The 143,484-nt window shown below is 40.3% G+C and overlaps 10 protein-coding genes across 20 annotated transcripts in view; 3 read left to right on the plus strand and 7 right to left on the minus strand.

The window, feature by feature from the left end:
• The window catches only part of rhbg (Rh family B glycoprotein), an 11,560-nt gene extending 10,680 nt beyond the window's left edge, over positions 1-880 (minus strand). For both annotated transcript variants that reach the window (XR_010332482.1, XM_064351619.1), the window contains exon 1: positions 585-880. Coding sequence is in view for 1 of the 2 variants with exons in the window: in XM_064351619.1 (XP_064207689.1) it covers positions 585-873 (289 nt within the window). In the remaining variant the exon portion in view is untranslated. The remainder of the gene's footprint in view (positions 1-584) is intronic.
• Positions 881-19,451: 18,571 nt separating this feature from the next.
• hapln2 (hyaluronan and proteoglycan link protein 2) lies at positions 19,452-27,459 on the plus strand. The gene is made up of 4 exons (XM_064351979.1): positions 19,452-19,807; positions 20,008-20,124; positions 22,125-22,310; positions 23,339-27,459. The coding sequence occupies exons 1-4, from the start codon at positions 19,540-19,542 to the stop codon at positions 23,614-23,616; spliced, it is 849 nt and encodes a 282-aa protein (XP_064208049.1). The 5' UTR covers positions 19,452-19,539; the 3' UTR covers positions 23,617-27,459.
• bcan (brevican) lies at positions 26,658-44,622 on the minus strand. Of its 2 annotated transcripts, none has more exons than XM_064351825.1 (13): positions 43,640-44,622; positions 37,920-38,002; positions 37,219-37,641; positions 36,629-36,803; positions 36,238-36,365; positions 35,099-35,386; positions 33,079-34,692; positions 32,096-32,203; positions 31,685-31,843; positions 31,271-31,353; positions 30,598-30,742; positions 29,949-30,131; positions 26,658-29,388 (listed from the first exon to the last, which is right to left on the minus strand). In XM_064351825.1, exons 1-13 carry the CDS (start codon positions 43,642-43,644, stop codon positions 29,264-29,266), a joined length of 3,519 nt encoding a protein of 1,172 aa, XP_064207895.1. In that variant the 5' UTR covers positions 43,645-44,622; the 3' UTR covers positions 26,658-29,263. The 2 variants fall into 2 exon arrangements, with proteins under 2 accessions (XP_064207895.1, XP_064207903.1); XM_064351833.1 differs by having other exon boundaries at positions 37,219-37,608; positions 43,640-44,619.
• A 3,058-nt stretch (positions 44,623-47,680) lies between these two features.
• On the minus strand, positions 47,681-51,430 carry isg20l2 (interferon stimulated exonuclease gene 20-like 2). 3 transcript variants are annotated; one of them, XM_064351922.1, is made up of 4 exons: positions 51,281-51,430; positions 49,321-50,213; positions 48,816-49,016; positions 47,681-48,705 (listed from the first exon to the last, which is right to left on the minus strand). In XM_064351922.1, exons 2-4 carry the CDS (start codon positions 50,098-50,100, stop codon positions 48,592-48,594), a joined length of 1,095 nt encoding a protein of 364 aa, XP_064207992.1. In that variant the 5' UTR covers positions 50,101-50,213; positions 51,281-51,430; the 3' UTR covers positions 47,681-48,591. The 3 variants fall into 3 exon arrangements, with proteins under 3 accessions (XP_064207992.1, XP_064208009.1, XP_064208001.1); XM_064351939.1 differs by having other exon boundaries at positions 49,321-50,113; positions 51,281-51,429; XM_064351931.1 differs by having other exon boundaries at positions 49,321-50,508; positions 51,281-51,427.
• A 44-nt stretch (positions 51,431-51,474) lies between these two features.
• Positions 51,475-57,154, plus strand: mettl25b (methyltransferase like 25B). Of its 2 annotated transcripts, XM_064351847.1 has the most exons (9): positions 51,478-51,687; positions 51,888-52,043; positions 52,673-52,791; positions 52,884-53,100; positions 53,592-53,654; positions 53,805-53,942; positions 54,109-55,088; positions 55,662-55,846; positions 56,131-57,154. In XM_064351847.1, the coding sequence occupies exons 2-9, from the start codon at positions 51,897-51,899 to the stop codon at positions 56,244-56,246; spliced, it is 1,965 nt and encodes a 654-aa protein (XP_064207917.1). In that variant the 5' UTR covers positions 51,478-51,687; positions 51,888-51,896; the 3' UTR covers positions 56,247-57,154. The 2 variants fall into 2 exon arrangements, with proteins under 2 accessions (XP_064207926.1, XP_064207917.1); XM_064351856.1 differs by lacking the exon at positions 56,131-57,154 and having other exon boundaries at positions 51,475-52,043; positions 54,109-55,092; positions 55,662-55,840.
• A 776-nt stretch (positions 57,155-57,930) lies between these two features.
• Positions 57,931-72,635, minus strand: tlr18 (toll-like receptor 18). Its single transcript, XM_064299156.1, has 6 exons — positions 72,540-72,635; positions 68,256-69,240; positions 66,339-67,512; positions 65,427-65,840; positions 58,350-58,511; positions 57,931-58,140 (listed from the first exon to the last, which is right to left on the minus strand). Exons 1-6 carry the CDS (start codon positions 72,595-72,597, stop codon positions 57,991-57,993), a joined length of 2,943 nt encoding a protein of 980 aa, XP_064155226.1. The 5' UTR covers positions 72,598-72,635; the 3' UTR covers positions 57,931-57,990.
• Positions 72,636-76,235: 3,600 nt separating this feature from the next.
• Positions 76,236-94,130, minus strand: si:ch211-113g11.6 (uncharacterized protein LOC559008 homolog). Its single transcript, XM_064351870.1, has 14 exons — positions 93,876-94,130; positions 90,435-90,574; positions 89,933-89,995; positions 89,156-89,251; positions 88,863-88,962; positions 85,044-85,151; positions 84,139-84,278; positions 83,791-83,969; positions 83,280-83,388; positions 81,864-82,065; positions 80,826-80,941; positions 80,493-80,665; positions 79,881-79,936; positions 76,236-79,686 (listed from the first exon to the last, which is right to left on the minus strand). Exons 1-14 carry the CDS (start codon positions 93,952-93,954, stop codon positions 79,340-79,342), a joined length of 1,908 nt encoding a protein of 635 aa, XP_064207940.1. The 5' UTR covers positions 93,955-94,130; the 3' UTR covers positions 76,236-79,339.
• A 4,566-nt stretch (positions 94,131-98,696) lies between these two features.
• On the minus strand, positions 98,697-126,019 carry lingo4b (leucine rich repeat and Ig domain containing 4b). Of its 4 annotated transcripts, XM_064351883.1 has the most exons (4): positions 109,058-109,257; positions 106,030-106,058; positions 102,297-102,412; positions 98,697-101,949 (listed from the first exon to the last, which is right to left on the minus strand). In XM_064351883.1, the coding sequence occupies exon 4, from the start codon at positions 101,935-101,937 to the stop codon at positions 100,105-100,107; it is 1,833 nt and encodes a 610-aa protein (XP_064207953.1). In that variant the 5' UTR covers positions 101,938-101,949; positions 102,297-102,412; positions 106,030-106,058; positions 109,058-109,257; the 3' UTR covers positions 98,697-100,104. The 4 variants fall into 4 exon arrangements, with proteins under 4 accessions (XP_064207953.1, XP_064207979.1, XP_064207963.1 ...); XM_064351909.1 differs by lacking the exons at positions 106,030-106,058; positions 109,058-109,257 and adding an exon at positions 125,875-126,019; XM_064351893.1 differs by lacking the exon at positions 106,030-106,058.
• Positions 116,037-128,500, plus strand: LOC135263657 (cathepsin K-like). Of its 3 annotated transcripts, none has more exons than XM_064351959.1 (8): positions 116,037-116,195; positions 117,777-117,903; positions 118,654-118,776; positions 119,673-119,825; positions 120,581-120,799; positions 121,322-121,487; positions 121,949-122,057; positions 122,363-123,101. In XM_064351959.1, exons 2-8 carry the CDS (start codon positions 117,778-117,780, stop codon positions 122,460-122,462), a joined length of 996 nt encoding a protein of 331 aa, XP_064208029.1. In that variant the 5' UTR covers positions 116,037-116,195; position 117,777; the 3' UTR covers positions 122,463-123,101. The 3 variants fall into 3 exon arrangements, with proteins under 3 accessions (XP_064208029.1, XP_064208021.1, XP_064208037.1); XM_064351951.1 differs by lacking the exons at positions 119,673-119,825; positions 120,581-120,799; positions 121,322-121,487; positions 121,949-122,057; positions 122,363-123,101 and adding exons at positions 127,153-127,305; positions 127,395-127,619; positions 127,713-127,878; positions 127,955-128,057; positions 128,226-128,500 and having other exon boundaries at positions 116,051-116,195; XM_064351967.1 differs by lacking the exons at positions 116,037-116,195; positions 117,777-117,903; positions 118,654-118,776; ... (3 more) ...; positions 121,949-122,057; positions 122,363-123,101 and adding exons at positions 126,048-126,205; positions 126,660-126,797; positions 126,902-127,024; ... (3 more) ...; positions 127,955-128,057; positions 128,226-128,500.
• A 1,033-nt stretch (positions 128,501-129,533) lies between these two features.
• Positions 129,534-141,609, minus strand: onecutl (one cut domain, family member, like). The gene is made up of 3 exons (XM_064351636.1): positions 140,842-141,609; positions 139,165-140,400; positions 129,534-133,963 (listed from the first exon to the last, which is right to left on the minus strand). Exons 2-3 carry the CDS (start codon positions 140,201-140,203, stop codon positions 133,653-133,655), a joined length of 1,350 nt encoding a protein of 449 aa, XP_064207706.1. The 5' UTR covers positions 140,204-140,400; positions 140,842-141,609; the 3' UTR covers positions 129,534-133,652.
• Between the last annotated feature and the right edge of the window lie 1,875 nt (positions 141,610-143,484).

Consider the following 143,484-nt stretch of genomic DNA (forward strand, 5'->3'; position numbering starts at 1 on the left):
CAGTCATCACTCCTCGTTAAGTTGTAGAAGTCAAATTAATGCACTTCGCTCCGGTGACCCTACACAATGTCAAATATAGTGCTTCAGAACAAACGTTCTGAGTGCTCTACGGAAAATACAAAAAAAGATTCAAATCTACCTAACTTCTCGCACTGTAAATCTCTGGTACCTGGTAGCCAAAGGAAATATATTAATTTCTCATTAGCAGTAGTCACTCTTTCCTGTCTTCCCCTGCATCATGCATTACGTTCCACATACAGTAGCTAGGAACAATTCATTGCAACATTTCACTGGAGCAATATCTTTGAAATATTTAAAAGGCTGAAAACTCTGGTACAGTCTGCTCTTGCAGGATCTGACTATCAGGCACCTCACTATCACTGTAGATACACCACACAGCAAAGATAAACATTTCCTCAGCTCACATCATCAACCTCTGAAGGGCCTGATAGAGTGGTCCGCGTTCAAACCACCCTTTTCATTTCATACAATACAGGCCATCCATCAAAAGTCATCCTTCACCAAAGCCCTCCACCCTCTACCATCCAGCCCACCCCAGCCACACAGCCCCAGAGGTCACTCACTCGGGTAGCGGAAGTAGAACTCATTATCATAGTTGGACAAGTTGTGTTCGGCCATTTCCTTGTGCCAGTACTTGGCATTCGTCTGGTCGTCATACTCCACCAGCGTGGCAAAGAGGATGATGATGATCATCTCCAGTATGATGCAGGTAGCGGGCAGCTTCACCCTCAGGTTGGTCTCGAAGTTGGTCATGGTGTTGTCCTTTTCTCTCACCTCGTGCTCAGAACCCAGATTGGCTCCAGTGAGCAGGAGACACTTCACAGTTACAGTGAGTGTGCATGCACCACTCATGCACAAGTTCAACGGCTGTTTTGTGTTGCGCTCTTCAAGCACACACCCCCTTCCCCCTGCATTCCACCAATCCCTTTCTGCAGGCAAACTCAGCTCCTCCCCTCAAGCATTCATTTCTTTAAGGTGGTCTGGAGAGTGTTGCAATATTTCATTGGTTGACATCAGTTATACTACTGGTAGTATTATGATAATGGAAAACTAAGTTTTGTAAAATTAAAAACTCTCATATCAAAGGTAGTTTTCAGAATATGTTTACAGTTATTTAAAAAGTCTATCTATATGGGTATTGATAAAGTACATTTTCTAGTGATTCAGCTATATATAACACAATCTTATAAAATAGTTATATAGGTACAAAAACAATAACATGTTCTGTGACAGCTACGACTGAACAAATTATGTATAGGGTATATAGGTATGTGTGATTGTTCATGGGGATTGTACACAATATGACCAAGAGTATCTGGACGCCCCTGGGTATGGGGCTATTTTTCATGGTTTGGGCTAGGCTCCTTTTGAAGAAAAATCTCCATTGAAGGAAAATTTTAATGCTACAGCATAAAATCATATTCTAGATTATTCTGTGCTTCCCCAACAGTTTGGGGAAGGCCCTTGCCTGTTTCATCATGACAACGCCCCTGGGCACATAGCAAGGTCCATATACTGTAGAAATGGTTTTGTAGATAACAGTGTGGAGGAACTTGAATGGCCTGCACAGAGCCCTGGCCTCAACCCCATACAACACCTCTGGGATCAATTGGAAAGCCATCCGTGAGCCAGGCCTAATCACCCAAATAGGTACCCGACCTCACTAATGCTCTTCTGGCTGAACAGAAGCAAATCCCTGCAGAAATGTTCCTATATCTAGTATAAAGCCTTCCCAGAAGAGTGGAGGTTGTTATAGCAGCAAAGGGTGGACCAACTTTATAAGTTTGAATAGAAAAGAGGTTGTCTCAAATACTTGGGAGATCCTGTGATGGGTGTCCTTTAGGTTGTGACGCCTACGAAAAAAAAAAAAAAAAGAAAACACCTACCACACCTTGGAATAATCTGTGACAAGATTATTCACCGGGCAGCCCAATATTAAAGACCAGGTCTGAACTTATGATCTAGGTGTCTCTGCAGTCTGCTTTGGGGCAGATTGCCAGCACCACTGATCAAATCTAAACCACTTCTTAAACCAAGTCAAAACCTGCAGTTACACCTCTACATGCCCCCTTTCCACATGTGACTTCACAAAACAGATTGAAACTATTTTCTAGACTGCATGCATAATAAATACCACCCATAGAATTCAGAAACATGAGCATTTATGAATGCATAACTGTGCTTATTGTTCTTATTGTCTATGGTAAAGAGAAAAAAATGCATAAAGCAGAAGATTTCTCACATTGTTTAAACACAATATAGTTACCTCAAAATGATACTGCTGTGTTAGAAATATACTGTTTAAAAAATGTCTTTTAGTCTCTGTCGTCAGTATGCCTGCTTGCAAAATGGTCCTTTGATATTACTGTGATTACAATGCAATTGGCACATTGAAATATGCTGTGCTCAGTTTCCCTCTGTTAAATACCATTAAATTTCAGATGAAAAGAAATGTCACGGTCTGAATGTGGAGAAAGAGAAATCATGAAATAAAAAGGTAAACATTGTTTGTAAGGAAAATATGAAGTTTTCATAAATGGAGATTTATGATGATGATTTAATGGCATCCTCAGCATACCAACTCGAAAAAAGAGATCAGAAACTGCTCAAGTCAGCAGTACATGATAAATGAATAACTATAGGCCTTCAAATACACTACTGTCACCTTATAGATGTTACAAAATGGTGGCCTCCTTTGCATTTGTTCAGTGTATCAGTCCAGTTCAAAGCGTACAAATGGTACAGAAAAGCTTAAGGTTCGGACTGACTCCATTCAACCCATAGAGCATATTGTATTGCAGGTACTGTATTTGCCACTGCTTGTATTTTCCACTGCTTTCAAGCTTTCAAGAAACTTAGGCAAATGACAAATTTTCCTTAAGGTTTGCGCGTACTTCATTTCCACTTCCAGGTTAAGGAAACAAGGAAACCAACATTGTTACAATTTTTTATTTTTTACTCAGCATGTACATTGCATCCATTTATACAGCTGGTCCTACCCGGGAATCAAACCCATTACACTACACTGCCGCCCTGTAACAATTCACTGTTAAATTTATAGTTGTTGTTCAATTAAATTAGGGCCTTAATCTGACTGATAACTTCAACTGTACTTGGAGACTAATGAATCTCAATGTCTCAATGTCATCATGTATTTTAAAAAAATCAAAGATTGTTTTTTGTTTTCACATTATTTACTGAGGACAAGTATGAGCATGAAGGCTGAAGCACTATATGAAAAGACAATAAGGGTAAGTTGCCCTGGGTAAGTGAGGCACCTTTGACTTAATAGGAACAAATAGCTTGATACTATAAATAAATTATGCAGCAAACATAGAATTTGGGTGTGGTTATAATCATATGAATGTATGATCACAAGTCAATCGCAAATAAAAGTGTGTGTGAAATTATTAGGGAGGTGTTTTGTAACATTCTCTTCCACCGACACCCAATGGCTTTCCTCCTTTTCAGTATCTTCAATGATCTCACAGCTGAGGCGGCCTGTTCGTCTTTTCTTGGATCCCCAGCCTGATAGTAAATGTGTGGAATTTGCTTTTAAAGAATTCAAGCGTGAAACTTTCAGTTGAAGCAGGGCTTTACGCTTCTGGTCCGGGCAGGAAGGGGGCCGACGGGACAGGTTCCTGCACATTTGCGGGGTGAAAGACATCACTCACCATTGCCTCTAATCTTTCCCCGTGGTCTGTCTCCGCATTCAGAGGGAGAGAAAATATAACAATGTTGTTATGATTCGTATAATCTCGACTATTGCCGTTTCGATCCACATGCATCCCACTGTGCGTGAAACTGGGAGCCAGACAGTTTTGGGTATTGGGCCGATGCACAGCTGGTTCTGGTCACAACAAGATGAGAAGGGACACCTCTCTGGGGCAGAGAGGCAAAACTGCCGTCTGCCTGCGGCCTGGTGGTCGAGACAAGCAAGCTGTAGAGATGCAAATGCCTTGCAGTACATGCTATGTTACTGAATACACTGAAAGTGGTATTGATGGGGTAAGTATACAAAGGTTTTTCAGTCAATACTTGTGTTTACATTTGAAAGAGACAGTGTACTTAACTTGGAATGCTAGCAATCCTTTTCATTTATGCTCAAAACCCTGGAAGAAGACGGGTTTTTAAAATCACTTTGTAGGGGGAACATAGACTCATGAGATAAAACCAGCCCTACAGAATTATTCACACTCTTGACAACGACGAACCGATGGCTTCATAAAACAAATAATACTGAACTATACTTTAATACTCAAACATGATGAAAATATCTTATTTCAATAATGATTCAATTTAATTAGCCAAAATGACTTTTCTCAAATGATAAACTTATTTCCCCCTTCTGTTTTCACAATGCAATCCCCTATGATTGAGATTAACTTAAAAAGTAGGATGTTAACGCTAATTAATTAGAAAGGGGTGTAAATAATTGCTACGTCAAAATTCTTTTTGGGAAAAATTGTTTTCTTTGAGCAACTGTATTAGTGTAATTCAAAGAGCATGTATAACTTCAGGGCACTAGAACTGCAATGATTTGCATGCAAGAATATTTTGTCTTTTTGCATTTATTTTAATTTGGCCATTTTAAGTAACTTTCTGCATAAACTGAAGTCTAATGTTTTTACAAAGTGGACTAAATTATACGTTTATGTGCACAGTGGAACAAAAATTTAAATTTATATTTGTATAAACTGAATGTACTGTAAAATTCACAGAAATCGACACAAATGTAAACACAGTGTGTAAAAACCATACCACTGTAGCATTACCGTATCAGATTGCATGCCCACCATCACACTTATTCCCTGTTTGTAAAATGACTTCAATGGGAGTTGGTCAAGCATATCTCACATTGCAGATGAATGAGTGAATAAGACACACATAGAAATTGAACACATAGAAATCCACATGTCATTGGCCCATAGACAGGTCACTCTTAGTGGTGAAAAGCATGGAATTCCTCTCACTTTGAGCTGCATGCCCACTCCTGTCCTTTGATCTCAGGTTTTTTTTTTTTTTTTTTTTTCAAGCCAAGCCGGGAATCCCGCCACGAAGACACTCACAAACACTCTTGAACCCGAGCCTTCGAAGAATTCCCTTTTAATTGACAGCAGGTTTACAGGTGAATGAAATGTACCATGGTCAAGTGATTTAGGGAGGAAACATTGCAATACATTATGATTACCACGAAAACAGTGGTGTACCATGTTGAAATGCACTTGGCCATGTGACTTTTGCACTTCATGTACTCACAAATCACTTGAAAGCTTCTGTGAAATCCATATTATATTATGCATCAGTTCGCCTATACCATCCATGACAGAAATTGAATATATTTGATAATGAATGCATTATTATTATTAAGATATACTGCTAGATATACAGAAGCTGCACGTATACAAAGTATTATATATAGCAGGAGGTGGGAAAGCTACAAAGGGAGAAATAAGTCTGGCAAGCAATAAATCTGTGTCTCGCTTCTACACAAATAGAACTGTGTACATGCATTTCCATTATCTGCCCAAACACACACATTTAGTAATTGTTTTAGTCTTAATTGGCAAGGTCTGTCCCTAGGTCATTTAATATTTTTATTTGTTTGCAGTATCAAGCAAAATGTTGTCATTTGGAGGACGGAGTGTGGCGCAGTGGGTAAGGAACTGCGCTTGTAACCGAAAGGTCGCAGGTTCGAATCCCGGGTAAGGACACTGCCGTTGTACCCTTGAGCAAGGTACTTAACCTGCATTGCTTCAGTATATATCCAGCTGTATAAATGGATACAATGTAAAGTGCTAAGTAAAAAAAGTTGTGTAAGTCGCTCTGGATAAGAGCGTCTGCTAAATGCCTATAATGTAATGTAATGTAATTTGATTTCTTGTAGTTATGGTGCCATGTGGTAATAAGAGTCACCCTAGTGGAGTTCAATATTGGTCTAATATCATGTGTCGCATGGGGCTACTCTTGATTGTCCTCTACAGTACAAAGCGTGTATTCCCAAAATAAACCAATGCCAACCACTAAAGAGAATGTTTTTGATAGTTCTTGTGAGAGTCAGTCAAACATTTCATGGTTCAGCCAGCTAAAATAATGCCCAGACCCGGAGGACCAAGCCCTCAGGTGTGACTTCTATTTGTGTCCCGCTCACATCTGGTTGCAGTGGGGCTTTATTGTGCAGTACAGCAGTTCCATTGAACCTGGGTGATCTGATTGGCCTGCGATACAGCCATGTCTGCTGCTCTGCAGGATGCCTGGAGTCTCTCTCATTCCACCTGAGACACTCAAGCACATCACACATGTGATAATGAAAAAAAATGTCATGTGACATTTCAAATCCCATCTCCATTTCCATCTCTCAGATTCTTTCTAAAGAGATTCGGTATTCTTCCACACAGGGGGTTACATCCTATTTTACTCGTTTCTTGCATTTTGGCTCCTGTATGTTTCATGTACAGTTACATTACATTACATTACAGGCATTTAGCAGACGCTCTTATCCAGAGCGACTTACACAACTTTTTACATAGCACTTTACATTGTATCCATTTATACAGCTGGATATATACTGAAGCAATGCAGGTTAAGTACCTTGCTCAAGGGTACAACGGCAGTGTCCTTACCCGGGAATCGAACCTGTGACCTTTCGGTTACAAGCGCAGTTCCTTACCCACTGTGCCACACTCCGTCCTATAGTTGCTGACCATTTCTTCTCTCATGGATTCACAAATTGACATTTTTTAAAAGCATGTTCATATTCAAGCATTACAGTATGGCATTGATATTACCTTTAATAATGTAGGGAATTAACAGTCAGGTCATCATAACAAAAAATATTAATTGACAGAAAAAATAACTCGGACCTTACTATAGTTATGAATGTATAGTTGGTGTTTATCCCACAACATGGATATGAGAAGGTACAATAAACAGTGACTCAGGCCTTACTATAATTATGAATGTATTGTTGGTGTTTACCCCACAACATGGATATGAGAGGGTACGGAAAACAATGACTCAGACCTTACTATAGTTATGAATATATTGTTGGTGTTTACCCCACAACATGGATATGAGAGGGTACAGAAAACAGTGTCCGGGTTATAAAACTCAGCTGCCCCCGTACAGCTCAGAAGTTTAAAATGCTCAGTGAGGTCAAGCTGAAATGTTAATGGTCTGAAGTGTCCAGCTCATAATTCCTGCAATGACTGCCACTGCACAGAAAGGTATGTGCTACTGGTGTTATCCATACGAATTTCTTACTGAATGGAGCATTTACTGAACACCACATTATTCTAACACAGAGAATACAGAAGGAAGTATAATTAACTTTGCACTAACACAGAGACTGAAAGATTACAAAGAGACGGTGAGATCTGCTCATGAGACAGCCGCCAGTGGTGCTGCTGGAGTACAGCAGCTGCACAGACATGCGTGCGGCACCTTGTCACTTCATCTCCCCGCTGTCTCGTGGGCCCCGCAGATAAGGCGATCTGGCATTCACACAGCTCTGCTAGGGCATGAGGTGGGGGGGGTTGGGGGGGTCACCTGTGGGACGCACCTTAAAACAGAACCAGCTACTGGAGGTGCAGAACCCGATTTGATGCGATAAGCGCAAGCCAGGGCTTGTCGATTATGTAACGTGAGATAAAATATCAATGGAGGTATTTTAGACAAGGAATAAAAAACATAAATATACATCTTCAATAGAGCTCCAATTGTGCTGAGAGATGTGAGCTGCTAAAATACGCTCGTGCTAACCGTGACAAGAAGAAAACTAGACAAAATCTCTAAATTGATTTTTGCAGGGATTTGTTTCTTGTGGATGTTGTTGGTTTAAGAACTACTGAGCATACTGTATTGGAAGGGAGGGATTTGAACTTACAGTACAGTTATGCTGTTACATTCCTGACAGAGGGGCTGTTCCAGCGCTCTCCCTCTGGTAGGTGTAGTGTGTGAGCACGGCTGGTAGAAAGTGGCCCAGTATGGCTGCAGGGAGAGAGATAAGCTGACATTCCAGCGTACGCTGGGAGATCTCTATCAAAGGCATGACTGTCACATGGGGGAGACATGTGCCCCCATTCACACAGGAGACAGATGGATGTGTGAGTAGATTTTTGTCTGCCATCAAATATCTGCAAGAGGGACAATGAGAGATAAGAGTCCCTGGAATAGAAGGCCAGGAGTCAAAAAGTCAGCAAATCTGACTGAGCCTGTAAGGGAGGTTTACAGGCAGGATAGGTTTTGGCTACAACACTGGTCTGATACAACTGATGCATTGTGACTTACATCATATAATTTAAAAAAATAATTTACAGTTCTTAAACCTTTTCTTGGAATTGCCCCTAAGACGTATAACTGTAATTAAAGCATTTCACAATTTAGCTGGATTCATTGGTCAAAACAAAGCTTAGTCATTTTGTATCCATCCATAAATTGCCACTCCCTACATTCATTGCATAAATGCAGGAGAGACACCTACGTTATAAATGGTGGCAACTGCATTCAGTTAACCTGGAATTAAATGCATGAATTTTAAGCATCAATAGGAAAATCAATAAAAGTGATACGAACATCCACTCGAAGACTTCATCACGAGCTATGAAAATGTAGCATGAAAAAATATGTAAAACGGAATTTGAATTGAACGAAATGTATTTAAGGTCATAACAGTTTATTCAAATCAAATCGATCACTCCTGGTTTCGCCTCACGCAAAAAGTACTCCATGTATATTACAGGGGAGAGTCAGAGGGCAAATGTTGGAAAAAAAAATGTCATAGCAGAGGTGATGGAAGCTGAAGTGGCTCGAGGTTGTGGAGCGCTTTTAACCTGGCCCTCTCCTATCAACACTTCTAGAAACTGCACTCACCTCACAACTTTTCTCAGAAATGGGTGTGGATTTTTCTATGTATGAAATGCATTTCCTAGATTCAACCGGTCATTACCTGTTCTTTAATACAGTATCAACCTATCAACAGACTATGAAAACCTCAATCATTAAGAAAACATATGGCAACATCTTGAGGACCAATATTCCATCAGGAATGTTTATACTACCCTATCTGTCATATTCAAAGCACTATTCAAGTTTACAGTGGAGAAGTAAAATGGTTCTGAGGTGATTTTATATATTACATAAAAACAGAAAACAAGTCACTACTCTACTGACATGAGCGAGAGGATCCTCATATGATGGCTTATTGAAGACCTTGTGTTGACACCAGGAACAGTTATATCTACACTACATGACCAAAATTAGCTGGACACCCCTTGGTCTGGGCAGTTTTTCATGGTTTGGTTCTGGACAATTTTGTGCTTCCCCAACAGTTTGGGGAAGTCGCTTCCCTGTTTCAGCATGACAATGCCCTTGGGCACACAGTGAGGTCCATATAGAAATGGTTTTGTCGAAAACAGTGTGGTAGAACTTGTGGTAACATTAATGTGTGAACAGTGTGGTAGACTGGCCTACACAGAGCCTTGACCTCAACCCCATCCAATGCCTTTGGGATCAGTTGGAAAGCCAACTGCGAGCCAGGCCTAATTGACCAATCAGTGCTCAACCTCACTAATGTTCTTCTGGCTGAATGGAAGCAAATTCCAAACACCTAGTATAAAGCCTTCTCTGAAGAGTGGAGGTTGTTATAGCAGAAAAGGTTGGACCAACTCTATATTAATGCCCATAACTTTGGATGGCAGGTGTCTACATACACTACATTTCCAAAAGTATGTGGGCATTCCTTCGAATTAGTGGTTTTGGCTATTTAAGCCATACCCATTACTAACAGGTGCATAAAATCAAGCATACAGCCATGCAATCTCCATTGACAAACACTGTCAGTAGAACGGGTCATACTGAAGAGCTCAGTGACTTTCAACGTGGCACTGTCATAGGATGTCACCTTTCCAAGTTTGTCAAATTTCTGCCCTGCTAGAGTTGTCCCAGTCAACTGAAAGTGCTGTTATTGTGAAGTAGAAATGTCTAGGTTCAGCAACAGCTCAGCCATGAAGTCACGGGCCACACAAGCTCACAGAACAGGCCCACTGAGTGCTGAAGCATGTAGCGTGTAAAAATCATCTGTCCTTGCAACAGTCACTACAGAGTTCCAAACAATGGAAATAATGGCCTGGGGCTGTTTTTCATGGTTTGGGCTGGGCCCCTTAGTTCCGGTGAAGGGAAATACAATACAATACAATGACATTGCAGAAAATACTGCACTTCAAACTGTGTGGCAACAGTATGGGTAAGGCTCTTTCCTGTTTCAGCATGAAAATGCCCCCGTGCACAAATTAATTTGCTTTGTTTGGTGGGGAAGAAATTGACTGGCCACTGCGAGCCAGGCCTTATGCCCAACATCAGTGCCCAACCTCACTAATGCTCTTGTGGGTGAATGGAAGCAAATCCCTGCAGCCATGTTCCAAAATTTACTGGAAAGCCTTCCCAGTAGAGTGGAGGCAGCAAAGAGCAGTTCAGCTTCATATGCATGTCAATGGTCTTGGAATGAGATGTTCAACAAGTACACATGGATGTGATGTCCAGGTGTCCACATACTTTTGGAAATGTAATGTACTTTTGTCATGTGGTCTATCTCTGTGTGAATTTGGAATCTGAAAAAATAATTTTCCTTTCAGGGTTGAAGAGTTCCAGGGATTTCATCATTGGTTGACTTTGGCAAGAGCAGAGGGTTTTCCAGGAAATATACCCAACGCTGTAACTTATCCACCTGAGATCCACCTCAAGGCGCATCCAGCCTTCTCACGAACTGACAGAGAGCTTCTACCCCCCACCGAAGCTATGGCAGTCCATCACTGCCTATCTGTCAGAATGACATTTAAAACAAGAAATCAATGGATTTTTAGGGTTCACCAGAGAGATCAGAGAAATAACTCATCTGGGTTTTGAGCTAAAGGTGACAGATATCCAGATACCAGTGAAAGGAAAATGTAAATAAGCATAATTTAATGTTCTTATATTAACCCCTGTGAAGTCTACTGTATCCCATTCACCACCAGTAAATGCATGACACTTCCATCATAACAACCATAAACTGCCATTTTATGGCTTGTAAACTACATTAATAAATACAAATGATGTAAAGAGTACACTGCAAATGTTCTTTTTCTTATTATGATATTTTTCATGTTTACAAAACCTAGGGAATTAAAAAATATAATCCAGAGAAAATATGTGGTTGAACTTGCCCTGCACTGACTCTACTTTAAGGGCTATGGTGACTTGTGAGGTTTTTAGAAGTTCTGCTTTTCATTTGGAAGGCTACATAGCAATACATTCATGACATGTTTCCATCAGGTGCCACACAGGCTTGAACTGAATCAGTTTGTATGCACAATCATGCACTGCAGTTATTTTTATTTGAAGATGTGTGTCCTAAGAATGGGTTAAGGAACAAATCATATCTTCCTGACAATTTTAGGTAGTTTTCTGTTGTTGTTCGTTTTTTTTTTTTTAACAAAAATGGCTTGGAAAGTGATAGAGAATTTCTATTATTTGCATGATAGCATTTACACCTCTTCCCTACAAGGGAATTCCCAAAAATCTCCACTAGAGGGCTGCCCTCCTTTATTTTACAGCCTCCGTGTTCAACGGCATGTAATATACAGCAGCATTTTTACTGCAAACCAGCAGTACAGCCAGAAATATTCATAGCTGGGCCTGCATTGAACTAGGAGGGCAGAGCTGCCTGGTCATTCACAACTGGGTGTGGTGAATCAGCCAAGATAAATAAATGGGATAGGATACTATTTAGGTGGCTCTGGCCCACTCTGGCCCACCCTCGTCTACACCAGTACTGCAAACTATTATTCCAGCTTGCTAGCACTTCACTATCTCACTTAACTGGTCATTGTCTTGATTGATCCACTTTTCCTCCCCAATTTAACAGCATTACCATTTTTAAAGAAACCAAAAAACCTGGTTGCACGACTCCAGCAGTCAAGAATCCTGCAATAACAAAGGACAGAGCACATTGTTATTCTAAACTGTTAACTGCTCAATTAAGGCACACCAGAACAATTCCAGTTTTAATGTTCATCCTGTAACACAATGTCATGTTTTCTTCTGTGTGGTTTATTGCACAAGCTAAAACCCGCCATTCCATTCATACCAATTAGTCTTGCCATTCGTGTTCAGGGACTATTTACATTTTGACAGCTTATTGACAGCTTCAACTTTGTGCTTGCTAACATGAAAATATGTGCTACAATCCAGGAATGTGGTATGCGAGAAAAACAACAAAAAAAAAAAACCTAAATCATATTTTTCGAATGTACTGTATGCTTTTCTACATGTGTCCAGTCGCATGAATGAACATGTCTCCAGACCCCCAATGACCCTGAGGAATGCAACCGTTTTCTGCCAGACAGAACAGTAGCCACATTCAGCCAGGCGGTCGGAACAGTTATCTTCAAACTTTACACTTATTTCAGACACTATTATTGAAATTAACCTACTGTGAAAAGTGATGTTGTTTCATGCTCAGTTTAAGCTGTGATTAAAAACACAGGCTCTAACCCCAAATCTAGTCTCACCAGTCTAGCCACAGTCAAGAACCTGGCAAGCACCGTCTAATATCATGTCCTAGCCTGCAGAGAGTGTTTTGACATTGAACTACCACTACAATGGAACCTTACACCAAGTCAAACATGATGTATGGGCTCACTGGAGATGCCTCACCATGCATATTGACATAAGAGAAAACCGTTTAAAGACAAGAACGGCACATCCATCATTTTAGTGTTCATGTTCATTAATGTTTTATTTACCGCCGACATAAAAAAATGCTCTGCACTTCAAAGTTTATAAAAATTACCAATAACTATTGCCAATTGTTATTTTAGGATGCACATATTGATTCACTTGAATTTTCATTAGTCTATATTTTGAAAAAATTGTCAACCAGCCATCCTAAACTGCCCTCGCTGCTTTTGACCCTGTGCATGATGAGTGTACAGTGGAATTTTAAGACATAACACCAGTTAATAAATTACTTCCTGGATTAATTTAGTATATGTGATATCTCTCCAAATGCTAGTATCTCAGTAGTATGGTTTATAACTATTTTATCACAAACGTCATAAAATCAAGTTTATGCATTTTACAACCAGTATCTTAAGATCAAATTGTACCATTTCCATACTATAATGTGTTAGAGGGAAATTAGTAAAACCAATTTAAACATGCAGAAACAATAGATTGCAGGCAAGTTGGGTGGAGGTTTAAACCAAAGAAGCTGTCTTGCACATGCAAAACATGCTTGCCTGCGGTACCAAATCCCACATGTCCCTTAAAGCCATTAAGGGTTACTATGCCATTGCCATACAGATAAAATTATATTTTATCTTTATACTTTCTTCCTACTCATACTCAAATGATATGCCTTTTATCTTGCGTGACTGAGGTCTCCACGGAGATGCCCCCCTCACCCACAATCTTAAACACATTCTACAGGCTGTTAGATCAAAGATCATGTCTACTGGTGAAATATTTACAAACCCATTTACTCCTTGCAAACTATCACATTGACCTCTTAGAAGCATCAAAGGACCACACACCAGCTGCCAACACCTAAGCAGTTTCCACTGACAAACCAGTTGTATCTGGCTTTATTCAGTAACTGCTATAAACAGTGCTTTACAATGCAATTCTATAATAGCATGTTTGACAATTAAAGACAAAGGGTTTAAATCTGGAAAAATGCCCAGTCATCATGAGGCACTGATGAAAGATAAAGGATGCTGTATGAAACCATCAGCATGAAATGAGGATTTGATATCTGTTCTACACTTTTGTATCAGAGTTGTTGGTACATTGTAGAAATAGTTATGTCACTGCATGTGACAGAAGAAATCTACTGTGTTTTAGATTCCTAGTGATAACAGTCATGCATAAACTGCGTCATGCAGTATGGGCATGTGGATGGTGCTGGGTCAGGTAAGATTTGACAAAGGTAAGACAGCCACATTTAAACTGGGTTAGAGCAGAATGGCTCTCACACAGGTAAGGCTAATAAATATAAACATTGGCGATGTACTGAATGCATCGTCTCATACAGTTAAAGTGTGTTTTTTGAACTTTCCATATGCCAGTATAAAACAGGCATGTGGTGCCCAACTCCTGACCTTTCATTTTCATAAACTATAATGTGCTCAAATCAGGATACAGCCATGGGCAGCAGACATGTACAGCCAGTGCATCATGTGATTGATTTTATGCTGTGATTGACTGTATGCCTTTATTGCCACTTAGCTTGATTCTGTAAATATCCTACTCGTCTGTACTTATGTCCTTGTTCCTACAATTCATATAATACAACTCACTCTGGACAAGAGTGTCCACCAAATTAAAAAATAATAACTAAGCACAACCAAAGTTTCTGTGTTGTATCTATTTTTCCTTGATGAGGAAAGAGTAAATAGAAAGCAGAGAGAGCGTGAGAGAGAAGGGACAGTTGTCACCTAAACGTGCCCTCATGAATACTAATTGCTGTCTCCACACGAGCTAGAAAGACTTCCATTGATAGGGCTACACAATGGTGAAGAGACACAGGGGAGACAGTGGAATTCCATTATTTGATTTTACTTAAAACCTTTTTTTTCTCCCTCCTTGTGTTTGTGTGCACGCTGCTTCCTTTGAGAAAAAGGACATCACAGCGGTTACAATTCTGACATTGTTTATAAGGTCGGTGGAAAGCAGAGCTCACAGTGTCCTCTTCATAATCTGAGGTTACGAAGCACGGTCCAGGGAAACGTTAGCTCCTCTCTGAGCCCTGACATCAGGATAATGCGCAGGCTCAGGGAGGTACTGCACCTTTCCACACAAAACAGTAATACAGAAAGAATTTTTAAAAAAACAGGTACTCATTGCATGTAATTCAATAGCTACAGTCTTAATAAAGTCACGAGTGACACAATTTTTGGAAAGGCAAGAGTGCTACAGAGTGCATTAAATTAGGCCTAAATGGATTACACCAGCATGTGGGGATAGTTTCTTTTTGGTATTCCCAATGCCTTCATGTACACCTGGGGCAGCACTGGCGCCAGTCTTAGCATTTACCTTTTCTGCAAACTATTGATTTTGCATGAGAACCAAGAAACAGAACAGTCAACTGTGGTATAGCTACTGATGCCGCCAGTTGACCTAACGTTAAACCTGTGATTTCACTAAATAAAATGTCATGAGAAGGTCATGCAAATAGTGTCCCAACTGTTATCAGTTCATCTGCCTCAATTTCCATGCTTCAGTCATTTTAAAACCAATAAATTTTTCGAGACATAAAAATGTAAATATGGGCTTTGGGCCATTGACTTCTGACATTTCTTGGAAGGGATAGGGGATCAGGTATTTCAGCAAATAATATCTTTGCTGACATACCTCTTGAATGTAGCCAATAAGAATGCACTATTAGTGACTGTGTTGACGACTCTCAGATGCATAGGCTGGATGGCAATACAGGTAATTATCAGCTATATGATTGAAAGTTGGAGATGGCTATCCCGATATTATCAACCATAATAGGGTTGTCAGCTTATATGCAGGAAAATACTATATACATGGCTTAATATTAAACTGTGAATCTCGTTTTGGCTTTAAGAAAAATCCACATATCTACTCATGTTAAATCAGTGTACTACACTACACATCAGGCATACACTGTTGCTTTTCACTATATATCTATCAGTAAGATCGAAACAGGGACAATATTGCCCTTCTATTTAGTACATACAGCAGGAGGTAGGAGGAAAGGCACGGACTGGACAAAAAATGTCAAAATTACAACTTGTTCAAAAATGAGCCCTAAAGGGCTTCATGCATATCACATACCACACCCTTCTGAGAGAGATCAGAGCAGACATTCAGAGACGCGGTATATTCCTACTGAACAAAGACATTCAGAACTTTGAGGGCTACTTTTTGTGGGGTCACATTTTGTTGAAAGAGTTGAATCTAACCCATATGGAGGGTCTGAAACTAAGACACAGACGTCCAATCATCTGGGCAGGAAGAACAGAGAGAAGATTTCCCAAAGATGGAGGTTTAGATTAGGGGTGATTTACAGAAATGGAAATTCCTCCATATAATCCTGTACATACCACTACAGCATCACCCGTTCCCCATGTCCATTCATTAAATTTCCCATCATTCCCGGTTCTCATATTGAGCTGTGGAAGAGAGAGGCGGAAGGGCACACAATGGCCGCTTGTCACTATCTAATTAACATCTGGAGCATAGAGGAGAAAAAGGTTGTTTACGCGCCTCTCGGCCTGGGACACATGAGTCCTGACCAGAGCCCAGAGAGAAAGAGCAAAAGGGGAGCATACAAAGGGAGGTTGGGAGAGAAGACAGAGGATACAGAGAAAAAGAGATATCCAGAGAGAAGAGGACAAAGGAATACACAGGAAGAGAAAGAAAGACGGAAGGAAACATAGAACTCAGATTAATTTTTTGTTTTAAAAAAAGCTGCTGCCCTTTGAATCTGACAGGTCAAACTCCACCATCAAGTGCACCTTCAGGAACATAACATGTCTGGGTGAACGATCACCGCACTCAGAAAAATAGAAGAAAAGAAAGGAAAGACAAAGTGTTGAAAGCCACATTGGCTACATCAACTTCGACAGGTTAGAGTTTCTTTATATCGACAGATCTGGCTTGATTTTAGAGGGAGATAGTTTTGTGCTGAATAGTGGTTTCTGTGAGATCTTTGCAAATTATGTAACAGGAAAAGTGGTACTCCAGCAAATACTGTGAACTGTGAGAGTGGTAAAATGTGACCACATGAAGTTATATTGCTTAAGTGATGTTTACATTGAACCTGATGTCACTGCTAGAGGTCGACTGATACAGAATACTTGTGCCAATGTTAAAGTGAAGGTAGGCCGCAGAATGGTATATGGCATCTCAAACTGACAGAGACTATTACAGATTGGCCAAATGACCACATTGTTGCACTCAAATAAGTAGAAATATGAGGCAGATAATAAAAAGTCAAATAAATCAATGTACATTATTGTAATGTTCAAAGTTGGAAAGTCATTCCAATGTATTACACTTAAAAGGATTCATATGGAACTCTTCAATAATCCACAATGCTTTATCATAATCCAAACAAATCACTAATAACTATCTTTGGTGCACTAAAGTGAAATTTATAGTTAATTGTATTACTATTTTCTACTAAACTGAGAAACAAAGCGTCACACGTCACACACAATGACTACTGTATTCATAAAGGTTTGGGTCCTAAATTGAAAATGAAGTGGAAAACCTGCCATGTTAAAACCATTGAACTTGCCGTTGAAAATGCACAACGGCACAATTCTACGAAAGACCGTACTATTATTTATCCAAATTTCCAAATTGTTAAAAGGAAGAGGCAACTCGATTGATTTGGTCCGAAAAGATCTAATTTCAAAAGTAGTGGAGCCCTGCTTCATCAGGTAGCTACAACTCAAACAATGACAGCCTGTTCTCAAAATTACGTAAGGTGCACGGTACAGCGGACAGTTCTATCTCCGGCTTGAAAAAAAGGGTCGCCTCTGCAAACAGGACTGTAAACCCGGTGTTGCTTTTTGCGGTCTTGATATTACTCACCATACGTCAGGCAATAGATCTATCAGTTAGTCAGTCTCCTAATCATTGTAGATTTGTCAGCGTCTGTTACTCTAAAAAACTGTCTTTTACAGCTCCCAAGTAATCGTGAATTTTGCAGCAACGTGCACGTTCAGCACATGCGACCACGCTCATCTAGTTTGTAAAATAAGCTGATCTAGTTCACAAGATAGCGAAATCTGTTGTTCAACAATTGATGTAGTATGAATAGCCATGGCCCACAAATCTAAATGACGTAGTTAGTACAAATAATAACTGTCAGCCTTAATGACGGGCCCGAGGGGATTGTCTATGCCTAAAAGCGACCCTGGGACGAGCAGTATGTGAGGGTGAAATTGGTGAATTATTTCAATACTAGACAGTATGCTTTGTGGAAAATTAGAAAATCAATGCCCATTCTCCACTGATTGCATCCCCTACAAAGTTCAACAGTTCGTCAGGAAGCCCCGCTCCTGCTGAATGGCTGAAGCCAAGTGTAAGTGTGGGTTTGGTTTGTACTTGGATGGGAGACCTCCAGGGAAACTGAGGAAGTGGTGTTGATGAGCCTTGAGTCATATGCAATGTTATACTGAGCTCCTGAATCTCTGTGGTCATTAAAGATCCCATGACACTTATCATAATGAGTAGGGAGTTCCCTGATGTCCTGGCTGTGGCTAGGAAATGGATTCACAAACCACCACGTGGACACAGGCTGAGCCTGACTTGCACATACCCAATCAGCAACAGCTAGCTTTTGTACAGACTATGAATACATCTACACATGTTCTCCATTATTTTTTGAGATGACTTACTGAGTGTGTTAAGCACAAAAAATTGGGGGTGGGGGGTCTGTAGTATAATGCAAATACGCATTTGTGTTTCCTTGGACACAAAATGGATACAAATCATAAACGAACCATCATTTTCACATTTGCATTGTTCTATTTTCGTTATAAAATTGTATACAAATAGCTTGAGGATATTCTGCTAATACCACTGACAATTCCCTCCAAAAATATGAGGACTGTTCAGAGGCATAGTCTAAAATGCAAAAATATGTTATTGTTCTTCTGTTACAGGAAAAGGGACGATAGACTTGCGTGTCACGTCCCATCATGAATAACATAGCTGTGATTCTGGCTGCTGTCACCTATTTCACCTGGACATATACACCTATTTCGGCTGTATTTCACTCTCAAAGACAAGGTGAGTCACTGTGAGTGCATCTACCCTCAAAACATTTTGCCAGCCTGGATGTTAAATAATATTCCCCCCACCCCCCACCCCCATCATGTTATTTAACATGCTCGTGATTATGAAAAAGGAAAGACGAACAAGGATTCATCATGAAATATGAAAAACAAAAGATCTAGAAATTTAATATCACCATAGACAAGAAGTCATATAAATAGAGCAATTGAAATGTATGCAATAAATGTGTCATACTTTTTTTTATTTCCCAAAAGACTACACATTTCAGATAAACTCATTACTGGCATCATAATGGCTCAAATTTCAAATCAGCTCTTCAGTTGGCTAGGGCATAATAAAGGCTCAGTTGTTATAGAACTGCTTCACATAGTCAAGACAGGCCCAGAATGAGCACTGTGCAGCATCAAACTGGGAAAAGCTTTCAATCAAGTAAAAATGCACAATACAATGCAATAAAATGCAATGCAACTACATTTTCATGTGCAATTTCCCCAAGACTACCAAGGAAAAAATATTGTTCTTGTGTATAACACGGATTAAATTCCACCTGTATAATGGTGACAGGAGTCCTCTTCGGGTGCTATTTAATATTTCCTTAACTGTTTTACAGGTGTGCATAAGAAACTTCGGTACCTTCTTGAGCCACCCGTCTATGCAGAAGTAACAGCTCGTCGAGGTGCGAACGTCACTCTTCCCTGTTTGATGCTATTTAAACCACCCCAGTATAAAGTGAAGTGGACAAAGTTGGAACCACTGCACCGTGGAGTAGAAAACATCGTTCTCATCACAAATGGTCAGGCGCAAAAGGGATATGGCTTGCTGGGGCCCCGGGCATCGTTGCGCCGAGCTTATCCATTGGATGCCTCCCTGCGCATCAGCAACCTTGAACTGGAGGATGACGGAAGGTTCCGATGTGAACTTGTCAACGGAATAGAAGACGAAAGTGTCGTTCTTACCCTGAGAATAGAAGGTAAGCTGTGATAGCCAATATAGTGGTATACAGGCGTAGCCTATAAAAAATCTGGTGTCAAACGTATTTTTTTCTTCTGCGTAACACAAAACACAATTTTACGCAGGAGTGTACACCGAGTGTTAAACTAAATTCTAAGACTTATTGTATTTATCAATTTAACATTTTGGTTAGTAAATTGACCTAGATCTGTCTTCCAGGGGTTGTATTTCCTTATCAGAGTTCCAATGGTCGTTACCAATTTAACCACCAGGAGGCCAAAGAGGCTTGCCATGGACAGGACGCTACGCTGGCTACGTATAAGCAGCTGTACAGAGGTGAGGTAGATCAGTAGACAGAATGCAATTGAGATTTATATTCTAGCAGGCTTAACAAGTTGAAATTTTCCTCAAACTGCATGATGATACATTGGGGCCTTCTTTCAATATAAAGGGCTAAAGCAGTGATGTCCATTGTTAAAGAATTTCTCAAAACTTGATGCAATCCATCTGCACTGCTTCCCATTACTAATAGTGTCTAATTGGGAGCAATTTACCAATGACAAATGTTGCAGCATGTACTGATTTAGCATCAATTACATTATTTATATTCACCGAACCTGTTTAGACCTGTTTTTCACATTTTAAAATTATTTCACTTGTATCTGAGTATTTTATAGTATTAGTGGCAGTGAGAAGCACACAATATCCTTTACCTTGGCTGATCTCATAGGTTTGTTAGCAAATAGTTTCCAATCATATTATGTAAATATATCACATAAGCGGTAACCTCTGTTACAGCTGGCTTTGATATAGGTCCCCTCTGTGGGGCCCACTCTCTTCTTTTAGAACTTAGGTGCAGACATCTTGAAATATTCCTTTTGGTTTTCTGCACAAAAATCAGACTCAGGAGAAATTACAGTTTATGAAGAATTCAGAAATATCAAACGCACAACAGTAAAATATTCAATTGTATCAACATACTTTTGCAGACCCTATGTAGGCCCATTAGCAGTTTCACACTGAGTCTCCCAGTTATATTGCATCACCTACATTTTTAACTAGTTTAGCTGGTGATTTCAGCAGTAAGCTGGAAAAGAAATTAGATTTCCTGATCTACACTGTACCACTGATGTTACAAAAAAGAAAGAAGAATGGATTTTGCCTTTGAACTTGCAAATCTCAAGTAGCCTTGATTTCCCAGCTGGTATTCAGGGCAAAATGAAAACTACAAAACAGATTAGAACTATGACATGTCTGCCTTTCCTTCATTTTCCACAGCTAATACTCCATAACTTTTCAATTGCCTTAAAATACCCTGAGTTGCAGCTCCTATCATAGCTGCTCTACCATTTTCAATTAAAATGTCTCCATATCTATATCTATATCCTGTTCTTTATCCTGTATATTCTCCATATCTATATCTATAGCCTGTTCTTTATCCTCTATATCCTCTATATCTATATCCTGTTCTTTATCCTTTGTATCCTCTATTCTATATTTATATCCAGTTGTTTATATATCAATAATCTTTGTTTAATGAGGCAACAAGGTGATTGGAAAATGTATTATCCTTTTGTCTGGAACATGTTAAAACTGAACTATGGAAAAATGTTCTATGTAGTTGGCAGCTGAATGATGTTGTTACTGTTGCTACAATAATTCATGAACATACAATAACAGAATAACCTTGGCTGCTTACTGAAATCCTGAAAGACAACCTGTGTAATTGAATCGTAATATCACGTTGGATTCATAAATAAAAATGAAAACGAGGATATCCTATATCCCTAAGCTTACATAGATGCCTCTTAACCAGAATCAAATTGAATTTCCAACCTATCAATGGCTTCAATTATATAAAATACATATAATAAGATATATCAGAGTGGAACATGACTGATGGACATGACTGGATTTTAGCTAATAGTTAAGGGGGTAGACACCTCCAGTTATCAAGGTCTGCATGGAACCCATATATAATTTGCTACTACTGTTGAGCCAAATCGACAGGTAGTAACATCTCATATATAAATGTTTCCCATACATCAATTTAAGTTTAAATCAAAATTTGAATACAGAGATGCCTGTGAAATGGATGGTTTAGATCAGGGGTGTCAAATGTAAGTCTTGGAGGGTTGCGGTGATTTCAGATATTTTAGGCCTTGAGAACACAGTGTGTAGATCATTTGGCCAATCAACAACTTAAATGGATCACTTGTGTGCTGAAGCATACTGAAAATCAGTAGACACCTTTGGTTTAGATCTTTGAAAGTCTAGCTGAATATCCACATGACAGTTGCCAAAGTGATGGTAATGGTGCATATTGAAATCTGTAGCCTGGACAGAAGGACTTGACTGGTGTAATGCGGGATGGTTGAATGATGGGACAGTCCATTACCCCATCCTGCACCCACGGTCGCAGTGCGGAGGGGAGAAACTCCACGCTGGAATTCGCAGCTACGGCCCCAAAGACAAGACCCGGGACTACTTTGATGCCTTTTGCTTCACTTCTATAACAGCAGGTCAGTCAGTATTCTGCCCAGTTTGGTTCAAGTCAGTCTAGGAACTCCATGCTGTAGCTGTAAAATCTCAGAATATGCAGTGACACCAGTGCCAACTTAACACACTGTATGTAAGTAATAATAAATAACAAAATAATAAATCTTTTTTTTTTTTTTTAAAGAAGGCCCAGAGCAAGCAGTGCAATTTTCTGGCGCATACAATAACAGGAAAATAAGTTCACACTTGGGAGGCTTAATTATTTATGTGATGCTAGAAGTGTAAGTTAGGGTTAACTGCCTTCAGTCACTGTGTTTGCTGTAGAAACAGTACATGCATAGCAACCATTTAACCGTTATCTAAGCAAATATGAATTTTATGCAGGTTTTGGCAGTGTAAGGAGTGGGTTTGCTTTTACTCTGATCAGAAGTGGAACAATACGGCTGTTGTTCCAGGAATGTGGAAACCAGTTCATCTGCGGGAATGGCTTGACCTGCTTTGACACTGGAACTTTAGCAACTGAATTCTGAAAACATTATTGGAATGAAATGTTCACCTTGGAATCAGTGCTTGCATTGAGAAATCACAGCTTTTTCCTACATCATAAAAATTAGATAAAGGATGCATCACTATTACATTGTAATGTAATGCTGGCTCAGACATAAAAAATATGACCAGTACATCTAGAGTTTCTTATATAAATTTATATTCCACATGGATGTTAGCTTTTTGAATTTTTTTAATTCTCCCCTAATTTTCTTCCAGTTTTGTAATGTTTAATTCTAATAGAATGTTCTTGCTTATTGCAGCAACTCCCTCTGTGGATTTGAGAGAGTGCAATTTGATTTAAACCTTTCAAATCATACATGCAATAATTGTGTGTAGTGTTTTACTTGAATAAATGTGACTGTGTGCTCCAGGTTTTTTTTTTATAGACACCCAAAAATACCTCTTTCTTTGTGGCATGCGGGTTGTCTGCATTGATAAAAAGACAACAGCTGCAGGATGCCTCTATAAGTGAATCCACCTATTTGTCTGTCTCCTTCTCTAGGGTATGTGTTTTTCATCGGAAGCAAACTGAACTTTACAGAAGCAATAGAGGTTTGCAGGGAGAAGGGGGCGGAGCTGGCCCGAGTCGGTCAGCTGTATTCGGCCTGGCACTTCAGGGGCTTGGACCGCTGCGAGGGAGGCTGGCTGTACGACGGCAGCGTGCGCTTCCCCATCACCAACCCCAGGAAGCGCTGCGGAGACCTGCGCGAGCCAGGGGTGCGCAGCTTCGGCTTCCCCAGCAAGAACCTGCGGCTCTACGGGGCTTACTGCTACAGGTAGTGGGGCTGGGGGGAAGACTTTGAAGGTTGCACACTGACTCTTCAGAAGATGTCAGCAGGAAAAAACGTGCTTGGGCAGTTTTAAAACAGTGGTTAATGTTTGCAAGTTTAAGGATAACTGCTTGTATTTAAAATTCAATTGCATTACCTCCTGACTTTGTGATTATGTTAATATTTATAAGCAGTGGTATTTGCTGTGACTGGAGGACATTGTCAGTGAGTATCAGGATTACATACTGCCACATGAAGGCTGAGTACTGAGAAGTGGAACAATTGTGAGCATTTTTCTTCAGTTTTAATTCAGTTCATAACAGGTTCAAATGGATTATAGCAAAATCTTTTGTTTTGTTGCTTTTGTGTTCATGCTTTTTGATCACATGCTCATGTGATCAATATAATAGCAGTCTCCATAGAATTAATATACTGTAGCTAAAATGAATGTTAATTTTCACCATGGACATGGAAGAACTTCATATGATGTTAATTTGTGGAATTCAGAAATTACCACCTTATTCATCATAAATGTATTTATTTTGTAGCCAGGGGAGACATTTATTTTAATGTGATTGTATTCAACCCTCCATTCTGTGCATAGTCTGTCACCCTGCTTGATCCATTAAGTCCATAATCTTAATTCACTGTAGTTCAAATTAATTTGAAAAGATGATTCTGTGTTTAATGTAGAAATGCATCAATAAAGTAAATAATTATATTGTAGATTGAACTGAATTCTGTTATATTAATATGGAATATTGCTAATCGTTTCATCAAAATTGTACTCCCACTTAATGTCCAAACATCCTCTGTAAACATTTTTTTTATTTCTTTTGATTCAAGCTCAGTGAGTGTTTCAATGCGTCTCAATTGCTGTACCTTACTATATGTGTGCTTTTTCAGTATTAAGAAGTTATGCCCAAATAGATAAGCATTAATGGAGTATGTGATTAAGTATGACAGCACTATACGCTATTCAGTTACAATGCCCTATCATATCTTTGAACTGGAGAAAGAAGGCAGGACAAAAATGGCAGTTGAACCTTGAATACGCGTATTTCATGAAAACCTTTATGAAACCCGTGCAGCTGTTCAGACCGATTTGAAACAACACATATTTATGACACAGTGCACAGCACGGAACACTTAAACATACTGTGGATAGTATGGGTTTGTGTGTACTTTGAATATTACAATATTACAATTACAAAATTGACAGAATAGATCATTCAGACAGGCAGAATTCTTCCTCTGTGGTTCATCCTGTCACTCTGAGCCCAAAGATATTCTATGGGCTTACCTGCCGAGAAAAACTGCTCTGAATTCTCAGTGCTACAAGAATGCAAGATTGAGATCAGCCTTCTTGGTAAAGACATAATACCAGACCTAACACTGACATCAAAGCTCCCTTTGGTAACATCCGTCTATGGGCCACTCACAAAGAGCATCTCCGCTTTGTGGGAATTTCAGTGAATAGAATACCTAATAAGTTGACAAGTCAAAATGAATGGAATGCATAGGGGTGAAAGGAAAAGGTACATACAAAAAAGGCTCTTTGCAGTGCTGTTTAATGTCTGCTGAAGCAAAATGTGAGAGAGCCATATGAATGAAATGTGATTGACTGTGAGGGAAAGAGATCAATGACAAGTATATCAGCAGGGAGAAGATTGGTGTTGTATAACACCTGAATTGAAGTTGAAAAAGTGTGGTTAATAAATGGTATACTCCTCAATCAATCATTTTGCAGAGAGAGAGAGATAGAAAAGAGGAAGGGTATCCTGACTTGAGCAGATTCAAGCAGACTGTAAAAAGGTGAATTATTTATGTGCGCTGTAAAGACCTGTTCCCCTCATTATAATAAGGCCTTTCCATCACACTGGCATTTTTCAAATGTTCACATCAACACCCTACCACTAGTTTAAATAGCAGTAGTCAGGACTTGTCAGTGGGAGTTATTTTCTGAGGGATTTTGAGTCCCCGCGTCCCATTAAATTAGCATACCTATGCAGCTTTATGGATGAACATACAGAATTCTGTCAGTAGAGGGAGACATATGATAAGAGATAGTACTTCTCATTGTTTCATTCTGCCATATGTACCCGACAAAATCCACGGCAAGTAGTTGTTACCATTCTGCAAGTCATGACACGGTTATTACTTGTGATTCATTCAGCTATAAAATGTCTTTTGTCTCCATTGTACTAAATTTGGTGTGAGAGTTAAAGGGGAGTGAAGTAAAGGAAGGCTGCAGTATTGCAGTAATGGAGTTACTTTGTTACAGCAGAGCAGAAGCAGATACTCACATTACCGGCCATTGCTCCTCTGAACTCATCATATTGCCACAACTAGCATCTACTGCTGGCAACTAGCCACACTAGCCTATGAACTCTGCTGACAATGCTAAGATTGCTATTGTATTGTTTTACTTTTACAATTACAATTAAATAGATTGCTCATGTAGTTTGTTTCCTGATTTCTTCATAATAGATTTCTAGATGTCTTATATTATCTCTGTATACCTGCAAAGATTGTTGCATTTTTTGAAGGATTGTTTCACTATTTGTAACTCCCATTTTCCATTGGCCTCCCCAAGCTTGGATTCAGTTGAGCTAAATTCAGTAGCATAACCCCTTCAGATGCTCACCATTTTGACTCAACGGATACATCTGTTCTGGGATTGCCTTTCTAGCTGCTGAATCACTCACTAATCCTCATGGCGGCTAACAGGTGCATGCAACCTTTTAGGGTCGTAAACTGTGTTTAACTTAGATGCAAATGCCTGGAACTTAATTTGCGCACCTGTGAATTTAATAAATACGCAATCTGCACCCAGTTTATATTTTTATAACATTCAAGGAAACAGAATTTGTGTGTTAAATTAAATATAAAAATAAAATAACATGCATGTTTATCCTTTAGAGAACAAATAAAATATGCATACAGAGCAATTTTGAGTCAGAGGTATTTTTCACTTACTGTGTAAAAGTGAGACTACCGAAGATGGCCTCATCTGCTATTAAAATATGTGATGAGCATTCACAAAACATATTATTGGGTTAAAAACAGTATCCATGTTTTATTCCATTAAGGCTGACACACATAATCTTCAAGATCACAGGTACTCACACTAATTATTATCTGTACTGCATTAGCCATACAGAGTTAGCAAGGAGCATCGGGAAAATGACAGGAAAGGTGTTTAAAAAAAACAGCAACGTCATTAACAGTTCTGTTAGAAAACCTAGTCATTTATGAAAGTGTGTAACAGTGTGGCAAGTAGCAAGTAGGTACCATGTACCAGATGGTACCTATTTGCTTAACAATTCACCATATTCTTCATACAATTTAATTACCTGTTAAGACATCAGTTTACTGATAGGGATGCTGCACCATTACAGAAACAATACAAAGAGACTGCTTGAGCTTTGTGATATAATCATGGTTTCTATCTGAGCACAGCTCAACCTATAATTGTATGACAAGATTACCATACATTTTTGAACTCTAATTTTTGAAACATTAATACACTGGGATGAAATTGCAACCCCACAAACAAGTTAGCTACTAAATGAATGTACAGTATTAACAATAATAGAGCATGGAAGATATATGATATGTGATTTTGCCTGGATTATTCTTGGTTTATTGCTTTTGATAATAAATGTGGGCCCTTAGGAAGGGGACACATTCCAAGGATTGTTGATTGAGGGTATGAATATGATTCTTATTTGGACGGAAAACGCTGGTTTGAAAGATACTGGAGAAATGTAAACCACATCGCCAACTTCTACTTGATAATTAAATGTTAAACATTAAACACTAAACATTACATTGTTATGCTTCAATTACAGGGCTAGTAGAAAAATATGTACTTGCTGCTGTTTTCATTTAATTACATTTGAAAATGGATTTTGTATTTACTGTGGAACTGTATTGGTAAAATAAATGATCGATGAGAATGAATTAATTAATGTTATTTTGTGAAATTGGCAATCCTACACATATTGCTACAACACAAATCTTTCCATTAAAACGATGTCATACAGATTATCCATTTCTGAGAAAATGCTAAACATGTGATCCTTTAAATAGGACAGAGCTGACTTATGGATAAGAATATTTTCAGTGAATATTTACATTATAAAATGTTGGATAAGTTTTATAGCATTAGAAATTACATGTAACTAATGTGTCTACGCTTATGCATTTAAATTAGAGTACTACTATTCAAAAAAGCCTTTGAGGTCACAAGCTATTGGTGACCACAATGTGTTTTACTGCTCTTGTTATCAGTGGGCCTTGCTTATAACATATCAAACATCATTATATGTACACCTGGGCCCATCTACCCCCATCATCACCCTAAACACACTAGAGACATGAAAAATGAAGCACCAGATTCATAGGTCATATATGTAAATATTGATAAAGTTGGGAAAAGAAGGAAATTAAAGACAAGACTAGTCAAAGGGAAGATATCACGTGGACTAATACTGAAGATTGTTCAGAGACTCTTAGACCTGACTACCATAGTATATATCAGTTTGTCCCAAACTTTAAACAGCCAATACATTTTTGTCCATTTCAGAGCGCCTGCCAAACCCCTTACTTCAAAAGTTGCTTAACTTCACGTGATTAATTTCATAATTCTAACTAAAGGACACACCACTCTGTGATGGGCCTGAACCCCATCCTTTAAATCATCAAATTTATACCCCTGACTAAGAAGTTAGATAGCGGGTATATGAGACTTAAGGTTAAATGACATCATGAGAACAGTATAGCCTCTGCACTGAACATAATGTCTGCAACATTACATTAAAATATCACAATTCTGAAATAAGGGAGCAATTCAACATAGGCCACGTTTACACCGCATGCTAATATTCTGTCACAATTCTTTTTTTAAAAGACCATTCAGAATAAAATATTCCACATTACAGAGTTCTAAATGCAAAGTTTCTGAATATTAATGGAATATATCCATTAGACAGAAGAATGCTAGTAAATGTAAACATCACATTAAGCCAATAATTTAAACTGCAAGCAGATCTTTATCATACAGATAACTGGCAAAAAATATGCTAAATATGTGAAGGGTTAACAAAGATTGGTTATAACAGAATAGCAAATATAAGCATATAATTATGATGTGAAAGAGCAAGGGTACATGTACCATCTCTTTAGCAATGTATATCATGCTAGTGATACAAGCATACAATTTTGTGGTTCAGACATCGTCTGTTGTATTGAGTGTGTTTGCTCAACTGATCTCTAGTTAATGTACCTACCTGTTCACATGGCTGTTATCTCCTAAAAAGTGAGATGAATTCTCAAGTTTTCTTGAATTTCGAAAACGTATCTGCATGAAAGTAAAGTGTATGTTAAATCATAGTATTCGTGTCAATGGCTTCTTTGGAATATATATTCTGAATGCACTAGTTCAGACTTCTCAGTTGTTCAGAATATTGACTGCAAGTAAACGTAGCCACAGATGGGTTTTTAGAAAAGATGTGGCGAAAAGAGGGTGTGATGAGCTGGAAATGGTTGAGGACAGTTTGTAAACTAGTCCAACGTGTTGGACGGGAGACGGGGAACTGTCTCTGAGGGAGAAAGAGAACGGGGTGTAAAGAGAGGAGCAGAGGGTTAAGCATTTATAAATTCCACTTGACGTCCCAGAACTGAGGCGCTGCCTTCTCGGTGGCCGTGTCGTCCATGAGCACTTCTTCCATCTCCAGAGCGGGGGACGTCTGCTGCTCACCCTCCGTGGTCGCCAGGGCTAGACAGCACAAAGCCACACAGAGAGCGCTTTCAGCGGTGCTACGTGCGCCGCGTCGCTAACCCGCGCTCACAACACACCATCTCCAGCACACGTGCTCACATGCTTTCTGAGGCCCTTTCTGTTCCTTTTCCATCCTGACTTCGTCTCAGTTGATCGACTTGAAGCACAAACATAGCCCTAAATCCTGAAACCTTCATTGTGCTTTTCCTTCAACTGCACACATGCAGTATGTCTGTAAAAAGGTACAGAACCATGGTTGATTCTATGGATAAATAAATACCAAGGGGAAAGCCCGCCACACAAAGAATAAATCCATCCTGATAGGGCTGGTGTGTGCTTTGTGCGCTCTAGACCCCCTCCCTTTAGTGCATTCTGAAATATTAACAGCCTTTTTTAACAAAACCTTACTATACAAATATAGTGCATTAGATACCGCTAACTGTGGTTTATTGTTTTGAATAGCATTGCAATGTGAACTGCCTTTCCAGTCAACCAGGCCCATTATATTAATTATAAAACAGCTGAGGTCCTGTGAAGGCCATGGCATAGCCACTCACTTGGGATACACTGGATTTGGGGTGCCTCCCACTGGCCATTCGGCAGGCACTTGATGACGGGATAGCGCCTCTGCCAGAAGCCGTCCTTGCAGTGGAAGCGCACCAGCGAGTCGGTCTCATAGCGCGGACGCAGCTTACCAAACATCAGAGCATTGGGAACGATGGGGGGCTGACCACAGAGAGCTACCAACGATACAAAATAACCAGGAAAACAGGAAATGGCAGCCTTAATGTGAGAAACAGAGCAACAATTACGCGTTTGTGTCGTAAAGCAAAATAGCTTTTTTATGGTCATATTTTTATTACTGTTATATTTCTTGGACAAAACACAGAAACAGAGACATTTTGTACATAAAAAAACTGCTGAGAAGGGGCCAAAAATGGGCTCATCCATATTCCCACAGTGTCCCGTGCATTCTCAAATGGCTCTTCTGTTTCTCGGGGGGTATTTTAAGGAGCTGTGTCTGTCATTGGTGTAACTGCAGTGCATTATCTGGGATGGGCTAATCATTTATTTATGCCAAGGATTATCTTCTGCAAACAGTCTCCCTCAAACAGAACAGCTTCCTCCCAGTAATAAAACAGAGAAAATGTTTAACAACTGAACCTTATGTTTGACAACTAGCCTTAATGGGGAAGCAGTACTCACAAGTGCCTTTCTTGCAGGTGTAGGGGAGGTGGTAGTTACAGGGAACATCACTCCAGCGCCCATCGTCGAACCACACCATCACCACACAGTTCTCCCCAGACAGGAAGTAGCTGTCGGGCTGCCCACGGTACCAGTTCTCATACAGCTGGACAGAGAAAGGGGGACAGTGCCATTTCAGTTCAAGCAAAGCAGCACAAATCATTCATACAGGACAAATTAAAAATCAGAAGCGCTAGTCAGTATTTTCAGAAGTAGGCATGTGTTCACTAGGATTAGGATATCTATCCTGGAATCATTTCTCACAATAACTCATTATTTGATTGGATATAAATACATGAATAAAAGTTTCAGGTACATAAAAATGCACCTTTGACTCAGTTAATCCACTGGTAGCTGCAGCATTCTGCTTTTGGTGAAATTCATTTTACTGATTTTCACAGATTACAACACGTTAATAACAACACTCCCCCACCATTACAGCTGATCCCCAGCCAATACAGGAAAATATCATTTAATAGCTTAAAAAACTTTAAAAATAGCTTAAACAGAAAAACAGGGAAAAGTCCACTCATGGCCACACGACAGCATTCTCTAAACTGATTTATTAGGAAGTTGTTCAGCTGTTATTTTGAAAATATAGGTTTGACGGGATTTCACATTGAGTGAGACTCACCAAAGGGTTTCCATCAGACCACTGGAAGTCTCCCTCTATGGTTCTGTCATTCAGACCAGTCCACTGATACTCCCTGAACTTGTCTAAGAAAGAAGTGAGACATCACTGCTCAGTGCTGCTGGAATGCAAGACAGATCAACCCGCAGGAGAAAAACATAACCGAACAAACTTTGTATTTCAGAACAATAAACATGTGGGCTACTGTTTGTGGGGAACTGAGTGAAAATTAATGAACCAAAATGGCTGCATAGGGGCTATTTTGCAGAGCAGCTTTTACTGCAGCTGATACTACAAACAGGGACAAATGAAAAGCTAATAGAATTCCCAAATGCGATCCCCAAGTTGTGCTTGAATTTAAATTTAAGAGGCCTTGACCTTTCTGGGACCCAGCCTTGTATGCTGTGCGTGACGTACTGTTGACAAACTCCTGCTCCTCGGGAGTCATCACAGACACCAGGTGCCCCCCGTACAGGCGGCAGTGCTGCTCTGCTACCTCCCAGGCCTGACGCTTGTAGAAGTGCTTATAGCAGGAGCCATGGAACTTCTCCCAGCCTGCCTCACACTGCTCCAGGTCTGAGAAAGAGAGAGGGGGGTGGGGGGGGAAGTGTGGGAGTGAGGGAGAAAGAGAGAGAGAGAGAGAGAGACAGACAGAGAGAGAGAGAGAGAGAGGACAACAGAGAGAGAGAGAGGGGGGGGAGTGTGGGAGTGAGAGAGAGAGAGAGAGAGATTTACAGATTTAAGGAGAGACAGAAAGAGATATTTACATTTACAGAATTATTTATGGCAAAAATTATCTGGCATAAATGATTTGTTGGGATCCCCTACCTGCCTGACAGAAGTCCCCTCCATAGCCAGGCAGGCAGAGGCACCTGGCAGACACTCCGCTCTCTATGCAGGTGCCTCCATTGGCACAGGGGTTCTCCAGACATGCATCTGAAACACAGGGAGAAGAGGCAGTGCTTTTCACAAAAAGGACTAGAATGCGCCTTATTCTCTTTTTTTAACATAACATTGAATGATAGCAAGTGGTAAAAACACTAATTATTTCTTAATAAAACTGTGATATACTGTATAGAATGCTGTGATGCAATGACTGTTATCCATGTTAAAAACAGGTATTAGGACAGTGTGAATAAGTTAAGTATGAAACCTGCATGTTTTTCCAGTGATTAGATACGACTGTCCCTACATTTGCCATCAGTCATACTTCAAACCAAAAAATTCAGTTTGATTGCATTTTTGTTTGTATTTTGTTTGTTTTAATGTGCCTACAGCGAACACCATACATCAAAGCTAGTAAATTATCTCATAACTAATTATAAATTAAATCTGAATGTTTGTGGAAAGGGTATTTTTCTTGAATTTCCTGGTCCTGCATAACTACACATATTCAACTTCAGGTGTACTTATGGTAAATAATGTTTTTGGATGGTCATGCTGATATTGGCCAGTAGAGGGAGACATTTGATTAGTTATACGAATTTCCAATGTCTGCATGAACATGAAATCACCAGAATATCAGTCCACCATGCCAGTGCAGAGGGAGTTCTGAAGTGAAAGTAACCTGGGACAAGTAATATATAAAATGAATAACTGAATTTCTATTTGTTCCATGTTATCAAAAAAAAAAGTTCAATAATTTAGTGGTTGTAGTTGGTGTACATATGCTACAGACAATGAGAATGTGCAAGATATCCTTTTTTTAAACAGCTACACAGTAGGGTAGGATGGGGATTTTAAGATTTTAACGTGTGAGAGGGGAGTATTTAGAGCAGTCAGTGCAGAGGAGTTTGAGTCACAGACATTACCTGAGATACTCCCTGCTGCTTCCAGTACCTGCCTGGGGTTTGGCACTGCGGATGGCTTTGGGTGCAGCAGATCCCCGCTGTACTCCAGGTCTGAACGGGACTCCTGCGGGGCGGTGGGAGAGGGCTGCATGTCCCAGCTGGAGGTCTGCGACTCGTCAGGGAGAAGCGTTACGTCCAGGCCTGTGACGCTAGCCTGGGGTTCGCTCGCCTCCTCTGTGTTACTGGAAGTATAGTGAACGGTCACCACGGTGGCGTTCGTGCTGTCGTTGGCTCCCTCGGTGAAATTGGTGAAGGATTCGGTCGGGTACGGGAAATCAGGGGAGCCGGTAACTGCTGAGCCCTCACCGGCGCCGGAGCCAGAACCAGAACCGGAGCCTGAGCCCGAGGGCTCGTCCATACCAGAACCGGACCCTGACGCTCCGGAGTGATCCAGCACATCTCCGGACGCGCTCCCAGACCCTGTGTTGCTAATGTCATCCCCGGAGGCGGCCTCGTTGGGCTGCTGCGTTGGGTGCAGCACCTCCGGGCTTCTGCCCAGCCCTTCCTGCTCCACCTTCCCCTTCCTGTCCTTTAATACCTCCGCCCCCAACACCACGCTGGTCTCTAGGCCTTTGGAGGTTTTGGACTCCACCTCCACTGGCCAGCGAGAGGAGGTGGGACCGAAGAGCATGAAGGGTACGGGGGTCATCAGGGTGACAGGGATTTCCCTGTCGCTGGACCCGGTCTCCATGGGAACGCCTGCCGTGCTCTCTTCCTCACTGATGGGGACCAGCCCTACCGAGGATGATTCCACGGACCGGTCCTCTGCCTCTGGTTCTACGTGCACGGGGCTAGTGGAATCTGACAGCACAGCCTGGTTTGAGTCCACTCCAGTCTGACCAGACTCCTCCCCAGAGGCAGCCTCGGTGGTAGCGGTCTGGTCGGGGAGGCTGGTGGACTGGTCGGGGGAGCTGGTGGTCTGGTCGGGGGAACTGGTGGACTGGTCGGGGGAGCTGGTGGACTGGTCGGGGGAGCTGGTGGTCTGGTCGGGGGAGCTGGTGGTCTGGTCGGGGGAGCTGGTGGTCTGGTCGGGGGAGCTGGTGGTCTGGTCGGGGGAGCTGGTGGACTGGTCGGGGGAGCTGGTGGACTGGTCGGGGGAGCTGGTGGTCTGGTCGGGGGAGCTGGTGGTCTGGTCGGGGGAGCTAGTGGTCTCAGCCGAGAGACTCGAGTCCAGGCCTGGAGTTAGAGTAGAGACAGAAGTTTCCTCTGCTACTCTGGTGATGGCTCCCTGGGGCCTCCTCCTTCCGGACTGGTTCTGGGAGTGCCTATGACGCTTGCGGGGGTGAACGGACTCCACTCTGATGTCACTGGTGGGCCGGGAAATAGATACGGGGGTGATTGTGTAGGGGAGCGCTTCCCCAGCTGCCTCAGTGGCCCTCGCCGGTCTCTTCCTGTGGCGCCGCCCGGTGGAGATGGAGAAGGACTCCGGGGGGCCCTTAGCTTCACCCTCCGCCTGCTCTGTCCCCTGGCCAGTCTCCTCCAGCGGCTCTGACTGGGTCGCCAGGTCCAGATTCGTGTGCTCTGGCTCTGTGGACAGGTAGTCCAGGGGCGTGTCGGTTTGGGAGTTCCCGTGACCTGTGCAGAAAACACATCCCCGTACAGATCTCAAGCTCCAGGCCTGGAAACCAATATGTATGGGGTTTCTTTTCAATCAGTGGCCAATATAGGCCTTGGGGTAAGGTGTGTACAGGCTTTATCCAATCAGTGAATAAGATTAAGCACTTAAGGGCTGAAGTACACCAAATACTAGCAAACACTTTGATCCAAAAATACACTTGTTATTCTTTTTTAATGCCATAAATCTTCCCAGTTCTGTGAATGATATATCTGAGGACATCTGCAGCCACAGCCACTTAGACCCAGGACTGGAACTGTATGTGGCATGGAACAACCAGTGAAAACACACCTGGACCTGTTAACCACATTTTTAACCTTACAGATACTGTGAGTGAACTTTCCAGCCCTTCCTTTCTCCTGTCACCTTGGAAGCAGTAGACGCCATGGTGACTGTGGGGCTCGGGGAAGCCCGTCTGGTTGCTGTGACGATAGACGGTGTGGACTCCCGGTTGGAGTCCTTCGCAGCGCTCCCTTGGCGTGACTACGGGGAAGCGCACACTGCCGTCCGCCAGCCAGCCAGGGCTGCAGTGGTCCAGGCCGTCGTTCCAGGCTGCGTGGAGCTGAGCAGGGCTGGCCAGTCTCGCCCCAGCTTTCTGACAGAAGGCCTTGGCTTCCCCCAGGGTGAGGTTCAGAGGGGAGTGGAACACCTCGCCTGCACACACAGGCAATCGGTCTTACTCAGGTGACCCTGGCCCACACTTAGCTAATGCATGACTGTACTATGATCTTCCTATGTGAATGATTTCATCTTCCTTTCCAATTTGGCTTCAACAGACATACATTTTATACCAAAATACAAGATTCCCCCCTCAGGATATCACCACACATGATAAATCGCCTGCACTGTATGCTCCTTACACCCCACAGCTGTAGTGGAGCCACACATTGTAATAGGTTTGTGATACATCAGTCTAAACCTAAAACCTAACTTCACTCCACCAGCTGATAATTCAAGCCACACTTTACTTCAAACCAGAGATGACCAGCTAGTGTTGAGGAGATACAAACCCAAAAACACACCCCCTCCACCCACCTTGCTTTAGTAGAGCAGCCTATCTCAACTGAATGAGTAGAGTCTAGGTGTAGGTTCATGCTCCTTCATGAAGTACTTGATACTCATAAAACACATACAACTTTACATTTTACCATAGTTTTCCTATCTACCCATCTAGTTCTCTAAGTGAGAAGGGAAAATTAACTTGACCACAATTACAATCAATGAAACTTTTATTGCCTGTACCTTTGAAACAGAGACAAGGATTTGTTTTGTAATCAAAAAGGCGTTTTGCAAAAAACAATTCAAAGCCTCATAAGTCATTTTATTCAAATGCTGCCAAACACCTCCTGAAGTGTTCACCCCAGTACATTTGATCATTTCTTCGATGACATCCAACAGTAAATTGTGGGAATGTGCTAATAAAAGTTATTTCATATTTAAAATGTGCTTAATATAATCTGTGAACTTATTATGATACCAGGTTGAGTCTGGATTGCTCCTCTTACCTTCAATGTTGTCTGCATAACAGTACACATCAAAAAGTGTCTCAGGGTCCTGCATCCCACTGTTCCTCACTCCTGGGTTCCCATTCATGTCCCCAAAACATCCCTCCCGTGGCGCGTGGATGGGGTATCTGAGGAGCAAATACAAGATATTGTCTGCATGACTACACATTTGCACCCCCCAGTTTGCATTCTCACTACCCAGGTGGGTGCTACAATCATCATTTTATGATGTTGATGATGATGATGATGATGATGATGATGATGATGATGATGATGATGATGATGATGATTATTATTATTATTATTATTATTATTATTATTATTATTATTATACAGGATGTATAATAATAATATGTTGATGGTTGATGTTGCTTGAGGCTTTCTGACACACCTGACAGTCTGGTCAGCAAGCCAGCCGGCATCACAGTGCTCAAATCCACTGTGGTAGGCTGCCAGGAGCTGCTCCGGGGTGGCCATTTTGGCTCCGATTTCCTCGCAAGCCTGCCGGGCCTCCCAGAAGGACAAAGCATATCGACTGGAGGCATGTCGGTAGTGGAACACCACACCTGTACACACAAATCCACAACCATGGCGTGCTGTGTAATGAAATGGTTTGGGTGCTGGGCTCATAAGTGAAAGGCTGTGGGTTTGAAACCCAGCTGAGGCACTGCGATTATAACCAGCAAAGCACTTAACTTGAACTGCTTAAAACAAAGAATAATTTAGAAAAATGTCCAGCTGTAAATTTGTTGATAACCCACACTGTCTCAGATGAGGAACTGATGAAGTGAACTACAGAAAAAAACACTTTCATTTCATCTGAACATTCACACAAAGGAAAATTCCTTTATCTCGATATCCAAAGAGACTTTAAACATTTACACATTAAATGCAAAATAAGACTTATTTCATCCCAGAGTTGTAGTTAGCATGAGAAGTGATTTATCTAATGTCCGAAGCCTCATTTCCCCCCCACGTTACCTTTGACCTTGACCTCAGCAAGGTCATGGGCGTCCTCCAGGTCCTGCTGCACCTCACAGCGGTAAATGCCTGTGTCGTTGGAGCGGAGGCCCTCCAGCCTGAGGGTGAGGTCGGCAGGGGACGAGGCGTAGTTGGGCAGCGACGCCCGTCCCGAGTAGGCCTCACTGATCTTCACCCTCTCCCCCTGGGCCACCAGGATCTCTGCGTCCTGTCCCGAGGACACCAAGCTCCACTTGACCCGGGGCAGAGGGGGGGTGTGGTCTCCCAGGAAGGGGGGCGAGGGGGGCGGCTTGGTCAGAGACACCAGGCAGGGCAGAGTGAGAGAGCCGCCCAGGACGGCAGACACAGGGGACAGCAGGGGGATGATCACCTGCAGAAGTCTTGAGTCATCTGGAGGAGGTGCAAAAGGTTCCGGCTCAAGAGCTAGACAACATACAGATAATGGGAGCAAGGCCGGTTTAAATCAGCAATGACTAATCGTCAAAACACACTACATATACACCACGTCAATTGCTATCTTCTTTGTCTTCAAGCATATGAGTAGTTTACCCAGCAGATGTAAGTTATAAGACTAGTCAAATCGCATATGTCACATTACTGCTATAGTATCACATATAGTGCGATACTTAACCATGGTTTCCTGTAAAATACGAGCTGTGCAAAGTGGGTCCAGACTGTGTGTTACATGAATGAAGGGGTACCTGGTCCTGGGTCCGATTCCGGCAGCGATGCCAGGATAAATGGACAGAGGGCACACAGCAGCAGTGGTAGTGACACAGTCAATCTGACAAGGTAATGGAGAATGGTATAAAATTAATGGTTACTGGTATTAACCATACTGCAACACCTAGGTAATTTCATCAGGAGACATGTGAGGAGACACCGGGGATATACAGTGAGAGGGAGACAGAGAAAGACAAAGAGAGAGAGAGAGAAAGACAGAGACAGAGAGAGAGAGACAATGGGGCTCTTCTAACACATCAAATGTATTCAAATAAGACATTGCCTGTCACATGCTGCAAATGTTGCTATCCTCCAGAGTTAGCACAGGGACAAGTGGTGACAGTACATTAGTAAACAGTACCTTCCATTACAAAGAGTTACAGTTATACAAACATAATTGCAGTATCACTTTCTTTTTCTTTTACAGACAACTGTAACACGTGGAGTTTTTAATCCGTAGAGCACATACAAAGCTTTCCTCCTGGATTTCTGGAAACAAAAGCGACAAGCGCACCTTGTAAAAAACCTTGTACTCGTTCACGGGCAGGAAATAAAAACAGGCTACCACAAGACAGTTTGTAAATCTGGAAAACTGACATGCAAAAAAATCATCAAAAGTATTGCAATAATAGTAATAACGACATATACAATTACATTGACAAGCCTGACACAGCACAGAAACAACAGTTCCCTGTGGCTGTATTTGGTGGTGTGAGATGCCGGTGTGTGTGTGTGTGTGTGTGTCTTTCTTTCCTTGGTGTAATCCAGCTGGCCTGACATAGCCTTTGGGTGTTATTGTGTGTGAGGGGAATTCTGATTACCCCAATTTCCTAGAATGTCAGATGCACAAACCAAAGTTTCATTTCAGCCAGCAGACCATTCACTCACTTCCCTCTCTCCCTCCCTCCACAAACACTTCATGTCACCCCTGAACAAAGACTCAAAGACAGAACTACATACTGTATGAAAGATATGTGACAAGAGACAACTTGTGTTGCAAGTTGGTAAGTGGGAATTTGAGGTAAGGGCAGTACAGATTTGTGATGAAGATTTATCTCATAATAAGTAACCTAACCCACTCATTTGATAGTTTCACCAATCACTGAACATTTATATATAATTTCTATCCAACACAAAATCATGTAACAGAACAGAATTTATAAGGGTCATTATAATACTGACAATTTGCAAAGATTTATGAGAGAAATTAAGAGTGTATAGGAGTGTTTGCCAATATGAGATGAAAACAAGCCAAGGAATGCATATGGTGCAGAAATAAAAACTTATTGCAAAACGTATCCATCATGGTCATTTCATAATACGTGACTTGCATTCCAAGGCAGCCTCCAAAATACTGAGAGAGATTGAAAAACCAGAAGGGCAAAATTAAGAGAAAAGTCTTGCAGTGGAGCTATCAGTTTAACTATGAGAAGTTTCAGTATCAACATACAAGATGTAACAGAACATTGTTTTCTGTTCTGCAATTACCTGTCACTTTAGTCGTAACGCGTGATGAAGTATGTGTCCATGACCACATTTCCATAAGCCAAGGGGAAAGCAGTCAGCTTCCTGAGGGAAGTGGAATGGGGCAGCCTGGCAACTACAAAAGTGCTTAGGCAAGCATCATCGCCGATGCCTGCTACTGAGAATACCAATAGCTTCACCCTGAGACACAGCTGAGGAGTGAGCTCATAAGATTTGGGATAGAGGGCCAAGTGAGGCCGGTAGGATGAAGACCGTCTTTCTCCTCTGTGTTCATATGTCCGCCCCAGTTCACTGCATGGGGGATGTTCCAGCTGTTTTTCTGTTTGTTCGTTGGTCTGTATAAACCGCTCTCCTCTCTCTGGCAGCAGAAAATGGGACAATGAGCTCATTCCACTGACTCAGCCAACATGGTGGTCGCAGATATCTCTTGCCCTTTCGCATCTCTCTCCCTTGGGCACCGCCAACTCGCCAATCCTGCCTCTCCTAACCTCGGATGACTCAGTCTGCCCATCCCCAGGGGCAACCTGCTCACTCTCACAGGCGCAAAACTGGCAAGAAATTAAGAAGGAGAAAGAGTGGGAGAAACTGAGCACTCGGTTACTCGGGTGTAGCAGATTCAGCGACTGCCTCTGTGGGCTGCATCCAGAAGAGGCCTGCATGACAACAGCACCCTCCTATGCCAACTTATCAAACAAGCAAGCTTGCTACCTTGCAATTCGTGAAGTGGTACAATACCTACAACTAGGGTTTCACTGTCTGTGGAAATTATGCAGATACTTGCATAGGAAAATAAAACCAAACGATCAGTGAAAGTACAAAGGGTATAACCAGTCGTCTAACTTACAAGAACATACGTAGTTTGATCTCTAACCAGGTTTAAATATGCAAAAGAAAAATATTTCTCAGACCATTTTCTTTATAGTTATTGATTGTTATTTCTCTGCTCAGCAGGTAAATAAGGTCCAAGGTCCAGAGAACAGACAAGGTCTGCAGTCTGCCTGTCATCTAATTACACGGCTGACATGATTCAGGGGAAATACATTCTTTATTACCCAACCCAGTCTTGACAAAAAAGCAAAACTACATGCCTTTCTGCACAGCCCGATAATACATACTTAAAAGATACTACTCTTTTACCAACTGGACTTCCAGCTGCAAATGTTCCGTATAAAAACGAAGGCTGAGACACAAAGCCCATTTGTAAACTGGAATTACTTCCGATAAGTATTTCACAAGGGCGGGTGTGGGATCTGGCAAAGGAGGCTCGACTGAGTGGGTTTTCCCCCGGTTGCTGCAGCCCAGAAATCGAATCTATCCTCCGGTGCCAGACACAACAATAATGAGTCCTTGGAAAACATGCAGCCCTGCGATGCAGGAGGTTTAGGCTAACGCTGACAAACACAAGAGTTCAGCCTCAGAGCCAGTGAGAGGCTTGAGAGAGTGAAGACAAGGTCAGTGCAAGGTTTCCCTCTTTACTGATTTGTCGTTGCATTCTGCCAACTAACTGGTTTACAAAGTGTTGTACCTCCATTCTATAAGCAGGATCACTGTATTTGAGGTCAAAATTGATTCTAAAATCCTTTCAGATCTCCATGCAAGTTAGGCCAAATGGATTTCTTCTCATTTTCTTATGAAGGCTGATTTAACATTTAAATATTTTTCTAATCAGTCAAATAAGATTTTGGACTATTTATAAATATCAAAATACTTATTAAAGTAGGGCCACATAAACCAGGGAATTGACACAGGATTAGGACATGATTTGCTATCTCAAATGACACCCAGTTGTGTGTGTGTGTGTGTGTGTGTGTGTGTGTGCGTGCGTGCTCATATGTGTTTATGCACTTACTGTACGCCACTTTGGATAAAAGTGTCTGCCAAATAAATTAAATGCTTATGCGTGTTCATTACCCTTGACGGCCACACTCCAAACCACAAGTGCATTTCTCAATAATGCCAGCAGGTGGGCAGAGGAGGTCACAGTTCTTCACTTCCAGTTAATGCTCTGAAGTCCATTCTGTATTCAGATGCATGAGCAGCAAGAAGTAAAGCTTACATGCTGGAGAAAATGTTATTGGGAGGATGGATTGCCTGTCACTGGGTCAACAACACAGAGGAGTGTAGCCAGTGTGGACTACATTCCGCCACGTGACAAGAACTCCTCAACCCAGCAGTCATACATCTCACAATCCAGGCGCTCTGCCAAAAGTTGCCAATGTCAAAAGTTGTCTCAAGGGTCAAATGTTCATTACAAAACACTGAAAGTACTACACAAGTCCTGCAAAGTGCTTCTCATTTACAGACCACATGCCACCTCAGTGATTAACAGCACCAGAATTTTGCCATCTGAAATACTGCAATGCTGAAGCCAGGGATGTATACAGTATGCAACTGGTTTAAGGAAGGACGCAAGCATTCGCTGCATGTACTGCAACACGGTTTTCAGCCTGACACTCAAGTACAGCATGCTGACGATGTAAGACTAACTCCACATGTGAATGTGAGTGAGAGAGAGGGAGAGCGAGAGAGATGGGGGGGGGGGGGGGCGTCAGTAAATGCCTTAATATAAAGTTTACATCAACTGTAATTGTGGCTACAACTAAGATGCTAAAAGGTGATAAAGGGATTTAATTTATTTTTCATCATAATATTTATTTTGTAACATCTTTAATGAGAGAAATACATTTTCCTTTAATCCTGAAAGTAAATTGCAATTATTTTTTTTTAAGGTAGAAAAATTAGTAATTAATGAAATACATAATCAAACAGCACTTGACGGAGTGTGGAAATACACAGTCTAGAGGGTAATTAAATGTATTGTATAAATGAATAAGAACAGTCCCATTATTAAATCCACTGAAACCAATGTCTCTGGGGAAAATAGAGACTGAACCAGAACTGAGCATAAACACCTAGTTCTGACTTACAGGGGAACTTCAGTCATATATCAATACAAATGTGCTGGTCATCACCTTGAGAGTAATTAAATTATCCGTTTTTTTAAATTTCACAATTTCCCATGTAACACCTTAGCCCACAATAAAGAAAATATACAGAGCTCTACTCCAAACAATGATGTCATCCGGGTACTTCATCTCCCCTTTTCCCACTCTGTTAAGGATGGATACAGACAATTTTAGAGCTTGCAATTGAGATAAAACTCAAATAGACTCCAAACCTCCACTTGAATCTTTTTTTTATTTTGCAATATAAATATAGAGAAAACCATAGATTTACACATCATTCTCCAATTCAAAAGACACGTGCACTTAAATAGGAGGGGGAGGAGTTAGATCTCAACGACACCATCACTTCATCACTTAAAATGTCCTTTGGGGATACAGATGACAGGCATAGTTGGTTTTTGACACATGATAGGTCATATCAATTCTGAGGGAAACATGGATTTGGGTGTACATTTTTGTAGAGTAACCCTTGAAAAACGGACTCTGCTAAGATCCAAGCAGATGGCTAGGTCAGAGATGCTGACAAAGTCCAATGATCTTGAATGGTCCACCACACACAATGACATTTGACTTGAATATTTGAAACGGATTCACTTGTGTATTTTATGAAAGAATTGGGAGTTTTGACACCAAATGTGGGGTTTGTGAATTTAGTGTGTCTGGTGAAATACATACGGGTGTCAATGGTTTTAAAGGAGGCATGAGAAAATAGTCTTGAAAATCCAAATGGGAGTCGAATGAAGACTGAGAATTTTGACTAATATTATGGGCAATATACATTACATACATTGAAATACTTCAGTAAAGAATTTCAGTTCTTTGTTTTGTTTATTATACAAGCTGAAACTAGAAATGAAATAAAAGTTAGCGGAAAATATAATCTAGACTACTTTCAAGCTAAAAACTGATCCATGAGAATTTCAATGCACATTCAAAGGAAATAACACTTAAAAGAACCTTAAAAGTTGTGCTACAGCAGTTATACTCATTGCCATTATACTCAATTTTAAAAAATGAACCGCATGCCTTTTGTCAAACAATTTAGTAATAACTTTCCAAACGTAAAACAGGCAATAGACAACACTTTTGACAGGAATTTGATTCAACTACCATCCGCCTACGAAGGAAGGCTATATTCAGGATTCTAATTATTAACAGCCTAAAAAGCTTCAGAACTATTACTAGGCGTATTAGACGATGCTACTGTATGATAAAATGAACATCAAATAATACAGTAGGGTACTTACCGCATTCTTCAGACTGAGTTGGCAATTTATCTTGTCTTTTACAATGCAATTTTGCTTTAATGTTTTTTCGACAGGTGTAAATCTTTCCCACCTGGCGAAATCGGCAGAATTCTTGTCGAATACCGGCTTTCCCCCAAATAAATACACTCAAAGGTGTAGGTTATTAAGTCCTGCGCACCGTCTGCTTGTGAATAAGGTAAGAGAAAGATCGAGGAACGAAATTAGTCAGAGAAGAAAAAAACTTGAACAGCCCACTTTTTTACTCAAACATAAAAGGTCTTTCTTAGCCCATTTGTCTTACATGGGGATGGAGGGCAAGTGGGGTGGGAAGACCGTGGAAAATGCGGGAAGTAATCACGTCTCTCTGAATCTATTCATAACGTACCATCGGATGGCAGTCCAGTAGTGCTTGAATAAAAAGGGTCAGACAACGAAGGGGTGAGTAATGGGCTGGTAAAAGCGATTTCAGGTCAAATGGCCCGTGGGGGAAATACTGAAGAACTAAAGAACAGAGCAAGCACGCTGGGAGATAAGAGAGCCTTGGTGTTTGGGAGAACGACAGCGCAGTAACGATGAAGTTGCTGATGCTGCAGGGAAGAGCTCCACACTCACGCACCATTTGTAAAGCCAAAGGCTACATTTCCATTAAAACTACCGGTCTACTGGCAAGAGTCGATATAGGAAACAGTGCGACTGTATCAACGGTAAGCTAAGGCTATTTCGAATGCCCTGAGAGCATCGACCGGAAACTTTTATTCGCCAACACGACAGGAGTCTTGCTGCATTCATATGCGGTTAGAACTGAAACAATGAACTTAGTTGGTAAAAGAATTGCATCAAATACTGAGAGACTCTGGATTAATGCTACTCACTTATTTGTGTTTAAGCACATACCAGTAAAAGTAATTAAACAAATATAATTTTCCCTGACTACACAATACGGTATTAATGCTAAATGATACATTAATTCTGTATAGACAGACTGCTGAAATCCTGCATTAATATTTGAAAATGTATTGGATTTCCATGTTTAAAATGTTTCCCTGGTCAAAGAATAGCCATGCTATTATAGCAGATAATGGAACATAAAATATTATCTTAGAAATATAATTGGAATGGAATACCAAGAGAGTGACATCTGCTTATACTGCATTTGCAAAACATTAAAAAAATATCTAGTCTGTTACCTCCCACACTAAGGCCATGTGCCATAGAGGCCTCAAATCTTTAAGATATATCAAAAAACATCACTGTGGAGTGATGACAAACACTCCAAATATATGTATATAACCTCTACAGCACTCTGTAGCCTTACATAAGTCTTTCACCCTGTGAAAGCATGTGTCAAGTCTTGATACCAGAAGAAACCAGCACCACTGTGTATGAAAATAAGTTGCAATCAGAGCAATTACTGTCAAACTCCACAATCAGCAAAACCTTGCACATCTCAAAAAAAAAAAAAGAGAGAAACTTAGGTAGCCTGAATCCAGACATCTTGCTCATGTGCTAAAACAAATCCTGCCTTGTGATTCATGTCTGGATCCAGCTACATCTGGACATAAAGGCAGGTAATGCCACCCTCAAAGACGTTAGGACAGATGAGCAATTTGTTTTGAAGGGTAATGGTGAAGAGGAATGGCCAATGGTAAGCAGGGAGCGTGAATTCTACTTTCTACATCCTCCCCCACCCCCCAATCTTACAGTCATAGCCAAGTGTCAGGCCACAGAGGAATTTAACATATAAGCACTGGTATGACGGTCAACAACAGGGATAGGAAGCTTGCGAGATGTGAAAATCAGATCTTGGGCTAAGAGCTAAGAGTGAGGATTAAGGTTATGCCAAGGGTCTGCCGGGTTTCATGTTGCTTGTTAATAACAACTCACTTCAAAGGGAATGTGCCTTGCACACGATCGGTGCGTGGCTGGCAGCCTGAAAAAGCATGGCATAGCTGCTGATGCCTTCCCATACGAAATGTGAAGGTTTGCAAAGGTTTGGCAAATAGGCGTACTGTTCTGGATTTATAGACAGTCCTACTGCCTTCCCGGATGACCTAACAGTAGATGGCACTGCAGCAGAATCATACAAAAACAGTGGCCCAGGTAGAACGCCAACTGAGTGGACCATTGAGGAGGCCATGCTGACTCAGATATCTCATTAGACACACAGGCTCCTGTTCTTTAACATATATTTTTGAATTTATTCATTTTATCTTTATTTAACCTTTATTTGGAAATTAAAGTGGATAATGAATGGAAGGGTGTGTGTACCCAAAGAGATGTAGGGGAATAAGTGGCCAGATGTATAAAGTCAGTTCTGTGGAAAGTACCTTCTTCAGCAGAGAGGCCCACTGCTGTGCTGAGACAGTGTACCTCAATTCGGTCCAGAGGAAAAGGTGCCCCTCCCTGGCTGACCAACATCTTTCCCACAACAACAACCTAGTAGTCCTAAGCCTCTTAACAAAGTATTAATCAAGTCTTCACCTTCTTAACCTCAGCTGTTTGACATGAGAAAGCCACAAAGTAGTTCAGCTGCTTATAAACTACATTTTCAAATGAATTATGACACAGCCATTTTCAACTTCTTCCCAGGAGAAATATACTACAGCAGATGTTCTTAATGAAATATTACTATATCTAATTTAAGCTAGTATTTGGCATCTGGTGACCTTCAAGAATTGGGGTTACAGACCAGAGTAACTGACAACACAATACTGAAAGTGTTGAGCATATAGTATAATATAGGTGGGAAATGCCCAGTTAATGAGGGACACTGGGTCATCTGTTTTAATTTCCAGTGGCTATCCTTGTAGCATCATTAAACTAATTTACAGAAAAGGGTAGACTTATTCCTGGGTTTGAATCCTGGCCTAGGCCTTTCTGTGAGGAGTCTGCATGTTCTCTCCATGTCCACGTGGGTTTCCTCCAGTTTCCCCCCCATCAAAGTGACATTTTTATTGTGTTTTTATTGTCTTTTACTATTTCCAGTATTACTGTAGCTCTTTCATGGATCTCCATCCATCTATCATCCATCCATCCATCCATCCATTACCCATTTCATATACCCACTTATTCCTGGTCAGTGTCGCAGGGTTTTAAGGATATTTTTGTCTTTGTTATGTAGTACTTTGTATTACAATCTTTCACGAATGGCACTATATAAATACATTGTGATTTTATTTATGAAATATCACCGACAGTAACAGTCACAGTATATTATTTGACACTTTTTGTGTCCATTTTAACCACTGTTTCTAATTTTGGTGTAAACATGAAATATAGCAAGATGTTGCATTTTTATTTGTATTCTTACTTGAACTTGATCATAGCCATTCTTTCTGTGGACGCACCGCAATTCAGCCTGAAGAAAATGGTGTTATGTTGATGTTTCCTCTCATTCCACACTTGCCCAAACCATTTCACATTACTGTTACATAGACATGGCCCCATTTTGTCAGCTTGAGTGCAAACAGGCACGGATTCATAGAAGACTCCTACTGACACGTTACTTTATCATTCCAGACAGGAAGGGCTCTGCGGCAGCCTCATTCAGCTCTGAAAGGGCTCTTTTCAGGAGTCCACTTGCACACCAAGTCAGGATCAAAGAGCGTTTCCCACAGTATTGACCACAATAAAAATCCCAACGCCCCAAAAATAAATCAGTAATAATAATAATAGTAATAATAATAATAATAACCTGAAGTTGTACCAAACAATTGAGTAATGCTACAATTGACTATTTTCTCAGATAATAATGCATTAAAAAAGAAAAACTTTCATAAAAATTTAAGGTGAAATAGATCACAGAATACACCTAGTTTCTCCAGAGGTCTACAGGGTTGCAGTGTGGAGGCGAAGATAGATCATTCATACTTTTGCAAAGAATTCTCAACCTAGGAATAATGCTGACCTGCTCTCGCTTTCTCTCATAGCAAGTACGGTGCTATAAGGGAAGAGTTTGTCCAAAGGAGGAGCAAAGTTCATCTTGGGCAAACTGACAAAGCCCAAGTTACCCTCGGTTGCAGTAGACAAAAGCTAATATAGTCAACTCTTAATATGCTGCTTTAATTGCATCCAATGGCCAAAACAACAGAGGATATCATATTGTGATTATCCCAGTCCAACGTCAGAGCAGAATCAAGACACTATCAGCATACTCCAGACCATGTCAGTACATTAGAGTTTGTTGTTATAAAAATCACTCAGAGACTGAGACTAAAAACACCTAGCAGATGTGTGTGTGAACAAGGAAGGTAGACCTGTAACAAGAACTGGGATTTAATGTCTGCGCATCAACTATTATGACTCTGAGGATCAGAAAATCATTCCAATGAAAATTACAATATATGTTTTCTAATTACAGTACTGACTTCATTCATTTTCTTTTTCATTACACTTCATCACAGAACATGTTGAAAATACACAGTGTGTTTCATTCATACATCATTTGAAAAAGAATTTGTAAGGAAAACTGCTATATCTTTTAGAGGAAAATAGCACATCATATAGCACCACTCTAGACAGTGGAAAAGTTTGACCACCCTCTTGTGGCCACATAAGATAGATTTTACAATCCTTGTGCAAACTTCCATTTGGAGTCTGATTTTTGATGCAGGTGGCTGAAGTTGGTGTTGTAAACAATGGTGTTGTAAAGATAAATAGAGCTATGTTAAATGAGCAGATGAGTGACATGTCTCAAACAACTCCCCACCCAGAATAAAGCAATGCCCCTGTAAATGACCTGCAATACTACTAGTAATAATAATAATAATTATCATTATTATTATTTTATTTGTATAGCACCTGTTGTATAGAGGCTGAATCACAAGGTGCATCACAGACCATAAGAGTAAAACAGAGGATCTAAAATCTAATCAACGCTGTAATAAAAGTTTATAAAATTTACTAAACCTTTCCCTCCTGAACACGACCCTCACTGCCCAGTGATCTCTGTTTTATCTGCCCTCAGATTTACATGCCAAGGTTCTCTCCCACTCCACCTCCACAGCCTTATACAGTTCCATCGCTGCTTTGGCATCTTCGACTGAGGAATGGCCTTTCTTCCCAACCTGTCAACAAAATGGTATAACGTTTACTTAAAACAAGGACTATTGTGACACACAGACAACATATTCCTAAAGATTTTTCCTTAAATATCCCTTCTCATCTCCCCTTTCACCTGGATATCCTGGTTTAGGAGGGCTTTGGCTAGCCTCTTAAGGGAAACAGCCTGGTTGTCTGGAAAACCAGCCTTCTTGTTGAGCAGGGGAATGCGAGAGGTGTCCCGTGTCAGCCCAGCTGGATGGCTGTAGCTCAGAGACTTGAAGTCATTGTGGACGGCGTGTCCCACCACCACTTTCCCAGCCAAGATCTTCACGATCTGAAGGGAAGGACCCACAAGGATGAATATCAGCTGAACTAGAAATCAACCACTTCTATCTCACCTTGCACTTGTTTAGTCAAGATACAATTTTTGAGCTAGTGTATTATTGTTTAACGGATGGTAATTAATAGATTGTAATGAGAGGTCCTTTGTTGTTTCATTTCTAAGAAATTATTAAGTGATGCATTGTCAAACTGGGTGAAAGTACAGTAAAGTTCCCAGCCCCAGACTACATAACAGCTGAAACAACTCAGCAAATGAATTACAGTTCCAAAGCTAGTTACCCATACCTTTGTCTCACCTCTTTCTTGGCCTGCATGAAGGGAGTGGCATTGTAGAGGTGCTGTCGGCAGATGCCGCTCCACTTGGTGCGGAAGTCAGTCACCGGGTGGGTTGGCATGATGTACTTATCATAGACCACATCCCCATGGTAGGAGACAATGCTGCAGCGGGCCAGCTCACTCACCTGGCCCTTGGGCCCCGTGCCCACCATCTCACAGTCAAGGGCCAAATACTTCAGAGGGTTTCCAAATGGGGGCGCTGCTCCAAAGCCCTTTGGGCGAGCTGAGCCAGAAGCACGGCTGTTCGTAGCGGCGACGCAGGTGCTGAAGCTCGGAGATGAGCCAGCAGCAGAGTCCTCGTACTTCTGGTGTGTGGAGGATCTGGAGCCGGTTTTGAAAAAGCCAGATGCTGTGGCTGTACTGTTCTTGGACAATGGTGGATTGGGCAGGCTACTGGAAGGAGTTGGTTTGGGGACAGGGCTTTTGGAAGGAGTTGGTTTGGGGATCGGGCTTTTGGAAGGAGTGGGTCTGGGGACAAGGCTTTCGGGATGAGAAAGACTGGGTGCAAAAGTGTGCTTCTTTTTATTTTGCCAGGGCTGGGGTCCATGATTTAGGTTTTTGGGTCCCTGCGTTTTACTGCACTGATTCTGCTTGTCACGAAGGAGGCCTTTGCGCTCAAGAAATCGGCGCTTCTTGATAAATCTCTGGTGCTTTGAATTACTGGCAGACTCCTTTTTCATCCCAACAAAGCTGGGTTCACCATTGTAGGACAAATCCAGGTTCAGCGTCAGTCCTGACATTATGGCCAATTATCTGAGCAAAGACCACCAAGTTTCACGTATATGAGTTAAAAAGAGAAAAAACGTCCTCTCTTCAGATGATTTTTTTTTTCCACCAAGGCTTATGTCTTCAGCTTGAGGGGGGGTTTGACAAATTGGGAGATGCATCAAAAAACATCAGAAATATTCAGTTGAATTACCTAGCAGTTAGACTTAAAAATATAAGATTTGTAGCAAAAGTTTGAACATTTATGCTCAGTTTTAGAAGGCAATGCTTCATATGGTAATATGTCCTGTACTCCTGTTAGAAGGAAAGGTACTGCCTTCCGATAAATCAATTCAAATTAGGGAATTAGGGAATATTGAAGCCTTGCAGACAGGATGTGATTATGAAGCTCATCTTCCATATCACCCAGTCATCTCCAGTTTCTATGGTAGAGCCACATGTTAAACAGTTTCCTAAATTAAAACCATCTGCACATCAGTTTAGCATGACTGGTGACTTCTGAGCCAATTTCCATTCCTACAAGACAAACCAGGAAGACTGGAAGGACAATATTTTCTAACTAACGCAATGCCACTAACAACTAAGATACAGAAAATGATATTGAAATCCTGAATGAGTAGTAAACCACTATAGTAAAATGCTCACTGGGTGTTTAAGTTACTTTTGAATTTTATTAACTAAAAAGTGGGCCAGTTTAGTCCCAAAGATGTCAACGTCAGAATAGCAGGCCTATACTTAAACTTCACCTGTGGCTTACAATATTCTTTCATTCATTAATTTCTAAGGGTGTGCATTATCCATTATGGTTTTAAACGTTTCATGCTATTATGCAATTAACAGACTCAGCGGGTGATAGACGAGTGTGTTTTTATTTTTTGATGCATGGTTGGTTTCATCTAAATTCAGTGACAGCATATACCATTCTAATATAAAATTGTGCCACCGTTTTAAAACATTTCTACGCTAGTGGACAGGCACTTGATTTGGGCATTGCTTGTGCGAAAGTGAAGCGACGGTAACAACGACAGATTCGCTTTGCAGTGATCGGGCCAGAATGCAGATAAGTAAAGGATTCTTCGAGTAAGAAGAAATTTTACGACACCGTTGAGTAGGTATTAGCCACCAACTGCAGTTACAGAAATACCAGCTGGTTTCCTAATTCAGTTAATGTGTTTTTCAAGTTAAAGGTCTTACCTTCTATCACGCGTATAAACAGCGGTTTCCATCTAGTGTGAAACAATTAAGTTAAAAATCAGTGATTTGATTGTCAGCTAGCTAGTAAGCTAACTAGCCAAGCCCGTTGGTAAAGCATGGTAAGGACGGTCTTTGCTAGCTGCTCGGCTTCAAGAGGACCTACGTGTTTCCATGTTGGAAAAGTAACTTCCGGGTTCAGAGGTCGCGTCTTCGGCGTGCTTCTCCGTTCGAATGTTGATGATGAAGCTAACTACATGAATTAGCAAAATAACTTTTTTGCATACATTGCATATCCCAAGTAACACCTATTTTAATATTTAGAGCGAATAGCATACGAAATAGAAGAATCACATAATTTTTAAATTGCCAAGACTTGATGAAACATGCTTAGCTAGTACAGCTAGGAGGTATGAAGAGGCAACGATAACGTTGCTGGCGTTTTATTGTGTAGTGCTTATTTTACTGCTTTTTCTGTAATTACCTGATTAATGGACGACAGTAATGCATAGTTGGTTTGCTAGCCGTTCGCGATTTATCAAAGTGGTCGTTCTGAATGTTAATGCACCTTGTAGTTGAAGTAAGCTGACTACTTTTCCACCTTGTGAAGAAGGTTAAAATGGGTGAAGAAATACCGATTGTTGGCACGGTCGTTGATGTGATGATGACCTTCCAGTCTCTAACAGCTGAAGAGAAGAAACAGCTGGCGAGGAGCCTAACTTCCTTTCTCTCCCAGTACAAACAAATCTCCGACTCGTACATAATTGTGCGTACTCCTCTTTCTTGTGTTTGATGCTGTGAATGACGCATTTTCGTGAACTTTCCATATAATTTTGTAACTATATTTAATGTTTTTATTATTTGTTAATGTTATTTGTTAATGAAAATAAGAATATACTGTAGTCTTAGTCTTGCAGGAATAGTGTTAAATTAGGTTGCGTGAGAAGACACAAGACATGGTATAAGATGATTGGGAAAAAAGGACTGCTTGATATAGCATAAGATACCCAAGGATAGACGTACACGTTAGATAAACGACAACCCTTTTTTTTTTGGGGGGGGGGGGGGTCACTGTTCTGCAAGAAAATAAACTGAATATAGAATGTAAATCACAAACGCATTGAAAGCTAAACAAATTGAAATCTTTACAGTAGGCTAAGTGATGCATCAGCTCAGATATATTTGCTCAAGATGTATATTTTCTTCCAATTGTGAACCTTTGATGGAGTTCAATGCGTAAATAGCTTACAACCTCACCATGTAAATACCTGACATAAAGAGGGTAACCATGCTGGAAATACTTTCAAACGAATGGTACTGTTGCTCAATTGTTTTGTGTTGTTTTTTCAAATTCTTTGTCTAATAATTCTCTTGTATTTTACATTACCTCTGAAGGAGTTTTTTAGTGAAGGTTTGTGGGACACATTGCCCTCTGCTTGGACGGAGGCACTCCGTGACCTGTCAGCCCCCCAGATAGCTGACCTATTGCTGGACAGCACGTGTAAAAATAGGAGGTAAGGGGGTTCTCTGTATGGATACGCAATATTTTGATAAAATTGTCAAAAAATCGATTCAGCTGAATGTCTTGCTGAACACTCTGTTTCAGATATCCTTCTGTCTGGCCTCTTTCCCTTCTGGCGTTCCGAGCCACAGCGCATGCCTTGGCTTTTCCCAGAAGGACCCACGGCAGTGCGGTACAGGAAGTAGGCACCCGGGGCCTAGAGGAATTCCAGGAGAACCAGAGCCAGAGCTCACTGCTGGGACACAACTTCCGGAAGCACGTCAAGCCGAAGAAGCAGCACGAGATCAACAAACTTGGCAAGGTACGTTCACCACACCATCCTGTCAGTGCTGACATTTATCAGCACTGATTGGAGCAAGGCTTGTAATGTTTGCTGTTCTTTCAAAAGGTCAGTAATGGATGCATTCAATTAATTAATTCTGTTGGTTACTAGGTTACTACTTGTATTCTTTTCTTTTTTTGGTAGCCTTGTTTTACTTTACATTTATTGCATTAAGGTGAGATTCTGAAGATAAAATACCACTAGAAATGCACCCATGGACATGAAGAACATTTGGTCATAGCAAGACAATTAACATATTACATTTTTAGCTAAAATGTATTTCTAAAATTAATTAGACATTGGTTAGATATGCCAAAAAAAGCAGCAGTGAATCTCCTGTTGATTTTAATTCACTTTAATTAAATTATAAGATGGATAAACCACTTTGACCACAGTAGGAGGAACTCATAAAGCATGCACAAAGTTATCTGAATGTGTTGGGTTGGAATTTGCCACTGTCTTTTCTACAGCTGGTGAAACAGCTCTGTGGTCTGACGGAGTGTGACAATGTTGTGGATGTGGGTTCAGGACAGGTAACCAAATCAAATTTGGACTTTGTGTATTAGATACTTGTGTCAGCAGTTTTGTATATGTTCCACAACCCTATAGTTTCGCAAGGCAGTTAACTATAACATGTTGGATCAGGAATTCTTAACATTTCCTTTGACTATGATTTCCATCAGGGCCATTTGACACGTTTCCTGTCATTTGGACTTGGCCTGTCAGTCACTGGTATTGAGGCTGATCCTGCCTTGGTTGCTATGGCTTCCAAGTTTGATGAACAACTACTGAGCACACTGCAAAAAAAGAGTTTGAAAAAGGTGAGAAGCAGAGGTCCCTTGGTTTGTTACCCTTTCCCCTAGTGATATTTTGCTTTCAAATTGGGCTGCAATTCATATTTCCCAATACTGTGAATATCGGCATGGGGTTGTATAATGTGATCTGCTCACATCTCTCTATTTTACTCTTCTGTTCATTCTCTTTCAGAATGTGACAACTCAGCAATTACCTGCCCCTGGGCGCTCACCCCGTCATGTGGTTGGCTGGGTCAACCCCAACGCATCATGGGAGGACTTTGTCAAGCAGCTGAAGAAGGGAGGATCTTTGTGCAATGGTCCTACGTGTACAGTTTTGCCTAGAAAAAAGAGACCCTGGGAATCGGCATCAAATCCAGATCAGCATCCTGACAGTGTGATCCTGCCTTTGACTCCAACACAGCCCTGCCTTAGCAATGCTGAAACTGACTGTTTGGTATCATCTCAGGCTAAGAGCGATGGCAGGTGGACTAGCCCTCGACCCAATGTCAGCCCACCACCCTTACAGGGCCCTCCTGAAATCACATGTGAGCCATCTTCCCACACAGCCTGCTACCCGAAACGCCAATGTAAGTTTGAGACGGGAGAGGGGGTGGGTCCTGTAGGCTGTAAATCACACACTTCTCCCTTCTCTTGCTGGACTTCAAGTCCACCACCACATCCAGACTGTGTGGACACGGCAGAGTGGGAGGAGCAATCTGGGGATCCAAGGTTCATCTTGACAGGCCTTCATGCGTGCGGAGACCTGAGTGCCACACTCCTCCGGCATTTTGCCAGCTGCCCCCGTATCCTGGGCATCACCTCTGTGGCCTGCTGCTACATGAAGATCACTACCTGTGAAAACCCCACTCCTCCTGGTGTCCTGATCCCCCCTTGTCCAGCCCACCCAGAAGAGCCCTCTCACTCAGTGTTTGGCTACCCAATGAGCTCATGGGTGCGGGGGTTGCCAGGACACCAGCTGTCCTATAAGGCGCGGGAGGGAGCATGTCATGCTATGGAGGACTATCTCCAGAGGCTGCGAGAGGAGAGTGAGCTGCTGAGGGTACACTGTTACCGAGCGACCCTGGAGACTGTGATTCGAGGGGCTCGGCCAGACCTGCGTAGGGCAGGCATCCAGACCATCAAGAAGGCTCATCTCCTGCCATTTCATGAGTTGGTATTACCAGTACTGATTAGATACCTTGTTTTAGGAAAAATGGAGTATTCTGTCTTTAATGTTGGCTATTTTATACCGCTCTTAGTCTGGGCTAGGTAGATGTAATAAACACATTTCTTATATTTTTGCATTGACAGAGTATAGCAAAGAGCAATGTCCCTGGCTCATTCTGTGACCATGCTGCACTTATGAAGGATTGGTCTTTCCTTTCACATTGAGTCCTTAGGTTTTTGGCTGTTGTCTTGAACACAAATCAGTTTCCAAGACAGGAGTTGTGGAACCTCAGTATATGAATGTTAAGATGCATATTTGGGTGACTATGTCCCTTTTTATTGGCATATTGTTAAAATATGATATTTTGATTGTCGTCCTTGAGTGGCTCGAGTGGCATACTGTGTGATGTAGGCATTGAAGTGTATTTCTACACAACTGTATTCAATTAAATTGCTGTGTAAGGATACTACACCATTTGCACTGCCAGGACCCAAACCCATAACTGAGGAATGTGCCTGTCTGAGCATTAACAGCAACTCTGTGTATCATTACTGTAATAGTGCTTTTGCCCACAGATATGCCCGACTGGGCCTACTGCGAGTGGGACTGCCGGCTGACCTCCCACTGGACCATGCTGGGCTAGATGCCATGTTGAAGCAGCAGTGGAGGGTGGTAGTATACTTCAGCCTGGCACTGCTGCTGGCACCAGCGATAGAGACCCTGGTGCTGCTGGATAGAATGCTTTTCCTGGAGGAGAAAGGTAAGAATGGAGGGGATTATCCATCACTTTCATACTTGCTTTGGGACACATGTGGGACATGCAACAAGCTTTATGTGGGGCACATGGATCTTACCCTGGTTTGATCATTATTCATTATCTATAAATGCTGGTTACTACATGTGAAATTATTTAGTACACTTTTATTGTGAAGTATCCTTTCTTTTTTTATTTTTATGCGGACATTGCACATACTAACAACAACAGCTATTTATGTGAATGATAATGTGTGAAATGGCTTTATTCACCTTCCTCCATCTGTACAGGCTTCCAGAGCCATCTGGTTCCTCTCTTCGATCCCACGTTTTCTCCTCGAAACCTGGTGCTGGTGGCAGTGAAGCCGCAAGAGGGTAGCTACCGCACGCAGTGTGGAGAAGCATGAACTGTACCACCAGGTCTGCCATCTACAAGTTCAACACCAAGGCATTTGCTAATTCAAGAAGAGAAGGTTCCAGAAGGGACCGCGATGTGAAAGTGGTAATAATCACAACCACGCAAGCCTTGTGACAGGGGTTAATCAATTAGATTGAGATGACTGCAATTTACAGGGTTGTGTGATTACACCGTGCCCTTCAAGTCCTCCTACACATGCTTGTTCTTTTATGGGTTTTTTAAAACTTTTTGAATGAAAGTAAATTGGTGCTAGATCCAGTTGGAGGACTTTGCTGGAATGTTTTGCACTACAGTGATTCACAGGTTTGCCAGTGTAGTGCTGAATATTAATATGGTCAATAATTTTGCTGAAATATCAGCTTTGCAGAGAGTGCAGATATTTATTCACTTCCCATTTGGCTTCTCTTCTCCCTCCCTCCCAGTCAGTTTTGAGTTGCAGTACTACCAATGACCACATGATGGTCCATGTTACCTCTGTTTTTGGTTTCAAGAACAAGCGTGGACATTTATTTGGGAATGTACAGTCCTTTCTCTAGTAGGTTTGGGTTCAAAGTCACATTTACAATCAGTCTTGACTGTTTTAGACTCAAATTGAAATTGACTTAATTGAACAGTTTACAATGTATCATTATTGTAATTATTATTATACATAGAGTGTATCATTATAACTGGCCAATGGATATGTCAGATACATTTTTTCATGAATTTGCTGTCCAGCCCAGGGCTGTATATATCAAATACCCACCCCAATCTCAGATTGTATGGTGGGATCATCATGGGTTGGTTGCACTCAAATGATTTTGTTGCATAATTAAAGTAACTGTCAAGACGGTCTCAGACCAGTGGTTGCACACAAATAAATGATTTTCTGCATAATTAAAGTAACTGTCAAGACTGTCTCAGACCAGTGACTTCTGTATTAAATTACACGCAGTTTGAACTTAGACCTTTTGTTCCTTTAACTTCTGAATTACCTGATTGTGCAACGTCTTTAGGCATGCACTTAAGATCAGTGCTGTAAACATCTAGGAGTCAAAAGTGAAACCAGTTCAATAAGGTATAATGTGGGGCAGTTTTATGTTACTGGGAATGAAAACTACTATGAATGCATAGAACAATGCACAATAATCATGCATCCGGTTTTCAAGAAGTAACACTTATTGCTGATATGTAACCCATCTTTTCAGACACTGCAATACATTTGAATTAAATAGATCTTGTTCCATTTGAAACAAAATATCTCAGGTACTTTCCTAGTACCGAGGTGTAATACTGCAGTCTATCAGCAGAGATCACTGTTGGTTTACTGAAGAGCTTTATTTCATGATGCTGTGCACCATGAAGTGTGTCAAATGTGCACAATGAGGAGGGACATGGAAGGGGGTTTTGAGAGCAAAAATTGGTGGCTTAGTTTATATAAATGTTCATTGAATGGTCTATGCAGGATAAAACTTTACTTATTGCTGGCTGACAAATGTATCTAGACACCAGATAAGGCTTTTGGCTGGTTAATTTAGGGAATTCTCATACGACAGGTCTGCAAGGATATGATCATTAGCGTACATTTGTCTTTAATATCACAAGCAGTCAGGAATAATTAAACTGTATTAGAGGAACTAGAAATTCATTACTAAACCTGGACATTCACCCCAACAGCAAGAAGCAGAAAAGGGTTGGGTTGAAAGAGTTATTTTTATTAAGGGGGAAAGGAAGGGGGAGTTCACACTGATGTTTCACTGTTTCATGCTTTCTACAAAGAATTCATTACAGGCCACAGTCAGTGCTGCCACCAAGACCACAAACTCCTGAAAGTCCACTTCACCATCCCGATTTTCATCCAGGTCTGTCATAATCTTTTCCACCACCATTGGATCTTTACTGGCCTGGGAGAAGACGCCCATAAAACTTCAGTTCAAAATCTTGTAATATTTAACACGCCAATATCATATACAGGTAGAATAAAATTGGTAAATTCAAAATAAATACACAAATGTAAAAGTCAATCAATGTTCAGTTAAATTTACCATGGAAATGTATTGCCGCATTAAGACACCTACATTCGCAAACTCTCACTTCACATTTTCCATCTTACCGCCAAGAAGTCACAGAGCTCTCCCTGCAAGAGGCTTTTCAGCTCCACTTTGCTCAGCTTGAACTTGTCACCCTCCTTTGATGAATAGTTGTGGAATACTCTTATGAGGCTCTCCATTGCATTCTCCAGTTTGGAAACCATTATATTTGTTTTGTGAATTACCTGGGCAGAATTAGAAAAAAAAGACAAAGTCAAACAGGGCAGCTTGATGGATATGTACAGCATACATAAATTGCTGCATGCAGCTGCAATGCAAACATTTACAAGGTAGCCTGTAAAATTTGCTGCCTTCAAACAAATGTATTATTTTTTTTAAGTATATGAACAGTGCGGCATAGGCAAGCTGCTGATTTCCAGCTATAGAGGGACAGTCCACATCAATAATGTACATCACTCTTTTGTGGGGTTGAAGGGTTCAGATAGGCCTATCCTGTATCTCTACAGCAAACATGAGACCATGCCAAAGGCAGTTTACAAGCAAAAGCATTTACACACAAACAAATGTATATTCAGTCAAACCAAAAACTGTACAATTTCGAAATTTGAGATTGAAACCAATCTTAGCATAAGCACTTCAGCATAGAAAAGTGCTTTCTAAGCAATTTGAATTATAAGCAGTTTTACTGACATGATTCAACATGAGCAGCAATGCATGCTGCACCATTCAAGTTATTGTGTAGGTGTAACGTATAGCTACACGAAAAGGTGACTGGATTGTTGATTAATCTCACTAGTCGACAATTTAAAACAAACGGCTAATCATTGATATACATAAAATGTGCATGCATTTAAATGAACTTATACGGGGACGTCTTTGGTAACCAAACAAATGTCATTAAAAAGATTTGAAAACAAATTAGTACTAGCAGACCAGAGGTGTTAGATATTAAAAACACCTTTGAAAAATAATCTCAATAGGTTTCCCTTTGATTGCTCATGTGAAACTGATAAACCAATTACATACAAAATAAACTTATCTTTGTGGAGGACGTCTGTATTGAACATGATCATGACAGAACATTCAAGTAGGCTGAATTACCATCAATTGACATTAATCACTCAGTCTTCTAAAACACTTGTACTTGTAAATAAATAATGGCTGGTATTTATTTCATGAAAGAATATTCCCTGGTAAAACTTACAGAAACCAACTATATATACATACAGCACTTTCAAATAAATCAATTGCTTTCTAATTATACAAAATTAGCTAGGCCGACCCTGATAGTAAGACTGATGACTCACTGATAGTATATTTTGCACGTTAGAAACATGTAGGCAACCTAGCAAACGTAATACGAGAAAACAGGATTTCGTTTTAAGCATTTTGCCATACCTGTTGCGCTTTGTCATAGTGTGATTTTACCTTTCCATAAGACACACAACCAAAACAACATCCATATTACAATTTATATGAGGCAATATAAGATAAAACGGGTGACCGCTGTAAGTAACTTACGTCACAGTTCCAGGCGCTGATTACTCCAACGGAAAGTGGTACAGTGCTTTCTAACCTCCCTCACCCATTATATGGGAGCTGCACACCTGCGCTCGAACATCAGAACGAGGCGCCTCCCTCTGGTTCCACCTACGTTTCAGTGTCGTGCAATGCACAATTTATGGCGCAGGATGATATCGGGGTAGACTGACAAGTGGTGAAAAAGATTGGTCTTCATATTGTTCGACGTACCCGCTTTTACTGAAGGAAAAACTAGTTGCTGTATGTTGTTAGCGCTGTCCGTGTTGTGTACCACAATGTAATGTATGAGTGATTTGACCTTGTCATCGAGCAGGTGCGTTCATTTACTGCGTCACTCACGACTTGAATGGTGGTTCCTTCCAGTTTTAGTTTCGACGTTTACATACGTTTCTGACGATCTGTCCCCTTTACTGTGGCTAGTGTAGGGGTATTTTTGGGTTCGTGGTAAAGCAAGAAAATACACTTAATGCACATCCAATGCCGTGTATACAGCGGCGTTGTTTCCAAAGGCTGCGCATGCACATTCATTTTATGCGTGTGACTTATTAGCTTTTATATCACGCCTGCAGGGCACTTCTTTCGTCTTGCGCAGTGGTCTCAATGGCATGTGCCATAGGAAATAGGCTAGCTCCAACTGAAAATAAGATTAAACGTAATTTAAAAAATATTGATAGACCACACAACATCTGGATGCATAACTTCAATGCACAACCTGCTTTGGACTTAAAGTGTGCTTATCTTTCATAGCACAGAGAAACTATCTGAGCCAAAAGAAAATATGCACCGCAACTGAAAAAAAATACATGAAAATGAACTATCCATGGTCTCTTCCTCACTCCAAGCATGTCACATTCACAGGCTTGTTTCTGCCTTTGTGAAATGTGCTTTCTAATTAATATGTCTCCTGAGGCAATTGCCTTTCGAGCATAAGACGGGGATATAGCTGAGGCGTAAACAAAATAAAAATAGCTCATGGAGGGTGCTTCTGATGCTCCATGGGGTTTCTGTGTCCCATTGCCTTTTGGGTAGGGTCATGACCTGACGAGAATGCCACAATGGTTATCACAAGGGGTGCACTGAACAATGAAAATACAGCCAATGAAAGCTCATTTCTTCATACTCCCATGTAAAAACATGCAGTTACTATTTCAGTTATCCCCCATCAAAAAGGCGGAAAACATTTCATCATAAGTAGCTCATCTACTCTCAGGGGCCCTGGTGCATGGAAGAAATTGTAACTACCTATTGTCACACCTGCAGATGTTTTTTTTCCACCTCTCGTGAGAATTAGCAAAATTCCATTTCACTTCTCTATTTTTTTGTAACCGCATTGTGTTGTGAAGTCTGAATTTTGTAAGTCATTTTAACAACTGTAGGTAATGTACATTCTCCTTAAATGTGAGGAGGACGCAGTTTAATGCATAGTTGGTGTGGTCGATTTATGATCGCTCAAGCAACATATACTTCATCCTTTGTACAGACATACCTATTTGCATAGGCTACCTTTGCAAAATCACTTCAGCTACTGTGAAAACTGTAGGTGGGGTCAGATGTTAGGAATAAGGGGGGGCTGGAACATCAGAGAGGCGGTGATGAGTCGGACTTAATAGCTAGTATGTGGGGATACTTGTGCTTGTCCATAAAGTTATTTAAAAGGGTATTGGGCCTACCACGTGTGGCCAGCATGCGCTGTGGCATGGTCTACATTGAAAATTCTATGTGATACATAAAATGTTATAGTTCCAAAGGACCTGGGTTTTCTGATAACATAACCCCCCACTTCAGAAATTATTCCACCACATGTAATTCTGACAAGTCACGGAGCCCACCAGCATAAATTGTACCTGGATGTAGCTGCTTATGTCATGGTACTGCCTTATCTTTGCCGCAATGGGTATAGGGGTTTGTGTCTGTTGCATACCAGCTGTGCTAGCTGCAGTGTAATATCATCCTAGCAAGAAAACTGCTGATGGGAGGACTAGTCAGGGCTCCACAACTGTTGCTACAGTGTTTCAGGCCTTGTTTATCTGTTACTGGGGAAGTAATGAATCCTCTTTTCTTCCCTGTGGAGGTAAGTCGTAATCACAATATACTAACAGGGAGCAAAGAGCTCACATAAATTGAAAATTATTGCACATTGATTGAACAAGAACGGACATATTCACATATCACTGATGTCTCAAATAGTCAGTGGCAATGAAGTTACAACCCATAATAAAATTCAAACCATGGAAAACCAGTATTTGGTCATCCTGATTTTTTTGCCAACATTAGTCATTAGTCAACATTTCCCATTGTTTTTCAAATTATATGAATATTCTTTTATTTATTGAGTTTATGACATAATGCATATGCATAGTGCATAATCAATGGTAAACCTTTGCTCATACCAAGACATTGGTAATCTCTAGCCAGTGAATTGTTTCATATTTCTAAACAGAATTTTCAACTTGTTCTCTCATTACCCTAGTATGGTCATAAACAGTCCAGCTCACTATGCCTGTTGCCTAGCAACTCCCTGGCAGTGCCTGTGAGAGGGTCCTTTGCTGACACCCACAGACAACACCCACACTGACACACAAGAATAGTACTCAACATACAACAGTTAAATTGACCACTAGAACATGAAATGAACTGTACTCACCTACCGCATAACAAAAATTCATTATGTAACATAACTTTGAAACATTAAAGTGGACTGACAAACATAAACCTCAGCAGACATGTTTCCCATGCTGAAAATTGTTTGAGGTTTGTTGATATAGTTGACGATATGTTTCCTGACATGGTTATATTGCATATGGCCAATAGGCTCATAAATTTCTGCATGCAGAAAAGCCATTACTCTTTATTACTCCTTTATAATCCCCAAAAGATGCTGGTAGGTTCACTATGAGATAAGCTTTATGTGTGAATTACAATTATGTCGGTCAAGCTGTTTTGCATGACCTCCCTAACAAATGCATTCTACAGGCATCTTCTTGCAATCAGTTTTCTGTGTAGAATATAACAAAATAACTACAGTCCTATAACCAATTTCAGGAACTGTTTTCTATTTATTTACTTAATCGTTTGACTTAAAGGATACAAATCTACAGCCCAGACTATTGAGGTAGTGTATAAAAAGAGTACTTAGTTGATGAATGCTTGACATTCACTCTATTTGAAATTACATAGTAATAGTACATAGTAGGCACGTTTGCACTGCAAAAAAGGAAATTACTTGGAATGTTACAGTAAAATATCTCCAAAATAGTGATAGTGTACTGCATCTTTAATATTTACACTACATTATTTTTCTGTATTAGTGAACGTCTTGCTTCCTCAATCCTGCCGGTTGCCAGACGTGGTGAGGACAAACGTGGCCTGGTGGAAATCATTCATCTCGGCCCTGTTACGGGCGAGCAGAGCTGCATCTGCACGCGTTGCCTGGGTGATCCCAGCCCCATGGAGGTCAGTCTGGTTGACCTAGAAAAAGAGCGCCAAGCTTTCTCTTTTGTTTCGGAAACTAAACCTCCCATCTCTAATTACTGTGTAGTGTGGCATTTAAAACAACCTGGTCAACTGTTGCATCTTCATCATAATCATATTGTTTGTCATTGTTTAATTACTGCAGAAGGACATTATGTAGGCTATAGCCTTACATCATATTAAGATATGGTCAGCATAAAGGATGATTAAACAAAACTGTTTTAAAACAGTAATACAATTATTAGTTTTTGGCAACAACAAAAAAAAAAAGCTGAAAAATGTTTCTGTAGACCAGGGCTATTCAACTGCAGGCCTTGTGGGCTGCAGTGTCTGCAGGTATTTGCTCCAACCATGCTCTGCACCACCTGATTTCTCTAATGAGCTTACTTCCTGGACCAGGGTGGGTAAAATAATTAGTGAAATCAGGTGGTGCAGTCTACTAATATTGTCTACATTAAAGACCTCTAGCTTAACTACACTTAGGGCTGGCTTATATTCATGTATGAAGTGTCATTATGTCCTGTTTGCTTTCTTGGGTTGAGGGACTGGAGGACGGCAGGTACCGTCATAGCCTTTCCCTCCTCCGATACCCCCTAGAAACACCGATCATATACATTCACAACATCTGACAACAGGTGACCTCTATGCACAAATAATGCTGTTAACTTGTTAGGCAAAACCACATGCAATGCTACAATGTATCTGCTTCAGTTGCTTTGTGGTCTCTTTTCTCCATATCATTTATGTCCCCCCTCCTATAAAACCTTTTCTGAGCATTTGTTTGCCTCCCCATATGGTGATTAGGGAATATCTGGGTCAGGTACAAGAGCTGGAACTTTGCATGAATGACGTGCATTAACACTTTAAGGCAAATCAGCAAAAATAATGCATTTGAACACAATAACAAGTGAAACAAACCAGCACTGTAAAAAGTCAGTTTATTTTACTTCATAACAATTGTATAAACTGTGTATAAACAAGTAGTAAAGTAATTTGTGCAGTCAACAATGAGGTAATGCAAGAAGTTAAAACATCAGATTCACAGCTTTATATATTGCAGACAAAACTACAAGACACTGTAAAATGGCTCCATCTTTTTTACATGTCTGAATTCAGTGCTTTGTACAGTGCGCCATCTAGTGAATGGCTAGTGAATGTTACCAGCAGTAACAGTAGCAGTGGGGTATGCACATTAAAATAATGTACCTATTGTGTTTCAATAGCTCATGTCCTACTGTGTAGCTAATTGGAGTTTCCACCCTAAATGCTATAAAAAGAAATTCAATTTGTGCATTAATATGCACTAGCTGAATTATTGATTTTCTTAAAAGGCTAGCATCCATCAAGTTTACTTAGCAAGAACGGACTCTCATGCACAAGCATGAAAATGATTAAAAATGATTAAAATGCCTGAAGGCATTGCATTCATACAGGACAATATACCTGTACAAAAAATGAATATAAAAAGATGAAAAGATGCATAATGAAGCAATATCACTAACACATCAATTGCATACAGATACATTATACATATATATCAAACTAAATCAACCTTCAATTACACATCTGGACAATTAGGCATTTTTGAAAGAGACATTATTCCAACAGTCTGCACCATGATGTTATTAAGCTACAGATATTGCTAGCCAGAGCTATATCTAGTTGTTTTGCTGGTGTGTGAGCTTCATCATTTTGGGGATGCAGGAAGGATTGAGAACAGAGGAGGAGACTTTTTGATTGTAAACACAAGAACAAAGCAAGAAAAGAAATCCTGCTTTGTATATCTGTAAGATTTTCAACACATAGTATTCCTTTACAGGAAGTACATGGCATCTTGGGTGTTTCCTCTTTAAGGCAGTACTAAGGATGGTGTCAAAAATGTAGTGACACAGTCATACATCGAGTTGAGACATACAGTTTCCATAAATATAATACTGAAGCTCCTTTGTCCAACTGAAAACAAGTTGTATACCTTGGCACTTTATTTCACCATTTCAAGGTTTCAGGATGAGATGACCACAGAAAAAACTTCCTGATGCTGGAACACAATCATGTTTCCTCATACCATTTCTACAGGGCTGTGTCTGGCTTTTTTACTTCCATCTTTCCTAAATGGGAAAAAATCATCTTTCTAAAACTTCTGGAAGGGCCTCCCCTCCTCTATCTGCAACTGGAATTATCTCTGCAGGTATCCCTTCCTCCAAGGGGAGTTCCACCACAGACACATTGACCTCTGAGTGTGGACTCCGGGTGCTGGAGGCTCGATCTCTGGGGATGCTGGGTTTTCCCAGCACACTTTTCAGCTGAGCCCAGAAGAAGACCTGGTGCTTGGCTTCCTGAGGCCATTCCAGGTATGTCTTGGTACTCAGCATCTTCTTTAGCTTGCAGTATTTGTTGGGCAAAGAATTTGGCTCGATAGGCTCCTTGACCACAAGTATGACATCATTGAATGTCTTTCCAATGGCTCGCTGATTGGCAAAATAGAGCTCGTAGTTGCACCATTCACTGTTGACAAAATTCCGTGACAATACAAAGATTACCTATGTGAGGAAACAGACACAAATATGTCAAAATGTAAAACATTTACACTGGACACTACTGATCTAGGGATACATTTTTTATTTTATGGTAAATGAATTCTCATATCCAACATGCAATATGGATGTCTATTTGTGCTATAGTACTCCCTGCAGGATACAATAATGGCTGACAACAGCATTATGAATCAAACAGATGTATTAACTGAAAATGATTTTCTGAAATGTATGCGAAGAAAAATATGATAATATCAAGACTGTCTACAAGTCAGTCTTGAGTACACCAGTTCATCTTTCTCTCTATGATAGATCTGAAAAGAATTAACCTTAAAATAACTGTAAGCCTAATTTGTTTGTACACAGTATAGTTCTCATCCTTATGGTCTCATAACAGCAGTGTAAACATTTCAGAATCCCTTAACACGACATAACAGCAAGTGAAATCAAATGTCCTATTTTTAGAATCGTTCAACTTCCCTCTTCAATTCTTGAAACCCTTACCTTCCGGCTGTTCTCCATGTTTTCAATAATGTTGTCAATGATCCACTTGCCTGGGAGAAAGTCCCTCTCATGGATACAGAGATTGTAGGGGGGCTCACTGTTCTCCAAGCAGGGCAATAACTTATCCCTCACCCAATCAGCATCTGAGTGGCTGTACGAAATGAAGGCATGGTAGGCATAGGTTTGCAGCACTCCTTCCCCTTCCTTGTGGGCCCTGTATTTGGCTCTGAGGATCTGATAGGTGGCTTTAGCATACCATGGTACATTAAAAACATAGCACAGCACCATTACAGCCAGAACCACAACAGTGGTTGTCACCACAGAAATGACAATAACAAGCCTGATGTCACAGGCTATGCGTCCAGGGAAGAAATTAGCCACTACTGTGTTGAGCCATGCCTCAGGGTGGTAACACCTGTAGTTGTCTGGCCAGTCTGTGATGTTGACCTTCCCCTTGGCAGTAGTCTCCTGGATGAAGGCGTGGAGGTCACATGTGCAGTGGTAAGGGTTGTTTCCTGCTTTCAACCTGGATAAACTTGGCATGTTCTTGAAGGAGCTCATGCTAATAAGTCCAAATGAGTTCCCGTCTAGGGCCAGGGATAGCAAGGCTGGATTACTCCATCCAGAAGGGATGAATTTAATCTTGTTACCACTAAGGAGGAGCTCTTTAAGATTTGTAGCTTGTTTGAAGTAGTCCATGTCTACCAGGTCCAGGTTGCAGAAGGAGAGGTCTAGGTACTGCACTGTGGTAGGCAGACAACTGAGAGTGCTGCTGACAAAGTTGTTGTGGTGAAGGATCATCCTGGTTATATTTGACTTCCAAGTGCAGGCACCCTCCTTGGAACCTAGTTGGTTATAGCTGAGGTCCAACACTTTCAGCTTCCAAAACTCTGTTGTTAAAGATGCTATGTCACTCAGGCTGCTCAGTTCGTTGGTGCTGCAGTTGAAGGAGTGGAGAGATGTCATAGCCCCACTGTACTGGCACCTCTTGTTGTAAAGGTAGTGGTCTTGCAGTCGATTGTTAGAGACATCCAACACCTCAATCATGCCCATCTCATCCCAGGCATCACACGGTACAAAGTTGAAGTTGACGTTCTTAATGGACAGTCGACGGACCTTACTGAACCAAGTGAAGCGCCAGTCAAACCGCAAGATGTCTGGATTACTGATGTCCCTGAGGAATTACAGAAATAAACCAACAGATTAAAACAAGAATACACCATTAAAAGAGCTCATGTACTGTATACTCCCCATCAGGCAAGAGCAGGCCTGTAATATTGATAATTCAAGGCTCAGTTAACTTCATAGGAATAAATAATATAAATTGTCCATGTTTAACTTTAAGATTTTTACAATGACATCATGTTGGTTAGTTGTAGTTGACTAGGAATCGTGTTGGATATATTTGGGGTGAAGAGCATGCATGCTTGTATGAACTGTATGTATGTACATTTGCCACATAACATTAGGTACAATATCTATGCTTGACAGTAAATTATATTTCCTTTTATATAGACCAAAATGAAAGCAGTTGAGAGGCCATAATACAAAGTAATGTGCAGTGAATACTGAATTGGTTGCTAGGTTGTGCTTTCCTCCAGTGCTCAGATCAGAAAAATATGCCTAAATATAGGGCTGACAGCTTCCTGGTTACTCAGTCTGATCATCCACTCCAATCTCTCAGTGCTCAGAGAAGCTCGGTGTCAACGCAAATGTTTAGTGTACAGCTTACTCTAATTTGAACATTACATTAAATAAAATTCAACTATACTCAGCTACTTAAAATACAAGTAATAACTGATTTTGGTTCCTCTGCCCTCAAAATATTTTGAATGTCCTTGAAACAACTGTAGATTTGCAAAAAAATGCATTTGTGCCTCTGAAAACACAGAACATTGAATGCATAAAGAGACTAACCACAAGACCAGATCATCCAAAGCCAGGGCCGTCACACTGGAACCCACGCCACTGTCCACGAAGGTGGGTGACCGGGCAAAATCAATGAACAGAAGTCCTAAACCTCTGATGGGAGAGACCTGAATGTTTATTAGTGCCATCCTCAGAAGATGTTCATTGAATTTGCCACGGTAGAAAATCAGCTGATGGGTTTTAATATCTGCTAAGCCTTGGAAAATGTTCATCTCACCAGAGTAGTACTTGAATTCAAAAAGGTTACGAAAGCGAAGTACAGCAAATGTCTTGTTAGCCAGATCTCCTAGCATCACAGGTAGAATGTCTGGCTTTTGGTCCAAGGCCACGTCAAACCACATGTTTTTGGTCTGGATTACTTTTAAACACCCTGGCTCATAATTCTGTAGACTGGATGCAGTTTTAATAGCAAAAGTATCCAAAGGGATCTTCTGCAAGGCCTGAAAATCCCCTTTCTTCAGACTTTGGATAAAAGGACCTCCAAATGACAATTCCTTGAGATGAGTGAAACTAGCAAAAATGTTATCCAGAGTGGCCTCAGTGTAGAAATTGTTGGACATCCTCAGGATTCGCAGCCTAGAAGCGGGCTTGAGGGCTTCAGTGGGGATAGCTCTTAGGGAGTTGTTGAAGACATCAAGATATTCCAAGAGGGGATTGAAGCGAAAAGCGTCATCCTCAATCAGGGAGATGTTGTTGTACTGTAGTTGGAGGACACGCAAGCAGTAAAGATGGGAAAAAGCATCATGGCGAATAACCTGCAATGCATTATGGGACAGGTCAACCTCCTCCAAAGATGGAGGAAGATCCTTAACAGGGACCTCAGCTAGAAGACGTCCCCTACAGTCTGCCAAGCGCTGGTCACTGCTAATTTTACAAATGCTTTTGTCAGAAATGATTGTCAGAGTGGCTTGATCACTGAGAAGACTGAGCAGCAGAAGTCCTATCATCATCCACTTGTGCACCCGCATTTCATCTGTGAAGAGAAGCAGAAGCCAAAACTTCATTTTAACACGCATGTCAATATGCCATACAGAAAGTCCGATCTAGACATACTGAAGAAAGAGCAGGTAGTATCCTTCACACACATTTCACTTTCTCAAAAAATTTGAAACAAAAAAATGATAAGGGCTTTATGGTTTTTGTCAGTTCTCACCGTTTTATCATTGCAAAGCTTTTTGTTACATAAACAGGGGCTAATATGTACTGTATGCCTTTACAGAATTTCAGGTGCATACATAATTACAACATCTACTTTTATTGTAATTAAAAATGTATTTTGTGAGATATATTTTATACTTATTCATTTTTTTCTGCTATATAGATTCAAACCTACTTGTGTTGTTAGAGCATGTGATTCATCACAGCATCCTTCCCTGGCCATATTCCCAAGTTACCAGTTCACTGACCTGATTCCACAGTAGGTAAGTTTAGTTATTCACATACTGTCTGAACATACCCCAGGGTGGACTACATATCTTATTTTACTGCCACTCATAGCAAACTGAAATATATTAAAAATCAACATTTGGCAGAAGTATAAGTGAGGTGAATCTTTACAACATGCTTGTTTGTCTTAAGCTTGCGTGGAGAGAACTTCCCTTGGAAGCTGATCAGCCCTCATTAATTCCCATCTGTTACCTTGTATGCATGTGTTTTTATGACCTATAGCATGTAGCCTATAAATAATGCAAAGTTAATTTCCGCAGTTCTTTTCGGTATCATTTTTGTGGTTTTAGCATACTGTGATGGATCATTTTCATAGTTTCTTTGAATGTTTCTCACTCATCTGAAATATCACAGCTATTCACATGACAAACAGGCCTAAATAGCTTTTAGTGTTGCACTGCTGGTCTGATAAATACTGGGGTGTCACATGTTTGAGCCCCAGCCCCATTTCAGAAATCCTGTACAACTGTACAAAACTATAAGAAAAAATATTTCATGAAATTTCAATCAAAGTGCTGCATTCTTTCATTCTCTCTGGTATACAATTTTGAGTTTAAACTAAGAATGAACCTTACCTGTTACAAACATTGTAAAATGCATAAATTACTAGTAAATTAGGGAGATGTGTCTATGGGCCTCTCCCTAATTTGTAGTAACAATTTGTGCTTCTCAAGTCAATTCAAGGACACTCAAATCTATGCTAGGAGCACAATGCACTCTTTCACCTGCGAGCCAAGAACAATAGACTAAATGCCACATAGTACAACAGATGTGCACTGAACAGGAGAGAGGTGCAGCTTTCACAAGTGAATCAATGGGGTAAAAATGGCCCAGAAACAAATGGGTTAATCATTAGTTAATCATTTAAGCTAAATGTCAATAATCAACAGCATACTACACAATGACAATCTATTAAACACCAACATAAAGTACTCTTTTTAACTTCCATGAGCATAAAACACAAATACAGAATAACATGGAACAAGGATGTATAGACACATGCTAAAATACATTCTAACATGGTTTAACGTGGTTTGTCGACAATTATGAGGAATCTCCAAGAGAGTTTTCATAGTTGACCAGCTTATAAATAGTTAACATTTCTCAAATATTTGACTCAGGTCCGACACAGCACTGTGGAAGAAATTGAACTTGAACACTTCCACACTTCCCGACTAAATGCATCATATGTCGGGAAAAGCACATTGTGTTCCACTCAAATGTTCTCTTTGGCTAACACGGGAAATAATTATGCACAACGGTGTAGCGACATTGTAGGCTACATACGTAGGCTACCTGTGATTGCATATGTGATTGTATGAGGCTGTCATGTTGTTTTTAATACTGTTCCCTAGACCGTGACATTTTTTTTAGGTCAGACAGGACTGTTGACACAAGAGTTTTTTAATGTTTTTATTCCGTGCGATAACAGCCCCTAGTTACCAGAGACTCAGATATCGCAGTGTGTTACTGAAACAAATATCTGAGTAACGTGGTGGGCTCTGCTTGTAAAGAATATTAGTAGGCTACAGTTACTGTTTAATTAATTATAATAGGCCTAATAAATGTTGTTGAACTAATACAATACAATCTAATGCAACATTTTATACAAAATCCGTTCAAATCCTGCACATACACAGTAGCCTACCTTCACACAAAACAAGTAGGCTATGTCCAGAGCAATAACTGCCTAATTTACCAGAAGGAAACAATGCTTTGCCAGTACTGACGCCTAGCCTACACTTTAATTGGGATCTAGCCTAAAGCCTAAGAAATCCAACAGTTATATCTGAAGACAAACCACGGACTGGTGTGTGGATAAACCGTCATTTGTTTTTATCTTCTCGTTGTTTTCAGTAAGCATATAAAGCATTAAGAAAATCATAACACGAATAGACGTTTCCAAACATAGGATAGCCTACAGCGACAGCCCAAACGCAGCAACTGTACAGTCAAATGGCTACAATACAGCCGTGATATAATAGATCTGAAAACGTTTTCTTGCCAAAATTCCCACCTGTTTTTTAAAAATCGAAGGAAAATACTTTCCATTTTTCCATGCCAATATATGAAAAGGTGAGTAAAAAGCAACAAACAACAAAACTTTTTTCGCTAACTTGTCTCAAGGCAAAGTCAATCCGAAGTAATAGTCCTACACCACATAGGCTACTTTAGCTAGTGAATGATCTAGTAAAATCTTCAGATTCAGTTGTTTCCGTCATTGAGTAGCCTACGTTTCTGTTATTTTCCCTTCCACGCTTCTTTCTTATCTCAAGAGCAAAATAGTTATCTATTCGAGCAAAGTAATAAGACTTTAGAGTTAATTATAGTTCGTTTAAATTTTGATACGAGACTATTTAGACATCTTAAGAACAAACGTAACAAGGGTTCCCATATTGTTCGATAGCTACTACACGGGCCAATACAATTTTGTTTTGGATTAAAGTTTTCCACACAACCACATCGTATTAACTGGATAGGCTAACCCTACTACTTGGTGTCACTGGAAAAACAATTACGAAACTCGCATTTTTACATACCTCATTTACCTCCGTTTGGATTTAAAAGTTGGAAGTTTCTTTAAAATTGTAGAACCAGATAGGCTACCAGCTTTAAAAAATCTGCCCTTGGAAAATACCAGATTTGAAAAGTCAATGTTTGACCATCGCATCAGTGCAACGAAATTCTCAGACAGCTACACATCCCGAAACGAGAGTAGCCTACGCTACTACTTCAGGAATGCCTACCTTGCTTGCTCCAATCTATGCCCGAAGGGAAAGGGTGTGGTGCAATCATAGATTGTGTAAAAAAATACTCGTAACTCACGTGTTTTGGAGCGACAGTAAAGAAACAAGGCAGCAGACGATCGGCAAGAAATAGGCATGGCGGGGGGCGTGCTCCCCCAGATGAGCAGCCGTGCGGAGCCCACTAAGTAGGATTTAGACACTAAATTAAGCATAATTCATAAAAAAAACATTGTTTATTGAATGTTGACAAGTGACGCTGTGTGTTGTTTGCGTTTAAAACACACACACACACACACACACATAATCACAGTTGACCTTGCAATGTGTCGAATCTTTATCATTCCTGCCTTCCACCCATATGTATGACAGACTACGTCCGTCCCAGAAAGATTGACATATAAGCTTACAAACAGTCAACTATGTTGTTTGCATGTTCTTCCAGTATCTAGCTACACAGTTAGGGTGGCATTACACGACAACCAAGTTGTGCTATTTAAGTAGTTCAGTATTTGAATCAATAAAAAAAGTATTTTTGCTGACTCTGGTTTGAGCCTTTCCACAACAATCTCAATAATGATTCACAAATGTCAATTAAATGGAAATGACTGATTATAGCGCTTTTTCCAAGCGCTCAATGATCTCATTCACAGGCAGTTTAGAGGTTAGGTTAGTTCTTGCCGGACATGACTCCAGCGGTTGAACGCAACTCCATGCCAGACAATGGTTTACCTCTGAGCATATCACCAATGATATCAATGTATAAAAACAACTTTCCAGTTCATGCAGAGACAGAGACTAGGGGTGTTCAAATCCAGGCTTAGTGTAGTACTTGATGGTCTGAAGGTAGCCTGAAAACATAGATGGCCTGAATGGCCTGCTCTTGTCACTATATAGACCTGCCTATTGTTGTATTCTTATATAATGTGTGTGTGAGAGAGAGATTTCACTTTGTTCTACATCTGGGCAAGATGCCACTTATTGACCTCAGTGTGATGGCCACAGCTTGACTGACTTAGAAAACACTAGGAAGATGGAAACAACGCTTAGGTACATTGGATAATGAAATGTGAAAAATAGGCATTCTCAGTACATTTCCTTCATTTTCTAAGTGTTGGCTTTTATTTAACAAGTGTAATACTGACAGCAATATTTATATCTAATGTATGTTTGTAGATTGTGACCATTTAATGAAATATTTGTTAATATCCTATATATCATGAGCTATCTGCAAAGTAAAATGTATGTCTTTTGTTCTTGTTCTAGCTGGCCACAAACTTAAAGCATCAAAAAAAAAAAAAAAAAAGGTACTAATTGACTATAAAAGAATATGAGTGCAGTTTGCAGGAAGTAGTTTGATTAAGCTGCTTTTTCAGGTTTGGGAACATATTTATACTATATTTATATTATGTATTATCACATTTATGGTATGTACTAAAATAACTTCAAAACTGCCATTATCACATGACTGAACGTATTTAGCTCCATGGGCTTTTATAGTATCAAGGAAGAACACTGAAGAAAAATAGCCTGCCCACTCCGGGGGTAGTAAAAAAGAGATAAGGGTTTTTTTTTTTACCACAAGTACTGTATAACAAAGGCTTAACTGTCTCCTCTAGCAAGCTTCATTCAGGTATTTTTTTATGGTTAGTTGAACGTGACTCAGACATTGGTCATATTGCAAAACCTGCCCTATTTCTGTCACTTTTATCAAGGTTACGCTTAAGCTTAAAATATTATTGTGTTCAGTGGCAATGAAGATGTAGAGCAGTGCCTGACAAAGAGAACAGGTTATTCAAGCCTGTTGTGCAAAATGATGAACATAGATGTTCCTGACATCATCATTCTTCCGAAACACATCGATATATAAGTGAATATTCTCAGTTCACACACAATTATTCCTTGTTGGAATACACATGGTAACTGATCTTCACTTTTCATTGCATGGACCATGTATGAACCAATGTGATACTACCCAGTCATAAACCAATATGTGTTGTGGACTCCAGGTCTCCAGGTGAATGGTTGCAGGCCGCTGATGTAGAACAGAAATACTGGGCTACCTGTGTGTATGACCTGTGTGTACATGTGTGTCTACCTACACTTTCCCAGGTTTATCATGTGTTGGAATTAGTGAATGAACACCAATTTTCACAAAATGATAAAAAAATTCAGTAGAATGCATCCCTATGCTACAGATATGCACTTAACAGAAGTTTGCATGAGGTCTACACATGGCCACAGCTTGAGGCATATACCTCACTGTTCAGTCTAAGTTGCATTAAACTTTGCATTAAACTACATTAAATCATTTTATTGAGCAATTTACATGATGCATATGAAATAATTTAGACTATGCACACCAGCTCTGTTGTTTTATTATTGCAACTATTCAGAGCTTGAAACACTCTCCAGAAAATAGAAAGTGCATGCATTGGAGATATTGGGGGTGGTTAAGTGTCCTTAAAATGACATACTTACATGCTGTTCATCATAGTTATGGGTTAGCCACATTTATTCAGTTGTTGTTTAACATATTTTGAGCCCTGCAATAAGGGTCATCCTGGAGGTAACAAGGTGAAATATGCGAAAGGGTTTTGTGTATCATTAGAACAGGATACAAAGATTGTCCAATAAGCACACATACGGTATGCCACTTTGTTTGTACTAATAGCAATAAATGATAAGTTATGCAATTCTGGATTGAGCAATCCCCAGTAGGGACAATGGTTCTATTAATCAATGCCTGCTGCACATTTGGTAAAGAAAAAAAAAAGACAACCCAGCAATCAAGCAAAATTCCATCAAGGGGGAGGGTGCAGTGAGGAGCCAAGGACTCTGAGGGCAGAACAGTTTCCATGGTGATTGGAGGCAGACAAAAAAACAGTCAGAGACTTACTGTGCCCAGGTAGACAGGAAATCTACTCACAGGGCCACTATAATTAGTGTCAGCATGAATGCGAGAGTGAGATTCTGGAAATGTTTTGTGTATGGATATTATTGGAGGAAAATTAGGACGGTTGTGTGGTGCGTAATGGTTAGGGAACTGATTTCATAGTCTGAAGATTGCAGGTTTGATTGCCTGACTGAAAGTTCTTTCCAGATTCTTTAATAATTTTTTAGTCAATTTTTTCATCATCAATAACAACCTAACATACACACAAAACAGAACAAAGCAGCTGAAACTTTTTCCACTGTATATTTTTCTTGTTTTAATTCATTTAAATGTCCAGTAAATGGAATCAGATGGCATAATTAATTTGACTCAGTACATATACACATATTTATACTGTATAGATAGATCTTTTCTTGGAAAAACAAACATATGTAAGTATGGGCAATGAAGGCATGTTGCAATATCACAAGCTTTTGGCGCATACTGTTTCAGAGGCCACCCATGCCAGACACGACTCTAGCCTTTGAACTCAAGGGAGCAGAAAAAAGGGAGGGATTTCCACCTCTCTTTTGCTCAAATGCAGCTACCAACAGGCTTCTTAAATGCCAGCAAAAACATATCATTGAGTGCAAACCATAAGAAATGAAGAATACATAAATTGGTTGGCCAAATTTTGGCTTATGGCACCTTGGTTTGAAGGGAAAGCACACTTGGACATTTGGTTACATCAGGTATAACATATCATGGTACCGCATCATGGTACAGACACGTACTGATCTGTTCAAGGTCTTGGGGGCATTTACAAAATCTATCCTGGATGACAGGAAAACACTGCATCAACTGAATTAATTCTGTTTTTTTCTTTGAATAAATCTAATAGTGTCCTCACTCTGGGCCTATGAAGAGGCCAATAAAATATCTTGGGTGGCAATTGTTCTGCACGACTTTATTACTTTTTTTTATTTATTTTTTTTACAAGAGTAGAGCTGGTTGAACTATAGCTGGGGGTAAATACGTCCCGTGGCACCTCCTGGTTTTGGCACACGTTGGCATTTTTGTATAGACCATCTTTTTGAGAGCAGTCATCGGTCCATTCCTATTCAGTAAATATGTCTAAAATACACCTTCTCACAGTATTTCAGCCTGCCTGGTATACACAGTTGTGAAGGAAAATAATATTTGTCTTCGGGTGAGATTTCAACTGAAATTTGCCCTTTAAATTTAAAATGCGGGCACTAGTGACAGGGATATTCGCAAGGGCTAGCCTGTTGTAATACATATAAAAGTAAATAGTTGCAGCTATGTGAGTGAATCTGTACACAACTAAAGTGCTCATGGGAAATTCTCCCCATCTCAATAGCTGAATCATCAACACAGTCACAAGTCATATCCTGCCAGATTATACGAAACCAGGTTAACTGAATATAATATATTGTTGAAGGTTGTGTTATTAATTTATTTGTCTCTGACCTCTACAGTAATACCAGAAACAGGTTCTCAATCTTTGTCTTGGAAAAGCATGTAAGGCTTCGCAACTGGCCGTGTAGGCCAGTTGCATGTTGGCAGATCTCTTACAGTATCTTCATTTCACAGCTTTAGAAACATTGGCTCAGTACACAGAATAAAATGGCACAAACAACACTGAGCATTCTGGACTGTATGTGGGAAGTGAGGGTGGGGCACAAGTGAGCATGTGTTGTGTGTGTGTGTTGTGTGTGCGTGTGCAAGTGTGTATGTATGTGTATTGTGTACATGTTATGCATGTATGTGTGTGTGTGTGTGTGTGTATCAAAAGCATGACAGCAATTTGGTAGACAAGCACAGAAGGCAAAGTGACTTGAAGCTGCAGGCGGATGAGGCATCAGCATAGTATGGGTTTGACACAATCAACTGGCTGCCTCAGTGCAGTGCAGTTAACTGTGTGAGAAACCCACACCAGAGACACAGCAACACAAGGCCCACACCAGAGAGAAAGACAGTCAGTGTGCCTAGTGCCTTTCCTAACCAATCCAGCTGCAAGAGTGCTGGTCTTTTTGGCACTAGTTGGGTCATACCATCTTCTAAAGCAGCGTAGAAATATTAAGATAAAAAGATATCAATAGAGCATATAATGTGCACTAAGCGTACAGTTAGCATGTTGAAAAATTTAATTAAGAAACACATTTGGCACATAGTGGGGTTATGCCAATTTCTATGAAAGACTGGGGTGAATGATTTAGTCCATGAATGAGCGATAGATTCCAAACGATGAGTCTGTTTCTAATGCTCTATGACACTCATAAGTCCATTAATAAATTATAATCTTCCATTGATTTACAGATTCAGCAAAGCCTTGTATTAAGTGGAGCCAGGATGATTAACAAATGCTGCCTGCACAATGAAAGAGCTGGGCTGAAACCTGGCATATCATACATTTAACACAGACCATTGGGGGCTGATGCTATAAAAGAGGATAACTAGCAAATGGAAGTACTGTTCCATTTTTATCCATCTATTAAATGTGCCTGGCTGTAGTCTTTCTCTCCAGAGAGCAGCTATTTCCCATGCTCCTCCTAAAAAAGAATCCTGTTGAAACTTATAGAGCCTTTTTCTCAGAATATTAATAGACATAATTATAAAATCACAATTTCAGTCGTATCGTGTTATGCACTGATTTCCCCTCAGTTAGTCACATTCAGTGGCATACTGTTTTTTAGCTCTCATTTATTCTTGATAGCTTCAACATTGTAAAATTTGAAATATACATAAATATATATATATATATATATATATATATATATATATATATATATAAGCATCGGATAAGTAAATAGCAATGGTCAATGTGAGCATTTGCACTGCAATAAATAAAATATTTTGTTTATAGCGTATAACTGCATGTCACTTTTCACAGTGACAACAAAATGCACATCATTATGTTATCTACACATATTTGGCTTCAGCTGCCTTTTAACCAGTGTTTCATGTGGGTTATCGGAAATGCCATAATGTATGAATTACTGTACATTTTCATCAAAAAACCAGAGGGCTGCATTGCAGGCACAAGCCTCATGCTGACCTATTGCAGCTACAGAGTGAGTTCTCAGATTTCTATCAGTAAACCTTCTCTAAATCATGATGATAGGACTCCTGCCCTGGATCTTGTTCAGGCTGTGCGCAACACACAAAGCCTATTTTGGCAGACTTTGCCGAGCTCTACTGCATTTTGTGCTTAGTAGGTATGTAACATACATATTAAGGCTTCTTACTTTTTTTCAATGCGTGTAGTTATATAGCTTCATGAATTTCAACAGGATTGTTTTTTTTTTTCCGTATTTGTCTTGGGGCAACATTCCAGCAGTACGTTTTACATAGAATGGCACAGTCAACTCTAAATCTGTACAAAAAACAACAGAATAAAATAAACAAATCAGCCTGGCAATTTACTTCACCAAACTTCAAAAAATTGGCTCATTTGAGTCTGAAAGCCTTGGTTCGCAAAGCACTCATTACAATCAGAATCTGATGCCAGCTTCTCAAATCTTTTATCATAGAAGGTAGATGTAAGTTCATAGGATCAAAACAAAACTTTGAATATACTGTATAGATGTGCCTGGAGATAAAATTGTTAGTGTTTGTCTTTTTTGTTTCAACTGTGTATAAGCACACACACACACACACAATCACACACACATACAGACACACACACACACACCCCTATCCTATTGCTTTGTAGTGATGTTATTCTGAGGGTAGATTGCTGTTAAGGCAATTTAGTAAAAATATGTCCTTGTTAAAGAACAACTGACTGCACTGTGAAGTGTGACATGACTTGTAGTTACAGTATAAAAATCTCAGCATGCAACAGGCATTTTTCTTTTGCTGACATGTTTCCCAACGCTGTTGTTTAAGTGCTCTGCGAACCTGACCGAGGCATCATGACTCCACTGATGGCACATATTGTAGAGGGGAAGGAAGGGGGAGTTGGGGGGGGGGGGGCTGAAGGCCTACATCAGCCACAGCGTGGCCGCAGCCAGCAGGAGGGAAGGAGCCAGTGTAGAGGCAAAGGAGGCGGGGAGGGGTCCGCCATTGAAGACCAGCCGATAGGAGACCACCTCCTCTTTGTAGCCGTTCTCCAGGGACATGCAGCGGAAGATGCCTGCCTCGAGCGGCAGGTCTGGGCTGGGCGCGAGCACGCAGGAGCCCCCGGAGATGGAGCAGGGGTAGCGTTTAATGCAGTTATCCTTCTCCCAGCGGTAGGAAGCGTGATAGGAACGCACAGGACAGGGGAGCATAACCGGCCCATCCGAGTCCACCACTACCTCCTTTGGTGATGTGCTGCGAACCTTCAGGGCTGTGGAAGTAGTAAATATCACTTGCATGGTGATATAACCTCATATAGTTAAATAAATAGTCTAAGGAATGACACTGGCCTGTGTGTAGACTAACAACTCAAAAGATCTGAAATCCCAACAGGATTGGTTAGATATTCATTTTAAGGCAGAATGAGGAATGAGACAGACACAGAGTCTATTAGGTTGTACTTACCTGTGGCCTCTCCACAAACAGACGTATTGGACTGGTCAAGACTCTGGAGGATTGTACTATAGGTTAAATAACAAAAACAAAATTAAATTAGCTGGAGCCCCATAAATCTTATCTGTGTAGGTGATTTCATGATGATGATCTCTGATTGTCTCAATAAATCTGCTTCCTGAATGGAAGTCATTCCGGATACGAGGAAGCCCTACCTTCTTTAAACAGGATATTGAGATATTATTACACCAATCAAGGCCAAGAACGACCTCATTCATTGTGTTTGGACTGAACCTTTTTTTTTGCCAGCATACATCATTGAACATACAATAGAAATTGAATTTTAAAAAATTGATAATGCCTGTGTGTGCCCAACGATGGACTGGCAAACTGTCCAGGGTGTATTCCTGCCCAATGCGTGGTGGGATAGGCACCAGCACCTCCCGTGACCCTGACCAGGCAAAAGTGGGTATAGATAATGGATGGATGGATGGATGGATGATAATGCCTGTTTTTGCAAATATGGATTCTAAAGGCTGTCTCTTTTATGTACTAATTAGGAAAACTGATTTGGTCTTGCTGACTAAAGCTTCAGCATGGAACTGGAAGTGCCAAGTTCCATACCCTGTGCTGATGTTGTAGCCAGCAGGGATGGCGGTACACTTCTTCTTTGCTCGTTCCCACCCACAGTAGGGGTCGCGTGAAAGAATGCACTCCCGACAAGTGTCACCATAGCGACGGCAGTCGGCTAGTGGGAGACGCTGTACCTCCATGGCTTGGCCCACATAGAGATGGCCCTGAAAAAAACAAACACTTAACCATTAAATGATTGTGCTTTTGTTTGCAATAGGAGATTGCATACATTACTTCATAGTAATTCAGCAACATATTGTGGCAACTGCATTCAATGGGAAATTTTCTGTGAATGGTGAGGGGCAGTGTCTGTTAATGTCTTACCCTCTGGGAGTCAATAGCCATGGCAGTGACAGGACTCTCATTGTGGAACAAAGAATACTCAGAGATGACGAAAGCTTCCTCTATGGTGTGAAGAACCTTCAGGACTTTCCCCTTTTCTGTGGAAATACAAAGACAGGGGGACCTAGCACTTACAGCGCCTGCATATCATTGATCTTCAGTATCAAAGTCATTTTGTGAAGTATTAAAAACAATGTAGCAACTGAGAGAATAGTCATGCTCAATTATTACAAATACAGCAAGTTTCAAAATGGCAGGTTATATATACCATTCCTCTTTCAGGAGATCTTATCAACACTTAATCTTAAAATTACATTTTAATTAATCAAGCTGTAGCATTAAATTCTTCTAAATGTTTTGTTTTGCTGTTGCTGTGCCTGCAACTTTATTGACTGAAATAATGACAATGTTTTGGAACATTGCCCTTGGTTAGTCTTAGAATGAATGATAAAAGATCCTCTTATAAAGACTTCTCATAGTTAGTCCCATGATTGGGTTGATTGATCAGCCAATGATATAAATAGATTTTCATAAGAATCCACCATTATCTATGTAAAGAAGTTAGATAATGGTAAATTCTTATGAAAATGTTGTATTGATGTCATCGGCTGATCACCAGTCATTTTACCATTCATTCTAAGAGGTGTCTGGAATTGAAGTCATTATTTAAATAAATAAAGTAGCAAGCACAGCAAGAGACAGTGTTACACAGTGTACTGTTTTATTATTGGATTTTGCCCTTCTCCAGCACCTGTGGTCTACATACTCAGGTGTGAAAATGTTCATTCTTATCTTTTTATAGTTTAAAGTCTGTGTTCCACATAGAGCACGTGGCCAGCTAAAAATACAATTACTGTAAATTAAATAATTTTTTGCCATGTTGACATTTACAAGGGACTCAGAACAAATGCAAAGTCCAGGGTTTACCTCACTATTACATTAGTCTTCCTCATGCCATGTTTTACCACCTGAAAGCCATATCTGGCACTATGGCTCTCTGGCTCCAGCTCGTCCGCTCACCTGTTCCTAGATACAACACACTGTAATGCTCGTCGTTGACCGCCAGAACTGTGTCAGCAACTGTCTGGGTAAACTGGTCATCAGTGGGCAGGTTCAAAGGTGCTTCCCCAACTGGCGTGATGACATCCTCAATCTCCGGATGGTCCTTTATCACCCCAAGGGTTTTGACACCGAGTGACGATGTCACGTTCTTGTGGACACACTGGAGGAAGGGTGGGGAATAGGAATACAAATTTAGTGCAATTCCTATTAATCGATTGTGGACACCCATTAATCGATTATTAATGATCTACGATATATACGCCAGTAAAAAATTACTCAAAATTTTAGTTTGTTGAATATATAAGAGAGATTTAAGACATGTCCCAACAATAATTAGAACAGGATTTTGCATTGTGCATTAAAGCCATAATGGCAAAAATAAATAAATAAATAAATAAATAAATAAATAAATAAAATAAAATAAATACAAACACGGATTCACGGACTGAGAAATTTTCACAGGAGAGAAGGACTGCTGACATTTTTATTACAGGCTGACTGAACTGCCACTGGGATGGAGACAAAAGGTATTGCTTATTAATGCTGCATATTAATGCTTAACTTTGTAATAAACAAAAGAACCATTTTTTTGTCTTTCTGACACTTTGTAGCTGCTAATGCGGTCTAATAATAAAAAGAACACTTCAACAGCCTCAACAAAAGACTGTTGATAGGCCATATTCCTTGAGGCTGTAACATATAGGCGTAAGAGGAACAACATAGCCTGTAGGCCTATGCCATTGCCTACCTTAATACTTTTGTTAAGAAATATGAGCATGTCTGTGAGCTATGGGATAATTCTGGTGCCCACTTTGCTGAAGGTGAGACCAGCAGCTGAGAAGACGAGGGCAGACGGCACCGATGTTCCAGGAATTGACAAATAGCATTTTGCTAATGCTGCCAGTTCAGGGAAGCGTGGCTCATTAACTTTCCACCAGTCAAGGAGATTTGTGCCTTACAACTGAGAAACGTCTTTCTAATCAAAAATCTAATCACTGGTGTTAGGTTATTCATTGAAACGGCATATTTAAATTTAACAGTTTAATCAATAAAATGAATCCATCAACATTCTTATTGGCGCTTAACAGTTCATCAGTTAACTGTTAACATCCCTAGTGGGGAATGAATACCAAAAGTGTGAATGGCACTCAAATAAAAACAGGATGTTGAAATTACTGCAAACACAAGACATTTTCTTTTTTGTGGTATTTTTCGTATAATAACCCTCGTGTTTACTTGTATTTTGGGACCTGGTGTCAAATTCTGACCAAACACTGTTCGTTATGTTGCTGCTGCAGTTGTGTTTTCCCAAGTGGTACTTTTTTCTACCATCAGCAAATTTGTCACAGTCCATTCTATGCTGGGTGGCCTTACTGTCCCAGGGCGGTGTCCTGTCAGGGGGCTGCTGTAGCCCTTCAGCTTAGAGGTGGAGAAAGCCTGGTCAATGTCTTCAATGGAGTAGGCACACACCACTGTGGTGTCCCTGGAAGAGAGGAGACACAATGCTGAAGTTAAGAGTAGATAATTAAACATGTCACAATGAGGTATAAAAATTAAACATGTAATCACTATAACTCCAGGGTACAGCATAACCATGTTATAGTATATTGTACTATTGTACTTAAGCTTAAAGAGTGATACACAGATGAGATGCAATTCTTCTCCTTTTTGTGCTTTTGAGCCACACATTCTCAGCCTGGTTTACATCATATTTCCAAACAGACTGCTACACAAACAGAACTCAGTGCTTGACATGAAATATATGTTCTGCCACATGCCAGTAAGTTCACCATGGGATAGGTCCCCTACCAGCCAAACACTCATTGCTGAGGCCTGGATGCCGTCCCCTGACTCTGGCCCTGGAGGGGCTGAAGTACATGCTCACCAGGAGTTGGAGAACAGCCCGTACATCACGCCCGTTCTCCTCTCCTGCGCAGTCAGCACAAAGGCCTGGCGCAGGTTGTTATACTGCTGAGGGGTGGAGCCCACTCCACACATCACCCGTGCCTTCAGGAAGGTTGTCCAGGAGTCTGCTAGCATGTTCTTAATGCCCCCCTCGTCCACCTGGAACAGGAAGAGGGTGTGAGTGTCTTCCGATTGCAAATGCTCATACTGTAGGATAGATAGGATCTAGCCCAATTCAAACCTTGTAAAGATATGATGGCATTTACGTGCACGTGTGTCAGACAGTTACATGATTATAAATTACGGTTGTGCCACTTCGTGCGCATACCATGCAGACACGTCCAATGCGGGCCCTATATGGTTGCTCATCAACTCCAGCTGTATTGTTGATCTCACTAAAAAAGAAGTAGATTTCTTCTTTGTCCTTTTGGGACCCTGGGATTATTGCTGCCCCAGCAAACTGAGGATCTACGGGAAGAAGGGCACTGCATCAGGTAAGCTTATCTCAGTTTTCACAAAGCAGAGCAAAACATTTATCAGAGTCCCATGAAAATGAGTCGAATGAGCTAAGCAGTTGCAAATGATGCATCATCAGAACCTGCGGATTGTGTGCGTATTCATTCATTCATTCATTCATACATTTATACACAAGGGATGTACATACAGTGATTGATTACCCAATAATATAAATCTGAACAAAAGATGTTTAGTGCTTGTTATGTTAATCAATCACTGTGTGTAATACCTCTGATAGTGAATTTTTATGCAAGGCACTACCCAATGTGGTGATGTAGCTTAACTGATTTAGTTTACTAAAGTTTAGAATTAAGATGAGATAATCTAAAAGTTTATTGTTGTAAATATGTTGTGACATACAGCCTCCAAATGATCCATTAATTATGTCTCGTGTTCTGTTTTATAACAGAGCCTTAGCTGGATTGTCCTCATCCAGAGACTTACATTCATTTTGGAAATGAGGACTTGTGGAGCCTTTTTGATGTTGTATTTCTGTTTTATTTATATCTCTATTGTCTCTACAGTCGTTCTTTATTTTAATGAATTTATAAATGAAAATGCACGTATGTGAAGCACTTACTAACCATTGAATAGAATAGAATGTGCTATGTAAAGTAATTTATTAATTCACCATTCAAAACTCCACCCATTCTCCTCCCCTTTCATGCTTGCCCCCCTTCTACCCCATACTGTTCCCCTCCACCACTTCCCACTCACTATGTAACCATTTGCTCTCAGTCTTCAGTAGCTTGCGAGAACCGAAGATCCTGCGGATTGAGCCCGGTTGGTTCCCCACAGCCGACAGAGCAGAATACAGACTTCCATCTGGATAGAGGAAACAAGAAGACAGCTTGGTGCATCATTCACCTCTCTTTTGCACAGAAAAGTATGGATGCACCAAAATTAAAATAAGGAAACACTTGGCCGAATACCGAGTACCGGTATTTTTTCATGTATTTGCCCATTTGTACCATTGCATAAATTAAATCAATTTTGCTTTTGATTTATGCTTTTCAATGACAAAATTAAATTACAAAACGACAAGGTGATGAAAAAACGTTTATTAGTCTACTGGACATTCAGTCCTTTCCAGCAAGCACTATACTAAAAAAGCACAATAACAGGGGTAATGAACATAGAGGGCAGGGAGTGTTCCACAGAAAGCTGATATACTAGTATAATATTCAGTAAAGAAAATCTTTTTGGGAGGTAATTCAAGATCTTTATTATTTTCCTTTGTACAATACCAGAATACAATAACTAAAATAAATAAATAAATAAATAAATAAACGGAGAAAACACACATCATTCAACCAACATGATTTCCAACCACAAATGTTCACCTGTAGCCTAACGGTGGAATATATATTCCAAAAGTAATTTCAAAAAGATAAGTCAGTGCCGATTGTTGACTAATCAAGGGAAATGTAAAATGCCTCATAACTGTACAAACAGGCTACTAGCTGCATGCTGCGAGTAGCCTATTGCAGCACGGCGAAGCAGCACGGCGCGGCGCGTAGCGTGTCTACACAGGTTCCGTTTGTGTCGCGCAAAGGCTTGCTTAAAGCTCTATATTCCTAGTAGTTCTCGCAGTCTGCAGTGGGATTACATCGTGTTTGTTCACGACTGTTGATTATGGGTTAAGTGAATACTTGGTGAGAGACCTTTTTCAGTTTGTTAATTTGGTAATATTACGTTAACTCGTGTAAATACGTGAGAAAGTAAACGCTTTAAAGAATTACCATAAGCTTAAATCGCAACGTAGCCTGCATAATAATCAATCTCAAACTGTATTAATGTATTTGCTTGGTTAACAAGCGTGACAATTTCATGAAGAATATGTAATGATCACAATAATAATAAATAATCCGTAATCAACCTTTGGGAATTCCCATGCCGTCTTGTTATTCACGTCAAAACATTTATATGATCAGATTTAGTAAAATCAGCTAATCATCAAAAAGATGATAACAGTTTAAACTTGGAGGGATATGAGCACCACAACGCCATGAACACCGGAAGCTGTGAAGTACAAGTGCAATAAAGGCTTGCTTACAACTTCACTTATAAAATAGGTGCGTTTTCATCGGCAAGACCACTAAATAATCTGATTTTTTAAAGATCTGTGGATTATCTGATTTTTATTAACACGCCCTTTTTGAACGAACGAAGACATCGGAGAAGTCAAATAGGCTGAGCAATGGTTGGTTAAAAACTACCTTCCAACACTCGAGCTAACAAACCGCTGCTCGGTGCATTCACTTCTACATCATTAAATAGGCTACGTCTTTCTGTGGTGTATTTTCAAATTTACCCCACCCCCTCCGCAAAATAAGATAGCGAAACTAAATTTGCCTTTTCCCCAGGTTCCAGTTTTTGTCGTTGTTGTTGTTGTTTTTTTTTCCTGCAAAGACAATACAAAAACGGAAAGGCTTGTATTTTTTAGCTGCTTATAAAATGTCTGGGAGGGAACTAGGGTCACAGCCCCAATAGCCTAATATAAGGATGAAATATAAATCAGAGCATGTATACCTAGCATTTTAGAGCATATTTCTGTGTATAAACAGGTCATCATGACGCGCGACAAGCAGAAAAATAGAACAGAAGCGAAAAACTACGCTTCAGTTCGCTTGTGTCGCACAAGCTTCGCAGCCGGTTTACGACGCGTTCGCATCTGGTGTAGAGGACGTCGCCCGCTGCCGTTGTAGTAACAGTAGCCTACTTCAATTACGCTTCAGTTACGGGCGTAGTGCGCTCGCGGTCGCTACCCGTGCGGTGGGTGTCCGGCTTTAGCCGTTCTAAATGCACAGAAAAAGGCGCTGTTTGAAATGAGTCGAAGCGCGAGACGCTGAAACGAAGTGTGGAGACAGGTGTGGCTATGTGAGACTAGACTACGCGTGCACGGACAGGGGAATCAGTTCGCTTCGAGGATACTGAATTCGCACCGGCACTGTTTGAACGCGTCATCAATAGCAGCAGGAGAGCAACGAAACAGTGTCACATTTATTTCTATACCTTTGTTACAAAAAAAAAAAAGAGAACACGCACACATTCGGTCAAAATTTTCGGCATTTTCACTCTTTCGGCCGAATACCAAATGTGTTATTTTTTGCTATTTTCGGCCGAATATTTTCGGTGACCGAAATTTCGGTGCATCCCTACAGAAAAGCTTGGCTTAGCGGGTTTGTATTAGTAGTAAAGCTTATAGGACTGATTTAATGCCTGAATTTGATGGCCGGCAGTGTAGCACAGTGGGTAAGGAACTGGGCTTGTAACTGAAAGGTCATAGGTTTGATTCCTGGGTATAGGACACTGCCGTTGTACCCTTGAGCAAGGTACTTAACCTGAATTGCTTCAGTATATATCCGGCTGTATAAATTTGATACAATGTAAAATTCTATGTAACAAGCACGAAACCATTCAGACCCACGGCGCAACTTGGCAAACTATATAGCTAGCTAGCTATGGCACGTCCTCACCTGTGTGACGTTATTTGTGTAACGTGTGTCCATACATCTGTATCGATGGTTGTAGCTGTGTGTCCTTAGGTCCTACTCATGCGTGCTGGATAGCATCCGTACGCGCGAACTAGGTTAACTAAAGTAGGCGATCCGCCTGCATCTGTCTGCAGCTCCCAAAATCACCACTTTGAACGGCACAACATATTTAAGCACAGCTTTATCGCCTAACGTTACTTTAGCTAACCCTAACATGTTCGCATTTCGCCTACTTCTACTAAACAAAGCACCACCTGCGCATGCGTCCCGTTTCGCCTACTCCTACTAAACAAAGCACCACCTGCACATGCGTCCGACTAAACGTTCCTCTCAGATCGTCAGTGAGTGAGTGAGTGACCACAATTTCCCATGCATAGCCCAAGCTGTGTAAGTCGCTCTGGATAAGAGCGTCTGCTAAATGCCTGTAATGTAATGTAATGCAATGTAATGATGGTGCTGTGATGTACAGTATGTGGTGTTTCTGCAGAGTGACAGATAAAATTTTCTCTGACTACACAACCTGGTGCACATGTGTTTTGCCATGATAGTGTCAGCACTGACAGGCTCAGGTTCATGTCAATATGAGAGTCAGAGCAGTGATATGAGATGGGACAGTGTTCTGAGATGGGGCATTACTCTCAGATGGGGTGGTGCTGTGAGATGGGGCAGTGATCTGAGATGGGGCATTGTTCTTAGATGGGGCGGTGCTGTCAGATGGGGCAGTGATCTGAGATGGGACAGTGCTCTGTGATGGGGCAGTGATCTGAGATGGGACAGTGCTCTGTGATGGGGCAGTGATCTGAGATGGGACAGTGCTCTGTGATGGGGCAGTGATCTGAGATGGGACAGTGTTCTGTGATAGGGCAGTGATCTGAGATGGGACAGTGTTCTGTGATGGGGCAGTGATCTGAGATGGGACAGTGCTCTGTGATGGGGCAGTGTTCTGAGATGGGACAGTGTTCTGTGATGGGGCAGTGTTCTGAATGTGACATCTGTGATGGGACAGTGTTCTGAAATGGGAGCGTATTTTAGGCCATACCTGCTGACAGGCTAACAGATCTCTGAGAAGGGAAGCGCGGGGAGATATCAGATGATGAAATCTGCCCATTAGTTATTTCAGTCAGCACAGTGTCATTCACCTGCACAAAGAAAATGATGAAACAAAACAAAAACAATTAGCACTGATATATTACTTCAATAAATTATGACCTGCAGTAAGTAGGACTGAAGTGTATATTCAAATATATACACTTCATCACCTCTTAATCATATAATGACAAGGACATGGAATAAGAGCAAAACAACAAAGAACTTTAAATGCAAACAGCTTACCAATTGCCAGCATTTTGGGGTGCCTGCATTTTTACCACACACCACCAAGGTGTCAGTAACTTTCTGAATGAGAGTGATGAAAGTGTAACACTCCGTCTAGAGGGGAAAGACGCAGTAGATAATTCTGTCAGTTAAGCAAAGAACATACACACGGTAATAATTTATTAATCATATACTGCAATTCATTATAAACAGGCAAGCTCTGTATACCTGACTCATTTGAGTGATGTAATGTAGGCAAATTTAACCTTTGGATAAAGCAACCCCCTACCTGAAATTATGTATACAAAATCACCAAGGTTTTGTCTGAAGATCCATTATAAGATGCCAACATCTCACATTCCCTGTTATTATCATTAGGATGACCTTAATGGAATTTAGCAGACTTTCTTTAACAAGACATCATTCAGTGCTAACAAGTTCGCAGACTAGGGATCGAAGTGTAGCAATTCCATAAAGGGGTAAAGTATAGTCCCATGAGAGGCAGTAAGTGGAAGAACTGCAAACTTAATTCACAACTTGTCAACTACCCGTTAGAACTATGTTATTAAAAACACTGACGGACTGGGTAGACATCCGACCCAATACAGATTTAAACAACTTTGACTTCATACTTCTCACGTATGCAGCTAAACGTCTTATTTTACGAATTTCACTACTGCGACCAGGAGTAAAACATTTATAACCCTAATGGGATTTGAACCCGCGACAGTTGAATAACAAGCCAAATTCCTTAACCCCTACACTGCTGAGTCTGTATCTTGCAGGCCCTCCCACCTGTGGCATTGCAGATTTGGAAAGGCATGACTCCTTTGCATTCTCCTCTGCTGGGACTGCAATCTGGAATAAAAGAAAAAAAAACATTTCAACTCTCCAGTAAATTATATGTGTTATTTAGCAGACAATGCATACAGTATTTCTTGGAACAAAGGTATTGGAACATGGAAATACATTAAAATGAAAATGTAATATTTTTAGAGAGATTTCAGAGAGAAAAGAATGAGCGTTCAGACAAGGGCGTTTCCAATCACACAAAAACATCCGAGGGACAGTGAAATGAGGCGCAGACAGTAGGTCAATGAAAGAATGATGTCATCTCCAGCTACAGTATGTTAGAATCAGGAGCATGTTAAATGATAAAAACCAATTAATTTAGAAGGTTAAGTGTATCTATAAATATTAATACCCCAGGGCACTGAAACTATGGCTGCCATTCACAGGGTCAGCAGTAGGGCAACAGTATCATGTGTTGATACTGGGTTGCTCCGTCTTTGCCTACCTGAGTGTCAGTGACACCTTTGTCAGTGAACGTCAGCATGTAGATCACAGCCTGACCCCCCACGTAGAGCACATTGCTTCCCTCCTGGTGGTACAGGGTCATGTAGTATTCTGGCTTTGTAAAATGAAACCTGGTTGGTTCTGTAAAACAGTTTAAAGAGAAATATTGCCAGTTATTTCATTTATTTTTCAATCTTCAAAGTGAGAGTCTTAAACCAAATATTTTTTTCCTGTTTTAAACAAGTAGAAGGCAAGAAGCCTACAGCTACCACATTATATAAGTTAAAAATGTATTTATGTTAAGTCAGGGCTGATATCTTGCTTGAGTTCTGAAACTGGAAAATTAGCATTACCACTACATTTTTCAGCATGGCTATTATAACCATAAGCAATGAAAGATTTCTTGTCAGAAGTGCAAGACATTTGAGAAAAAAAATATATACCATTTACTTTTAAAAAATAAATATCCCCTGCCATTTATATAAAGCTGCCTGGTTATCAATTATCACTCTGAAGACATTACATAATCAAGGACCAATGTGCTCTCTCTTGTCTGTGTTTTTGCCTTAACATTCTATCTTTAGTGTCATCAGTATCTTTTTTCCTTTGCATGTTTGTTCTTCCAAATGTCTCTTACAGTTTATTTGTGATTGTGTGTGACCTAGCTGGCAAAAACAGGTGCTGGAATCTTACAGAGATGAGTGGTCATCTTCAATTGGCTGTGGTAGTCCTTTCGTATACTTTGTGAAATGTAACATTCAAGGATAATCTTGAGGAAATGCTTCTGATTTTCAAGAAATGAAACCTAAACTCCATGTCCGAAGCCAACAGAGCACCTGCAAAGCACCTGACACAGCAGATCTATACTTAGAGCCAATTAACAATTTCAACAAGCATATCATGTGCTGATTTCATCCAAGCAAACTCTTGAGGTTGAATCAATGTGGTACTCAAGGCTTCAGTCTGTTTTACACAAGCACAAATTAGTGCTAACTTATTCTAGTGTTTCCGAACCATATAGGCTAAGACTTGCAACACTGCACTCAGATAAACAGAAAACTAGTAGATTCCAGTGGAGTCTACACTATTCCTCCCTTTGCAGTTTTGTACCCCTAATGTTGTAATTTCCTAACAATGATTAAGGAGTTAATTAGAAAACTTCTAATCATCATATTGTAATTGTGAATTTCAACGACGCTACATCTGAAGATGAATAACACAACATTATAAGTAAAAATTTTGTTGCACAATGTGAATTTTGTGCTAAGACAAGTGCTATGTGTGTACATATGTCATCATTCTTGAGTGCTGCAGAACAGCATGAATTAAAATGCTGCAACCCAAAACCATACGCAGTTGGTTGCCATGGCAAAAGCACTACCGTGACCACACCATTGACTGACGCGTTCTGGCTTTTTGATATGCAGCAGACATGATTCTAAAACAGACGCACGCTGACCGGAGGCCGCTTACCCTGGCAGATTCGCACTGCTCAGAGAAGTGGGTGTCAGAAACGCTGTAGGAAAATGGCTCAGTATCTCCGACCTATTTACGTAAACTGCTCCTCGGATTGAAACCTTACACCCCCATTTAGTTTAAATGATCAGGCTACACTGCATTTACACCTTCAAAATAATAAAAATAAAAATAATAATAATTATTATTCTTATTGTTCGTAGTAGTAGTATAGGCCTGAAGATGAAGTAGCCTAGTAGTAGGCATACTAATATCATATGAATCCCTGTAAATATACTGGAAGCATGATGGGTTTATTGTAAATTTAAAGAACTTACAATCGACATCGAGTACTGTGGATGAAAGCAATTCGAAATATGTTTAATTAATTCATCGTCGGCGTATCGAAAGTCGAAAAACGATCCTTCCTATTGATTGTGACTACATTTCGAGAAAATGCAAGGTATGGAGGCGTGCTTTGAATTGTTAATTGCGGTTCTGTTGGAAGAGTGGAATTTTCCACAGTCGTGTGTCGATGTTCTATCGAGGTCGTTGATGCTGCCGCTCCATCCTCAGTGCGCCTTGCTACCGCAGTACCATCAACCACAGCAGCGCCAGCACCTGCATTGCAGTTCTGCAGCGCGAGCTACGTAGCTACGTATTTCAATGAAACAGTTTTCCAATCATTTTATTTAATTGGTTTGACTATAGCCTACGTCCAAAATTGATTCTATTCAGTTCAATTCTAAAAACGATTTTTCTTAATATATGTGATATATGCTAACCTATTACTTGTTTTATAAGTATCAATTCGAACTGACTGATTTGATTATTAGCTGCGACAAGATGCGCGTATTGGGCTACAGATGGTGAATACCAAGATATAGACTGAAACCAAACGTCTAGTTTTTTATTGGCTAAAGAACGAATAGAATCTGTTTCCATGACTACTGCAGAAATAACTGAAAGCAGTTACTTCATTTCACTCCATTACATATGCCAAATATTGGGCTATCCTACATATATATGCTTTAGCTACACACACACACACGTGTGTGTGTGTGTTTACGTATGCGGCAGCATAGGCTACTACATCAAATGTATCATATGTGAAACTGAATGATACAGCTGTTTCAATTTTTACACCCACGTGATATAGAATGATGAAGAGAACTAATTGTTTCACTGAGTAGGCTACAAATGCATCCACATGACCATATACGGATTACATGTGGATGTAAAATAGATATCCGGTGATCGGCCTGGCTAGTTAATTTACGACGTCCATTAACCTACCCAGAAGTGTAAACCCACCGAAGCCATGGTGTGCCTCAAAAATTTCATTACTTCGTCAAAATAACTCAATTTGGCTTAGCTACTGGTCCCAGTGAAACTGGACCATCATTTTTTCACATCTGTAGGCTAGCTTCATGTTTGATATTCCCCACACTTCATTGATATTGCAAGTAACAGGCACCCCTAACGATTTGAAGAAATTCGGGATTTTGATGGGTAAGAGGAAACCGTTCGTGGTAAAAAATAGAAAATATATAGCTATATATTTTTTAAACCAGAAGAAAAAAAACTATCATATAATTTGTTTTTGTAACAATTACTCAAATAATTTACAGCCAACTATATTTTTTGCAACTGGCTCGAAGCTCAGGATACCCTAATGTGCGACGCCCTACATAACAGCCAAGCAACCAATTACGAATACCGCAGCTCGACGAGAAGCGTCGATTGCAACACACCGGAGCCTACATCACCTCAGCTGGATGCATCCTTCATTAATCATATTGCAATTTCATCCGGCTAATTTAGAGTGGAAAATACAGTCCTGTGACATATCAGCGAACAAACGTCAAGCAAAAAAAAAAAAAAAAACAGAGCTAAATGTTCTGTGATGTTGATCATTGTTTAGCACAGCATATCTACTAAAACATAACAACACGGTAGGATAAAACACAGTATCTGAAACACTTACCTTGAACAGTGAATTTTAGCCTTGGTGAGTTCCCAGCGAAGACCAAGGAGAAAAGCGAAGCTAATATGATAAAATTCATATTTTCTCGTCAGATTTTCTTATCTTGTCTAAACTTGTAGAACGGACCCCTCAAGAGCCGATATTCTGTTCAAATGGCGTTCTAAGTGCTTCTGCTGGTAACAGAAGTGATATCGCGAATTGAATTGCGATATGCTACTCGGTCTATTGCCGTCACCTTCCGTCGCTTATCTGGTCTGTTTCAAGCATAGCAAAATCCGAAGTGGGGGGGGGGGGGGGGGGGGGGGGAGCAGACTCCACCTAAAAAAAATACATAAATAAATAAATTAGGAGTGGATGGGGTGGCCCCGGTGGCCCAAGAAGACGGCAACAACCAAACTGAAAATATCAGGTAGCCTACATAACTAGGTGTTATCTGATAAATATTGTCCGGATGTACAATGCGTCAAACACGAGAGAATGGTTACTGATGTGGACTCCACTGGTCCTGTCTGATTTGTGGATTTAATTATTTCCATTACAGGTTTCCCGCTTCATGGATTAATCTTAACAGTTAAGAGTGTGCCGTCGTTTAACAACATAGTTTCGTAAGGGATGGCATTGATCGGTTATGGGCTAGATTCAACCAATTTATACTTGTTCATGTTCAGGGCAGCGACTTTGTCAGGCCATGTTTAATCTAAATTTAAAATAACTTGTTATTGTGGCAACCATGTCCCTAAATAGTCCTGTAAAAACTGTTTCAGATAAAGTTGTTGTCTCGCATCACAGTCGATTATCTCCCTCAATATTTCTGTTTGTACAATTGCATGATATAAAAGCCAAATTAATCATTAGTGATTCAGTGAAATTTAGTAATTTCTTGTAATCCACCCTGGCAAAATTCAGTTTTGACAAAAGGCAATAGGCTATCTACCATGCCAGAAGTTAGCTAACCTGGTACATATAAAAAAAAGTTTAACATATTTGAAATTTCAATGACTACTAACTTTGTTTTCAAACAGAATGGGAAAATAAACATTTGTACCATTTGGCCATTGACATTGTACATCACCTGTCAAATGATGGACCATCAACCAGAAAACTGTTGAATGTTACTTAATAAGGGCATATGAGGAGATAGTGTTTATTTTTAAACATGGTTCAAGAATAACAAGAACCATAACAATAAGTAATTCTCACAGATAACATTTCTGCTATATTTCGAATGTGGAATTAATAACCTAAAAGAGTTGGTTGTATATTATAACAGTTGTTTAATCAATACAGTGATGTTGTTAACTTAATATGTATTTTATTAAGGAACATTCCAAACATATTGCAGTTAAAATTAATTTCACATATACATTTCAGTGTTACTGCATAAGATCCTAAACAAAAACTAAATAAACAGCAATTTCACTGTGTAAATGTTTTGATTTTGTTTATATCATGGAAACTGATCATTGAAATATTAAAAAAGCAATCACTTAGTCCATGAAATCAAATTAAGACGCCAGTTCACACATAGTTCATCATCCGCTTTTTTCATGGTAAGGTGAAAACGTCGTAGTCATCACTTCATTTAGTCTGCGTGTATGCTCTCCAGGGAGCTGTTAATTCTATTCAATCACTATCTGCCTATAAACAGTTGGACACTCGCAGCAATGATGAATCGGCAATGTATTTCTGCCGTATGCGCAGCTTGTGGGTTTTAATCGACTTTTTAAAGGCTACAAGGAGGCCACTGTAATTTACAGCTGACAGAAAACAGTTGGACAGATTGTTCTGTTAAAATATGCAGATATATGGTACAGGCTGTAATTTCCTTTTCACACTAATAATGGCCCCAGCCAACATTTAACCTCATCATTGGCCTAAAGAATAATTATGATAATGGAGATAATTGATATTATAACAATAAAGACCACATTCTTCTTCATATTATTATTATTATTATTATTATTATTTGGAGAAGTAACAGTATCTGTCTTCCTCATGATGTGATTGTTGCCTTAAGAACTATTCAGTTTCAATTCATTCCACTGTGAAGATTAACAATATCATAAACCATCTGAAGTATAAGCATTAAATTTAACAACATATAATGATAGTGGTAAGAACCCAAAGTAGATCAGCTAGTCAAATTGCCTTGTGTCATCTTGAGTACGGCAACATTCTTTTTTTTTTTTTTTTGTGAAGCTAAAGCAGTAGAAATTAAATTTTCCCCATACATAAATATCCTGAAATTATCTTTTGGCTTTAAACTTGTGAATACTCAACTGTAAAATATGTTACACACATAGGATGAACCCCAAAATAATGGGGGAGTTAGTCCTAGCATATTCCTCCAACCTCTAGTATCTAGTGCCACCTTGTGACCACAACTGCAAATAACGAAGGGAGGATCTGTGCTGTTGAATACATTATGTTAAAATATCAAACTGAAAACGGAAATTAGAGACCTTGTTTCATCAGTATGAAGTACTGTACAGCAGTAAGTGTTGCTCAACATCACGTACCTGGACAGGGTTTGAATGTGCATTATGTCAATCAACTAAAGCAGTTAGGGCAGGTCAATCTTGTTCATTATTCATTATTCATTAATTCATTTTAACATAACATACAACACAAGTAGACATAATAAATATGGGAAAATATGGATATTTCAACAGGGAAATTTAATATGGATATGGTTGGGGGGGGTAAGGAAGTCACTGTGGTACCATGTTCAAGCAATCAATTTTCCCATAACACAACCTTAGAAGTTGTCCAAATGGATGTGATATATTGTGTAACTATGTGGAAAAGGTGTTAATAGACCACACTCACATTAGTTTTGCTGCACCAGTTTCAAAGGAACTGTAGTCTTTCTTAACAAGACCATTTATTTTCGTACCTATTTTCAAAGCAGTGTCACTCTTGTGCACAAGTATCTGATATTGAGGCAAGTCATTTACAAGGTACCTGTGGAGGCATAACATATCTGAATGGGCACAGTGAGTAGGAACAGCACTATAAGCAATGAGCATTTTTCAAATTATTGCCGTTAAATATGCAGTTCTGGCACGGAACTGCCAGAAGACAGCTAGCCCCAAAGAGATTATGCTTATCTGCAGGAGCACTTATTCAACCCAAATATCCTGATATATTCATATTTTATTCATGCAAATTGTCTTTGTCTTTCATGACTTGTCAAATTACATGATTTTCAATATACTGGTGAACTGGTTCAGGGGGGAAATAAATCAGCAATTCTTTCAGTGGCTTGCTTAGGCTGAGCGATACATTATATTAGGCCTACCACAAATCTGCATTTTTCTTTCAGGGTTTCACTTCACATAATGTACAACCCACACGACTCATTCTTTGCAACAGAATGTATTTCAGCCACTGTTTTCATAACCTGAACAATCCCTAAATTCAGGGGGATTACAAAGACAATGCAGTGCACAATGGGAGTTTATATATAGCCATTTAAAGAATTTTAAATGAAGAAAGATTACATTTCACAAGTAAAATACCAACACATCATAGGAAAGTATATAATTAGCATACGTAACCAGTTGATAATCTGTGCAATAGATATACTTAAGTGCAAGATTAATTGTGGCAATCTGAATACTGTCCACATATTCTTGAATCCAAAACATTCCTTAGATGTTGGTTTGATGTTGCCAGATCATCTCATCTGGTACTAAACAAAATACTGTGTTTAGAGACTGGAAAATAGTGTTTTCTTTATCAAGACTGATGATAAAATTGTCAACAAATGCACAAAAGTATTATCCGGAGACCTTGAACAGTAACATCCCTGCCTACAGTATAATATCCAAACACCTATTTTCCATCTCCCCAACAGCAATCTTGTTGTTTCTTTTCTAGGTATTATCAGTTTTAAAAAGGTTTTGACATCCATAAAATGAGCAATGTGGAAAACAGTGAACTGTGAATTTCTATGAATTATGGTGTGAAAACCTAGAAAAAAAATTTGAATGGGCAAGACACATCTAAGCAACTTTGACAGTGGTATGATTGTTGGTGCCAGACATGATGGTTCCAGCAAGAAACAGCGGTCATGCCGGGATTTTAACACACTACAGTCTCTATAGTATACAGAGAATTTTATGATAAACATGAAAACATCCAGTGACTGGCAGTTCTGTGGGTGAAAACACCTAGTTAATCAGAGCGTTCAGAGGAAAATGGTCAGACTGGTTCAAAAGAAAGGCCACAACTGTGACGGTACGGGTGCTGGGACCCAGGCGCAGAGTGGAAAAAAAAACACGAAACTCAAAAGGGAGAAAATTAACAAAGACTTTACTTACAGAAAGGCAAACAAACAGGGAACAGAAAGGACACGAAGGGCAAAAACAAACTCAAAAAAATATCTAAATAAAACAGAAAACAAGAGGAACTCACAAACATGGGCAGGGCAGAACACAGGCAGGTAGAGGACAAGGGCAGGTCAAACAAAACAGGCAGGTATAATACGGTCAGGAAACAAACACAAACAGGTAAAAAACGCAGGCAGGTACAATGGGTCTGAGGAAACGCAAATCGGGAACAAACACAAGGAACCAGCACCTGAGTCAAGGGAACAGAGAACTTAAATAGACAGGGGTAACAAGACACAGGTGAACTCAAAAAACAATCAAACCAGAAGGAGGGGATAAGACACAGGTGGGAACAATGATGGGATAACGAGACAATGAAACAATCATACAATTAACAGGGGGGGAGCAGGACACAAAACAGAAGTGCCGCCATCTGGCGGCCCAACAGGGGAAACACAGACAGGAAAACAGGACCATGACAACAACAGCTGTTTACAGCAGAAGGGCATCTCTCAACACACAACACATCAAACCTTGAAACAGATTGACTACAGCAACAGAAAACCATGCTGGGTTCTACTCCTGTCAGCTAAGAACATGAAGATGAGGCTACAGTGGGCACATGATCACCAAAACTGGACGATTGAACACTGGAAAAACGACATCTGGTCTGACGAATGTTGATTTTTCCTGCTACATGCAGACGGTAGAGTCAGAATTTGGTGTAAACAGCGTGAATCCATGGATCCTTCCTGCCTTGTGTCAATGGTAAATGCTTGCGGTGGTTATAGTGTACTTGTGTGGGGAATGTTTTCTTGGCACACATTAGGCCCCTCAATATCAACCGAGCATCATTTGAATGCTATAACATACCAACAGTAAACATTGTTGCTGACAATGTGCATCCCTTTATGGCCACAGTCTACCATTTTTGAATGGATACTACCCATATTATTGATGCTTTGTATGCTGATTGTAATATGCCTTAAATGCACTGCTTATAACCATAAATACATGCATTCCACGCACTATTTCTTGAATTTATTTCTTGAATTAATACATAGATTAATCAGTCCTAAAAGCAGCTTTTGTATTAAACTGTATTTTGCTCATATACACTGAATTTCAAAATGGAATTACCTTAACAAAAAGATAAATAATATACATATATTGATAGTCATGTCAATACATATTGTACCAAGCGAGGGGAAACATTAAAATCTGATCAAATTTATTCCTATTTTTAACAATCGATAATTATAATTACTTATTGATCCTATTACAGAACATGCCTACCACAAAAATGAAATCTGAGCTGATTCAATGAACTGGGCTATAAAGTTTGTAACTCACAGGCAGAAATAATAAATATTGGAAGGACCATTTATTGTTTCCAGAATTGAGTCAATACATTTAAAATAGCGGTCTTTGTCAGGACTTCCATTTTGTTTTGCATTAAGGTGAAAAGATAATTAACATACTGTAGTATAGTCATGTTTGACAGTGATTTGCATTGTTTAGCTGTTCATTTAACTTCTAGCACTCCTCATAGTGTTATACACATACTATTTACTTGTTACACTTCCCCCCTTAATTTCATTTTTGGGCAAACTGCCCCTATAAAATGTTATAATCTTATGTCATATAATCAAGCATGATGTGCATGTCTCATTACAGAAAGGCTAAGCATGGATGTATGATGTGGAGATAACAATACTCTGATTGCATTGAAACCCTGCTTCTCATCCATGTCTGAGAAACCCAAGCCACTTCATCTACTGCATTGTTCCTCGTTAACATCAGTGGTAGCTGTGGTGTCCACCCCTGACAAATTCACAGCACCTTGCATCTTAAATTCACTTTGTATGTTGAGAAGGGCCCACTCTGGGCCATATTTAAATCAGCTTCATGGTGAACCTGCCTGAGTCATTACCATCCCCACCGCCGCCACTCTTCGAGGCACGGGGAACAAAATTGATGGTGGCAGTGTGCTTGATCTGTCCCTGGCTCTGACTCCAGACGAACATGAAAACAAAGCAGATGATTACTGAGCTGAGGAAGGACAGGAAGCCCATGGTCATGGCAATAATGAGAGTCTTGGCATCAAATGGGAAGGGGTCAGGGGCTGGGGCAGAGGAGTTGGTGGCAGTGGGAGTGGAGGGTACTGTCCATACCACTTCAGAAAAGTAGGGTGCAGTGCGGTTCCGGGAGTTGGGGACAGCTGACACTTGCAGGCTGACAGAAAAACTGTCATTCCCAGCAATGTTACTTGCTGTACACAGATAAGAGCCACTGTCCTGAACTTGAGCATACCGTATCTCCAGTGTCCCGTTGGTTGAAACTCTGATCCTGCCAGTGTTTAAAAGGACAACATGCTGGGAGGTCATCCAGGTGATGGAGGGAGGGGGGTCCCCATTCGCCATACAATGAAAGAGTGCTCTGCTGCCCTCTTCCACCCTAACATCCTGGGGTTTGCGGTCCAGGATCTGGGCCTGTCGACAGGTGAACAGACCTGGCAACTCAACCTCTGTAAAGTCCCAGAATGCACGACCCCGCACAACAGCTGGGGCTGAGCAGTAGGGCTGGTACCCATCAAAGTCCAGCTGCAGACGACGCTGTACCACCCAAAGCAATCGGCAGTCACAGGACAGAGGATTGTTATCGAGCCGCAGGGTCTCCAGATTCCCTACAGAGTGAAGGGCTCCCTCCTCCAGTGTTGGCAGCTGGTTTGAGGAAACGTTGAGCAGGCGCAAGTAAGCAAGTCCCTTGAAGGCCTCCGGCTCGATCCTGACCAGGCGGCCCCCCGCCAAGTGGAACTCCTGGAGATGGATCAGGTCAGCAAGCAAGTTCCCACGCACCACAGTGATGGGATTGTACGAAAGATCCAAATAGCGGAGGAAGACTAGATGCTGGATAGAGGCATAGGGGACAGTACTGAGGTTGCATTTATTTATAGATAGGGAGGTGAGGTTAAGTCCAGTGAGACTTTTGCTGGTCAGAGTGTCTAGAGAAGCCCACTGTGAGATTCTTAGATCGCGCAAGTGGCTCAACCGGTGGAAGGAGGCGCTTGGCAGAATGCTAATGCTTACCCGGCGCAGGTGCATTCTTGTGAGATTCTGGAGCTGAGACAGGGCCTCAATGGGAATGGAGGTCAGGTTGCAGCTGTCCAGGTTGAGCACCTGCAGGTTTTGGAGACCCATGAATGCCCGTTGTGAAATGAAAACCAGGTCATTTTCCCCAGCCTCCAGCTGCTGCAGACTGATCAGCTCACGGAAGGTGTAGTCCAGGAAAACCAGGATTTCATTCTTGCTGATGTCCAGGGTACGTAGGCTTGACAGTCCTGAGAAAACACCCACGGGAATGATCTTCAAACGGTTGCTCTTGATCCGAAGGATCTGAAGGCTTTGCAGACCCTGGAACGCCTCAACCTCAATCATGGAGATGATGTTGTTGCTCAGGTCCAGCTCCTGTAGCTGAGCCAGGCCCGAGAACTGCCTACGGCTGAGTGTCTTCAGATGGTTGTGAGCTAAATCCAGGCGCCGGGAGTCACTCGAGACACTCTCGGGCACAGAAGTCAGCTGCCTCCTGGAACAGTTCACCTCCTTTGTCCCCTGGTGGCACTCGCACTGCTGAGGGCAGGGCCTTGAGAGCTCGGGAGCTGTAGATGCCCCTGCCACCCACAGAATCAGGATGCTCCACGCCCCCCACTGGACAGCCTCCAGAAACATGTTGCCTCCTGCCTGCAGAGTGGGGCAACAAGAAGATCACAAGCTGTGAGGCGGTCATTACACAATTTTCATCATTGCACTCCTTCTAGTGTGTAAAAATAGCTGAAATGTCAGCACCATATTACCTGAAATTTGATCAGCCAGAGCCAGGGGAGCATAAATATTTAATAAATATATGGCTATGTCGATATAATGGCCTTGGTTGGTTTATTTAATATTATGCATTTATTTGAAAGCAATTCACAAACACAATGTCCTTCATATCAAGTATGCAAAATGTAAACAGTAAAGTGCTTTCCCTTGAGCGGATACATACCATGCATGCATTATCATGGCTGTGAATTTTTTTAATGACTCACCAATTTGCTATGGGAATACACGTTCTCATAACCAGGTTAACTCAGGTGGAGAAATGGCTGCAGTTCAGTTTTATCTGGGTCCATGCTTTCACAGAAACAATATTCTTCAAGGAAACCTGTGAAAGCATCACAATGAAAGATTAGTATCTGGAACCTGGACAGTCATCAGAAAAACAATATTATGCTTAGGTTTTAACAAACAAAAAGACTATAACAGAGCATAACCAAATCTTAAGTATTTACCATTTATTTCCCCATTAACTATTCACAATTAAAGGTATATATGTCTTTTTACCAACCAGTAATAAAATATTATTTTTAGAACCACATGGAGTAAATATTAATTATATTCACTCCAAGAATTTTTGTTTGTTTGTTTGTTTTTTAGGAATTCTGTGTTCAATCAGATATATAGATATTAAATATTGTGTTCTATTGGGAAAGTGAATTCAAAATAAACAAGCCATAGTCCCAATGCTCCCAATAAAAATGATTAAAATGCATTACAAGCAATAGCTATAATTAGCAGTTACAATAGCTGTAATGAGTAGTTACAAAGTGACCTGTTCTGAGGAGCACATGCCATCTGGGTTAATTAAATGATCCCTTATCAGCTGCCAAATGGCTACACCAGTAAATTGTTTGGGTACAGACAGGCTGGGCCTACTGTTAGACATTGCAAGTTTATTAAGCCAGGGAGTCTGCAGCATTTTAAAGAAAATTGTAAATAATCTACTTCACATCCACCAATCAACATTGGAAGTGATTATAGTATAGCCTACTATTCAACAGATATTCAACTAGATATTCCGTCCATTCTAAGTACCGTTATGCCACATGTGGTACATCGAATTTGCAAGCACTTGAACACACAAACCAGCCTTTCATTGTCATGTCTGTCGGACCTTGTTAGTCTGAGTGCATGCCTTGTGATATCCACACCATTAGTAGTCAAAAAATAAAATCATCAGGCTTGTTAAACACTGCCACCACGGCTCTCACATCGTCCTCGATCAGACAGTATGGTCATCAAAGTTTAGGCCAGTGGAAGGAGCAAGTTACTTTCCTGACGCCTAAAGACAGACGGACTTGTGGTTATATTGCCGACACCTCGTTAAAACTAGTTTGACACAACACATGTAGACAGAACGGTTTTGTTTTCCCCGTTTTTTGACACGAATTCACTGTACCTATTTTTCACACAACAGCTGAAAATGTTGTCTAACATGACATCTTTTTAAAAAGAAACACAAATTCTGGTTACATGAATCGGTAAGACAGGAGCATGCTACTGATGTTTTTAATGTTTCCTTTTGCATAAAGTGTCACAACAAAAACATCTGATTAATTTTCATTTTCGTATACACACTTGCACTAGCCTACTACTGAAGACATATTAATAAACATTAAAATGAACCCGTTTATAGTGTTTAGTGCTGCCTCGGATCAAACCTTTATTAGTTTTAAGTCATGAGAGTTGCCCATAACAATTCTAGTGTAATCTAACCTTTGCGTCAGTTGAATATCCTCTTCAAGGCCAACAATCGGTGAAGTGTATCCTCTGCATAAAGAGCAATATTCCAATGTGGGAGAGCTGTCCACTTGTACAGTATTACTCGATGGTTTTATAGAGCGTCGGAATCGCCGGCTCATAATCCTCTGTTGGCTTTGCAGAGTTTGGAACTGGTGCTGCCACTACAATATTTACTTTGTATGCACCCGTGTAGAGTGCGATAAAAATGTGAAGTGTTGATTCCATGGTGGTGACTTGTGAAAGACGGAGACCGGCAGGTGCACGAGATCACCGTTGTTAGTAGGTCTTTCCAGCTCTCTGTGGGCACGGATAGAATTCCTTGCGGAGTATTGTTTTACAAACACTATGGACCCAGATAATACCAACGCCGTGGCACGTAAACGATCAAATAAATACAAACATAAATAAATACTAAGATAAATGCTGCCAATATTATTGTGCCAGTTCTCATTCCGCTTAGAATTTAAACCAACTTGGTACTTGAATACATGTATGCCTGAAGGGGATGATAAAATATATACCAATGTTTTTCTACTGTAGTATAGAAATTACAAGGGTGTCCTAAAGGCCTGGGAAACAAGCAAGAACTCTAAGCACTCGTTCGTTCATTTATTCATTCATGGCATGATACATCATTATTACAATATATTTAATGTATCATAATTCAAATGTGAAATAATTAGTTGGATTTAAGCAGAAAAGCTTTATGGGTAAATAGCTAAAGTTAAATTAATCAGAATTCCAGGTCTAAAGCCTCATATTACAAAAAACCTGCAGCACCTGAGCCAATCTGATGTAATGTCCACATGGGCAATTCAATTCAAGCAGACAGCAGTGTAAACATATATCACCATATCAACATACAAGACTTATGTCTTGATCTAAGTGTTATTGGTAGCCTTTGGTGACTGCTTATTGCACTTTTGTATTTCTAAAAGTAATTCAGATGTCTCTCTTTTGTTAGATGCTCTGCATAAGAGTGTGTGCTAAGTGAATGTATAATGTCCTAGACTGGACTTGCATAACAGAATAAAAATGCACAAAATTCTTCCCATGGGGCTTAAAGCACCGGTTAAGCCATAAAGGCAGAATATTCATAGCTCACAATATTCTTTTACCTGATCAGGAGAAATATATATATATTTTAAATTATATATACTTCAGCCAATGCGTCTTATAGAGTGTTTCAAGCAATGTAGTACATAAACAGATTCCTATATGCAATTGCATGTCCACTATCGTTCCTCTTTTACCAAAGAAAAGTCAGAACACAATGTGCCAGCTAAGCTGCAGGCTCTGATGCTCATCATTGTGCTATTCTTAGTTTAGGAGTGAGAAAGACCAAGAGCCCAGCTTAAATCCCCAATTAGGATTTTTGAAATGAATCAACACTGGGGAGCAGGGAGCTTGTGCGTGTGCGTTTACGACTTCTGGCACCTGACTCCAGTACTTTCCCTTCAAAAACGTAAGGCTGCACCTCAATCTGGTATTAAAGGGATTTAAAATAGAACAGCTGAACAGGGTGCGTGGTTGGAGGAGGAGGGCTGTTGGTATTTTGGGCATGTGTGGGTGGTTTTTCCTTTTGGTCCCCCACAGAAATGAAGTTTAAAAACAGAAAATGCTGATCACTAGCCAAAGCACAGAAGCTACATACATCCACCCCTCCCCCAAAAAAAGAAAATACTATATTGCAATGGTTAAAGCTTGTAAAACACTGCTGATTTGTGAAAGTATATGTTAAAGATAGGAAAGGAATAGGTAGACAGAGAGCATCTGAATATGTAGTCATGTCAGTATATAAAATGACTGACAACAGTGTGTATGTGGGTGAATGCCTTTAAGTGCACGTGTGTGTGTGTGTGTGTGTGTGTATGTGAGTGTAGGTGCAGAAGGGCACTTTGCCTGCATTTCCCCAGCATTCTGTTAACACAGCCCACTTAATCCCCAGATCTTCTTAATGAGTAACTGATCAGCTAGAGACAAGATTATTTATTTGTATGGTGCAATATGTGTCTTATTCTCATGTGCAATGAGCTTTGATTCACAAAGAAATAAATGAACACTCATTTAATGGTAATATAATACCTTAATGTTGGTAAATTAGTTATCTTGACATTAACTGAATTCTTTTAGTTTGGAGGGAAATGTATGGTAGAATCCAGGTATGGAAACATTTTCAGCATTTGCAGAAATGATTACCTTTCTAGTGGCTGTGACTGATACTGCACCTTCGAGCAAAAGAAAGAAAAGAAAAACTCCACTTCACTTCAAATTTATATTGTACATTTGAGCTCCATTAGCACATATTTTAATAGTAGGAAATCTTGCTGGTCTGCATGCAAATAAAATCTTCTTTGGCTAAAAATTGTTTACAGATACACATCTACACATACAATTTCCACTTTTCTGTACAGATGCAAAGAAAGTGCCTTTATAACCAGTGATTAACACATACTTAAGTCACTACACTAATTCCACTAATTGTGTTTTTAAAGATACATGCTCACCCATCTCTTCCTCTGTCTCACTTAACAGGAAATGGGGATTTCCTTCATTAATGAACTTCCCAGGCAGGTTAATAATCTGAGCTGGTAAGCGCACACACATAATTTAAATATTTAACAAATATAATATATAAATGTTCTGAATGAAATTAGCATTGGCATTAAAGGCCCCAAAATGGGCACAACTGGATGCCTTGTCATCCTCTTAGTAAATGAGCAGTTTCATCACAATCTTTGGGAGTTGGACGGATAACAACATTCATCAAATATGCAGGCATCCACTGAGCTCAGCAAAATACCTCACAGGGGAATTTTGGAAGTGCAGCATACTGCTTTCTACACTGGAATGTGTCTTTTATCTGAAAATAATATCCTTTCCAGACTGATCAATCCAGTACAAGGGGGCAAAAAACCGTTTATTTTCTCTTAAATAATGAAGTATTCATGGATCCAGCAGTACGCGGCCTTGCGGTACAGAATAAACCGTGGTGAACAGAGGATTAATTTTTTCTGTTCACTCTAATGTGAACCCAACAATAAAACAGGGGTCGCCGGAGTGACATTGAGCCTGATTTTGTATTGTATAGTGGTGTTCTGTATAGACAGATGAGAGGGCAGGCCCAATGGCCAGGACAAATTTTAATAAGTGTTCACTTCAACCAAATCCTGGCCGTGCCTATAAGGATTACGAACACATAAAGCATCCCAGAAAACCATGTGCTTGTCGATGACATCCAATCACGGTCAGAGAAAGGGTCAGGAATGAACGCATGGTTCCAAAGTAAAGAAAGAAGGATTTCAAGGGTAACTGGAGGCATGAAGCATGTTTGTCTAAAGTTATGCAACTGGAAGCGAGGCAGCAAATACAGTACAGAGGCATGTGCATAAATGTCACATGTACTTGCCCCTGCCTCAACAGAGTGGCAGATGGAAAGGCTGAAATAGATTCTAGGTCTTTTTAATGTGATACGCTGTTTAAGACCTGTCCAACTGCTTCACGAAAGGGTAGAGTACTTAAATTGACTATTCTATGGACCGCATACTGATTTAAGCTTGTGAATTACAAGCAAACACAGGGGGTATGGTAGTCTTGCTGAATTCTTCACCTCTTGATGGATTCTTTGTCTCTGCTTGAACATAAAATTATATACACCAGATGAACACTGTCTGTGTGTACAGTGCTACTCTAATGAAGTCAGACTCTTCTCCCCCTTGTCAATAAGAATCCTCTTCGTCACACTTCACTTTGTGATGGCATTTAATCCAACACATCTCTAAAAGACTTTCTTCTGATTGAGTGGAACTGAATTACTAATGTGAGCTAATCACAGATCATGCTGTGTGGAAGGGTTTGAGCATATTATCTGTCATGAGCCTGTAATTACCTAATTGCATTTTTTATTGGATGTGTTAATCTTTGGAAAAGCTGAATATGTAATGGCAAAATTGTCAGACAAAATTCTCCACAAAAAACAATGCTTATGATATATGAAACTCACGCAAGGGTGACTCAGGTCAACGTCTGTCTGAAGTCACTCCACCAGATCCCTCAGTAGGAGTAATCTCCATCAAATATTTAAAGCAGCATTTAGTCGAGCATGCCCTTGCCGTAGCAGAACAGCTGTTGTGGACATTTGATTATTCTGATGAGGTAACCAGACACATGCTGCTGATCTTGAGAAATATCCTCCAGCTTGCAAATAGAAATGTTACCAAGCTGTACAATGGATCCAGTGTTGTGTAATCTTTTGCTAACAAAGGGAGCTAGTTCATCTCCTTAACAGTATTCCACTCAGAGGGAAATCAGCTGGCAGGTGCCACTGCAGAGTGAACAGGATAGGGTTACATATCTTGAAAATAAATGGAGCATGTATGTGGGTTAGCGGAGTAGTTTTAATCAATTAAATTTACAGTAGTTCATTGTACTTATTATAATTTGCTCTTCTGTTACCAGTTATAGAATAAAATAACAGCTGGGACGAGCCCAAAGAACACGGACATCAATTAATATTAATTAATTGATTTATTTATTTGTAATTCTAATAACATATCCAGATAGGATATATATGTGATTAATATGTGGGTATTATTGCCTCAAAAATAAAAATAATGGTTTGACATTTTGATAGGTCTTAGTAGTTATTATGAAATACATTCATTTTAAACACTAAATTGTTAAATATTTCAGAAGTGCTTAGCATTGGGAATCATCTGTAATAAAATCAAGTGTTCATGTGCTTGTGAACGTGCAGTCGAAACCCTAAAATAAGAAGTACAACGTGTCTGTATAAATCCCGAGTTCTATGTATTGTACAATTGTTGGATGTTAATTCTGGTGTATTTCATCTAATCACAAGTCCTAATGAGTGAGGGTCAGTACTGCAGCACAGATGGTTCAGAATGCCCATGGCCATATGTAGATTGCGATTCTTTAATGGCATTACTTTCCACTTGACCTCATGAGGGTATTGGTAATCTTGAAGGATTTAACTCTGCTAGATGCTGCTGTGATATATTATGATGCACAACAAAATATGTGGCTTAATTATCTCACAATTAAAATCTCCTAAAAATGGAAAATTATTATATATCTTACAAATAATAAAGCAGCCCATGCAAATGCAAACTACGAATGTCCTGCACAAATACCGTCCATACAACATGCTAACTTATGATGGTTATAGAAATATGGTGGGAGGTTGAGAAGTTGAGAGGTAACTCACCTGCGGGACACACCGCTTTAGACTTAATATGGAAAGGTTTCCGTAAATTTCTTGATGGTCCTAGTGTCAAATATCACATCTGTATCTCGACATTTCCCATACTTTCTGTCTGCAGCAGTTCTTGGCACAGTACCGTGCATATGCTGTAGGCAACTGTAGGTGTGTGATTTGTCTTTAAAATGGTTGACGACCCCGAATCTCTTTTTTTTTTTTTTTTACTCAGCTTGATATCTCATTAACATCATTAGTCTACCTCCGCTAGGGACTAACACATTAATTATGTCATTGAATTTAATTTAGGTCAACTTTTTCATGGTCGCCTTTTCTGGAAGTTCACAATATCTTCTGATTACTTTGGCTATGTATTGTTATTTTTATTATTCATTATAAGACACAACATCTCCTGGATGCTGTTGGCATAAATGCAGAGGGCATTGAAAAGGCTGAAAGTGGAAGCACAGTGGACTGCATGAAGTCAAATAATGGTGAATAACTCAACTTCTGACGTCCGTTTTGTGGAATAATGGTGGTAAGAAAATGGCAGTGAACATTTCCGTACCTCTTAACATCCTGCAGGATGCGAGTAATTATTCAATAAACACAGGGACTGGATCCAGTCTGTACGATAGCTACGTTACAATTATGGAACATTTCCAAAGGCTTTATGGGTAGATATTGATGGGTCAGACAATTCTGGCGATTTAGGTAAAACCCTCTTGAATACAAAATTAAGTGAAGATGTCGAATGCACTTTCTTGCCTTTGAATTTCAATATAAATATCAGGATGAATTAGTAAAATAACTGTGGCAAACAAGCCTGCCACAGGCCACCGAAGTGGCTTTCCTAGGGGCCCTCCAGCACAGAGACACAGGGAGATGATGTTCAAATAGTCCACATTTATTTACAAGGTTGGCAAGATGTTACCGCCAAGGAGCAGATGTAAAACTGTCATGACAGAGGCTTCCCTTGTGTGGGTGGGGATGGCAGATTTAACCTGTGCGCACTGATTACCTCACTACGCACAGGTGCAGCCACCCCTGTTCCCAGGTCCAATTAGCCTGGCCAATTATCTAATTCATAACCAATTATCTAACTAGCCAGGTCTAATTAGCTTGACCCAGGGCAGGTGTGGCTGCTTAAACCAGCCATCCCCACACCACAATAACACCCAGCTATTTTCTCTTTTTATGCCTTTCAAAGTACTCATGAAAAAGTTTGTGTAGCGTGTGAGTGTAAAATAATTATTGAACAGTGAATTATTTGCACCAGCTTGCTCTGTTGCCTGTGTGTCCATGTTCAGTTGATGCTGTGATTGCAACAGCTGTGTAAATAGGGTTGATTAATGTGGCATTTCAGGGTTTCTGTAGCTGTGCTATAATTAGGTCTATATTGTATGATATTGTTCAGTGGTTGTGCAGTCTTTTATAGGTGATTCATGGTGAACCATTCTCGGTGCCCTTTAAATGTATTCAGTTTAACTATCTCTCATTTCAGAAGCGCTCATTTGAAACCAGTTTTAAATTTTAAGTAGTATTTTCCATTTAAAAAAAGAATTCTACTCAGTATCAGGAGGCAAGAACAGCATTATTAGGTCCTTTCCCGCTCTCAATGAAAACATATCACAGGATGTGTGTGTGTGTGTGTGTGTGTGCATGATTGTGTTGGATTTGTGTGTGTTTGTGTAAGAGAGAGACCATGTGCGTGTATATGTGTGTGCAGTTCATTGCACTGAAACTGTGGTGTCCATTAGTGTTTTTGGAGGACAGTAGCAGTCTTGACAAATCTTGTGGGAATTTAATTAAATCTAAGCTCCGGAGGAAAGATGACGAAAATGAAGAAAGGGAGTGCGAGCTAAGTGTGTCTTCTCAGAAAGGTTCACCTCTTTCTTTGTTAGGAACTAAATGTCTAGTTCTCGTTGGTGTCAGGACAAAAATGTTAGCCTAATTTTCTCTGAAACTTTTACAAAATGCTACTGTAACATTTAACAGGCAAAGATATGTTACCCCAGCTAATTTCACTCAATCCAGCTCAATTCCCTGACAGTCTGTCTTTGTCACACAACAAACATCTGTGGGAAGTAAGCGCAATCATATAGTGTAAGCTTTCAGTATAATCCTGGCTGGCCAATTGTTTGCCAACAGAACCTGACTGGTCTTGGATCAGCAGTTACTCTCGCAAATAGGACTGCCACACATCCAGTTTTCACCTGGATAGTCTGGCTTTCAGCTTCTTTGTCTAGGTGGCAAGTCAGAATGCCATTTGTATGTTTTTTCAATGGTTTTTAAAGAAATATTACACTGTTCGTGTTCTCAACATTACGCAATGATTTCATCTCCCCCACCCCTTTTCTTGTTGGTTCCAACATTAATTACCACTGCAATATAAAATATAACCAATGTATCCTACGGATTTGACTTATTTCCAAACTACAGTCTGTAATCATAAACAAAAATATTAAATGTTTGATGATATCAGCGCAGAATCAAAGTCCACACAAACTATAACACTATACCATATGTGAAAAAATCTGGTAAAAAGAACAGTACTGATTTGGTTTGACTGTTGAAAAGAACACATCGTACTACTTTTGAATAGTTGTTCAGTGTTTGGTCAGATGAAAATGTGACAGCCATACCTGCCTTTGACCATTCCTCCTTGCTGAATATTTTAAAAACTCTGAAACAGGTGTTATGTTAGATGAGTCCAAAGTTGATGTTTATGGTCATGAACACCATAGATATGAAAACCTAGATGCCCCATTCGCTCTGTTCAGATGCATATTTGGGCCAGCAAGATCTGCATCTAAAAAACAAGTAGTGTATTGAGAGATATGGATTTCCCTTGATAAAATCAACTGTAAATCACTTGATACTGATAATTGTCAGAAGGTTCTGCATAACACAAATTTTGTAGAAGTGCTATTTGTAAAATTCACTTTTATATTATACATATACAAAGAACAAAATAATGGAACAATAAAAAACAAGATGGAAAACACCATAAGGGCTTATACACCCTACTTGGGAAAATAAAATAAAAAATGGCTTTTCTTTTCTTTTATTGGGACAAATGGCTTCATGGGTGTTTCTGATTAGTCAGGTGTGATCAATGGCTTCCATAGAGCAGGTTAGAAGAGCTTTCAGTATCTAGTCTTGAACATGAGGACCAGAGCTGTGCCAATGAGAGTCAATGGAGTCAGCGACATAGTCAAAACGTTAGGCTTACCAAAATCAACTGTTTGGAACGAAGAAAGAGAGCACTGGTAGGCTCAGTAATTGCAAAGGGCCTGGTAGGCTGATGACCGGTGTAGGCCTCTACAGCTGATGACCAAAGAATTCTCACCATAATGAAGAAAAACCACAAACACCGGTGCGACAGATCAGAAACACTCTTCAGGGGGCAGACATGGATGTGTCAGTGATTACGCTGCAAAGGACTTAATTAACAAAACTACAGAGGCTGCACTGCAAGATGCAAACCACCAATTAGCAACAAAAACAGTATGGCCTGGTTACAGTTTGCTAAGAAGTACCTTAAAAAGTAGAACAGAGTTCTGGATAAAGGTCTTGTGGACAGAGGCAAGAGCAAAGAGTGGCAGGCAAAAGGAATTGCCCAAGATCCAAAGCATACAGCACTACCTTATCTGTGATACATGGTGGTGGGGGTGTTATGGTTTGGGCATGTATGGCTACCACAGGTACTGGCTCACTTGTCTTCATTGATGATGTAACTTCTGATAGGAGAGGAATGAATTCTGAAGTGTACAGAAACATCTCATCGGCTCAAGTTCAAGCAGAGTATCGTCACATTTAGCCAAAAACCTGACATCTGTTTTCCATAAAGCACAAACTTTCCCACAAATAGTTCTTTCAGCAAGACAGTGACCCCAAGCATAACCCCAAAATGACCACCTCAATGGCCACCTCAGTCTCTAGACTTGAACCCACAAAAGTTGTGATTTAAAACAGTCTGATGCATCTGTTTTCATAGACATAAGAATGACAGTTGCAAAAATAGCATTTTGTAACATTAGACAAAAAAAAAATGTATGAGAGACCATTTAGGGTGTGACTAGTTAATAGGAGATTGTTTAAAAAAAAACAAACAGGAATGCATCAGCACTTTGCCTTATATTTCAAAGTTGATTATATTGTGCCTCACTACAATCCAGTGACAGCTGCTGCTGCTTGACAGTGAGCCAATAGTTGCCAGAGACTCTTTTTCCAACTTCCAGTTCCCTCTACTATGACTGAAGATCATATTAAACAAATCCCCAAAGAATAACCCCAGAGATAAGCTGGCACATGATGAGGTCTCATCTGAAAATCATGAATGTGTTAGCATTTAGTAAATGCAGAATGCTCTGCTGGTATGAAACATACAATACATTTAGTTGCCATTGCTGCTTTCCAGGACCTATAATCTTTTTGGCAGTCTAAAGCTGAATCTACATAAATGTTATCATACTGTATTGCTTTTGTTATTTCCATGCATAATAATTTACTTTCATAAGAAAAATTACTTTGTGGGTTTCTGTAGATATTAAAAAGAACAATATGTCCTTTAGAGACTTAAGTAAAACAGTGGCATGATGTAATAGCTTTTGTTTTCTGCTTTATTCATGTTGGGCATGGCCAAATCTCAGATAAGATGACTTTGTCACAAGACCCATCACATGACTGGAGTATAGAATCATGGGAAGACTGCTGCTTCCAGTTCTGTTATCCTGCAGTGAGAGGTATGCACAGTAACAGGAAACAGATGTGGCCGTAGCAACTTTGAACAGGCAGTGGAAGGATTTTTGGAAAGCGAGGGATTCAAAACTAACTTGTACTTTAGACTGTTTAGTGCTGATGTTTGCTTTTTTGACCAAAACAAAGCATATTCCTATTGGGCTACAGATGAACCGGTTTAATATCCTCTGCTCAGTTTATAATATTTTTAAATAACTATAGGTTTCCATGATCTAACAGAATTACCAGGTCAAATGCCCAGATTTATCCAATACAGAGTGCTGGAGATATGTCTATGGAACTGTTAATGCAGAGGTTTTTTAGTAAGAAGTTGTGTTACCGTCATCAGATTATCATTTTTCTGATGCAGCTTAAAGAAAGAGTTTGGCAAAATGAGGAATACATGGCCATGTGAATGCTTGAACAAAACCATTTCTGCTTTTACATTGTAATTCTCCACAGGGAATGGGCACACTAATCTATTATATGTGAATCATGCTTGATATACTATAGCTATCTACTTTGTTGTAACTTGGTCTCTTCATATTCATTCTATTATCAAAATTGTCGAAACCATTGATGTGCAGAATGGCACGTGTGCATTGGCCTATCATTATTGATCTTATGACAATTAATATTTGCAACACGCTATCAACACATCAAAATCCATTGAAATAAACATCTCAATGGTGTGTCATCGCATTTTGTTCATTAGCCTGCCTAGTCTGCCTAGTGTGTCAAAACTAGATGAATGGGATTTCTCATCAAATCCTTTCATGTGTTTGTGCTATTTAAAACAATATGAGTAATCATCATTGAAGACTGCTTGAAGGCCTCTTCTGGCTGAAGGTATGGTAGGTCATGCTGGGTGGCTATCTCTGGGCTTCCGAGAGGGGTGAGCTAATCACAGCAGCAACAGCGACAGTCATGGCTGCCTGTATATATACACACACCACGCGACATTTGTCATGTATACACTGAGACCTGACACATAGCCCTGAGACCACAGGGGGCTGAGTAAGATGGGGAAGCTGGCTAGAGCCAAACCCAGACTCATGACTCTTATTTGCATTAAGAGCATTCCCAACTGGTTGACCTGATACCTGGGAAAATCCCATCAAAGGGTTTACATGCTGTCGAATATGGATGAAATTTTATTTCAAAACATGAAAACTCATAATTGTTACAAAAAACTAAAGTTATTTTCAGATTTGTTTTGGCTATGTGATGTGTACATTTTTAATGCAATGGCACATTTGTGTAGGTATGGGGAGTGGGGGGTTTTCTTGCTTGACTGTGGTGAGAGAATGATTGACTAAGTAACCTGATGTCCTTTGTCTGTGATTTACTTTATTAAATCACAGACACCATCACAATGTAACACCATTACATTTTGTGGTTGCCTGCATTATTTAAATCTACACTCTCAGAAAAAAAAAGTTCTTTCTGCTTCTCTTTATAGGGCAAACCTTTTTAGATAAGTGAGAAATCTCTCAGACTGAACCATTTTGCCCGACAAAGAACCCTTGAACTAGATAGAGTGCCCTGCGTGGAGACACAGGAACCTTTTGGAACCCTTTTTTCTATGAGTGTACCTGAACAGACTCTAAACGCTCCACCTCACTTTGTACAAAATATAATGCATGTACTATTTAATGCATTGCTCACCAGATAAATCATTATATGTGGTATAGTCAGAGATGTTTGCGATTGTAAACTGAACACTTAAATTGCTAGTCTGTGCCACCCAAAATTGGACCCAGAATGAAATTAAAACAGCATGTTTTCCGCCAAAGCATATTTCTACCGAGTCTTTCTGCTGGGTTTATATAGCATTCACAATATAGCAGGATTTCAACTTCTCCTGTTCTGAATTGCCTACCTACATGTGTATGTCACTAGCAAGCGCTCATGCATGGCATGCAGGCTAGTTGCATGTAATTTAGTGGAAATTATCAATATAGAAGTGCATTTCAGTCCTTAAAAATTCAAATATATTGTATTAATTATAATACCCTCAATCTGAAGGTAATAGTTTTATCAATAAAATGTATTCATTTTACATACATCTTCATGTATTTGTTCATGTACATTTTCAATGTGATAAAGAAAATGATAAAAAGTTTTTTTTTTTGTTTACAGCAAATTGATTGAAGATATTTTTAAAAGGGACATGAAGAAACATATACCATTAGACATCAATGAATTGCATGCTGTTAGTTGCACTTACAGGTTAAACGGTTCCATATGGGATTCCGCTTCCCTAAAAACATTTTCCAACCCTTCGGAGTAGGCTACTTCCTCAAAACTGCAGCGTATATAAAGTCTGACTGTGACCCACTTACAAAGAAGGAGCCGCTCAACTAAGAAGTCTCACTCTTTACTTCCCTCTGAAAATATCGAGGTAAGCCTTTCTAACTTTTACGAAAGTCATTTTAGTGTAATAATTCAAATAATTGATAGAAACATACACACATATATACACGTATATTAGTGTAGAATAAATATTTATTTTGTTTATTTGATCGCCCTTAACTTTGTTCAGCTATATGCTTGTTCCAGTTTCACTTGGATAGTTATTATTCGTGATTTTAGCATTACAATTTAGGCTTGCATACATGCTTTGTGTTACAGTAACTGAAATGAGCACGTATAACGACATAATTTACAAGATAATTTTCATTAAGTAATTGTGAATATATATATTTTCATACTGCTTCGTTTTAATATGGCACTCAAGCGCATTGTTGGACATCAAAATTGTTTATATGCATTCCATAATCGAGCTAAACCCAGCCCTTTGAAACAAAGGGATCTGAACTGTCCGGTGTCAAATGACAAAGTGTTTGAACAATCTCGCGTCTCTATAAATCGCGAGACTGGCATTCCAAACCGAGAGTGAATATGTTTTCTTTCCACCACCGGGAAGTACGTATTTTCAGCACCTACAAACAATGACAGCGGGAGCAAAGCTACAAACTACGACCAGCTGTGAACAAACGCAAATTACGTACGTGCCTTCATTTTGCTATGGACAAACTTTGCAATCTTTACAGATTAAAGGATAGGTCCTTAGCCTGATCATTATAAAGTCATCAAATACTCGATCAGGTAGAAACACCTCATCAGCAGGCAAAACTTGGTAACGTTACATTTAGCAAAAACTATTTAATCCAATTGGTCTGAACACAAGGTATGAATGTGGCATACAGGAATTTGGCATACAGATTTACAATGCTGTGACTGAAGAGGCTAGAATGTAGTCACACAGCAAAGCGTCTCTGCATATTTTAAGAAGGTTGGTTTCACTTTAAATCAAAATAAGGAAATGAAACTATGAAAAATGAAATGAAATTCTGGTAATAGAGTCACCATTTTACACATTCCAGATTACAATTTAAGGTCGGAGGTTTCTTAGCATAGATGATATTCATAAAATATTCTAAGGCACACTGTGTTATACAGTGGATTGCAATTATTATACTTCAGATGACAGAAAATATACAGAAACATTTTAAAACACATTGTTTGACATTATTTCTACGAAAGCATCAAGCACATTTCCCCCTAACAGAATGCCAACATTTTCAAGTAGCATTTCTCAGGCTGTTGTATCAGTTAAATACATTGTATGGGTTAAATTGGTTCTTGCTCAATTTGAGGAGTTTATCTGTGTTGCCCACATCACAGTAAAATGTCCAATGTTAATTCAACTCCTACAGAGTACAAGAGTCAAATAGGGAACGTAATGTATTCTGTAACAGTTGATTTAACACTGAACATTTTACTAACCAAATGTGAGAAGCAACCGATACGACATCCCCATCTAATGGGTGGTAGCGGAATGGGTGGAATGTGGAATTGGGTGGCAGTAATGTGGCAACACAGTAATCATGTCAACACTCATCAGGGACGTATGTTCGTCTCCATCCTTCGATCTGTGGAAGTGATTCGAACCAACTAAATATTTTGTATTATCTCCCAGAATGCTGCTGTGTGGGACTGTGCTGCTTTTGTTGGCTTCAGCCTTAGCCTACACCCCTGAGAGTCTGTCATTAGACTCAGAGTGGGAAAGCTGGAAGACTACCCACTGGAAGGAGTACAATGGTCTGGTGAGTTCATGGAGGGTGACTGCCATCAGGCCTAACTGATTATGTCCCTGTTCTTTCCATTCATTCACTTTAATTCTGTCTCAGTACAATCCCCACTGTCAATGTCAGCCCTGGTGCTATCTTCAAATCACAACATTTGTATCTATTTAAATATCAATTGAGTAGATAATGAATTTTTTGACTTAGCTAGCAAAGGAATATGTATCTATGGGTAGCATTTGCAGATGCACATAATAGAGAAGTGTATATGTAAATAGATTATAATGACACCATTTTGCCCATATTCATTGCAGGAAGTGGCAAAATAATTATTCTTCACTCATTACAGGAACAAGTAGGAAGTGCTGAGAATATAAATGTCAGTCATCCCCGCATAGAAACCAACTTCCTTTCCCTCAGGATAACATGTATGAGTCAGAAGTACAGTAAATACTGTGAGAGCACATATGAAGATGGAAGGAATGCTTCCATGGACATTTAATGTCCATTAATTACATATGTAATAGAGACAGGGAATATTACAGACTAATAAAATGGCATAATATTCTTGTGGAAACATAGAATATCTCTTTCGGGTATGACCATGATTCAATATAATGGTAAAATGCCTTTGACTTGATGTCATGAAATAAACCAGGTGTTACCTTCTCCTTTTGTTACTCACATTATGACAGACATTGGAAATAAAAAGAATAAGTTGAAAATACAAAAGAAAAAGCTTAATGTGCTGTTTGACTCTAAACCTGGCAGGGTGAAGAGGCCATCCGTAGGGCTGTCTGGGAGAAAAATATGCTGCTGATTGATGCCCACAACCGCGAGTACGAGCTGGGCATGCACTCCTACGAGCTGGGCATGAACCACCTGGGAGACATGGTGAGTGCCTCTTTCCCATCTGATCCATAACGCATTCAGATTCTGGGTGGAACTTTGTATGATTGTATGATTTCAGCTGAAAGAGACAGGAAAAATCTCAGAGTAATGATGATTTTATTAGCATTTATTCAGAGTGACTCAGGGTACTTGTGCTTATTCGGTTGGAGCTTTTTGCAAAGCTATTGTGTAAATTTATGTGTTTATGAGTTGGGAAAAGTAAGAAACAACTTACTTTTGTGAAAGCAGGTACTAGAAAAGCACCCTTTTCTTTTATTTTATTGCGTTTATTGTGCAATCTATATTCATTTATGTCAGTGAACACAATGCTTCTGTTAGGGATAAATTTCAAGGATGATGCATATGGTGCTCATTCCGCACTGCACACTGAACATTCCAGAGGTCCAGCCATCTGTGGCATCACGTGAATCAGTGCATGGCTGAGCAATGAGAAACAGAATATTCTATCACAAAAACATATCAGATATACAGGGTGTGCTTGAAAGTCAGGAAGTTTTTTTATCTAGAAATTTGTCGTCATCAGCTTTTTGAGTTGTGCTGAGAGTTGAGACATTGTACTAACACTGCAGTTTGGATTCCCTGTAAGCTAGCTGAAAGGCTTCACTTGGTACTGGCCTTGATTTGATTAAAATTTGTCTGTAACTTTGACTCACAAATAGATGAATGCAGCCATTTTTCTTCACATAGTTTAACATGATTCAAAATCATCTACATGACCTCATTAACTATGATTGTGAAGAAGAATAGCTAACGTTGGCATTTATTGGTCAGTCAAAATAGAGGAAAAATATTGATTGAATCCAGGCCCAAAGTTGTTTTCCATTGAATGTTATAGGCATGCGGTGCCTTTACTGAATGCATCTGTACTCTCTCCTCAGACAACAGAGGAATTGGTAGAAAAGATGACTGGTTTGGAAGTCCCACTTCTCAGGGATTCCAACTCCACCTTCATCCCTGACCTGAGCAAGAGGAGGCTGCCCAAATACGTTGATTACCGCAAGCTGGGCTACGTTACCCCGATCAAGAACCAGGTCAGAGGGGAATATCGTGGGAATGATTGTGTGAAAACATTCATGCTTTATGAGCAGTATGATTTGGAATTGTTAAAGGAGTTGCCTTTCGCATAGGGGATATTTTGTTTCCAGAATATGTTAAAAATATACAGATATGAAAACAGTATATATGCAGCTGTATATTAAGTATTGAATGAACATGTGTATAGCCTTTGACATTACGAAATCATGTTCATGATTCTCAATAATACAATATTTGATGGTAAACCACTGACATAAATAGTTTATCTGAACTGCACAGAGTGAACTATGTACTTGACCTGTGAAACACAGATAGGTTCTACAATCATACCACTATATGTACACAAGGGTACAAATTCTGTACAAGTACAAAACTGTGCCTCTAAAGGTACTAGTGACATGCGATTGTACCTTTCTAGGTACTGAATGGTACCTTTTTTCTGGTAAAGGTATAGTTATGTACCTTCAAGGGGTACTGCAAGAGTGACAAGCGATTGTACCTTTCTAGGTACAGAATTTCTAGGTACTTTTTTCTGAGATTGTATGAAAAAGTGAACATCGGATCATGTTAAATTAGTATCAGCAGTGAACAGCACCACCAGCTGGAACCACAGGTCTATGTGCTATGAAAGCTTGATTCAAGATTTGAAAATGAACAGTGTACTCCCTCTAGTGGCAAGGGATATTCCTACTACAGGATGATGTGTAATTTGCGTTTCTGAAGCAAATCTGAAATATGTGTTGTGTTCCAGGGCTCCTGTGGGTCCTGCTGGGCCTTCAGTTCTGCAGGGGCTCTGGAGGGACAGCTGATGAAGACCACAGGGCAGCTGGTGTCCCTAAGTCCTCAGAATCTGGTAGACTGTGTCACCGAAAACAGCGGTTGTGGAGGAGGCTACATGACCAACGCTTTCAATTATGTGAAGGATAACCAAGGCATTGACTCTGAGGACAGCTATCCCTATGTTGGAGAGGTGAGGCCTCCTTTAATGACTTTCACAAATGTTAACGACCTCTAAGCAACCTCATAAAACCAGGCACCAAATTATTTATTCCAGTGTAAAAGCAGCTCTGTTAATAAGTATGTGCATACATTATTTTAAAATGTATTCTCTTATTATTGAGAATACTTTTTAGTAAACCAGACACTCAGAATAAAATTCAGATTGTATTGCATGAACAACTTCATTTAATGATACTGTATGACAGAGGATGCAACTACGATGCGACTAAAATATAAGAGGTTGGTCTTATCTGCTCCATTGGAGACATTTTAATTAGCTGGCTTTCAATCAACATCGGTCCTTAACTTTGACTAATAATTAAAAATTAATAATTAATTCAAAGCTAAATATTGAGTCATAGCTTAGCAAGTTTAGCTATTGCTAAATCTTACTAGTCAAACTGAGTTTTTGAAGAAAAGGTGCAACACCTGTGGAATACAAACATTAATTGAGTAGAGGCATCAGTGTGACAGTCACCGTATGCCTCCCTAGGACGGGCAGTGCGCCTACAACAAGTCAGGCAAGGCAGCTGAGTGCCGGGGATACAAGGTGATCCCAGAGGGAAACGAGCACGCTCTGCAGGTGGCCGTGGCTAAAGTGGGTCCTGTTTCCGTGGGAATCGATGCCAGCCTCTACAGCTTCCAGTTCTACAAAAGAGGTGAGTCACGTGTGTTTCTTCCATAGCAGAGTACTTATTAAGTTTTATTTTAATATTAAACCACCGCATAACAAAATAAACAAACGACCATTCCTTGCATGTCATACAGTGTAAGTACTGCCAAAGAGATCACGGAGGGCTTAAGACAGGAATATTTCATGAGAGGAGTGAAAATAGTTTGTGCTCAATGTGAGAAAGAGAGGAGTATTAGTTGATTTTCAGAAGTCTATCAGGGTCTAAACATGGTACCATAGCTGTGAAGAAGGCCAACTGGATGCTGGGATATATTACTTATTTGATTATTTGTATTTTTGATTATTTGTATATTGCCAGGTTCTCTAAACATTTATATTAAAAAAAGATGAATGAAGTTGGGCTGAATGGCCTGTTCTCATCATCACTTTTCTTATATTCTTATGTTAAGTTGCCGTCACTCAATTTTACTTCTGTTTATTGCCCAGGTGTGTACTATGATCAGAACTGCAACAAGGATGACATCAACCATGCAGTACTGGCTGTGGGTTATGGAGTCACAGGCAAAGGCAAGAAATACTGGATCGTCAAGAACAGGTGGGCTACCACACTGAGGACTTTCTCTCAATATCATCCAATAATCTGCACACAAAGAACATTTTTATATGGAAAGAAAAGCATTCCATTTTGAGATGATGGAGATCATTAATTGCCTGAGGCAGTAAAGTACATTAAATTTAAAAGGTCTAAATTATTATGTTTTTTATCTCAGGCTGTACAATTGACTGACAATTTCACATCTGCTAATCTCAATTTACTTATGTAGATGAAACATTACAGGCAATTAATTCATATTGTAATCGCTCTCTCCCCCTCCCTCTCTCCCTCCCTCCCTCCCGCAGCTGGGGTGAGGATTGGGGAAACAAAGGCTACATACAGATGGCACGTAACCGCAACAACTTCTGCGGCATTGCCAACCTCGCCAGTTTTCCCATCATGTAACTGCCCGAGCTGGCCAGGAGAGCAAAGTGGTGGGGCATTTGCCCAAAGCTACTTTGAAACTATTACACACAACTTGAACTGAATCAAAACACATCACAATAAAAATATCACATAATAAATCAAAGTGGTTGTTTGGATGCTGACCTGGTAGTATGCAGCTTCATGCTGCAGCTTCCTGTTTCTATAATACCCCTCTTTGCACAGTTGCATTATCTGAACGTTATATGAAAGTGTAATAGTTGTTATCTGAAAGTGTCTTTAAATTCCTCAGACTGATATAATGTCCATGGCATTGCAGTCTGTCACAGATTCGCTTCGTTTCTTATGCACATTTAATGGTGAAATGGATTGCTGGAATGATCCACAACACTGTTACACGTGGCAGGTTTGCAACGGGAAAGCCTGGCATTTAAAAAAATGGCTGTGGTATGGTAGTCTCATCTTATTTCACTTCCTTTGCGGTGGGAATAAGTTGCAACAAAGGTTTCTGATTGTATGGGATGAAATAATGAGTCTTGAGGCTCCTACTGGTAGGGGTCCTGTTTTATGTTCAGCACTGTTCTAGTAAACCTGTGACTTTTTTTTCCAACAAGGTGTTTTGTTTTGTACTTAATAAAACTATGGTTGATTACCCTTAAATTGAAAAGACTGTACATCTTTGTGCCATACATTACATTTTTTTACATTACATTACAGGCATTTAGCAGACGCTCTTATCCAGAGCAATGTACAACAAGTGCATTAGTCCAAGGTGCAGAGGTGCAAAAGAAACATACTGGAGTTAAGTAAAGATCGTAGTGCCAGAAGTGACCACATAGATCAGGATTCCAACCCTGTAGAGTAACCTGTTCAGCAAACAAACAAACAATCCTGCCAAGTACAAACTAGCACTGAAATCACATTTGCCTAATCAGAATCAGACAAAAACAATCCTGCCAAATAAAAACTAACGTGATCGTATTAGCCTACAACATCAAATGTTACTTGCTAAGACCTTTAAGACTTCACTACACAAAATTATTATTTTCATTTTATTATAAAAAAAAAAATAATAATAAATCAAGATCCAAGTTCAGACTGCAGGCACATGCCAAATAGGCTACTGAGGCAAATTTAGTTTGTGAGATTAACAAAATAAAATCAATTTCATTGCCTTCTGTCCGAGAATCATATCCTCACATACATAATTGAAGACATAATCAAGTACAAACATTATCTTTTAATGCCCTTAAGGATGATGAGCTTAAAATCTCTGAAATCACTGCTGCATCAGGATGGTGGAAATGGGGATCAAATAAGGGGACCAACAAGCTCCTATCAAGACCTGACCACTATACGGTGTGTTAGCGCATGCCTGTTGCAACTAGCATTATGTTCAATTCAATACAATTGTATAGCACGTTGTACGCAAGCGGCCAAAACCAGTTTTTGAAGCTCATTTCCTGGTCTTGTTGTTCCTGGTTGCTCACTAGCGCCACTATGGTTGGCTCCAGTATAGGTGTTTTCATATCCGGTTTCCATGTAATTCTACGGTACAAATGCGGTCAAAATACAAAGTCAATAATCTTTTCTCATGACAACAAATAGTCACAATATGTGTATTTTATTCGTCTTATGACTGTCCATGGGTCGATTTCATGATTTATTGTGTCATTTTGGCACTGTTATAATATTTGTTGTGGACCAATGAGGTACAGTTTGCGTCACTTCCTGATTAATGCAAAGGACTAAGCTACAGTACTGGCTACAGTCTATGGTCACTGGGGTGGGTGGCGCCTCTTGGCCTTGACATTGCGGCTCCGACCACGGTCCACCTGTGCGAAGTCAGAAAATGCAGGCATCCCATTTCGTAGTGATTTCATTATGGCGTGTGCTATTTACAGCTGCACTAGACGACCAAAAAATAATCCTGCTCTGAAGTTTTTCGGTAGCCGAGTCATTTTTACTATTTCCTTTAGCCTACTTAACCAAATAATTAGTTGGCAGAAAGCGTAATCAGCTTGCTATATTTGGTAGTCCAGTAGCCTATGCTAAAACAGTTCGCAACTTCGGCTACCAAGCCATTTGACTAGATAGCTAACCCTAACCGGCAGATATACAAGCTGTCAAACGTGTTTGTCGGCTTGTCAGTCGTGTAGCCTACATTCCGTAAATGTCTACCTGGGCCATGCTTCACGCATGTGACAAAGCTACTATAATCCCGATTTTGGGATAAACACTGCAAAATTTTCAGTTTCACGAAGCGAATTAAGAGTCTTAAGGTTTATTTGCTGAATAACATAGCCGACAACACACGATGAAATCACACACAGACAGAATCTAACGAAATTAACCATCTTTGTAAGACTGGAATTTAGAAAGGAACATGTTTTTAGCATTTAAGAGACCGACATGAGCATTTAAGACAGTGGTTCTCAGAATCGGTCATGGGGGCTTTTCTCCATTGGCTTTGATGATTTACAAGGGAAAAAAAGCCTAATAATAATTAGAAATTCAATGTAGGGCCTACGTTATTTTTGTCTTCATGCACCAGGTGGAAAATTTGCTGTACAAAGTGCGTTGTCATATTTACACGATTGCAGATCAGTTATTAAAATACTTGGTAGATTTGTTCATCACCGCTGACAGTGTTATTTTTTATTCGGTAGAAAGTGACTTGCGAACGATCGGTCAGCTAGCGTCACCCAGCAAGTGAACACCACAAACGCCGATGGAGTAGCTAGTAGCAGTTACTGGCTCATTAACTGACTGTGGCGAAAACCTACGACAACTTGCTCGGTTAACAGCAGGTCTACCAGACAGTTATACGAAAATTAGCCTAGTCAAATCGCCAGTAGCCTACACATCTCTGATTGACTGACCATCAGTGTAGTCGATGTTCTTCCCCTGTGGTTCATATTGCTAATGCGTGAACTAACCACGGATAGCCTACCTAGCTCGCTGGCAAGCTGATGTGCTAGCTAAGCATATTCGTTTTGCTGAGAAACATAAATTGAAGATAACTGAACATAATTGTATTATTAATGTCATACATATAACGTGATTACATGACACAGTACAGTCACGGATGGAAATTAAACTCCGTAAACATTTTATAATATATTTTAAAACATAACGGCAGACAGTCAGCTAGCCTCAAGTTCGTTCAGGTTGATGGGCTTTTCCGCAACGGACTGTCAATCACATTTAAAAAACACAAGACCGCTTAACTCTATGGTTTTGGCTCCAAATCGACAACATGGCCGCGCCCGCCATTGACCTTCAAAACGTGTTTTAGAGACCCACGGAGTGTCAATGGGTGACGTCACAGTAGCTTTGTCCATATTTTTACAGTCTCTGGTTGTACGCACCGTTACAAAGACGCTCTGTAGTGGAAATACAATTAAATCAGTCGATTACACAGTTAACTCACCTCACCTGGTTTCTTGGGTCTGAAGTGATTGCTGATATTAAGGCGAAAACAGAAAAACCAGCAGACCCAGAGGCCCACCTGGACGGCAATGAAGGTCATTGCGTTAACGTGTCAGCGTGTCTGGTGAAGGTGCAATGTTAATTATTTAATTGGAGCAATTGAAAACCACGAGAACACGAATCATATTATTCTTTTCACTCGTTGCTCCGAAATCCAGTTTTGCATGCACGTAATTTCGGCTAGTATATTAAGCCGGAAAACCATTGTAGACTATCACTGCGTCTTGTGCCCAATCGGTCTAGCCTAGCCACTGTCTAGAAGCTATAGGAAGGTAAGGCCGGGCATTTCCGGTTTCGACTACACTCGCTTTTGCCAATGACTTTATCTGTGCGATGTGATTAAAAGCAGGCTTATTGTTAATGTAGATTTGGCGTTTTGTGTGCCGCCTAAGGATGTTTGACGGTGTTATTCTCACGCAACCTCATTAAAGGCCATTTGAGTTTGACTTGTTTGCCGTCTGTTACAATTGGCTTCGGCGCCGGAATGCCGCATCTGTGAATATGCTCAATAGTTGCTAATTCCGAAGATGTAAGATCCTGGTAATTAAACTTGATACATGGCCGTTTCTGTGGTCCAGTATTTCACTGCTACTTCGTGACCACGAAGTCTGATTCCTTTTGTTCTAACAACCCTGAGGGGTTTTCTCCCAGCAAGCTTGTTTAGCTTTCTCCAAGCTGTTCTGTCCTCTGTACTGCCTTCAATTTGAGCAGTGCATTTGTGTTAAGGTTTCAGTATTGGGAGCCATGTTTGGGAGCCTGCTGTTCACTGTGCTGTGTGAGGCAGCAGTGGCCCTCATCAACCCAGATCTAAGCCTTGATTGGGAGATGTGGAAGGAGGGACATGACAAGACCTACCTGTTTAAGGTAACTTGTCAAAGTACAATTCACTACCTGGGGTTTTTTTTTTTTTTTTCTGGGACTAATTCTGGGTGGGTGCTTGACTGACCTATGCCATTGTTTGTGGGCAGGCTGAAGAGTTTGCACGCCGCCAGATCTGGGAGAAGAACCTGAAGCTGATAACTCTGCATAATTTGGAGGCGTCCATGGGAATGCACACCTATGATCTGGGCATGAACCAGCTAGGAGACTTGGTAATTAGCTATCACTTTCTCCCAAGGGAATGTCTTGCCAATTTCAACAGGCAGTGTGCTTAACTACAGAACTGTAGCTGCTGCATTTCACTGGAAAGCCTAACTCTCTTCTTAACCTCTCTCCTCAGACTACCGAGGAGATTCTTGACGTGCTAGCTGTAACTCGTGTGCCTCCAAACTTCAGCAGGGGTCCTTCTCCCTTTGTGGGGGTATCCAGGGCCCCTGTGCCTCACAATGTTGATTGGCGAAGAAAGGGCTATGTCACAGAAGTCAAGAATCAGGTATGGCTGGAGGAACTTATTTGCTAGCGCTACTGCTGCTGCCCCCCCACCCCAGTTCAGAGTAACCTGAATGCCTTGCTCTGTTTCAGGGGCTTTGTGGCTCCTGCTGGGCCTTCAGTGCTGCAGGTGCCCTGGAGGGCCAGCTGATGAAGACTCAGGGAACACTTGTATCCCTCAGCCCTCAGAACCTGGTTGACTGCTCCTACAAATATGGCAACAAGGGCTGTCAGGGAGGGTTCATGACTCAAGCCTTCCAGTATGTCATTGAGAACAGGGGCATTGACTCTGAGTTTTCATACCCTTACACTGGCATGGTGCGTACAGAATTGGTAGTTTGACCTATTCTCCCCTGACACCTGCTGACTTTTTTTTTTTTTTTTCCTCCCCCGTGTACCAAACAAATTCAGGAAGAACAATGCAGATATGATTCAGAACTCCGTGTTGCCAACTGTTCCAGCTATAGGTTTCTTCCTAAAGGTGATGAGGTGGCATTAAAACGGGCTCTGGCCACTGTTGGACCAATCTCTGTGGCTATTGATGCTGCTCGACCTAATTTCCACTTCTACCGGAGTGGTAAGGGTATACTTCAGCTTGCTGCTAAAGCTTCATTTTTGGGGGTAAAAATGAGAGCTCCATGTTCTGTTTGCAGGTGTGTACCATGACCCTACCTGTACCCAAGAAGTAAACCATGGTGTTCTAGCAGTTGGCTATGGTACGCTCAATGGTGAGGACTACTGGCTTGTGAAGAACAGGTAGGTGTAGTCTCCAATTTGGAAATTGCTGTGTAGCTTGTAGTTGTTTTGGACTAAATGCCTGGTTAGTGTTGTATGCTACCTTTTCTTAAACCAGTTCTTTCACTAGTTTAACAAGCTATGATTTCTAGTTTTCAGACCTTGTCTGAATAATACTCTGTCTCTCAGCTGGGGACAGCGTTTTGGGGAACAGGGCTACATTCGCATGGCACGAAACAAGAACAACCAGTGTGGCATTGCCTTGTATGCCTGCTACCCCATTATGTGACAACCTGATGCAAAGGATTGATTTCTAACTTGAAACATTTTAATTTTTTTTTTATTAATTGCACCTGTGTATGTTACTGATTGTAAAGAATACTGTTAAAATGATTTGTATTAAAAAATATTTTTAAATGTGAATTTTAATTGAACCTAAATAAATGGATTACTTTTTTTAAAAAGATTGTCTTGGTCTTGCTGTCAGTAATACTGCTAAGCTTTTGTGACTTGAATGGCAATTCTCAAGGTGGCGGTACATTTTTTTCTGCCTGCGTCCTGGGAGGGCAGGTTAAGTTCCTTCATTCCGACTTGGTCCACTGTAAGGGTGGAGCCACTGATCCTCTAAAATGGGAATTGTAATCTCTTCCTATTTCACTGAGCAAAGTTTGTCGACACTGCAGGCTGGGGTAGTTTACGAAACAAGGCAAGTGAGCAGGGCAACCCAGAAGACCGAACATGGTGTCTTGGCCAATCAGATTAAAAATGTAACCCGTCTATGATTTCTATTTCCACAATTGAACCAATTACTGCTTTGTCAGGATTTCCACAATGGTGTGCTTTTCAGTCCACTTGAAAGCAATTGCACTGAGCTCTAAGCTAGTGTGACTCTCCCCAAAATTGAGTTCTTGACTTAATTGGATTTGATTTGCCTTACAAAGTGAGCTTCTCTGCTGGCATGCACTGTTCTGCAAAGATCATCCTGGCTTCTGTAAAGCTCATTGAAACCCTCTGTGCCTTACCTGGGTGACGGCTTGAGCCTTTCACCAATGACTCATCTTAAAGGTCATTTTCCTGACCTTTTCTGAAGCCAGCATGCTGCATTTGAACTTAGTGAAACTCTAAGTGTCAGTAAATGACTGTAAGCTTAGGGTTGTAACTAGACAGCTGTTTCGTAGGTGACTTGGGTGCATTAACTGTCTTAACTATTGCTTGTATTTTTTTTCCATAGACTGCGTTGTTGCCGTTCTCGTTGTGTTAAGTGTTAATCAGTTTAACCTTCAGGGTCCAAGTTGAACTACGCGGTTGTTCCCTGCACTTGGACTGGTACTTCTCTCTAGGGGTTTCGTCATACTTGTTCCTGGTTATGGTTATACACTTTGTACGTTGCTCTGCATAAGAGCGTCTGCCAAATGCCTGTAATGTATTTGCTGTATTAGGTTTGTGCAGTTCAATTCAAAAATAGTATCTTCTGCTTTACAAAAGACAATGGACTGATTGTACATGGCAATCATTTTAATTTGGAAATTGCTTTTGGAGAAGGAAAGATGACACTTTAAATGTACAGGTCTTTTAATAGTGCAACACAAGACAAATTCACATGAGGTATTCAAAGGAATTTCATTTTGTTGGTACAAAAATGCTCTGATTAGTTGCTTTAAGCCTTTGGTTAGTTAGCCACATTCGTCCATGTCCAATGAGAAGGCTACCAGGTTTTCAGTTTTAAAGGGTAATAAATGTACAGGTAGTGAATTCTGCAATGAGCTCTTGAATTCTATGAAGTTGCTCTGGGTCCCTCTGAGTGCCAGGAATAAGCAACCTTGTGTATCAGAAACTACTTGGATTGTCACTTCCATTTGGTCTTAATTTTAATGTCTTAAGTGTACATGGTGAAATGTACTTCCCCAACATGACTGACAGGAAGGGGATTTGGCAATATGCTGAGGGGATTGATTCCAGCATTTGGAAGGGTAGGGGGCCAGCCACACTGGCTAGGTTGAATCTTTGGTTCTGTGATGTGTGGGCCACACATCTTTACAGTTGAGGTAGACAGGAGACACAGGGGCTACTTTATTCTATGATAAGTCAACGTCTTCTGACAATTTCTCAGTTCCTGCAGTTCACACCAGCCCACTGACATCGGTAGCCAGTTCTGGTTAAAGAAAATTGAGATGCTTCAGGAAAGAAAGTCTCTTATCCCATTGTATGTTCACTCAAGGTTGTATAGGATTGATGGGAAAACCAGGGAAGTATTTTGTTTTTGCCAAAATGTGATATACTAGAATATATGAGGTGATATTTACTTTCTGATGCCTGTCATGTGGATTAGTCAAACAGTTTGGGTAGTGTGTCTAGATTGTGTCCCTGTGTGATCCACAAGGGGGCACCATTGTTTTCCATAAACTGGTTCTGAGCCTGGAGGTACCGACTGCGCCCACTCTGCAGAGCAGGCCTTCGCTGCCCACTGGAGCTGCATTCTGTTCACATGATACACAGCAGCAAAAGGATTAAGCATTACTTTATCTCCATATACGTCTAGACTCATAATTTAGTGGGAAATCTGAACAATTCGATTAATGGTTTGTCACAGGCAAAACCTTAAAGCGCCTTGAGGGTGGAAACATTTAACAATGCTCCCTTTAGCAATATTGATTTTTCTGTTCCTAAATGCTTTTGTGACCTTGCCAGACGTGACGTATTTTTGCAGACTACTATCCCAGAATCAGCGATAGTGCTAGGTCACTGGTTTTAGCTGTGATTAATTGCCTTCATTTTTATCATCGAAAAGGTGAGCGGCATAGAGTGCCTGACAAACCGAAGAACATACAGAAACTGGAGCCTCTTAAAAACTGCATTATGTGGAAACCGCAGCGGACAAGCACATCTACAGCAGGTGTCTAATGTTCTCCCTGCATCGAGACGACAATGCAGAACCCTCCCTGCGCGCAGCATGCTTACAATTGTTGGCTATTAAACTTTAATTCACCCTCCCTACACAAACATGCCCCCCCCCCTCCTCATCTCTCTGAGAATTCACCCTCTTCTCTGATCTCTGCCCCTTTGAATGCCTGAGGCCTCAGAGTCTGGACAGGAGCAGGCCTCAGACCAGACACGTACAGAGGAGACTGCTAGAAAAAAAAAAAAAAACAGTCCTCCGTGCACTTTGAAGTCTACAAAAAGTCGATGGCCCCTTTCATGGTCTGCCTTTAAAGCCAGTGCTGCGAGAAAGATCCACAACACGCCCTCTGAAGGTTAAAGACCGAGGGCCAGCTCGTCTGGACACAGTGAAAAGGGCACGGCCGCCAAACATGTGACCAGGGAACTGAGAAACAGGAAGAAGACGGGATTACGTTGACTGTAAGCACGATCATGAATTCACAATAGGAAGGAGGGGAACAATGGGATTGCGAGCACCCCAGTGCATTTCCTCAGAAACATCCATTCTCAAATGCAAACTGTGACACAGTGACTTGAGTCAGTGTATTCGTGGAAGTGAACTAGGAGCAAATGAACATTATGGAGCCACAAGCTTTCATTTCCATGTCTACAGGTACAAATATGTTCTCTACTACAGGCAACTGTTCTATAGGATTAATAAAGTTTTTCATAACATTTAGTTTATGGTAAATTGACTGTTCTATGGGCACTTTTGTCAGGGGATTTCTGCACATCGTGTGACAAGAACTTGACTAGCATACAACAGTGCCAAAATGAAACTTTTTAAAAACATATGACAGATAAATCCTTGTAAAATATATTTACCTGCATACTGTATTTATATACCTTTGCACTTGCAGATGGCAAATTGAGAAAGGAGAGAGATGAAGTGTAGCTCTTCATGGAAACGCTTATGCTAACTCTAGATTCCACGTCCCCTCTCCACATCTTTGAAACGCTGCACAACATTTTGCCACAAACTCAAACAGTTTAGCAAGTTCTCCTCTTCTGAGAACTCTGGCACTTTTGCTGGCTGATATTTGGATACCATTTACAAGCAGCCTGTGTGTGAAATGTCATTCCTCAAAACATTCAAACAAGACAAGCCTCTGAATAGGGCCCAACCCAAGAGACATTCACCAACAGCAAAGAAATTCCCATTACTCTACATTAAAATGGCCTGAACAAGAAATACATATTTTTACATCACTTGGTAGGGTAAAGATGGGGTTGGGTAAGGGTCAAAGGGTACATTCAGGGGAAGTGATCTTCATCTTTGGTATAACAATGGGACTCTACAGCTAAAAGCTCCCATTGGAAAATATTTAAATTCAATAATATCACACAGACATAGAAAGCATCAAAATGAATAATTACATTGATTGGTAAATAAATTAATAAATAAATAGAGGAAGAGAAAATAAATAATTGATGTAATTACATTGATTGGATTTACAATTCCACAAAGCTTAGTATTGACACTAGAAATGAGGACACATGTTTAAAATCTTCCTCTGTGGAGCAAAAACGACTTTTGTGGAACACTATGGCCCCTAAATGTCTAACATTTTTTAAGAGCCATCCTTTAATTTGTGTGCTTGAAATTTGTACAAAAGGACAGAAGGGACCCTTTCCCTCCATTTCCCCAATACTTCCTGTAAAAAAATGGTATAATGAGCATCCTTTTCATCATTTTCAAATAAGAGAAGAAAAAGCACCTACACCAAAATTTCAGTATTACATCATACTATAAGTAATGTCATATGGTTCCTTCATATTGACATTTTTCATGCAGGGCCAACATGGCTCCACATCTTCCTTCACCAAGTCAAACATTGTCTAGGTTCAAAGTGAGAAGATCATTCCCACTTTGGACTTAGCAGCAAATGTAACCAACAGTATTTTTCACTTGCCTTATAAAGCTCCTGGTTCTTTAGCTGAACCCTCACTATATCGTGGAGAAAGATTTCTTAACTACTGGTTTGATTCATATTAGGAAGTTGCATGTCTCTTGACTAGTCTAGATGGAGTAAAACAAGGAGCTGTCCACCGACATGCTTTCAGAAGAAGCACTGGATCTGACTGCATGTCCCTTTTCCACAGAGGCAAGCTATCCAGCAGTTTGTTGAAGCCTGCAGTATCCATAACCCATATTTCAGATGCTGCAGAGGTCAATAGGTTTGGTAAGGATACAATGTCATGAAAAAGTCACTAGCCGAGAGGAGTGTCATTTACTACACAATGTGAAGCAACGGCACAACACCAGCCACAGAGGCCAGTTAAAAGGGTTGTCGATCCACTTTTGTAACTTACTCCAGATTAAATAATCTGGAAACCCTGTGGGTAGAAGGTAGGGCTAATGCTTTTTAAAGTCATGAGCAAATCAATTTACCCCCATCATATGTCTACAAACTAGGGCCACGTCTATTTAAAAACATTTATGGAGATCAAACCTCTTGCGTTCCTTGGCAGCACCCTTCAAGGAAGAGTGGAAATGTGTTGAGATCATCTTCAAAAATAAAAATAAATTGATCAAATAGAGACACACCCTCCCCCACCCCCACCCTCACCCCTATCCTATACCCCTTTCCTAGTCCTTGGTCAGGAGTGAGATTGTTTATTGGCCGCTTGTGCATCCAGGTCCCACTCCTTGTCCATTTACTTCCTAAGCCTCTCCCATCAGGCCGTGCTGCAAGACACAGCCGAGGATGACACGCTGGAGCCGGAGGAACCTGTTGAGGAGGGGCGGCCCTCGTCTGCCCATCTGTTCACGTTGCGGCGGCGAGCGTTCATGAAGAAGTTGCTGACGGTGGAGAGCTCCAGGCCCAGCTGCTGGGAGATGGTGACCTGCAGGTCCTTGGCTGGCCGATGGTTCTCCCGGAAGATGGCCATGAGAGTGCGGCGCTGGAGGTCTGTGAACACCAGCCGGGTCCTCTTGGGGCCCTGGTTCCGCTCCAGTTTGCTCTGCTCCTGCTCCTTCCGCTTGCAGGCTGGACCAAGAAGAGGGGAGAGACTCGTCACTGGAGAGCCTAACGGCCAGCCCCACTGCACAGCTGGGTCTGTGATGAGCAATTCAGAAAATCAATGCAGCAATAAAATATGCAGCTATTATTACTCTACTGTATATAATTACCACGGCTGTCTCGCTAATGGAGTGATGCTTAGTTTAGCTGGAACACTAAAACACACTGATTAACTGGATGATGGTATCAGCTTTTGCTATCAGCGGTTTCCCTAATCTTCCCATCACCCAATGCCAGATATTATTTTAATTCAGTAATGAAACTGTGTGGCCTGTTTGATCAAATTCAGCATTTTCATCCCTGAATTGCATAGCACTGCTCTATACCATTACATTATCTGTCTGTGCTATGTAATGTAGTGTTGATATAAGTGCATCATAGATTTTGCTCCCTTAACATTCAGTACATCCATAAACGCTTTTTAGCATCAATATTTTACCGCTGAATTGTATGTGTTCTTTTGGCTGTTGGTTTTGGTTTTAGCACAAACATCAAATTGTTATTACACTGACAATCTCGCTTTGTAACAAAGATTTCTTGCGTTAAAATGCACCATACATGATTGTTCTCTGTATACACTGAGCTTCCTTGGACTAGGAGTGCACCGGCAGCCTCCTCTCCCTGAATGTAATTGTCCCAAGCTCTGTTGTTCTGTCAAGGCTGTGACACTGGTGATTTTAGCCTTCACTTGAACAACAGATTGTGGTACAGAGGGCCAGGTAAAGCTTTGATTCAAAGACACACAGAGAAGACTGGGCGTTTATGCTTGGTACGGGGAGAGCAGTCTGGATTTTCCCTGCCCTGTGGAACTAGAAACCTCACATGCTGGTTTAAATTAAGACTCCCCCTGGGCTCCTCATAGAAATGCCCAGTCCACATTTTTTAATCATTCATCCCTCATTATTCCTCATAAAAGTCATTTGCATGGTGGGGAAGGAGTGAGTGATCATCACTTTAGGAGTACTAATTTACTTTTTATTGAGACAGAAGTCGGAAGTGAGTTAAATCCATGGAGCCACCCTGCCCAGAACATTTAAATGGCTAAGTGGGCTTGAATACATTTTTGGTGACTCTAGTAATTATCTAAATGCTCTCTTTAAGACGTCTTTATCAGCACTGCTTAATGGACTACCAATTTCTGCTGACGGGAGAGAGCCTGTCCTCCCAAAATGAATGCGCGGTTCCATCAAAATGTTCTGATAATTTCACGTTTCTGCCTAATTGCTGTTTCATTCAGAAATTAATGTTGGTGTTTTTATATTTCTGCATTGCATCTGCATTGCAAATCATGACATCTTCAGCTTAAAGTTTTATTATTTATTTAAAAAAATAAAATAATAATATAATATAATTATATTATTATTATTATTTACTTGTCCTGTTTTCAGAACCCCTTCATGATCATCCACATCCCAGAAAATGCACATTCAAAGACAGACTAAGGGTGCCAAAAACTGTGAAAGAAAAACGTGAGAGAATCAATATATTTTAAACTGTACTATATAATATAAGCTTCTGGTTTATATTTTACTATAATTCAATTACACAGTGCTGTAAAAGATAATTAAAACACTGCACGTGTATGTACAGTAGATTCATGATTCTATTCATTTTCAGGAAATACTTATCTCCTCTGTCACACAAATGCTCTTGGTTTATTGTCCGACAGTATACAGTCTGTTATGATGTTAACATACTCAAAACAGAACTCCATTCATTTAGGACTATGTTGCTGCACTTGTTGTGTTCTTGTAGTTGCGCACCGGATCTGTGTTCCGTGGCATTCCGTGATTTTCCAACATATCACTAGGTTACCCTGCAACACACCATAATGTTATCCTGACCGCTACATTTTATTATACATCAAGCAAATCGAAAAAACTACCCAAGGACACACTCTATGCCCACAGCCACTAACGCTAATGAAAGCAATGGCATTATAGGATTTTTCATGCTTCTTGCATGGATTTATGTGGTTACAATTTAAGTCTCTCACTTCATTTTCCTTTCTTCTCCTTCCCATCCCTCCCTCCCACTGTGAATCAGGATCATAACACTGACCATTAAGTAAATGCTTCCTTATGCTGTAATCATCTGTAAAAGGCCCGCAATTACCATGCTATAAATTCCCAGTGTTGGCGTACATGGAGAAACATAAATATTCCCCTATAGAGTTCTTATAATCGTGGGAACAGCAGCTAATCATGATGTATGCTTCTGTCTCGTGCTGCTGAAACGTGATCGAAGGGCCTTTCCCTACCCCCCAGCCTCCGAATCCACACAACTCCCCCCTGCCTACTCCCTTCCAGTCTCCCCATCCCAAGCCCACCCCCCACTGATGTCTTGGGCCACGGGCTGATAGAAATTATTGATTAAATCTGTGCAGCTCAGACTCCGAGACCCACCGAGGCAGGTTAACCCCTTCAGTGCCAGGATTTGTTCCGCTCCCAAAGAACAGACGTGTTTGTTTGTAGGTTTCGCGGTTGAAACACGTCTGTTCTCGATTTCTTGAAAACGAATTTGCTCGGTATTACCTGAATTAAACATGCCAGGATATTGGGCTGGACTGAGAAGCGTTAGCAGCGAGAGCAGATAGAGATACACAAGCACAGATAAGCCTGGCAGACCAGTCCCGCTCATTTAAACCTTCAATCAACCGCCTCATTAGCCCTCTGAATAATGACTGAAAATGATATTTGCTGATCTCTGTATTTAGTGTTAGGTATTATGGTAGGTATTATGTCCTGTACTGAACATCATTCCATAAACACTTTCAAGCAAGGCTACAAGCGCCACTGATATTCGTGCTTACTGAACAGTGTTTATTTAGCGGACATAATTCATAATCAATAAGAGTAGAGTAATCCTACACACAAGAGAGAATAAACTAATAATTCCCACAACGATATATTCAGAATAACAGAATGTACTGATTCAAGTACAGCTATGATTTCCCAGAGTCTGTCTGGTTTTACATTGTGCCAAAGATAATTTGAGTAAAATATGATGCTTTAATGACTCGGGGCAGATAAAATTATTACTAATGTAACATAAAAAGCCATCTATGGGACATGACCCAAGTGTTACACTTGTCCTGTGGTGAAACATCAGCTTTCTCCAGCCAGAGAAGATAGGGTGCCGCGCATTATAATTTCGGCCATGATTTCCCGATGCGATTGAGATGTGAGCGGGCCTTGTGTGCTGTTCTTTCCCAAGGAAATCAATACTGGCTGGTAATTAAACAAAAGGGGTCGGCCAGAAAAACCGACCTCTCGAAAAAATGGGTTACGAAGAAAGGTGCCCAGGTGCCATTGTACGGTGTTTGCCAAGGACTACGTAGGCAAAGGGTTAGCATCAGCCTCGTACTGTCATCTGCTAGCAGTGCATCATTAGTTGAAACACCTCTATTTGATTAGTGAATAGACATCCACTGAGCATATTATGGAATTAGTGAGGCAAAAGTTATTTGTGGATTGTAGTCATGTCAACAAATGTGGGGTTTAAAAAGATAGTAATGGAACACAAACATGGGATCAGCTGGCATAATGTAAAAATCCATATTCTATATATGAACGTAATAAATCAACCACACATACAAAGTAAATATAACGCACAGCAACTGAAATAACAAAGACGTTAATGTGTCACTTGGAACAGTGAAGGAACTACGGTGCAGACAAAACAAATTATTTGACTCAACGCTCCAGTCCACGGAGTCTGCAGAGCCTATGAAACAAACTAAATCAATTTAATTATCTGATTATCTGCCCATAAATGCAGTAACAGTGATATCAAGTACTACGCTTAAACTCCCCACAATATGAAATGAAATACATTGCAAGACACTGAGACTGACTGCGTACACTGTACTTCACAGACCCCTGCAGTGAACAGTTTGTTGGCTGACAGAACGCTAAGCAGCCCCCTCAGCCAATCTCAAATTACTGTAGATGGCTTCTGGGATGCTTTTCTACAAATGCAGTGCACATCAGATATTCTCTCAATCCGCCCAGTCTCCCAATGTGATATTGTACAGGTATATGAAACAATATGGTATATTAAGCAATAGTGTCTAGTGTCATTTTAATTTAGATTTTTGCTCATGTTTTTATGATTTTTATTAAACTAAAATTATTGCTCCTGTTGTTGTAATTTTTATTTAAGATATTGAGTCTAAGGATTAAGAACTAGACAAAGAATGTATAGAAAACATGCTCCTAATATTTTAGATCTGGTTTACTCATGTGGAAATGTGTACAAAAAGAAAACAATTTGAATTATTGTAGACAAGCCTGTTTATGCCCTACAGTTCACAGCTGCACAGAAACAAGGTTGGAGCTCCAAAATATTTCATAATGTGTCAGCTTGTAGCAATACAGTGATCTGTTATTTACTGACTCCTGATAAAATATAAATAGCGAGTTTACAAAGTGTGTGGAATTTCAAGCATGTTTCACTGCAGTGATGACAACACATCAAAATCTTGTTTCAGGGTCATGTGGTGTAGCGTACAGCGACATTTTCCTTTTCTACCTCAAATATGGTACACAGTAAGATTTATTTAGGAACCACAGAGGTGTGTTTTGTCTCATTTGACATAATTTTATATATAGCTTACAGCCTCTTTTAAGCAACAACAAACAAATATTTGGCATAAGATGAAAATTTTAGTGTATCACAAAAAACACATTGTTTACATCGCATCACTGCTTACAATCACTACACTTCATGGTATACATTAGTTGACTGTGAATGACAAATTTACTAGAGAAGCTGTATTTATCTAACAGTTCAGAACAGCTATAATATATCTGACTGGAATAATAGAAGCTTTAAGTCACCTTTTTAAAGTGTACCTCTAACAAGATTAATGTTTTAACAATTAACATGAATCATTTAGCTTTATTAATCTTGTCCGGGTAAAAATCTACATAATGAGTTTGGTCTTGAAGCATTGAAATAACCTAGCCTTACATGAAATTTTGACTTAATATCTGTCGTGAAAAAGTATTTCCTGTGCATATGTACGGGAGTTTCTAAAGTTGAAAACAGTAATGGAGATTACACCTATATTGCAAAATTTGAGAAAGTGAACATACCTATGTTTAGTGTAAAACAAAAACCCATTAGACCAAAAAAATTTCAAATGCATCTACATGGAATCTTACCTTCTAACCGCAGTGATGCCATTCTCTGGAACTCTGGCTCCTGAAGCCACCTGGACATTCTCTTGAAGGTCTCACGGCCAGACTTGAGTTTCCCCCATGGTTTGGGATTCCTCAGAAGATCGGAGAGGGTGCCTTGTGATCTGCACAGCACCCTCTCAGCAAAGATGGCCTGTGGGATGCTGTACCTCTTCAGCTCTGTGATGATCCTCTGTGCCACTTCCTTTGTGTTTATTTCCTCTCCACACCCTCCACTGCTCTGAGAGCCGTGCAGCAGGCTGTCATTGGGAGAAGAGCCAGAATGGAGGTCCCCTACTTTGGAGGACAGCTGGCTTTGGTGGTGAGGTTGGTAATGATGGCTGTAACTGTGAGAGTGATGACTGTGCCCATGCTGAGGCACCTCCATCTTGTTTATCTGATGGCCAATGGCTGAGTCCCCAAACTCCAGAGGAGACATTTCTCGTCCAAAATCTGTTGTCCTGCAAAATATATTGCCTCCGCCACTCCCAATGTGGACCTCATACCCCCCTGGAAGCATCTGTCCTCCTGCAGAATTAGAACTGTTGCCCAGGCTACCATACCCGTGCATGGCTGCTCCAAGCCCAGACCCTGCAGACGGTGGAGAGAGGCTTTGTGGCATTCCGAGATCTTTGCTGTAAGGGTTATAGAAGTTACCACCAAGTCCCCTGTCCTCCCGCATGAGTGTGAAGCTCCCAATGACATTGCTGACTGGCAAGCAAGGATGGTGATGGTGATGGTGGTGGTGGTGAAATTTGTCCTCCAGAGGTTGTAGGGGTGTCAGTGTGGTGTAGGTGCTACCACAGCTTGTTGGCGAATCCCCTCCATAGCCAAGCGCAGACAAGGAATGGTCCAGCCCAAGAGGTCGGTGTTCAGGGGCCTCAAGGGTCATAGCGGACCCCCCCAAAGAGGGCCTTGGGAAGGCAGCAGAGAGGTCACGAGAATGCAGCATTGCTCTCCCATCCTGCGTGTGCATGAGCTCGGTATGGCTCTGGATAGACATCTCTCCAATATGTCCATCCATTTCTGATGAAAATACAAAATTTTTCTCCTCTTAACAACTTTTGCTGGTTTGTCGACAACAAACCTGATTTTTGATGCCTCTTCCGTCCAGTATTTATTGATTATTAATCAAATTATCTCTTGGGTTCTGGTCGGGTAGATCAATTATTTACAATAGAATCTGTTCAATGGTCAGTCCATCACGCCAGTCTCTTGTCACTTGATCAAAACAAAAAAGCAGCGATGTAAATTAACACAGCAACGTAGTATCACTGGGACATCCCTTACCATCTATTCTAATTTCCTTGTAGTGTACACAATCACTAGTTAATCCGGGAAAAATCACAGGAATACATATTAAATATCATTAATTCAAACAACCTCGCCCCTATGTCTTTCACTTAAGACCTCAATTCAGTTTATCAGTGCCAAAACCAAAATAAATGTGAACAAAACAAAAAGGCATCGACATTTCTCATCGGGAGAAATCAATTCGTTTGGAGGACAAAAACCTTCCAACAGCGTTTAAGAATTGACTCTAAGATGGCTACTATACGTTCAATCAAAAGTTTTCCTGCCTCGCATCGCTTTCCATAAGTTCTGAATATTCAATGAGCAGGCAATTCTTGGGATATTAGCTCTCGTTATTGGCTTGCTTACCTCACAACAGAGGCGACGTGCGATGGTCGTGTTTGACACAGTAGCCGAAGATGCACAGATTTATCTTCTTTTTTTTTGTTTGTTTGTTTTTTTAAATAATAATATAGCTGCATAAAAGTTCGCGTATTCCAAAATGCTAGCAAATAGGTCGCTGTTCTCGATCAATTACACATTTTTAGCTCCTCGTTGTCTGGATCTGTGTCCTGCGTGTCCCTTCTCCAGCCAGCTCGTTCGCGCAGCGCCACACAATTGGTCAGTCGTGGGTTTTGAAGAGCAGATGTACTGGAGACGCTAAATCTATTGAAATGAGAGGCCACAATCGACTGCTGGCCAGACGATGCTTTCCGACCCCGTCCTTTGCTCCTCTTCTGAAAACTGATAGCCTCGCTCCTATTTCCCTATCTCCTTTTCTCTTTCTCTTTCATTCTCTCAAGAGATTTTCAACCTCCGTCTCTCTCATTCTGCCACTTCATCGATTTCCCCACCAACTCTTTCTCTCCTCTCTTCTCCTGCTCGCACGCTTGCTCGTTTCAGTACGTCACGAGCTTTAAAATCTGACAGATGTGCAATGAAATTCCAACTTCAATTAACCCTTTCGCTTCGGTAGACGTCGCCAAAAAAGGGAGGGGGTATTCAGAAGAACGGGGTACAGAAAGACGTGAATCTTTTCTCTAGACTTGCCTCCAATCGGGTTGCTACCTTGTGTAATGTGTACGAGCATTTTAAATAATGACAGTGAGCAATTTAATAGCTAATGGTATGTCCACAAAAGTTCCTGAGATGAAAAAGAGTTATAATCCAAAGAAACATTACTTTGTTTTAACATGGAGCCCCCCCCACCCCCGCCCTTTTTGACATATTATTATTATTATTATTATTATTATTATTATTATTATTATTATTATTATTATTGCTGCTACTGTTCTTAAACGGTTTTATCCGAATACTACTACCTTGCCAAAATTAAATGTTATAATGTAATCGGCTAATCAATATCTACCAACTCTAAAGAACAAAAAGTAATTGAATTATTTATATTAGCAGTTCTCAGATACAATGCACAATGTGTCTTCCTGTCTTTGTGCTAGGCAGCTGATCATTTTCAAGAAATTTTCAGAAAGAGACAGTCATGTAAGTATATGTAAAAGCTGTAGATTGTCGTTCATGGTTTTGAAAATTATCGTATATTGTATAACATGCAGGTTTTGACAAAAAATTATTCCACAGCCACAAAAAAATAAAAAAATAAAAAATGCTTTCAGAAACCTAGCCAATAATAAAGTATAATGTCGTCCTTTTCGCAGTTCTGGAGACAATAGCAAAATACTAATCATAATTATAATTAAATGTTTTATCTTGGAAATCTCCAACAATAATATGATGTGCAAAAGTTAACATGTAGAATTATTGCCATAGAACGATTAAGCTTGTTACAAATGGTGTGCAAAACAACCTACACAACTGGGTGTCAGTGAGCAAACTGCAACTGAACATTACAAGTGGATCCTGGATGCCTTGAATACTGGAAAGAATATGTGATCAACGAAATTAACCATTCATACGAGTGTTGGCCAATGACATGTACAGCCTACACCAAAAACCACAGCGCAAAAAATAGTGGTTTTTCCTCCATTCCTAACAGTCTATTTTTGGCGGGCTGACGATGCGTGTGAATTGGGAGTTGACGGAAGGGAGGGTGGTTGGTACATGGCATACTAATCATATCTAACTGTCATTTTAATTTTCAGAGATGAGCAATTCTGGCGTTTGAAAAATTCCAAGTGCGGTGTGGGACCGCTGCCTTCTCGCAGCAGATGCTGCCTTATCGATCCGCAGCACGAATGGGTGGATGGAGAGATGGATGTATGGATAGCGGCTAGCTCGAGGTAAAATGGTCAGTGGCTCTGGTACGAATATAAAAGGTTTTTGAGGGCGTTGGGGTGAAAGTTCACCTTTTGCCGTAGTAAAAACTGGACAGGCTGACACAGGAGCAAGAGAACACAGACGCGGGATTAGGGTAGCTGTGTTGGCCCCTTAACTTACATTCTGCTTTTAAAAAAAAAATTTTAGTCAAAGGCCTATCACCTCCCTGTATACAATACACAACAAACAAATGTCCATATGTACAAAAATATGGAAAACAATTTTCTACCACAAAAACTCTAAAAACGATACATTAGGATTTTATCCACACGTTATATTAGCAAATCAATGCCAATCATAGTCTGTGTGAGATATGTACAAAACCTTCGTCTTGTTAAATCTCCCAAACTTCTCAGACATTTTTCAACAGTACACAAACATAAAGACAAATGACCGAGGAGTATATACAGTCTACGTATACACTCAAAACCGAAATAACTTGTTATTGCATCTTAATTAAATTGTCCAGTTTTAATAGTATGGTGGACATAGGTTATTTTGTCTTGACTTGACATTCGTCCTCAAGCGCGGATGAGGTCCCTAATTCTGACATTTAAACGTGTCCTCTGTCCTGTGGATATTATAATATAGCCATCACCTTTAACCTTATCTAGTAGAGGTAAAAGACAGAAAGCAGTTAGTGAAGCAGATAGCCACGTAGACAGAGACCAAAAGGTCAATAGACAGATAAAATATACTCATGATCTGTGTTTTCATTAT

Source organism: Anguilla rostrata, chromosome 1 (genome assembly GCF_018555375.3).
Source record: "Anguilla rostrata isolate EN2019 chromosome 1, ASM1855537v3, whole genome shotgun sequence".
NCBI classification, from domain to species: domain Eukaryota; kingdom Metazoa; phylum Chordata; class Actinopteri; order Anguilliformes; family Anguillidae; genus Anguilla; species Anguilla rostrata.

Coding starts and splice junctions, on each gene's coding strand:
- bcan (XM_064351825.1), bottom strand. Junction 37,642..37,919: donor GGAATCGGACCCAGGACCAG/GTACCCCTTCAT, acceptor TATGTTGTCTAG/CTCTTGAGCCGGAACCTTTT. Junction 30,743..31,270: donor GGTCTGATGGAAACCCTTTG/GTGAGTCTCACT, acceptor TTCTCTGTCCAG/CTGTATGAGAACTGGTACCG.
- si:ch211-113g11.6 (XM_064351870.1), bottom strand. CDS start 93,954: ATGAATTTTATCATATTAGCTTCGCTTTTCTCCTTGGTCTTCGCTGGG. Junction 85,152..88,862: donor ATCTGTTAGCCTGTCAGCAG/GTATGGCCTAAA, acceptor TCCTCTATCCAG/ATGGAAGTCTGTATTCTGCT. Junction 79,937..80,492: donor GGCTACAACATCAGCACAGG/GTATGGAACTTG, acceptor TTTAACCTATAG/TACAATCCTCCAGAGTCTTG.
- LOC135263657 (XM_064351959.1), top strand. CDS start 117,778: ATGCTGCTGTGTGGGACTGTGCTGCTTTTGTTGGCTTCAGCCTTAGCC. Junction 118,777..119,672: donor TGAACCACCTGGGAGACATG/GTGAGTGCCTCT, acceptor CTCTCTCCTCAG/ACAACAGAGGAATTGGTAGA. Junction 119,826..120,580: donor TTACCCCGATCAAGAACCAG/GTCAGAGGGGAA, acceptor GTTGTGTTCCAG/GGCTCCTGTGGGTCCTGCTG.
- hapln2 (XM_064351979.1), top strand. CDS start 19,540: ATGCTATTTAAACCACCCCAGTATAAAGTGAAGTGGACAAAGTTGGAA. Junction 20,125..22,124: donor GTATAAGCAGCTGTACAGAG/GTGAGGTAGATC, acceptor TGAAATCTGTAG/CCTGGACAGAAGGACTTGAC. Junction 22,311..23,338: donor CTTCACTTCTATAACAGCAG/GTCAGTCAGTAT, acceptor CTCCTTCTCTAG/GGTATGTGTTTTTCATCGGA.
- tlr18 (XM_064299156.1), bottom strand. CDS start 72,597: ATGCCTATTTCTTGCCGATCGTCTGCTGCCTTGTTTCTTTACTGTCGC. Junction 67,513..68,255: donor TTGGATGATCTGGTCTTGTG/GTTAGTCTCTTT, acceptor GTAATTCCTCAG/GGACATCAGTAATCCAGACA. Junction 58,512..65,426: donor TTCCAGAAGTTTTAGAAAGA/TGATTTTTTCCC, acceptor AATTCTGCCCAG/GTAATTCACAAAACAAATAT.
- lingo4b (XM_064351909.1), bottom strand. CDS start 101,937: ATGTTTCTGGAGGCTGTCCAGTGGGGGGCGTGGAGCATCCTGATTCTG.
- onecutl (XM_064351636.1), bottom strand. CDS start 140,203: ATGGATGGACATATTGGAGAGATGTCTATCCAGAGCCATACCGAGCTC. Junction 133,964..139,164: donor GGCATCACTGCGGTTAGAAG/GTAAGATTCCAT, acceptor TTCTTGGTCCAG/CCTGCAAGCGGAAGGAGCAG.
- isg20l2 (XM_064351922.1), bottom strand. CDS start 50,100: ATGTCAGGACTGACGCTGAACCTGGATTTGTCCTACAATGGTGAACCC. Junction 49,017..49,320: donor TCATGCAGGCCAAGAAAGAG/GTGAGACAAAGG, acceptor CCTTCCCTTCAG/ATCGTGAAGATCTTGGCTGG. Junction 48,706..48,815: donor TCCTAAACCAGGATATCCAG/GTGAAAGGGGAG, acceptor TTTTGTTGACAG/GTTGGGAAGAAAGGCCATTC.
- mettl25b (XM_064351847.1), top strand. CDS start 51,897: ATGGGTGAAGAAATACCGATTGTTGGCACGGTCGTTGATGTGATGATG. Junction 53,101..53,591: donor AGATCAACAAACTTGGCAAG/GTACGTTCACCA, acceptor TCTTTTCTACAG/CTGGTGAAACAGCTCTGTGG. Junction 55,089..55,661: donor CATCTCCTGCCATTTCATGA/GTTGGTATTACC, acceptor TTTTGCCCACAG/ATATGCCCGACTGGGCCTAC.